The sequence below is a fragment of the Gigantopelta aegis genome, chromosome 11 (genome assembly GCF_016097555.1).
Source record: "Gigantopelta aegis isolate Gae_Host chromosome 11, Gae_host_genome, whole genome shotgun sequence".
NCBI lineage: Eukaryota > Metazoa > Mollusca > Gastropoda > Neomphalida > Peltospiridae > Gigantopelta > Gigantopelta aegis.
Window position 1 is genome coordinate 34588623 of NC_054709.1, and position 144179 is coordinate 34732801.

Here is a 144179-nt window from a genome sequence, read left to right on the forward strand (position 1 = left end):
CAAAATTAATATATAAAATCATAATTATCGCAAAATTATGGGGGCGGGTCCCTGCTCCCCTCCGATCCGCCTCTGATAGACACACAGATAAGCAGGACACACGAGATTGTACAGATCTGTCAACTTTCCTGGATTTCCAGTATTTGATCAAATCTTCCCAACTCCTGCCCAGGAGAATGTATCACCTGGGTAATCCATAATGCGATTTTGTCTTAAATTGTGTGCATTTTAAAAAGTTTCCTGCTTTCTTTTGACTAAAGTTTGACAGGTCTTGATATATATAGACGTCCAAGCACACAAATACCTTCAGATTTACCCGAGAAAAATTGTGTCCAGTGAGTCTGTGAACAAAAGTAGTGTTTCATTCATAATATTGGTATCCATGGTATTTGTGTAATAAGATTTAGATAGTCCTGCATATACTTCATTCAACTATTATCAAAATGGCAGCTTCTGGACATATCAAATATGTATTTATTTATTTATTTATTCACACAATGTATTAAGTTTTTAAATATGCTTTGTGATGAGTCTGTATTTTAATATGTTGTGTTTAAAGGGATTCTGCCCAGTTTGCTACCGTTGTAATATAGGTCTGACTAAAATTACATATTAAAGTTTGTTTTGTTTAAGGACACCACTAGAGCACATTGATTTATTAATCATCGGCTGATGGATGTCAAACATTGTGTAATTTTAACCTGTAGTCTTAGAGAGGAAACCCACTACATGTTTTCATTAGTAGCAAGGGATCTGTTATATACACCATCCCACACAGGATAGCATATACCACGAATTTTTATATAGCAGTCATTGTGCACTGGCTGGAACGAAAGATAGCCCAATGGGCCCACCGATGGGGATTGATCCCAGACTGACCGCACATCAAGTGATTGCTTTACCACTGAGACAGCCAAGATTGGGATTTACTTCAGTCGGTCAAGTGCTCGCTTGAGGTGCTTGCGTCGCAGGATCAAACCACCTTGATGGATCTATTCAATTGGTTTTTTTCTCGTTCCAACCAGTGCATCATAACTGGTCAAAGGCCGTGGTATGTGCTTTCCTGTCTGGAAAAGTGCAGATTAAAAGATCCCTTGCTGCATTAGGAAAAATGTAGCAGATTTCCTCTGCTGACCGTGTCCCTGAATTATCAAATTTTTTACATCCAATAGCCGATGATTAATACATCAATGTGCTCTAGTGGTGTCATTAAACAAAGAAAACATTTTCTTTAATAAGTATTTTTCCACAGCCTTTAGCTGGAACGAGAATTGGTAGTTTTATTGATCAGTTTAAATAATTCATCCATTATGGTCTTATATCATTATAATCAATATGTAGCAATCTCATTAAATTAATGCATTATTATTTATTATTATTAGCAATGGCGTATGGGCTTGCATTTTTGAAAGGAGGCTGAATTTTGGCCAAATTAAACAAGAAAGCCCAAATCTGGATCACATTTATTAGTTCCCCACCAGTCCCAACTGGAGGGGTTTATAGGTTTCATCTCCGTCTTTATGTCCGTCCGTCTGTCCTTTGTTGGGTCTGGTAGGGGACATGTGTTGCTTCAGCAGTACTCTCAGAATGCTTGTTCGTATTAGCATTACTGTCAAACGGCTATACAGGGTTGTAAATAAATCACCATGCATTTTTACATGGATTACAACTAATACTGTAGGTAGAATGATGGAAATACATTGTGAAAAGGTTTCAGGCCAGCTCATTTTGCCCGAATCTGAGGATTTGCTCCAGCATTGCAGTCTCTTATGATTATTAGTGGTGATAGTAGTAGAAGGCAACACCAAAAGGAACTATGGATATTTGATGTCTGAAATTATCATTACAGTCAAGCTTGTAGCAGCCGACTTAGCTGGCTGCCGGTGGAAAATGAAAAGTAATTTAACAGGGGGAGGGGTATGCAGATGGAACCCCCACCTACACTTCAGGTGCATGTGCAGGGGGTGGGTTTAGGGAGAGTGACCCCCCATCTACACCTCAGATGTGCGTGTAGGGAGATTGAACCGCCACCTACACCTCCAATGGGGGTGGGTTTAGGGAGATTGACCCCCCCCCCCCACCTACACCTCAGATGTGTGTGCAGGGGGGGGTAGGGAGATTGAACCCCCACCTACACCTCCAATGTGTGTGTGCAGGGAGATTGAACCCCCACCTACACCTCAGATGTGTGCAGGGGGTGGGTTTAGGGAGATTGAACCCCCACCTACACCTCAGATGTGTTTGTGCAGGGGGTGGGTTTAGGGAGATTGAACCTACACCTCAGATGTGTTTGTGCAGGGGGTGGGTTTAGGGAGATTGAACCCCCACCTACACCTCAGATGTGTTTATGCAGGGGGTGGGTTTAGGGAGATTGAACCTACACCCTCAGATGTGTTTGTGCAGGGGGTGGGTTTAGGGAGATTGAACCTACACCGCAGATGTGTGTGCAGGGGGTGGGTTTAGGGAGATTGAACCAACACCTCAGATGTGTGTGCAGGGGGTGGGTTTAGGGAGATTGAACCTACACCTCAGATGTGTGTGCAGGGGGTGGGTTTAGGGAGATTGAACCCCCACCTACACCTCAGATGTGTGTGCAGGGGGTGGGTTTAGGGAGATTGAACCTACACCTCAGATGTGTGTGTGCAGGGGGTGGGTTTAAGGAGATTGAACCTACACCTCAGATGTGTGTGTGCAGGGGGTGGGTTTAGGGAGATTGAACCCCCACCTACACCTCAGATGTGTTTGTGCAGGGGGTGGGTTTAGGGAGATTGAACTAACACCTCAGATGTGTTTGTGCAGGGGGTGGGTTTAGGGAGATTGAACCTACACCTCAGATGTGTTTGTGCAGGGGGTGGGTTTAGGGAGATTGAACCCTACCTACACCTCGCAATTTTAAGTAAATTTAAAATGTTTTTTCAATACATTTTCCGGGGGAAGCATGATTCAACTCGCCTATAAACGTTGATCCTAAAACCAATAGGGAAAAACACTGTATGACTTATTTACTTAGCACATGTATTAAACTGTATGTTCTTTATTTACCTCAGAAATAGTATTCATCATGAATATTGTATCTTGTGCCATACAACTGGTACAAACAACTGTTTAGTATTTTTTACAAAATAAACGAAATCCTCATTCAAACATTTGTTGTATTTGATTTCTTATTCTTTTGTTCTAAAGCTCTCTTTTACAACTAATAGCCAATTTATAACTTAACTAATCTTTATAACGTATGCATTTTGAAATATTACATGACAACCAAAAACACATTGGATTCCATAAATTTATATTTTTAAAAATCAAAGTAAATATTTGTAAAGGTAAACACTGAAATATAGTTTATATTAATAGTTAGGGTCTGTGCCCTGAGTAAATACCACAATGAACAAGAAAAAACCCAACAAAGAACTAGTATATACATTTTAATTACAGTAGAAAAATGTGTTCCATTTGGATAACTATAAATAGAACATCCAATCATACATAAGTAAATATGTACACATCTTTACACACATTCCATGAACACATGGGGGTTAATACAACATAACAGATAGGAAACCATTTCTAATGATTATGGAGCCAGTCACACTGACACTGAGACCAACGATGGATATTGGTCGTATCGACAACTCTTGCTAGCTCAAGTAGAGTAGAGAAATTAATTATTAAACTCTTGTCCCTTATCGATGACTTCCTGTTGGGGGTCACTTACCATTGATCAAGATCGTACACATTCATACAACTTTAATATCGAAGAACATATTACGCACTTCTTTCATTCATATTTTTAATTGCTACTCTACGGCAAATCGCTATACCAATTCTGTTTGTTCTAGTATTTATGCATGTTGTGTGCATGTTGATTGATACATTGCATGACACAGTTATAGCCCCATATGTTACTATGGTCGACTAAGGGATTTTATTTGGTGTTAACTTAGCAGGGCAGTACTAGGTTTTAAATAAAGGGGGAGGGCAATAAAAACAAATCAGGGTACAGTAGGCGTTTGGGGGGGGGGGGGGTCGATATTCGTAACACCCTTCCTGATGTTGTTGGCTTTTTTATTAATATATTATGTTTTGGAGGAGTATGACTCGACTACCACAAACACCCTCCCCTCCTCTTATCCCCAAATTAACACCCAGAGACTTGTAAACATTTCCACAAGAATATATACACTCACCAAGGGTCTTAGTGGGAGGAGGAGATCATGAAGATGCAATGTATGACTTTAAGGCAAACATGCTGATAAAGACATTCCTTATAATACCAACAATTTTTTATTTATTGCCCACCTGCTTGGTGAACAGCTGGGTGTGTCGTACAAATTCCGTGTGCACCACCAGTTGCGTTCTAGTTGCTAAATGACGTCATTTCGGGTAGCGACCTCTCCTTCCCAGGTCTTAGCTCTGTGCATAGTCAGATTTTAAATTTTATCTGAAGGTGGGTAATCAATAAAATACAACTGTCGTTTAGCTAGATATCATTTTGATGAAACTTGTCAACTGCAGACACCAACATGGGAAGTTTAGTAAATTCGTAAAAAATGAAATCTAGCGAACACTTGTATGGTATTGCATTATGTATGCCTTTAGTTTTAGGAGGGGAACGGGGTACTAAAGAATTGTCAACGGTCCCTAAATACAATTTTAATGACAACATTACCAATCATTGGGGCAAACATTTGATAATTTTCCCACCACAGGACATTTGTACAATCTACAGGGCTTATAGGTAGTACTAAAGCAAATAAACTTCCGGCTGGGTCAAAGTCCGAGGTGCAGCGCACTTTTGATAGAGAAGTTAACACCACAAGTCCTGTAACTGGTGATAAATTTGAGTGTGTTAGATGTAAAAAAAACAAAAAAAACAACAAATGAGCCATGAAAGGGACCATTTTCTTCAGTTAATACTTAAAACACAATCATTAACATGGTCGCCTATGAGATTTTATTTGGTATAGTACAAACTCTAGATTATGGTTGACCCACTCCATGGCTAGTGATATTCAATGTGTGACTAGTAAATAACTACTATCACCTTGTCCGATGGCTAGTGAACAAAATGTTGTCGAATTCTGCATTTAAGTCTATTTTGTAAAAATGAATATCCTATTTCGGAAGATTTTGTTCCTCTGAGGATACTAAGATTGTTGTTAGTAATTTTGGACTGGTTATATTTCCCTGTATATCTTGAACTATGTGGATAATAAACAAATCTATGTACACTGAGCACAGGTTATTTCGGCAGTGATGTACGACTGTTATGATGAATCGGAACATCTATGAGTAAAAATCTTGTTTTGGCAAGATACAAGCAATATAAAACAGGATAGCAAGATGCTTGTTCTTTCAAACACTAATATCCTTATGTCTGGATTGATTATGTCAAACAAAACTAATTAAATACAAGTTAAATGAATTGTCCACTCACTTTAAACATGTTGTACATGATTTTCAAGCTTAAGTTTCGATCAATTGGTGAGCATTTTTACAAAACGTATTTGATAAAATGTACAAAGCCCGTTTTGGTAGGGTTTTTTTTTTTTTTTATTATTTTTTTTTTATACATGTATTAAGAGAAAGAAGTTTAGCAGTTTGGCAGTTGTTTAAATAAAGGAAAACTTGTGACTGTCAGACTGAAATAGAACACTGGATTTAACTGAAACAGTTTGTCAGTGGAAGAAACAGGAGATTTTGAAAATAAAATAAAATGCGTAACTGTCACGTCACTGAATGTAGCATACTTTTAAAGTGTACCATGCAGTAGTGTCAAATTCCTAAACAGTTTTGTCTAAGTATATATGTAGTTACATGCAAAAAGAAAAACAGACTTCCTAAATCTATGAGATGTTAAATGAGAAAAAACTGTTTTGTTTCAAACTATTATAACTGTTTGTATATATATAGTTTATATCGACCATATATGGGAATTTAATCCATTATGGAACAAACACTGTTCCTGCAACGTTGCACAGTATATCAAACAAGCACATTTCCCCCAGTTGTGCACTTAACACGTTTCATAAAAATGCTCTTTCAATTTTCATGCATTCACAATATACATAATGTAATATAACCGAAACACATAAGAGGTTAATTCAACATTATCATGCTTCGTCATTGTAAAAGGAAACACATATTATCATGCAGTAAACATTCATAACATTAAATAACTTTAAAAATAAATAGATCTCGTAAAAATTATAAAAGTTCTAAGAGGTTGCTTTTTTTTCCCTTTTGACAATGGAGCAAGGTGAATTCCATTTTGACAATGGAGCAAGGTGAATTCCCTTTTGACAATGGAGCAAGGTGAATTCCATTTTGACAATGGAGCAAGGTGAATTCCCTTTTGACAATGGAGCAAGGTGAATTCCATTTTGACAATGGAGCAAGGTGAATTCCATTTTGACAATGGAGCAAGGTGAATTCCATTTTGAAGATGAGCCAAACACCAACACCAGAAATGAAATGAAACGATGCTGTTTAAGGGGAGCTACCATCCCGCTCTGTGTCACTCGCATGAGACTAGTTCAAGGAGTGTAAAATTTAGAGCTGGGCAGTACAGAAATTTAGGTTCGGTATTGGTACTGGTAACTTTGGAGTAATTTACCTCGGTATCGGTACGGAATTCGGTACTGACAAAATACCAATACCGATACCCATATCAAGCAGTATTTTCGGCTTTAAATGCAGGCCTGGGCCGGTATTTATAAAGATTCTTAAATGCTTAAGAATTCTTAAATATAAGAAAATTCTCAGAATTCCTAAGAATTACTCTTAAATATAAGAATTTTAAAATAATTCTTAGAATCCCTGAGAATTTCTCTTAAATGTAGGAATTACTCTCAGATTGCTCTTAGAATTGAGAAAAAGTTAGGAGTCATATGAAGGACTTTTAAGTTGGGTTAAGAATTCTTATCTCGGACAAAATGGCTGCCATAATAGAGATTGGAGGGCAACGAAGATGAATATTTTCTCTCGTCCACCAAACAAACAAGACTCAATGTTTTATCTTCAGTCCAGTTCGGTTTACGCTTCGGTTTGCTTGCTTCCGTCATGTTGCAGCTCTACTCGTTGACGTTTGATAGTTCGTCTGCCTGTTTTGCCACATATTAAAAATAAACGGGAATATTCCCTAACAACGAAGGGAATTCCATCTGAGAATTTTCTTAGTGTTATACTTAAGACTAAACTAAAAGTTTGTCTCAGATGAATTTTAAAAATAATTTTAAGAATATTTTTATACTCAGAGTATTTTTAACATGTTAAGATTTTTTTGAGAATTTTCTTTAAAAATTCTAAGAATCTTTATAAATACCGGCCCTGAGTTAAGTCTCACCCGCTAATTTCATCTAAATTAAATTAAATTCCACACACAAGGCTCGTTCGTCAGATATATTGTTAGTGCTTTACTAAATGGCTGGAAAAAGTTTTCAAAAACTGAAATTCGCTCGGTACAGTAAATCGGTATTGACATAATACCGACACCGAACGGTAGATACGGTATACCACCCAGCTCTAGTAAAAGTCAGCTCCCTTTGGCATGTGAATTTGTTTTAAATAGTACAACAAAAGGGTGAAATATCAAAGTTCAATATGGCAATATCTTAAATGGCTGAAAACATTTGAATGTCAATTCGTCTTCGATAAATCCGAGACAGAAATCACAACTGACACAATATCCAGATAACGTTGCAGTCTTCAAAAGAGGTCACTGAGAACGTTTCATTAAGGAATAAACTCCTGCAATTACGCACGGCGGCAATCGGCAATGCCGTGGAGTTTTTAATTATCCACAGCACTTTTATTGCCTCAAACTATATTCACTATTTTTCTCAACGGCATGTTTTAATTGTCGAGCTTGAGGAACTAAGTTAGTTTGTTTTTGTTTAAGGACACCACTAAAGCACATTCACTCATTTAATTAATTATCAGTTATCGGATAGCAGTCATCGAAACAAAGAAAGAAATGTTTTCTTTAACGACGCACTCAACACATTATATTTAGGGTTATATGGCGTCAGACATATGGTTAAGGACCACACAGATAGTGAGAGGAAATCCGCTGTCGCCACTTCATGGGCTACTCTTTCCGATTGGCAGCAAGGGATCTTTTATTTGCGCTTCCCACAGGCAGGATAGATCAAACCGTGGCCTTTGTTGAACCAGTTATGGATCAATGGTTGGTGCAAGTGGTTTACACCTACCAATTGAGCCTTGCGGAGCACTCACTCTGGGTTTGGAGTCGGTATCTGAATTAAAAATCCCATGCCTCGTCTGGGATCAAAACCAAGTACCTACCAGCCTGTAGACCAATGGCCTAACCACAATGCCACCGAGGCTGGTCATCGAAACAAGTCAAGAACTGTCATTCAGGTTACTAGTTTACCACATGTCGATAAAGTCAAGAACGGTATTTCATACACAACAAAATCTTAGTAGTCGAAATACACAAATGTGTATCATTTACATGTTATACAAATATAAAATACACATACATGTACAAGAATTAATACAAGAACAGTCATACGAATGAATAAAGTGACTTAGTTTTGTTTAACGACACCACTAGAGCACACTGATTCATTAATCATCAGCTACTGGATGTCAAACATTTGGTAATTGTGACAGATAAGTCTTAGAGAGGAAACCCACTACATTTTTCCATTAGTAGGGATCTTTTATATGCACCATCCCACAGCCTTTGATATACCAGTCGTGGTGCAGGGTACTACATACCACAGCCTTTGATATACCAGTCGTGGTGCAGGGTACTACATACCACAGCCTTTGATATACCAGTCGTGGTGCAGGGTACTACATACCACAGCCTTTGATATACCAGTCGTGGTGCAGGGTACTACATCCCACAGCCTTTGATATACCAGTCGTGGTGCAGGGTACTACATCCCACAGCCTTTGATATACCAGTCGTGGTGCAGGGTACTACATACCACAGCCTTTGATATACCAGTCGTGGTGCAGGGTACTACATCCCACAGCCTTTGATATACCAGTCGTGGTGCAGGGTACTACATACCACAGCCTTTGATATACCAGTCGTGGTGCAGGGTACTACATACCACAGCCTTTGATATACCAGTCGTGGTGCAGGGTACTACATCCCACAGCCTTTGATATACCAGTCGTGGTGCAGGGTACTACATCCCACAGCCTTTGATATACCAGTCGTGGTGCAGGGTACTACATCCCACAGCCTTTGATATACCAGTCGTGGTGCACTGGCTGGAACGAAAAATAGCCCAACAGGCACACCGACGGGGATTGATCCTAGACCGACTGCGCCCCAGGCGAGCATTTTACCTCTGGGGTACATCACGCCAAAAGGAATCTTAAACTATAAAATGTGTAATTTATGCGTAACACACACCAAAGTGCCCGCTTGAGGTGCTTGCGTCTCAAGATCGAACCACCTCGGTGGTTCCATTCAACTGATTGGGGTTTTTTTTCTCATTCCAACCAGTGCATCACAACTGGTCAAAGGCCGTGGTATGTGCTTTCCTGTCTGTGGGAAAGTGCTGATTAAAGATCCCTTGCTGCATTAGGAAAAATATAGCGGTAATTACATCATAAAACTGTGTAAACAATTTCAACTCCACATCTTGGACTTGCCAAAGAAAAAGTCTGGAAAACTGCTGACGGACGGACAGACAGACAAACAGACAGACAGATAGAAGGACAGAGATGAAGCCTAAAGTCCCCTCTGGTTGGACAGGTAGGGGAACAACATGGATAATTATCTGTTGTTTTTCCTACTAATGGAATAACATTTAAGTTAATAACAGAAATGTCACAAAGTTTAAAATGTCATAGGAAACAGCCCAGATTGATTGTCTTTTTACAATGACGACGTCAATGGCGATGTTGTCTCTTTATGCTTGTATCTGATGAGGATGACGTTGTATTTTTACGTTTCTTCGTTGACTTGTCAGGAAGACTGCAATAAAAACAAGTTCATGTATTTAAGTTTTATTGCCTTTACACACATTTCTACGAACACAAGGTGACAAACTTGACAGGTCCTGTGCCTATTAACCTTAAAGTCTACCACTTTAATAAAGTCCAGACTTTAACGTCATGGCAACACCATTCAAATAGCATTACATTAAAGTCTGGACTTTATTAAAGTCTAGACTTTAAGTTTTATAAGCATGGGCCCTGGTCTGCTATAAAGTGGTGAAATGCTCGGCCTGATGCACGGTCGTTCTAGGAGCGATCCCCGTTCCATTGGCCTATTTCTTGTTCCAGGCAGTGCACCACGAGTGGTATATCAAAGGCCGTGGTATGTGCTATCCTGTCTGTGGGATGGTGCACAAAAAAGATTCCTTGCTACTAATGGAAAACTGTAGCAGGTTTCCTCATCAAATTATCAAATGTTTGACATCCAAAAGCCGATGATTAATAAATCAATGTGCTCTAGTGGTATTATTGAACAAAATAAACTTTAACTTGACCTGCTATATTGATTATTGTTTCTGCCAGAAAGAATTTTTTTGGTATGGCTCTATGGAATTGAATGCAACCAGTCAACAGTGGGTATGGGGGGCCTCCCCCAAAAAGAAAATGGGTTACGTTTACAGTTATGGTTAAGAAAATCGTACAGTAATGATAAGGATATTAATTTTGTCAAAAGGTTAACTTAAAAAAAATTTCTGCAAACCAAATTTGGGTATGGCATCATACCAGTTTTACCCAGTAGTCTAAAGGTTAATTGCCGAGATTTCTATAATGAACGCTACAGTCTGACCATGAGACACTATTACAAATATAACAGTTTACCTTGCTTTGAGTGCCGAGATTTCTATAATGAACGCTACAGTCTGACCACGAGACATTATTACAAAGATAACAGTTTACCTTGCTTTGAGTGGCGAGATTTCTATAAAGAACACTAGTCTGACCACGAGACACTATTACAAATGTAACAGTTTACCTTGCTTTGAGTGCCGAGATTTCTACAATGAACACTACAGTCTGACCACGAGACACTATTACAAATATAACAGTTTACCTTGCTTTGAGTGCCAAGATTTCTATAAAGAACACTACAGTCTGACCACGAGACACTATTACAAATATAGAAGTTTACCTTGCTTTGAGTGCCGAGATTTTTATAATGAACACTACAGTCTGACCACGAGACACTATTACAAATATAACAGTTTACCTTGCTTTGAGTGCCGAGATTTCTATAATGAACACTACAGTCTGACCACGAGACACTATTATAAATATAACAGTTTACCTTGCTTTGAGTGTCGAGATTTCTATAAAGAACACTACAGTCTGACCACGAGACACTATTACAAATATAACAGTTTACCTTGCTTTGAGTGTCGAGATTTCTATAATGAACATTACAGTCTGACCACGAGACACTATTATAAATATAACAGTTTACCTTGCTTTGAGTGCCGAGATTTCTATAAAGAACGCTACAGTCTGACCATGAGACACTATTATAAATATAAAAGTTCACCTTGCTTTGAGTGCCGAGATTTCATTAAAGAACACTACAGTCTGACCACGAGACACTATTATAAATATAACAGTTTACCTTGCTTTGAGTGCCGAGATTTCTATAATGAACGCTACAGAAATGAACGCTACAGTCTGACCACGAGGCACTATTACAAATATAACAGTTTACCTTGCTTTGAGTGCCGAGATTTCTATAATGAACGCTACAGAAATGAACGCTACAGTCTGACCACGAGACACTATTACAAATATAAGTTTACCTTGCTTTGAGTGCCGAGATTTCTATAATGAACGCTACAGAAATGAACGCTACAGTCTGACCACGAGACACTATTACAAATGTAACAGTTTACCTTGCTTTGAGTGCCGAGATTTCTATAATGAACGCTACAGAAATGAACGCTACAGTCTGACCACGAGACACTATTACAAATATAAAAGTTTACCTTGCTTTGAGTGCCGAGATTTCTATAATGAACGCTACAGTCTGACCACGAGACACTATTACAAATATAAAAGTTTACCTTGCTTTGAGTGCCGATATTTCTGGGGGACAGAAGTCCTCCACCGATGGAAGCGGGTCGTCCGTCAGGTACGAGGCAATGTAGTCGGGAATGACGCAGTGAACACCACCCACTACCAGGTGTTCCAGGTCTTCCTGTTACCATAGCAACATATACACGTGTCAATATCAAATACTGAGGTCATTAATGTGAATATATATTAATCAGTGTTTGACAATAAGGCTAATAATTATTTTTACACTGTATACAAAAGTAATTTCTATAATTTAGACACCATTTAACTAAAATAAAGTAATTTTAGAAATTAAAAAGAATATATTAGGACTTAATCCTACGTGGCATACCAAATTCAATAGCACCACAAATGCCCCCGCCCTCTACCGACCCCGGTCCGGCTGCTGGTGTTCTCTTGCACTTACCAGCTCGGGTGGTTCGGTTCCACCCACCTTAATCCCTTTCCTGTCCTGGACGGTGGAGCCGGCATGGGTCGACACATATTGTGAAACAGGTATTTCGTGTTATTAATTTAACGCAAATAATTACTAGCAAATAATTACTAGGAAGTTCCATTAAGAATTTTTTTTAAAATCCACGAAGCGTAACACGGTACATTTACTCACAATACACCAATATGATTATAACAATAAATGCAAACAACACCAGCCAACTGGTATGAAACAAATAACAAAGCCTAAAAGACGTGTATGCGTCATATGGTCACTCGTGGACAAGCCTAAAAGACGTGTATGCGTCATACGGTCACTCGTGGATAGGTCTAAAAGACGTGTATGTGCCATGCAGTCACTCGTGGATAGGCCTAAAAGACATGTATGTGTCGTGTGGTCACTCGTGGATAGGCCTAAAAGATCGTGCGGTCACTCGTGGATAGGCCTAAAAGATGTGTATGCGTCTTGCGGTCACTCGTGGATAGGCCTAAAAGATGTGTATGTGTCATGTGGTCACTCGTGGATAGGCCTAAAAGACATGTATGTGTCTTGCGGTCACTCGTGGATAGGCCTAAAAGATGTGTATGCGTCATGCGGTCACTCATAGATAGGCCTAAAAGACCTGTATGCGTCATGTGGTCACTCGTGGATAGGCCTAAAAGATGTGTATGCGTCATGTGGTCACTCGTGGATAGGCCTAAAAGACCTGTATGCGTCATACGGTCACTCGTGGATAGGCCTAAAAGACGTGTTTGCGTCATGCGGTCACTCATGGATAGGCCTAAAAGACGCGTCATTGCAGCACTCATCAGCCGAGTCATTCAAAATGGGATACTATTAGGCTAAGTGTAACTATTAGATTACTAATAATCTAGTATGTACCAAAAATAGTTTTATACATGTCGCAATTTTTAAATTAAAAAAAAAAATTATATACTTTTTTCCCCTCCACAAAAGTTTACCCGTTTTATAGTATGCCCATGACAGGTATGTACTACAACAGCTTGCTCTGAATGTGTACGTTAAGCCCTATGACCTGACCTAACCTAACTAGTGTCCAAAGAGAAAACCACAACAACCACTAACCTGAGATAATGCGACTTTGTGTAGCTCTAGGAATGCATGAGATGCTGATACGTCGGATGAAAATGGCGGTCTGAAAATGACAATGAAAAAGTTAATCTAATTACAAATTTGCAAACACACATTTTACCAAGAACCTTTTAATTTATTTTATTTTATTTTTATTTTTTGTCTGGCTTAATGCTCCATTAGAACATGTAACTCATTGGTTTATAATTAAAAAACAAGAAGTTTTATTTTGATAATTAAAAAACAAAAACATATGAAGTGCCCCAGGCCTCACCAAGCTCTAAATCCGGCCCTGAACAACTGGCCCCAGAATTCCAGATTTTCATCGGTGTTAAAATGACATGGTAATCAGCCAATACTCACTTCAACGACAAGACGTCTGCACCTCCAGCTTCCAGCAGACGGCGGAAGTTATTTTCCCGCTTTTTATCCGAGCACAGCAGAACCCTCCAACCATCGAACGCTCCTTTACAATGTGGATTCAACTGGAGACAAAAAGCAAAGTATTCTTTTTTTTAATTTCTACTTTTGGTTGACAAAATAGGAAGCATTACAATATTGACGTCCATAAGTAACTTTATAAGGCTTGAAATATTATTATATGAAAACCAACAAACTGTACAGCGGGATGTAAAAGTATCGTGAAGTTCAACATCTAAACTTCACAATGCACGTCGTGATACATGCAAAGAAGGAAAGAAGGATATAGTTTATTTAACGATGCACAACACATTTTATGTATGCAGGACTTCTAGTATTTTTATAAAATCCACTAGCCATGGGATCAGTGATTTTATAACTTTACTAGCCATGATTAAAAATTCACTAGCCCTACTTTTCTTTAAGTTACTACAATTTTACTAAATAATAGTAATAATCAGATATGTCACCTAGAGAGGGAGATAGCGCTTAAAAACACTGACATTGGGGGTCTGGGTGGGGTCAGGATATTCATATTTACAAAATAGACTTAACTGCAACATTTGACTCTTTTCTTTTTTTTCACTAGCCATCGGGCATGGCAATATTAGTTATTTACTAGCCCAACATTAAATATCACTAGCCATGGGAGTGGGACTACCATAATGTAGAAGCCCTGGTATGGTTATATGGCATCGCACATATGGTTAAGGACCACACATATACTGAGGGAGGAAAGATACATGTACGGTGGTTTCTAAATTGGTTCTTTTTTATTAGCGATAATATTTATTAAATTATAAAAAAATTATGTAAAAATTCTTTTGGACGTCAGTATATTTTTGTGCATGTATCCAATTACATTGGTGGCATGTAGCCCAGCGGTAAAGTGCTCGCTTGATGCACGGTCGGTCTGGGATCAATCCCCGTCAGTGGACCCGTGGTCTTATTTTTTGTTCCAGCCAGTGCACCACGACTGGTACATCTAATGTTGTGGTATGTGCTATCCTGACTGTGGGATGATGCATATAATAAATCCTTTGCTACTAATTGAAAAATGTATCGGGTTTCCTCTCAAAGACTATGTCAAAATTACCAAATGTTTGACATCCAATAGCCGATGATTAATAAATCAATATGTTCTAGTGGTGACATCATTAAACAAAACAAAGTTTAACTGTATCTAATTAGGGTTCAAGCTTGCTATTCTGGACACGAACTCTGAACTTATCTATGGTCAACTCAGTCAATTTATAGTAGCTATCAGTAGTGTTAACTTCATTGGATAATTTAATTTTTCATAACCATTCAGATGATTTTAAATCAATCCCTAACTTGTGTGATATTGTCATGTGCTTTCAAAAATCTCAAGTGTTTTCTCAAGAGGTGTGCAAGAAACCTGTATATTTACCAGAGGTATATGCTAGGAGGGGGATCAGGGACCCACCCCCACCTCCCATAGCCAAATATATTTATGTGCCTTTGATTTCTGGGTGGGGTTTTTTCTTCTTTTTTCAATGGATTGCCCTTTTCACAAGTTGGTTCATATGCTCTTTTCTTCTCAGCCCCCCACCCCCCCCCAGACATTTCGCCTGTTTACTTGTGTGAATGTGTGAGAACAAAGTGTTAGCTGTCACCTTTCTGAGCTCTTTGACTTTCTGTCTCCATCGGTGACACGCAGCCGCCAGTTTGGAGGCCTGGTGAGTTAGGTTTGACATGATCCGACTCGTGAACTCGCTGCCCCACTCGTGACTATCCTCCTGAAACAACAAACATGTCTGATTACTAGAGTACCTGGTCCCACTCGTGATTATCCTCCTGAAACAACAAACATGTCTGATTACTCGAGCGTGACTATCCTCCTGAAACATTAAACATGCCTGATTACTCGAGTACATGATCCCACTCATGACTATCCTCCTGAAACAACAAACATGCCTGATTACTCGAGTACATGATCCCACTCGTGACTATCCTCCTGAAACAACAAACATGCCTGAGTACTCGAGTACATGGTCCCACTCGTTACTATCCTGAAACATTAAACATGCCTGATTACTCGAGTACATGATCCCACTCATGACTATCCTCCTGAAACAACAAACATGCCTGATTACTCGAGTACATGATCCCACTCGTGACTATCCTCCTGAAACAACAAACATGCCTGATTACTCGAGTACATGGTCCCACTCGTTACTATCCTGAAACATTAAACATGCCTGATTACTCGAGTACATGATCCCACTCATGACTATCCTCCTGAAACAACAAACATGCCTGATTACTTGAGTACATGATCCCACTCGTGACTATCCTCCTGAAACAACAAACATGCCTGATTACTTGAGTACATGATCCCACTCGTGACTATCCTCCTGAAACAACAAACATGCCTGATTACTCGAGCGTGACTATCCTCCTGAAACAATAAACATGTCTGATTACTCGAGTACATGGTCCCACTCATGACTATCCTCCTGAAACAACAAACATGCCTGATTACTCGAGTACATGGTCCCACTCATGACTATCCTCCTGAAACAATAAACATGTCTGATTACTCGAGCGTGACTATCCTCCTGAAACAATAAACATGTCTGATTACTCGAGCGTGACTATCCTCCTGAAACAATAAACATGCCTGATTACTCTAGACCATGGTCCCACTCATGACTATCCTCCTGAAACAATAAACATGTCTGATTACTCGAGTACATGGTCCCACTCGTTACTATCCTGAAACATTAAACATGCCTGATTACTCGAGTACATGGTCCCGCTCGTGACTATCCTCCTGAAACAACAAACATGTCTGATTACTCGAGTACATGGTCCCACTCGTTACTATCCTGAAACATTAAACATGCCTGATTTCTCAAGTACATGGTCCCACTCGTGACTATCCTCCTGAAACAACAAACATGTCTGATTACTCGAGTACATGGTCCCACTCGTTACTATCCTGAAACATTAAAGATGCCTGATTACTCGAGTACATGGTCCCACTCGTGACTATCCTCCTGAAACAATAAACATGTCTGATTACTCGAGTACATGGTCCCACTCGTGACTATCCTCCTGAAACATTAAACATGCCTGATTACTCGAGTACATGGTCCCACTCGTGACTATCCTCCTGAAACATTAAACATGCCTGATTACTCGAGTACATGGTCCCACTCGTGACTGTCCTCCTGAAACAATAAACATGCCTGATTACTCGAGTACATGGTCCCACTCGTTACTATCCTGAAACAATAAACATGCCTGATTACTCAAGTACATGGTCCCACTGGTTACTATCCTGAAACATTAAACATGCCTGATTACTCGAGTACATGATTCCACTCGTGACTATCCTGAAACAACAAACATGTCTGATTACTCGTGTACATGATGCTATTCGCTGCCAACTCGTTACTGAAACAGTAAACATATTTATTAAAGGCACTGACACCAGTTTATTGAGTGTAAAATATTTCCAGCTGTTACACCTGTTCTACTGTTAAATTATAAATTACTTACAGCTTTTCCAATGTGTAAGAAAAGACGTCTGCTGTTGCCATACTCCTTTCTGATTGGATACAGGGCTAGCTCTCGCACATGTATGGTAAATTTTATTTTAATTTGGCAAAATAATTTTATGTAATAATTGATATTTTGTTCGAAATTAGCCAAGTTTCTGCAATTTTTTTAGTTTTAATAAATAATTTGTCGAAATGTTCTGCTTACCGAGAGGTAGCCCAGGGCTACTTTGAAAGCATTACTTGGGTGCGTATCGGAGGTAATAAAATACTGGTTAATAAACACTGTCGATATTCTTAGGAACACCGAACACTCATCGTATACTTGAATACTTTTTTAGCAGGGAAGATCAAAATGCAGTCTACTCGGTGAAAATTATTTGAAATGAAATTGGAGAAAGAAATCTCTGTTATACAGAAGTTTGTTTGTTTTGTTTAACAACACCACTAGAGCACATTGATTTATTTATCATTTGCTATTGTATGTCAAACATTTGGTAATTTTGATAAAGTCTTAGCGAGGAAACCCGCTACATTTTTCCATTAGTAGCAAGGGATCTATTATATGCACCATCATACAGACAGGATAGTACATACCACAGCCTTTGATATACAAGTCGTGTTGCATTGGCTGGAACGAGAAATAGCCCAATGGGCCCACCGACAGGGATTGATCCCAGACTGACTGTGAATCAAGCGAGTGCCTTTCCACTGAACTATGTCCTGTACCCTGTTATACAAAAAAGTAAAGAAAAAAAACAAAACACAATGAAACGTACTTTAACAAACTTGTTTTCCTGTCGACACGCCTCAAAGTACGACTTGTGAAGAACCCATTTACCCGACGCGATCGCGGCCAGGACTTTCTCGTTCCTCGCTGGCTGTTCTGTAACAAGAATTACACAAAATTACACATCTCACCTACTGTAAAAATACGCTCTTTGAGTGCTTTCACAGATGTTTTTCTCAGTGCGTGTTGAAAACGAATGAATGAATGAACTCCTGCACGAAACATACATTGGCTTTTGGGTGACAAACTACAGTATAACATAAAAATTCAACATTTAAAGTAAAACACAGTGTAGCATGTTAAAAAGACCATTAATTAAAAACATTTTAAGTAATTTTATAAAAGAATTTATAAAGAAATAATTCGTGATATAAAATTCAGGATTTAGTTCTTTTAAAAAAAAACCCACAAAAACAAAAACAAAAAAAACACACAAGAAAATTAAATCGATTCTAATCACGCACTGAAATAAATATTATCTACATAGATTAACCTATAAATTAGGAGTCATTGGTTTAGAACTTGGTTTGTGAAAAACAGATCTAAATACAAGAACTAAAGTTTAGAGTTGTCGCTGATCAAAAAGAAATACATGTAATTGTATCTCGCTTTCTGATTGTGTCAAAGTGAGACAAAAAGTGTCAAGATATAGGCGTAAGTAAATTTACCGTAAGATGCGTACACAACTGATCAAAGTTCTGTGTCAACTCACCAACAGTAATGTTCTTACACGATTGATCAAAGTTCTGTGTACTGATCAAAGTTCTGTGTACTGATCAAAGTTCTGTGTAAACTTACTGACAATAAGATGTGTACATGACTGATCAAAGTTCTGTGTAAACTTACCAACAATAAGATGTGTACATCACTGATCAAAGTTCTGTGTACTGATCAAAGTTCTGTATAAACCTACCGAAAATAAGATGTGTACACGACTGATCAAAGTTCTGTGTACTGATCAAAGTTCTGTATAAACCTACCGAAAATAAGATGTGTACACGACTGATCAAAGTTCTGTGTACTGATCAAAGTTCTGTATAAACCTACCGAAAATAAGATGTGTACACGAATGATCAAAGTTCTGTGTAAACTTACCGAAAATAAGATGTGTACACGACTGATCAAAGTTCTGTGTACTGATCAAAGTTCTGTATAAACCTACCGACAATAAGATGTGTACACGACTGATCAAAGTTCTGTGTAAACCTACCGAAAATAAGATGTGTACACGACTGATCAAAGTTCTGTGTAAACCTACCGACAATAAGATGTGTACACGACTGATCAAAGTTCTGTGTAAACCTACCGAAAATAAGATGTGTACACGACTGATCAAAGTTCTGTGTAAACCTACCGACAATAAGATGTGTACACGACTGATCAAAGTTCTGTGTAAACCTACCGAAAATAAGATGTGTACACGACTGATCAAAGTTCTGTGTAAACCTACCGACAATAAGATGTGTACATGACTGATCAAAGTTCTGTGTAACAATAAGATGTGTACACGACTGATCAAAGTTCTATGTAAACCTACCGACAATAAGATGTGTACACGACTGATCAAAGTTCTGTGTAAACTTACCGACAATAAGATGTGTACACGACTGATCCAAGTTCTGTGTAAACTTACCGACAATAAGATGTGTACACGACTGATCAAAGTTCTGTGTAAACTTACCGACAATAAGATGTGTACACGACTGATCTAAGTTCTGTGTAAACCTACCGACAATAAGATGTGTACACGACTGATCAAAGTTCTGTGTAAACCTACCGACAATAAGATGTGTACATGACTGATCAAAGTTCTGTGTAAACTTACCGACAATAAGATGTGTACACGACTGATCAAAGTTCTGTGTAAACTTACCGACAATAAGATGTGTACAAGACTGATCAAAGTTCTGTGTAAACCTACCGACAATAAGATGTGTACACGACTGATCAAAGTTCTGTGTAAACTTACCGACAATAAGATGTGTACACGACTGATCTAAGTTCTGTGTAAACCTACCGACAATAAGATGTGTACATGACTGATCAAAGTTCTGTGTATCAAGAAGTCTTCCTCCTAACTGCTCTATAAGAGCTCCGTAGTCAACGCGCTCCTGCAAAATATATGTAAAAAAACAAATGAACTAGTTGACAGAATGTGGGTGCTCTTGGGTTTCTTTCTGTAGTATGTGTAGTAGTGATTAATATCTGAATTTTTTTAATCAAGGAACTCGAAAATGGTCAAACATAGGATTGTTGTGGTATTAGAGTGGAAATCTTTGACTAATTTTTGGTGGTTGGCGACTGCCAAAAAATTACATAGCTTGGTCTCCGACTGTAATGAGAGCATATTTATGTCCATCTAGCTCTCTTACAGTCAGAGTACTCGGGCTAAGATATATGTTGACTGTCATTTTGAAGAATCAATGTAATTTGTACAAATAATGTTTATGAGCAATGCTAGTCAAGCTAGAGAGTCCTACATAATTTTTGTGAGCCTCAGGCTCCCGGACTCTCCTCAAAATCGCACACTGGATTAATTTATCATCACATGACTCATGATATTACCGCCTGCTGCATCCCCGACACGAGAAAGACGAGTTGCCGTGGTAGCCGATGCTGTCCGGTTGTGTCACAGCTGTCGTCGTCTACCAGCTCCACAGGCTGAGGAGACATCACTGCCGTTGTCGGTTTGGGACCTGGAAAGGCTGAAATACAAATTAATATATATATATATATATATTATCCACATAGTTCAACATAACCGACTTAATAATAGTCATACGAAGCACATGTGTAATGGGTGATGACGTAATTTTGGGAAGTGACATCATAACATGACGTTGCTTCCCCAGTCTTAGCTCAGACTGTGCATTTGAAATATGACGTCATTTTGTCGTCTTCTAGTTGTGGCTGAAACATTTTGACTTGGGTCTTGTTATTCATAAAGAAAACAACAATAATAATATGGATAATAAAGAAATGATTAAACTTGTGTGTGTGTGTCAGGATTCATAAAAAATCCTGACACTCATTTCGTAAAATCAGTACAACACACAAGCTCGTTTAGTAATCTCTATATATTAAACAAGCTTCCATTTCATATCATGTTTATGTGTCGAGTGAAAGAATTATTTCACGAGGGACATAAGGATGATACGAAATGGAAGCTCTTTTAATATCCTATTATTACTCATACTCGATAATAAATTTATATCACTAAACTCATTTGGTTCACGTTCCTGTAAAGTTGTAGTGTGCTAATCAATGACGTTATCGTATAATGTCTAAGTGTTATGTCCCACTTGGTGTATGCACTAAGATATTTTTAATAATATGGGTTTATAAAGAGAGATTATTACACGAGGTTGTGTGTCGTACTGATTTTACAAAACGAGTGTCGGGATTCTTGTATTGCCCGAGCGAGAGCAAGAGTAATACATGAATTCTGACACGAGTTTCGTAAAATCAGTATGACTCACATGCGAGTGTAATAATTTTTTTATTATCCATATTATTATTTTTTATGAATAACAAGGACCATCTCAAAATGATTCAAACACAATCAGAAGGAGAAAACGAAATGACGTCATATCTCACACAGTCTGAGCTAGGACAGAGTAAGCAATGTCATGTTATGACATCGCTTCCCAAAATTGCATCATTAAACTTGTTATTACACATGTGCTTCATATGTTTTTTATTAACTCGGTTATGTTGAACCATATGGTTAATAAATGTTCTTACCACACAAACATCACAACAGGAATTACTAACAATATTTCAACTACAATAACTTCTTTTCACAGCAACTACTGCTCATCAAAATGTTAGTAACAACAAAATATTCCCTGGCCGTTTCAACATATATTCATGCTACTTGTATCAGTGGCCATTCTTACCTGGGTAAGATAAAACGATTATATTACCCATATGGTTAAAAATATCTTGGTACATATCAAAGTGAATGCCAAGTGGGACGTACCCCTTCGACATCAAACAATGACGTCTTTGAATGGTGCACTACAACCTTACAGGAACATCAACCAAACGAGTTGAGTGATATAAATATCTTGGTACATATCAAAGTGAATGCCAAGTGGGACGTAACACTTCGACATCACACAATGACGTCTTTGACTGGTGCACTACAACCTTACAGGAACATCAACCAAACGAGTTGAGTGATATAAATATCTTGGTACATATCAAAGTGAATGCCAAGTGAGACGTAACACTTCGACATCACACAATGACATCTTTGACTGGTGCACTACAACCTTACAGGAACATCAAACCAAACGAGTGTGAGTGATATAAATATCTTGGTACATATCAAAGTGAATGCAAGTGGGACGTAACACTTCGACATCACACAATGACGTCTTTGACTGGTGCACTACAAACCTTACAGGAACATCAACCAAACGAGTTGAGTGATATAAACCTTGGTACATATCAAAGTGAATGCCAAGTGGGACGTAACACTTCGACATCACACAATGACGTCTTTGACTGGTGCACTACAACCTTACAGGAACATCAACCAAACGAGTTGAGTGATATAAATATCTTGGTACATATCAAAGTGAATGCCAAGTGGGACGTAACACTTCGACATCACACAATGACGTCTTTGACTGGTGCACTACAACCTTACAGGAACATCAACCAAACGAGTTGAGTGATATAAATATCTTGGTACATATCAAAGTGAATGCCAAGTGGGACGTAACACTTCGACATCACACAATGACGTCTTTGACTGGTGCACTACAACCTTACAGGAACATCAACCAAACGAGTTGAGTGATATAAATATCTTGGTACATATCAAAGTGAATGCCAAGTGGGACGTAACACTTCGACATCACACAATGACAATTTTGACTGGTGCACTACAACCTTACAGGAACATCAACCAAACGAGTTGAGTGATATAAATATCTTGGTACATATCAAAGTGAATGCCAAGTGGGACGTAACACTTCGACATCACACAATGACGTCTTTGACTGGTGCACTACAACATTACAGGAACATCAACGAGTTGAGTGATATAAATATCTTGGTACATATCAAAGTGAATGCCAAGTGGGACGTAACACTTCGACATCACACAATGACGTCTTTGACTGGTGCACTACAACCTTACAGGAACATCAACCAAACGAGTTGAGTGATATTTATATTAAGATTGATTTTGGGTAATAAATTGGATATTAAACTCGCTATCATTTCTTATCATGTTTATGTCCTTTGTGAAATAATTTTCATTGTTACTCACTACAGCTCATGTCAAATGAAAATTATTTCACTAGGGACATAACCATGATACGAAATGGAAGCTCGTTTAATAGCCTATATGCCTTAAGGCAGTAACACATTATTCAGGGCTTCTAGATTATGGTAGCCCCACTCCCATGGCTAGTGATATTTAATGATGGGCTAGTAAATAACTACTATTGCCATGCCCAACAGCTAGTGAATATTTTTGGTCAAATATGTTGCAGTTAATTCCATTTTGTAAATATGAATATCCTGCCCCACCCCAACCCACTAATATTAGTGTTTTTAAGCTCTATCTCCAACTTTAGGTGACATATTTGATTATTGCTAACATTATTTAGTAAAATTGTATTAACTTAAAGGAAAGTAGGGCTAGTGAATTTTGAATCGTGACTAGTAAAGGTGTTAAATCACCGATCCCATGGCTAGTGGATTTTATAAAAATTCTAGAAGCCCTGCATTATTATTCTCTATTTATCTAACATGATGGAGGTTTTTAAACATCTTAAAGTTGCATCTTCCTGCCAACATTATTTATTAATTTTTAAAATTAAAATATAAACATTATACTTTGAACTACATGCCCATAAAAAAAAAATCACAAATAATTTAATTTATTAGTATAGATAAAGAATTTGTTTCGTTTAACAACACTACTAGAGCACATTGATTAATCAATCATCGGTTATTGGGTGTCAAACATTTGGTAATTCTGACATGTAGTCATCAGAGGAAACCCCCTACATTTTGAAAATATTTAAGAACATTTAAAAATTTCCCAAATCAAAATTAGTTTGTGGAGGGTGCCTCAGTGGATAACTGTACCAAGTTTCAAAATGATTCAATCAATACAGTAGCAGAAGATAAGACTTCAAAGGATAAGTTGACAGACGAACAGACGGACAAACCGGATTTAGAAAAGCTTCATTGACGAATGCCACAGAGGAGCTAAAACACCCATTTCCACATTTTTGTAGGGAGCAGGCTGATTTTTGTCTCATTTAATCAAAAATGCCCGAATAACAACATTTATTCATATTAGGTTATATCGTAGTACTAAACCAAATAACTTCCAACTGGGTCATAGTTCGAGGTGCACCCAACTTTTGATAGAGAAGTGAATACCACAAGTCCTGTGATTGGTGATAAATGTGTGTGTGTTGGTTGTAAAACAAATTAGTTTTACCTGGGCAAAATAAGTATGCAATTTTATTTCACCTAGTACCACTGTGTCAAGTAGTGTTGTGCTCGAAACATGTATGGGGTACCTGTCAAAAAAAGTACCTTAATTTTGTGTGGAACTAGAAATGAGCAGCTTGACCCCAATTTTTTTCTGATTCACTTTAAGGGTGAGGGGTGGTAGTATTTATATCCGTGGTGTTTATGTCGATTGATAAGCTGCAATTACATGGATTACAACTAATATTGTGTGTAGAAATATGAAAATACATGGTGAAAATGTTTTACGCCGGCTAATTTTGCTCAAATATCTTTTTTAATCCGAATTTGAGTATTTGCATCTTCTACACTTATGAACCCACCCAACTTAATATTTTTGAGCTTGATACCAAAACACTACAACTGTTTTTTGGCCAAACAAATTATTCTCAATTTAATAGTTTTTTTACCCAGAGGTGGCGCTTCCGGAGTTGGTGTTCTTGGCTCCTGACTGCGTCTATCTCCCTTTGATGTAGAAACACGAATCTATGAAAAAACATAAAAAACCAGAGTTAAAAGGTACATAGTTTAAGGTTACAATTTCAGGTTTTAAATTTTCTTTTCTGTATTGTATAACTATCTGTTGTATTCTTGCATGTCCACCCCCATCCCCCCCCCCCCCCCCCCCCCCCCATCAGGCTATTTCTCGTCCCAGCCAGTGTACCACAACTGGTATATCAAAGGCCATGGTATGTGCTATCCTGTCTGTGGGATGGTGCATATAAAAGATACCTTCCTACCAATGGAAAAATGCAGCGGGTTTCCCCTCTAACTGTATGAAAATGACCATATGTTTGACATCCAATAGCAGATTAATAAATCAATGTGCTCTAGTGGTGTCGTTAAACAAAACAAACATTCTTGCATGTCCTAATATTTACAGACAGCAACTTGCTGTAACCGTTTGGCGCATGGCAGAATTTTGGCGACACTGTTTTTGTATTTTACCTTTTTAAGGGTGGATCCAGATTTTTGTAATGGGGGGGGGGGGTCCCAAAAAAATCTGTATTTGTTTTTGCCAAATTAAATTAGCTGAGTTTCGAAAAGTAGTAGATCGGGCACATTGGCGTAGGCCAGACAGTTCACGGTTTTGTGGTCAATCTGATTTACGGGAGATTATCATTGGTGAGTGTGAGGTCACTGTAGACACACACCACTATATACCTTGGCAGATTTATCATTTCTCTTCATGAGATTATCGTTGGGTGAAGTCACTGTCGTTGGGTAGACACACACCACTACATACCTTGGCAGATTTATCATTTCTCTTCATGAGATTATTGTTGGGTGAAGTTACTGTCGTTGGGTAGACACACACCACTACATACCTTGAAAGATTTATAATTTCTCTTCATGAGATTATCGATGGTGAGCGTGAAGTCACTGTCGTTGGGTAGACACACACCACTACATACCTTAGCAGATTTATCATTTCTCTTCATGAGATTATCGTTGGTGAGTGTGAAGTCACTGTCGTTGGTTAGACACACACCACTACATACCTTGACAGATTTATCATTTCTCTTCGTGAGATTATCGTTTGCGAGCGTGAAGTCACTGTCGTTGGGTACACACACCACTACATACCGTGCAGATTTATCATTTTTCTTCATGAGATTATCGTTGGTGAGTGTGATGTCACTGTCGTTGGTTAGACACACACCACTACATACCTTGACAGATTTATCATTTCTTTTCATGAGATTATCGATGGTGAGTGTGATGTCACTGTTATTGGGTAGACACACACCACTACATACCTTGGCAGATTTATCATTTCTCTTCGTGAGATTATCGTTTGCGAGCATGAAGTCACTGTCATCGGGTAGACACACACCACACGAGCGTGAAGTCACCGTCGTTGGGTAGACACACACCACTACATACCTTGACAGATTTATTGTTTCTCTTCGTGAGATTATCGTTGGTGAGAGTGACATCACTATCGTTGGGTAAACACACATCACTACATACCTTGACAGATTTATCGTTTCTCTTCATGAGATTATCGTTTGCGAGTGTGAAGTCACTGTCATTGGGTAGATCCATATCCGCAATGAAGTCATCCGTGTTCTGACTCGGGCTGAACGCATGCTCCAACTTCTCCGCTAGCTTCTCTTGCTCCAGCCTAGTGTTTAAACATTATCGTTATACAACAACCATTCTCACAAATCTCTACACTATACCTAAGTACAGGTAACTTTTCTTCAGCAGTTGAAAATCAATTTACACAAAACATGCATTATGAAAGTACTGCTAAACGGGCATTCTCATTTTGCAATTAGTAGTACCAACTTGTCGCATGTGGTTGAATCATACTGTGAGAACATCTAAATCGGAATGACTTTAGTCTTATGCATTCAGATTTTTTGTAGGGTTGATAAATTTTATGTGATGAGTTGGGAAGACTAATTTCATAATGAGAATGCAATACATGTCCCCTACCAGGCCCAACAAATTGTTGCATCTCTTAAGTTCAAGGGCCATAAGGGTTAAAAATGGGTAAATTATCATGAAAATCAAATATGATTTGTAACAGTACATGATAAAGCTATACACAAAATTGCAGTACAATATCTTGAGACTGCAAAAACATATTTCTGAATCTCGTAAGTTCAAGGGCCATCACTCTGTCAAAAATGAGTAAATTACCATGAAAATAAAACATGATTTGTAACAGTTCATGATAAACGTATATACAACATTTCAGCTTAATACCTTGAGGCTTTGGAAAAAAAATTCTGTTGTATCTCCTAAGTTCAAGGGCCCTAACTCTGTCCAAACTAAGTAAATCAACTGTAGCAGTCCATGATAAAGCTATATACAAAATTCTGTGTTCAGACAGACAGACAGACAGGGCAGATACGAAACCTATAGTCCACTCTGGTAAGACAAGTCGGCGAATAATAAATTTTAAAGTCACAGACCCTAGTTTCAACAACATGAAAATTAACACTAAGTTTTATTCATCTACAAACCTGGAATGCATTTGAATAAATTTATAACAGAGTGAAATAAGAGTCTGTGATGTTGAAATGAAGACATACCCTTAAAACGTAGACTAGAGCTCGTCTCCATAATCGTTACTTCTCAGAGGTACGTGTGTTTTTAAAAACATGAAACATTTATTTCCTGGCATTAGAAATGCCCGGATGATCAGAAACACGGAAATTAATAAGCTAAGCAATAAAATCTATGTCACATTGGCTGATATTAATTACCAAAAGTATCCCTAATACCGTATTTTCCCCATGTGCTATGCGCATTTCCCCCCCAAAAAAATACAGGTTAAAAATGGGAGTGCGCATTATACATAACAATAGGAAAAAAAATATTTTCAAAAATGACCAGCGATCACCCACAAAAATCATCGATCAGTAGTTTACGGTACTTTACAGGTTATTGACAGTGTTCATTACAACGAAACACCAATATCGCTTTTCACTTGTGATGGTTGTAATAAATGTAAAATAAATGTATAAAAGCATCCATACCTTGCCAAAAAGTGCAGAAAAATGGACCGTAATATTTTTAATTTCCATGAGATTTTAATTCGGCCATTTCAATCAAACTAGAAATATATGACACTACTATAAAATTAGAAATCTCGCGCATTCACGTTAGGCACGAGAATCAAATTTAATATGCTACATTTTTGTTTTCATTTATTTATTAGTTATTTACAGTGTATATAATCTTGTCTTGATTTATGCATGTGTAAGTCTGTGACATGTAAGTACGCATGTAGGTCTATGTACACAAGTACCTAACTTAAGTTTTGTTTATTAAATATACCACTGCTTTTGCTTTTAGTTAATTTTGGTGACCGGGTGTATATGGTACATCTTGCATTCACCGTTGATTTTGTGGTTTAAAAAAATGGTGCGCATTATATTGTGGTTCAGGTGGTTTTTTCTTGGAATAAACGTTCAAAGTGCACATTATACATTGGTGTGCATAATACATGGGAAAATACGGTAGTGAAAAGTACATCGGAGTGTTTAAAAACTAGGCTCTGCTACTTTAACAAACTCAGGACAGTCTGTTTACCGGTCAGCTGATGCAATGTTTACCTTCCTGTCGGGTCGTCCCAGGTCACTTGTACGCTCTGCGACGCCTCGGGGGCGGACAGGTTGTCTGAACTCCTGCCTGAAAGAAGGAAGAAAGGAATGTTTTATTTAACTTTTTTCTTTTTTCCTTTTTTTGTTTGACGACACCATAGAGCACATTGATTAATCACACATCGGTCACTGAATGTCAAACATTTTATAATTCTGACTCGTAGACATCAGTTTAAATTTAAAGTTTGTTGTCTTTAACAACACCACAATAATGAAAGTTTGTTTTATTTAACGATGCCACTAGAGCACATTGATTTTTTATCTTATCATTGGCTATTGGACGTCAAACATATGGTCATTCTGACACTGTTTTTTTAGAGGAAACCCGCTGTCGCCACATAGGCTACTCTTTTACAAAAAGCTGCAAGGGATCTTTTATTTGCACTTCCCACAGGCAGGATAGCACAAACCATGATCTTTGTTGAATCAGTTATGGATCACTGGTCGGCGCAAGTGGTTTACACCTACCCATTGAGCCTTGCAGAGCACTCACTCAGGGTTTGGAGTCGGTATCTGGATTAAAATCCCATGCCTCGACTGGGATCCGAACCCAGTACCTTACAGCCTGTAGACCGATGGCTTAACCACGATGCAACTGATGGCCGGTAGTATAGTAATGTTACCGGTGGCAAAGGGTTGTAGATATTCAGAAATACATTTCAAGTTATTTCAATCTAATCACAGATTAACTATTCAGTGGTTTTGAGTTGAAATGTTTTGAGGTCCGCAAGTTTGTACGCAATTTGGGATTGCTTACTTGGGGCACAACGTTTATCGCCTCAACTTTGATGCCATCTAAATCCCTGGGGCCCCTTGTCATTAAGTTTGGAATAGCTTGGAGAGAAAAAAATAACCTACTCCCACTTCTTCGACTTCTCTTACTGGCAACTTCTTTCTTGTCCTCTGAAAAAGACGGCCACCATCACCACAAGACAAAACAACACAGACTAGCTAACACAATATAGACTAGCTAAAATAACACAGACTAGCTAACACAACAGAAACATCATGCAGTTGATGAGTGCATGGGAAATGGTATATAAAGAAGGATACATTGCTGAGGGTTTCCTCTCTCACTATCCATATGAAGTGTTTGGTCTAACATATGCTCATGTCAATATAAGAGAGAGAGAGAGAGAGAGAGAGAGAGAGAGAGAGAGAGAGAGAGAGAGAGAGAGAGAGAGAGAGAGAGAGAGAGAGAGAGAGAGAGAGAGAGAGAGAGAGAGAGAGAGAGAGAGAGAGAGAGAGAGAGAGAGATTGAGACCGAGACAGAGTGTCAAAGAAATGGGGGAAGAAAGAGTGTGAGAGAGAGAGAGAGAGAGAGAGAGAGAGAGAGAGAGAGAGAGAGAGAGAGAGAGAGAGAGAGAGAGAGAGAGAGAGAGAGAGAGAGAGAGAGAGAGAGAGAGAGAGACCGAAACAGAGAGTGTCAAAGAAATGGGGGAAGAAAGAGGGAGAGAGTGTGTGAGAGAGTGTGTGAGAGAGTGAGAGAGTGAGAGAGAGAGAGAGAGAGAGAGCTGGGGGGGAAGAGGGTGGAGAGGGAGCTGGGGAAGGGAGATGGACGACAGGGTGATATAGGTGACATGGTTACAATTTGGTGTGTAATCTGTGTCAATGCAATGGGTTTTTCACAAATTATGTCTTGTCAAAATGTGGGTGGAATCAAATGGTAATTAAATTAGGGCAATTTATTGTAATACGTAGATCGGACTTTTCAGGACCGTGTGACAACAATGAAATGATATCTAAGTGTTAGCTAAGACATATATCACACACTACAGTTTACATTTTACTGTATTAGAACATGCTCTCATGTGTTGTAAAATCCAATGAGATCTCAGTGTTAGCCAAGTCATATATCACACACTACAGTTTACATTTTACTGTATTAGAACATGCTCTCATGTGTTTTAAAATCCAATGAGATCTCAGTGTTAGCCAAGACATATATCACACACTACTGTTCACATTTTACTGTTTTAGAACATACTCTCATGTGTTTTAAAATCTAATGAGATCTCGGTGTTAGCCAAGACAAATATCACACACTAGTGTATGACAACATACTCTCACTTGTTCTCCAGTCGACATCGGTTACATACTAGTGTTAACATTAACAGACAATCATTGGAATCCACTACCTTTCAAACTCCACCGGTTCTGTCGTGATGATGGCCGACTCCTGCTGCTGTCAGAAGTGTTTCCTGATGTGTTCAACTGGCCACTGGCTGGAAGATAAATACACAGGACTCATTTACTAAAAGTTTGTTTTGTTTAACAACACCACTAGAGCACATTGATTTATTAATCATTGACTATTGGATGTTAAACATTTGGTACTTCTGACATATAGGCTTAGAGAAAAGCCCCTGCTCCATTTTCCTGTTAGGACAAACACACCACGGCCTTTGATATACCAGTCGTGGTGCACTGGCTGGAATGAGAAATAGCCCAATGGGCCTAAGTTACTCAAATATTTACTGTACCTCCATTACATCCCTTTCGGACAGGTTTTTTAAAAAGTTAACCTGTTCCAAAAATTAATTACTCTTTATCATTATTGTATGATTTTCTAAACCAGAACCCTAAACGTAACCCAATTTCTTTCTGGAAGAGCCCCCCCCCCCCCCCCCCCCCCATCCATACTCACTCTTGACTGGTTGCATTTAATTCCAAAGCGCTATCAAAAATTTCTTTCTGGCAGAAACACTGCATTCCACAGACACACACCCCTCCCCCCATCAACTACCATTACTTTGTACCCAAAAAATTTAGTATACCATTAATCCATACCCCTCTCCTACCCAGTCCCCAAACTGACCAGAACTACCATCACTCTATACAGCAAGGGATCTTTTATAATTACTTTCAGACAGTACAGCACATACTACAGCCTTTGATGATAACCTAGTTGAGAGGCATTGGATGGAACAGGAAAACCTCCAGAGAATCGGTCTGCCAAGTGGATTTGATCCTCTGATCGAAGCACCTTAGGTGAGCAGACTACCCAATGAGCTATATCCGATCATGCTCTAAGTACTGGTATTGCCTTTTCATGATCATAAAGGACAGAAACCGTCTGGTGGCATAAACCAGGATTTTACAAATACAGAATAACCAGTCAATAACATCGGATATCGGCTTTATCCTGTGAAGGTAAGAATGGGAAATTTTGCAAGGCCCTGCCTCGCAGAATTTCTCATATGTCCTGAACAGGATAAAGCAGATATCCGACGTCAGTAACTAGTTCTCATATGTCCTGAACAGGATAAAGCAGATATCCGACGTCAGTAACTAGTTATTATTTTTATCCTGCAGACCATAAAAATTAAAGGGAAAAGCTATTATTTTTGTTATTTCTGCCACATTGTACGATGACCTAGAGGTCAAAAGAGCAATTTTGTAGCTATGCGTGTCAAAAGTCATAATCTGCTAGTATACGTTTATGACTTTGCTTTAATTGGTCATCATAATCAATAGAAACAGTGGTTACAGGATAAAACCTATTTAAAATCTTTCTTATATTGCAGTTTACAGAACATTTATCAGATAAAGTTCCTTATAATCCAACTTTTAAAAAAAACACAATCAGAGAATGTTCCTTACAGCCAAGTTATTTTTTCTAAACCAATGAGAAAATATTTCTTATAGTGTAGCTTTTTTATATACCAATAAGCATGTGTTTCTTACAGCCAAGTTATTTCTAAACCAATGAGAAATGTTTCTTATAGTGTAGCTTTTTTATAAACCAATAAGCATGTGTTTCTTACAGTCAAGTTTTTTGGTTCTTCTCTTCGTTCCTTTCTTCCCTCTGAAAATAATATTAAAAAAGCATTCTGAGAGTACTGTTAAAGAAATACATGTCTCCTACTGGGCCCCACACATTTTTGTATCTCCTAAGTTCAAGGGCCGTGACTCTGTCAGCTGCCAACCCCTAGCCACAAGTGAGAATAGCATTCATGACAAGCTTGGCATAGCAAATGATATATGAGCGTAGAATGGCCAAATGTCATAAACAATAGCAAAAGAAAACACCAAATAGCTACGTCATGCTATTTTTAGCATAGATAGCGCTTGTCGACAGTTAAGGGATACGGATATACCCGAAATGTAACGAATGTTGTCAAATAAGTCAGGCGATTTGAACAGGATTATGAATGACCATAATTTTTATTTTTTTTGTAAACAGCATCGAAATGCAATAAACTCAAAATTAACTGTTGTGCGATGATGTAATCAATGCTAAATTTGAATGTTTATATTTTTATTTTAAGTTACAATTAAAATTACTCTATTCCTAACTGGCATACATTCACATGCAATTTTCTATATTCATGGCATGCAAGCGTAACATAACTAAAGAACAGTGCTTTGAAGGTTTTATTGTACGCAACACTGGGGTCGGCCTACAGTAAAACTACATGCCACTTATTGAATACATCTTACTATAACCTTTTTACAATGGTTTTTAACCCGCAAATTATACTTTTATATGCTGGAATAAAAAAGAGAGAAAAAGCCACAAAAATTAGGAATTCAGTTTTTAGTTACTGTATTCCAAGATCACGTCCAATTTTTAGTATAACTGCCAGAAATCGCCCGTTTTTCAACTGTACTCTGTAGACCTTTAATTTGTGATAAAGATGAAACGTATACGCTTGCCAAATAAAACATAATTCATGAGTAGAAACTTTGGCCAAATACACTAATCATCCAGTTATGTTTATCTGTTGCAAAAGTTATTACTGGTTTTCATTAGCATATCATACTAGATTTTTTTCAACTGAGCGTTGCAATTTGGGCTTGAGCGTAGCAAACGTCGACTAAGTGTAGCAAACTAGGCCCAAAACGTAGCAGTTGGCAGCTCTGCTCTGTATAGCAAATAGTTAAATCATCATGAAAGTCAAACGTAATCTGTTAATGTACGCGATAAAGATACACACAATATTTCAGCTCTATAGCTTTAGGCATGGGAGAAAAAGTCCAGAAAACTATTTTTTGTATCTCCTAATTTTAAGGACCATAACTGTGTCACAAATAAGTAAATCGTCATGAAAGTCACAACTTGATCTCCAACAGTATATATAAAGCTATTCATAAAATTTCAGTGGAATATCTCAAGGCATTGTGAAAAAAACATATGAAAAACTATGTGTGGGACAGACGGATGGACTGACAGACAGACAGGAGATGAAACCCCGGCTGGACAAGAAGGGGACTAAAAGGACAACTGAAATGAGTTAATGCGACACTGATATGATTACACCTTAAAGGTTAACTTCGTAATAAAATTATAAACTATGAACTGCATGGTTTAAATCTATCTTACTGTATACTTTGTCTAAAGTAAATAGAGATTCTACGAGCTTGTGTGTCGTACTGATTTTATCAAACTATGAACTGCATGGTTTAAATCTATCTTACTGTATACTTTGTCTAAAGTAAATAGAGATTCTACGAGCTTGTGTGTCGTACTGATTTTATCAAACTATGAACTGCATGGTTTAAATCTATCTTACTGTATACTTTGTCTAAAGTAAATAGAGATTATACGAGTTTGTGTGTCGTACTGATTTTATCAAACTATGAACTGCATGGTTTAAATCTATCTTACTGTATACTTTGTCTAAAGTAAATAGAGATTCTACGAGCTTGTGTGTCGTACTGATTTTATCAAACTATGAACTGCATGGTTTAAATCTATCTTACTGTATACTTTGTCTAAAGTAAATAGAGATTATACGAGCTTGTGTGTCGTACTGATTTTATCAAACTATGAACTGCATGGTTTAAATCTATCTTATTGTATACTTTGTCTAAAGTAAATAGAGATTCTACGAGCTTGTGTGTCATACTGATTTTATCAAACTATGAACTGCATGGTTTAAATCTATCTTACTGTATACTTTGTCTAAAGTAAATAGAGATTCTACGAGCTTGTGTGTCGTACTGATTTTATCAAACTATGAACTGCATGGTTTAAATCTATCTTACTGTATACTTTGTCTAAAGTAAATAGAGATTCTACGAGCTTGTGTGTCGTACTGATTTATCAAACTATGAACTGCATGGTTTAAATCTATCTTACTGTATACTTTGTCTAAAGTAAATAGAGATTCTACGAGCTTGTGTGTCGTACTGATTTTATCAAACTATGAACTGCATGGTTTAAATCTATCTTACTGTATACTTTGTCTAAAGTAAATAGAGATTATACGAGCTTGTGTGTCGTACTGATTTTATCAAACTATGAACTGCATGGTTTAAATCTATCTTACTGTATACTTTGTCTAAAGTAAATAGAGATTCTACGAGCTTGTGTGTCGTACTGATTTTATCAAACTATGAACTGCATGGTTTAAATCTATCTTACTGTATACTTTGTCTAAAGTAAATAGAGATTATACGAGCTTGTGTGTCGTACTGATTTTATCAAACTATGAACTGCATGGTTTAAATCTATCTTACTGTATACTTTGTCTAAAGTAAATAGAGATTCTACGAGCTTGTGTGCCGTACTGATTTTATCAAACTATGAACTGCATGGTTTAAATCTATCTTACTGTATACTTTGTCTAAAGTAAATAGAGATTATACGAGCTTGTGTGTCGTACTGATTTTATCAAACTATGAACTGCATGGTTTAAATCTATCTTACTGTATACTTTGTCTAAAGTAAATAGAGATTATACGAGCTTGTGTGTCGTACTGATTTTATCAAACTATGAACTGCATGGTTTAAATCTATCTTACTGTATACTTTTTCTAAAGTAAATAGAGATTCTACGAGCTTGTGTGTCGTACTGATTTTATCAAACTATGAACTGCATGGTTTAAATCTATCTTACTGTATACTTTGTCTAAAGTAAATAGAGATTATACGAGCTTGTGTGTCGTACTGATTTTATCAAACTATGAACTGCATGGTTTAAATCTATCTTACTGTATACTTTGTCTAAAGTAAATAGAGATTCTACGAGCTTGTGTGTCGTACTGATTTTATCAAACTATGAACTGCATGGTTTAAATCTATCTTACTGTATACTTTGTCTAAAGTAAATAGAGATTATACGAGCTTGTGTGTCGTACTGATTTTATCAAACTATGAACTGCATGGTTTAAATCTATCTTACTGTATACTTTGTCTAAAGTAAATAGAGATTATACGAGCTTGTGTGTCGTACTGATTTTATCAAACTATGAACTGCATGGTTTAAATCTATCTTACTGTATACTTTGTCTAAAGTAAATAGAGATTCTACGAGCTTGTGTGTCGTACTGATTTTATCAAACTATGAACTGCATGGTTTAAATCTATCTTACTGTATACTTTGTCTAAAGTAAATAGAGATTATACGAGCTTGTGTGTCGTACTGATTTTATCAAACTATGAACTGCATGGTTTAAATCTATCTTACTGTATACTTTGTCTAAAGTAAATAGAGATTATACGAGCTTGTGTGCCGTACTGATTTTATCAAACTATGAACTGCATGGTTTAAATCTATCTTACTGTATACTTTGTCTAAAGTAAATAGAGATTATACGAGCTTGTGTGTCGTACTGATTTTATCAAACTATGAACTGCATGGTTTAAATCTATCTTACTGTATACTTTGTCTAAAGTAAATAGAGATTATACGAGCTTGTGTGTCGTACTGATTTTATGAAACGAGTGTCAGGATTCTTTTATTGTGCGAGCGAGAGTAATACATAAATCCTGGCACGAGTTCCGTAAAATCAGTACAATTCACACACAAGATTAATAATTTCTTTATTATCCACATTATCTATAATATTATTATTTATGAATAGCTTAAAAAGGACTGTATCAAAACATTTCAAACATAACCAAAAGGTGATAACACAGAGCTAAGACTGGAGAAGCCACATTATGTTATGACGTCACTTCCCAATCGATGGTCGCATGAAATCGTTATCACACGTGCGTCATACTGGTTATATTTCCCTGTATATCTTTAACTATGTGGATAATAAAATGAGTTACTCCTACTTTTGCTTTCACACAAGTCCTGCAAAACGTCCTAGAAAATTCCAACGCTAAACGTTCCGAACTTTACCTAAAAATAAGGACACCTTATACGTGACGTCATTTTAATGTTTTTAGTATGTACACTATACAGCATATGGGGAAAATCAAACCAATTACATCAGTATTCAAGAGAAAACCCAACCCCTGCAATTGTTCACGGCAAAAGGCAATACTGGGGAGATTGTTGTTGAGTTTTAAATTGTCCATGACATATTTTTTGCTGTGGACCATATTCAATTTGTTTTCAATGAAAGAAAGAAATGTTTTATTTAACGACGCACTTAACACATTTTATTTACGGTTATATGGCGTGAGACATATGGTTAAGGACCACACAGATTTTGAGAGGAAACCCGCTGTCGCTACTACATGGGCTACTCTTTTCGATTAGCAGCAAGGGGTCTTTTATTTGCGCTTCCCACTGGCAGGATAGCACAAACCATGGCCTTTGTTGAACCAGTTATGGATCACTGGTCGGCGCAAGTGGTTTACACCTACCCATTGAGGGTTTGGAGTTGGTATCTGGATTAAAAATCCCATGCCTCGACTGGGATCCAAACCCATTACCTACCAGTCTGTAGACCGATGGCCAAACCACGATGCCACTGAGACCGGTTGTTTTCAATGACTATGTCACTATTCAAGAGAGTCAACTCTAGGTTGCTTCCTCTTAGCCAAAAACCAAATTTAAGGCAGGATTTTGAATACATTTTATAAAATTGAAACAGCCTTTATTGTAAATAAAAACACTGGCAATGTCATCATCTCATATCCGACTATAACTTGGCAAAAACAACTGTGGTCTGTAGTTTATAATAATCATAGCAGTGACTTCCCTAGAAATTTGGCAAGGCATGGTAGACCAAACACTTTTGGAGCATTTTCACCATTTTCAGGGCACTTGTTTTTCATTAAAAATACACAAAAATTAATTGAAATAACATTAATGTAATTTAGGTGCTTGCTTTAATAAATGAATGGCAAAAGATATAAAAGGCATATTTTATTAATTAATAATACCTTTTTGGGTGTTATAAACTAAGGCAGTTTTAGAATTAATTACTGAAAAAGGTTTGTTTCATCTCAGGGCAGCATGGTGTTGATTAAGGCAAGATGGTGCTAGACTATTGAGGCATGGTGCTGCACCATGCTAAATCAAACTAGGGAAAACACTACATAGTGTTTCCCCTAGAAATTTGGCAAGGCTAAACACTCTGGAGACATTTTCTTTATTTTCATGGTTCTTTTTTTTTTCATTAAAGAATAAAAAATAATCAAAATCGAAATAAATGTAATTAATGTGCTTGCTTTAATAAATGTGTGGCAAAATATATAGCAGGCAAAATTTTTAAATTAATAATACATTACTGAGTGTTTTATAAACTAAAGCAGTTTTAGAATTAATTATTGAAAAAGTCGTTTATCTCAGGGCAGCATGGCACCGATAGGCAAAATGGTGCCACACTATTGAGGCATGGTGCCGCACAATGCTAAAACAAGCTAGGCAAAACACGGTAATCAACTTACGAGCTGGACATCATGGTCTCTATCTGTTTGGACAAGACTTCTCTTATCTCCAGGGTACTGCCCATGTCTGGTGCCACGCACTCCTGTAAAACACGAAGGAAGGAAGGAAATGTTTTATTTAAGGATCACAGATATTGAGAGAGGAAACCCGCTATCGCCACTTCATGGAATACTCTTTTCGATAAGCAGCAAGGAATCTTTTATATGCACCATCCCACAGACAGCGTAGCACATACCACAGCCTTTGATATACCAGTCATGATGCACTGGCTGGAACAAGAAATAGCCCAATGGGCCCACCGACAGGGATCGATCCCACACCGACTGCGCATCGAGAGAGCGCTGTACCACCGGGCTACGTCCAACCTCCCTGTAAAACACGAAGTCTGCGAAATTAAATCTTTTGCCTACCTTATGTTAGCAGCACGAAGCCCAGTGGTAAAGCACTAACCTGACGCACAGTTGATCAAGGATCGATACCCATCAGTGGGCCCATTGCAATATTTCTCATTCCGGCTAGTGCACCACAACTGGTATATCAAAAGCCGGGGTATGTGCTATCCTGTCTGTGGGATGATGCATGTAAAAGAGCTCTTGCTAATAATGGAAAAATGTAGCGGGTTTCATCTCTAAGACTATATGTCAAAATTACCAAATGTTTGACATCCAACAGCCAATGATTAATAAATCAATGTGCTCTAGTGGTGTTGTTAAACAAAACAAACTAATGTTTAAGGAATCCTCAGGCTGAATGGGCTAACAGATAAAAATCCTTAGAAAGATAAAACTTATATTGGTGCAGATCCAGGGAGTGATAAAGGGGTGTGCGTGCATATGTGTGTACACACATCTCCTCTCCCCCTCCCTGAAAATCCAGTGCTTAACATCAGTTATTTCTTTTAGTGTTAATGAATTAATTTTATTTCTTTGAAGTGAGGTAGATGTAATATCTTGTTTCGTTTAGCATTTCTGGGTGAAATTTAGGAAAAGTTGCACCACTTATTCCCAGAAATCCTGAATTGGGCCCGGTTTGCATCCAAATGAAGACGCGTACTGTAAAGTTCTTTAAAAGCTCGAAAAGTCAATGTTTTAGACTTAAGTGGGTCAAAATTAAATTCACTAAATTAAAAACAACCAATCACAGGTCATTTTTCAAGAAACGGATGTATGTATGTATGTATGATTACCCTCTGCCTATCATTCTCATTATCTTAATATAAAAAAAACTTTCCAATTTCTCACACAATTTCAATCTGCTTGTGTCATGCTGTTATATTTTAATTCCGTAATGCTCAAAAATATCTCTCAGAGGTGCTAATTTTTCACACACTCTATCGAAAACCTTCCCGTCATCCCAGGCTGTACTATATCCAGCAGGTAACAATTGTTTTCTTAGCAGGACACATTTCTTTTGGCCTTCTGATTTTGAAAAATAATAGCAGACCATACTTTTGTTCCTACTTTGAGCTCTGAAAACTTGTGTTTTTTAAATCACATAGATGAGAATGCCATATCCTAAAAAATCATGAAAGTTACAGCTTATTTGGAAAAAAGTTTTCTACCATTCTTTTTGTTTATTTTATGTCAAGTCTTCGGCTATAGACTACGTATAAATGTTACATTAACATTTTTAAAAATAATTTGTTAATTTTCTTAAGTCTTTTTCTTCCATGACTTGGTAGACGTAAAAATTTTTGGCAAAACCTGGCAGCGCAAAAATCCGGAATTCCAGACAATTCTCATCTATGAAATCACCTTTTGTTTCTCCTCCTCTTTATTATTGAGACGATTATTTTCCTCCTCCGAAGAAGACGAACCGCCACCGTGAGCGACAGCCTGTCTGGGTAGAGACAAAGGTGAAGGTCGTTTACTCGGTCTCACACTGGGGGGAGACGCGTCACTCTTCGACTCCTCAAAATCCAGTTTCTTCACATCAGGATCTTTCTCCATTTCCGCGGGTTTCTCTTTTGTGGTGGCAGCGGCGCAACTTTCTATGTCGGTGTCGACGGCCTTCGCCGTGCTTTTAGCCACTCGCCGCGTCGACCGGGCTGGTGTGCTCCTCGTTGAAACGACCTGAGAAGAAAGGAATGTTTATGAATGACACCTCAGCACATTTAGAATAGACATACAGTAGAATCTTGTTGGGTCGAACTCGGAAGGGTCGAATACACTGCAATGCTTGAACCAAAAATGAAGTCCCGACTTACACGTTGTTGACTGAAGGCTGAGTCGAACTACCTGATGGGTTGAACACTTTCTTGAACACCGACGGGGTTAGAGCCAATGGGATTGAACTGTATATATGTTAGACACTCAAAAAATAATTAAAAAATAAACCCACCCCAGCACTGTTTATTCAGTGGGTTGAAACATGCGACATTATTTAATATCATAGTATTAGAATATGTCCTGGATAAATCAAAGTTAACATGAAAAGTTGGCTTAACAACACAACTTGTGCACACTGATTTATTAATCATCGACTAATGGAAGGAAATGTTTTATTTAACAACACAGTCAACACATTTTATGTACGGTTATATGGCTTCAAATATATGGTTAAGGACCACACAGATATTGAGAGAGGAAACCCGCTGTCGCCACTTCATGGACTACTCTTTTCGATTAGCAGCAAGGGATCTTTTATATGCATCATCTCATAGACAGGGTAGTACATACCACACCCTTTGATTTACCAGTCATGGTGCACTGGCTGGAGAGATAAATAGCCCATCTGACCGCGCATCAAGTGAGCGCTTTACCACTGGGCTACATCACGCCCCCACGGCTAATGGATGTCAAATGGTAATTGGTGTCTAGCTCACCGTTATGGAGCAGCTAATCCGAGGTGCTTAAATCAATCGCCAACATACACGGGTGCAGAAATGGAAAATATTTGGTAATTGGTGTCTAGCTTACCGTTATGGAGCAGCTAATCCGAGGTGCTTAACCTTCTGACTACTGCAGGCGAGATATCTCGCCCGACGTCACGTCAGTCGATATACTGTACACTGTATACAGTGCATTCCCCAATTCATATTTCCTGCCGTTTTGCACACGACACTCACCGGAAACGGAAATATAATTAAAGAAAAAAGATTTTTTTTCAAAATGGTGGTTTTTGTTTTGATTTTTTCAATTGAAAATACCTTGAAATTTTGAGTTCAAAAAGTGGTTTTCGGCAAGTATTTTCGCTTGACAACAATGGCAGCACGTCGCGGTCATTTTCAGGGATCGATAGCTGATTGTGACAGCTAATTTGATAATAAATTTGATCGTTTTACCAACAACGAAAATTACCAAATATTGCAATATGAATCGTAGTTTGGGTTTTAAAAAAAATTCTGGTTAGAAAACCACTGTTATCGGGAATAATGGACATAAATACTGGACAGCTGGCCACAAATGCCCGTAAGTAAACGCATCTTTTTAGATTTTTTGCCTAATTTTAATCACCATTAGCCGATCTAAAATAATAAAAATTACAAAAAAAGACGAAAATAATACTTACCAATTCATATATGAACTTTATTTCATGTATTTATGAAACATTTAAGTGAATATATGTGAGTAAAAATTATAAACTTGTACCCACTCAACGTGGTTTTTGTTAAAAATTAATCCAGTAGTCTAAAGGTTAAATCAATCGCCAACATACACGGGTGCAGAAATGGAAAATATTTGGTAATTGGTGTCTAGCTCACCGTTATGGAGCAGCTAATCCGAGGTGCTTAAATCAATCGCCAACATACACGGGTGCAGAAATGGAAAATATTTGGTAATTGGTGTCTAGCTCACCGTTATGGAGCAGCTAATCCGAGGTGCTTAAATCAATCGCCAACATACACGGGTGCAGAAATGGAAAATATTTGGTAATTGGTGTCTAGCTCACCGTTATGGAGCAGCTAATCCGAGGTGCTTAAATCAATCACCAACATAGACGGGTGCAGAAATGGAAAATATTTCACTAGCCCGCTGGACTAGAACCAACTAAAATTTACTAGCCCGCCAGAATTTCTATTAGTTCACCAGCCTATAGAACAATATATTATTGTTTAACAATATTATAATATACTGTCTTGATTTAGTAAACTAGTATGGGAGTGGCAGTACTCTTTGTGGCAATGAAAGAGGGAATAGAACAGAACAGAATAGATGTTTAAGGACACCCCAGCACAAAAAATACATCGGCTATTGGGTGTCACAATGAAAGAGGGATGAAATCTCCAGCAACAGTTATCCTTGCAAGTGGCTGTCCTACTATAGACAAGACACTGGATAGAGATCCATGGAATCATCCACTATATATAATGCAGAGTTGAGGATTCGATGCAAAAAGAAAATTAATCATAATAAAACAAAATTAATCATAATGTTTAAAAATAATAAACAAATGCAAAATTACAGTCAGTCAGAAAAAGACAGATCGCCCATCGGACTGGTAGTTGAATTTTGTACTTCTTCCGTCAGCGGGCGAGTGCTTTCTGTACCCCTGAACAAATGTCATAAATAGCCTTGTGAAACAGGAAATCTCACATAGTGTTTTCTTCAAAAAATACATTACAGGTAGCACTAAACTAAATAACTTCCAGCTGGGTCAAAGTTCGAGGTGCACCAAATATTTGATAGAGAAGTTAACACCACAAGTCCCGTGATTGGTGATAAATGTGAGTGTGTTGGGTGTAAAAAAAAAAGAAGTTTTATCCAGGCAAAAATTATATGCAATTTTATTTCATCTATTACCACTGTGTCAAGTAGCACTGTGCTTGAAACATGTATGGGGTACCAGTAAAAAAAAGTACTCAAATTTTGTACAGAACTAGGGTAGTCATAAACACTACCACGTATCTCTGAAATGAGCAGCTTCATCCCCAATTTTTTGTGATTCACTTTAAGAGTGAGGGGTGGTAGTATTTATATCTGTGGTGTTTATGTCGATTGATACGCTTTAGGTAGGAGTTTTAGCCACATATGTTACTATTGACATCAATGAAATTTGATTTGGTGGTGTACACTCTACTGACCAGACTAAGATTTGGATTGTAGTTGTGTGGAAACTGAGCTTCATCAACACGTAGTTTTTGTTCCTTGCACTGAAAATAAACAAAATAAAAAATTATATTTCATACACGTAAAATAAAACAATATATGTTCTCAATAAAATTCATGAATAATTTTTGGATAGTAAAAAAATTAATATTCTGGTAGCCGTTAATTTATTGGAATTTCAATGCTAGTATTTTATTCTGTGAGTAACAACAGAACCCCTAAGAAATCACAATCTGGTATTTTCAATGTTTTCATTTAATTCATTAAACAATATTTCCAGCTTTAAAAATAATTAGCTAACATTTTGTAGGAAATAAAAAAACCTAAAATAAAAATGAATTATAAATGCAAATAATTTGTCAAAAAAGAAAAACAAAACCCAATGCAAAACATTTTGTAGGAGATAAAAAAAAACTAAAACAAAAATGCATTATAATTGCAAATAATTTGTGAAAAAAAAAAAAATACAAAAAACATACAAAACAAAATGAAGTCACAAGTATTTTCAATAAAATCAAAATAGTTTTATGTAGTTTTAATAGAGGATTCTCACTGAACCATTACCGTTACGGATAAGCATATTAAGCCGAATTTACGATACGAAGCCTGTTTACGTGTTACATGCATGTAATAACTTCTACTCACATATCTACACTTAACCTTCCGACTACTGGATTAATGTTTGACAAAAACCATGTTGAGTGGGTACAAGTTTATAACTTCTACTCACATATCTACACCTAACCTTCCGACTACTGGATTAATGTTTGACAAAAACCATGTTGAGTGGGTACAAGTTTATAACTTCTACTCACATATCTACACTTAACCTTCCGACTACTGGATTAATGTTTAACAAAAACCATGTTGAGTAGGTACAAGTTTATAACTTTTACTCACATATCTACACTAACCTTCCGACTCACTGGATTAATGTTTGCAAAAACCATGTTGAAAATAACTTTTACTCACATATCTACACCTAACCTTCCGACTACTGGATTTGTTTATGTAGTAGGTACAAGTATAACTTTTATACATAAAATAATGTTAATATGTAAAAAATAAAGTAAACACTGTCCGATATTTACTGCCATTATTGCCAATCACTGTTCTGCCGACCACATTTTTGGGGGGAAACGGTATCCCAATATTTCGTTGTTGGTCACAATCAGCTATCGATTCCTCAAAATGACCAAGACGTTCTGCCATTTTTGTCTATTGAAAATACTAGCCGATATCCAGTTTTTCAACTCAAAATTAATAGGTATTTTTCATTGAAAAACAAAAAACTAAATTCGCTAGTCTCCATTAATCTATTCCCTGTTGTTCTATTATTATTTCTGGTCATTGCCATGTGCAAAATGGCAGGAAAATGAATGAGTGAATGCACTGTATGCTGTGTACAGTGTGTCGGCTTAAGTTACGTCGGGCAAGATATCTCGCCTGCAGTATCGAGAAGGTTGAGGTAAACTTACAGCGTAAAGCCAATACGGTGATACAATAATTTTTCCTCGGTCTCGGGCATTTCGAAAGTCTTTGTTCTTGTCATTAGCTCGGCCCTGCAAAAATAGAGTTTTATAACTTGAATATATTCACATAGCGATTCATCCTGAATATTTCACCAGGGTCCCATGTCTCATGTGAATGGGAAAATTGGCTGAGTAAATCATACTTGGGGTACATTTTCAGGCTACTGAATGATACACTACATCAAAAATTAAATTAATTTATTACACAAAACATAATTATCTCGCCTTCAAGTAAAATACTTGAATTTCATTGGTTATTTAGCCTTGGATAAAACCCTTATACCCCAAGTGGGCGGAGTCAAATCTCTTATACCTCACCTGTAACATCGGACTGTTGTTACTGTATTAATGCGCCATGCAGAAATTGGTCTGTTGGGGGCTGTACATAATTTTCAACATTTTCACAAGTATACAAACCATATGCTGGGGGGGGGGGGGGGGTTAAGGGGCCAGCATACACTGTTTTTGAAAACGAAAAATGTTGATCAACATTTTTCATTTTGGGGATGTACACTTTTGGGGGGGGGGGGGGGGGGGGGGTGGTCAAAAGTGTACGCTTTATACACTTGTGAAAATGTTGAAAATTATGGACGGCCCCTTACCAACAAATAAAACAGTTTTTATTTTAATGTAGCGAAGCATTGTAATAATATAGATGAAAGACGTCAGTATTCCAATGACATCACTTTGCATCTCCTTACAATAACCATAACTGAGTACATGACGTTTCCGTTTTAAGAATGGTGGAAAAATTCCAATGCAAAATTGCTGTTTAAATTTTTTTGTTTGAACATTACTAATACACTTGAATGTATGATTAAAAGATTGTACCTTTTACAAAATACGGATTTCAAGTGAAATCACGGTAAGATACGCTCTATTTGTTGTGTACGAAGCCAAAATAAGGGTGTGAGAAAAGTGATGTTTCCGTGTAGTCATGTTTTCATTATATAAATGACGATTAGTAGTCCTTTAAACTTTATGTTTACCATGACACAACTGAAAATCTAGTACAAAATAAACAAAGTTGGTTTGTTTTGTTTAACAAAACCACTAAACAACAATAGATTTATCAAGCATTAAGGGCTATTGGATGTCAAACATTTGGTAATTTTGACATATAGTCTTAGAGAGGAAACCTGCTACAGTTTTCCATTAGTAGCAAGGGATCTTTTATATGCACCATCCCTCAGACAGGATAGCACATACTACAGCCTTTTATATACCTGGAAGATGTAGTGGGTACAGGACAGTGTATAGTTCACTAGGCTATCACAAACACTAGGACGTACCTGGAAGATGTAGTGGGTACAGGAAAGTGTGCAGTCCACTAGGCTATCACAAACACTACGACCTACCTGGAAGATGTAGTGGGTACAGGACAGTGTGTAGTTCACTAGGCTATCACAAACACTAGGACGTACCTGGAAGATGTAGTGGGTACAGGACAGTGTAGTTCACTAGGCTATCACAAACACTAGGACGTACTTGCAAGATGTAGTGGGTACAGAACAGTGTGTACTTCACTAGGCTATCACAAACACTACGACCTACCTGAAAGATGTAGTGGGTACAGGACAGTGTGTACTTCACTAGGCTATCACAAACACTAGGACGTAGCTGGAAGATGTAGTGGGTACAGGACAGTATGTAGTTCACTAGGCTACCACAAATAGTAGGACATACTTGGAAGATGTAGTGGGTACAGGACAGTGTGTAGTTCACTAGGCTATCACAAACACTAGGCCATACCTGGAAGATGTAGTGGGTACAGGACAGTAGTTCACTAGGCTATCACAAACACTAGGATGTCCCTGGAAGATGTAGTGGGTATAGGACAGTGTGTAATTCACTAGGCTATCACAAACACTATGACATACCTGGAAGATGTAGTGGGTACAGGGCAGTAGTTCACTGGGCTATCACAAACACTAGGACATACCTGGAAGATGTAGTGGGTACAGGACAGTAGTTCACTAGGCTATCACAAACACTAGGACGTCCCTGGAAGATGTAGTGGGTACAGGACAGTGTGTAGTTCACTAGGCTATCACAAACACTAGGACATACCTGGAAGATGTAGTGGGTACAGGACAGTAGTTCACTAGGCTATCACAAACATTAGGACGTCCCTGGAAGATGTAGTGGGTACAGGACAGTGTGTAATTCACTAGGCTATCACAAACACTACGACATACCTGGAAGATGTAGTGGGTACAGGACAGTAGTTCACTAGGCTATCACAAACACTAGGATGTCCCTGGAAGATGTAGTGGGTACAGGACAGTAATTCACTAGGCTATCACAAACACTACGACATACCTGGAAGATGTAGGGGTACAGGACAGTAGTTCACTGGGCTATCACAAACACTAGGACGTCCCTGGAAGATGTAGTGGGTACAGGACAGTGTGTAATTCACTAGGCTATCACAAACACTACGACATACCTGGAAGATGTAGTGGGTACAGGACAGTAGTTCACTGGGCTATCACAAACACTAGGACGTACCTGGAAGATGTAGTGGGTACAGGACAGTGTATAGTTCCAGGAATAGCTGCCGCCCAGCTCGGACACGATGTCATTATACTCGGCCTGTAGGTGACTCAGTTTCTGGCTGACGGCGATTACGACACCCTCTAGCGGTCCTTCATCTTCAAACTGGCAGATAAATCGTTGAAATACTGAGCTATGAGTAATTCATATCATGCATCATATATGTATAGAATAACTAGATAATGACTCGATATCAGCTTTATCCTGTGAAGGTAGAAATGAAACATTTCTCATTCGGTCTGAACAGGATAAAGCAGATATCCGACATCATTAACTAGTTATTATCTTTATCCTGCAGGCCAGAAAAGTTAATGGGAAAAGATATTATTTCTGTTATTTCAGCTACAATGTACGATGACCTTGAGGTCAAATGAGTGATTTTGTAATGTAGCTATGCGTGTGACGTCATACGAGTGACGTCAAGTCATAATCTGCTAGTATGATTTATGACTTTGCTTTAATATGTCATTATAATCAGCCGATAGAAACAATGGTTGCAGGTTAAATTTTATTATCAAATCACAGGTGGGAACTAGTTCAGTCTACATTGTTAAGTTATATGCATTAGAGATATATGACTTACGTTACTACAAATATTCAGTGGAAAAATATACAGCGAAACCCCTCAAAATTAGACTCTCAATAAATCGGAATTCCCTCAAAACTGAAACAGAAAGCAGGGTTAGCTGTTTTAATTGTAAAATGAAAATTACCTCCGAGTTTGGTTTTAAATTTCCATCCAGCGTGACTTTATCTCTCCTAGGTAGGGAACTGTTTTTCACCATCACCTTCATGGAGTCTCGAAACAGCTCCTTCAACGACTGCAAGGAAAATCACTATTCCAGACTACACAGTATTCAAACACAACACATGCATTTTGATGCAATTGAGACTCCTACATAAAACTTAAAAACTGAGGATTTCTCACGTGCACACAGGTACAAAAATATATTTTAAACTACCACCATGGGAAAAGCTATTATTTCTGTTATTTCAACTACATTGTACGATGACCTAGAGGTCAAATGAGCAATTTTGTAAAAAATTTAATGCGTGAGACGTCACATGAGTGACTTCAAAAATCATAATCTGCTAGCATATTTTATGACTTAGCTTTAATGGGTCATCAAAAATGTTTTTTAAACTACGAGCATGGGCAAATAAATCAAATGTGAGAAAAACAATTCCAACCATCCTATATTATTAGGTAAATATTATTTTTGTTTTTGAATGAAATAACTCCTCTCAATATTAAAGGAATGATTTTTTTATTTTTTTTCCCACTTTGTTTGCACTGTTTTATTTTGCACAATCCATTTTTCGTTCACACACTAAGTTTACAGCATCATTTACAAGATCCTGGTGGGTTATGAAAAATCAAAATGGGTTACCCATGGAAACCCGCGGAAACGTTTATCACTTTGCTTTCAAGTGTCAATATAACAGGGCCCCATTCCACAAAGCGATCTTAGCACCACTATTGCCGTAAATATCTACCATTACAAAACCTTAATTTAAAAAAAAAAATTATGATTGCCAGCCCGTTCCACATCGTAAATTAAGGTTAAAATTTACAGTTGGTACGAGGCAGTTATAAGCCATTAAAATAGATGTCAAATGGCAGTTAGATGATGATTTTATCATTTTCTAAGAAGGATACTAACTTTTTGTGTGAATATGGATTTAATATATACCAAATACCTTTAATAAAACGTTTTCAGTCTAGGCCATACGATAGTCACAAGAAAATACGGGACATAACTCATTTCTTATCGGCAATTATCGCTAATAAATAAACTGACAAAGTTATTTCATGGATGTCCGATACCAATGAATACATCGAAAACGTTCCGAAAATTTGGTAACCAATTTGCACTTCTTCGCAAAGACGACTTTAATCGTTAAAGGGGCACTTATAACTACTATAAGGTTGCTTTGTGAAACGGATGTAAAGTTTATGTGTGCCAGCCATAAACCTCACCTTCAGTCACTACAATTAACCATACCTACAATTCTTTCGTGGAACGAGGCCCTGGTCAATACGAACAGAGATGGCAGGAAACAAACTGTTTCAAACTGACATGCGTTACATTAACATTATAGACGTTTTAACTCACCGTACTCGTTCTGCGATTGGGTTTTTTCTCACCAGGTGGGGTTTCCAACATCGCATAAGCTGCCTGAAACAGAAATAACATCATTTTATTACCCTGGCGGTCATTCTTACAGTGAGGTTGAACTAATAGTGAGGTTGAACAGTGAGCTTGAACTTAGAGAGGTTGAACTTAGTGGGGTGGAACTTACAGTGAGGTTGAACTTAGTGAGGTTGAACTTACAGCGAGATCAAACTTACAGCAAGATTGAACTTAAGCGAGGTTGAACTTACAGTGAGGTTAAACTTGGGGTGGAACTTACAGCGAGGTTGAACTTACAGTGAGTTTGAACTTACAGTGAGGTTGAACTTGGGGTGGAACTTACAGCGAGGTTGAACTTACAGCAAGGTCGAACTTACAGCGAGGTCGAACTTAAAGCGAGGTTGAACTTACAGTGAGATTGAAATTGGGCTGGAACTTACAGCGAGGTTGAACTTACAGTGAGATTGAAATTGGGGTGGAACTTACAGCGAGGTTGAACTTACAGTGAGGTTGAACTTACAGCAAGGTTGAACTTAGTGAGGTTGAACTTACAGTGAGGTTGAACTTAGTGAGGTTGAACTAGGGGTTGAACTTACAGTGAGGTTAAACATAGTGACGTTGAACTGTGGGTGGTTGAACTTACAGTGAGGTTGAACTTACAGCAAGGTTGAACTTAGTGAGGTTGAACTTACAGTGAGGTTGAACTTACAGTGAGGTTGAACTAGGGGTTGAACTTACAGTAAGGTTAAACATAGTGACGTTGAACTGTGGGTGGTTGAACTTACAGTGAGGTTAAACATACAGAGAGGTTGAACTTACAGTGAGGTTGAACTTACAGTGAGGTTGAACTTGGGGCGGAACTGTACTCCCGGTGCTAGGAACTTTCCCGGTGTGTCGATGCCGGCTTCTGATGATCGCAAAGATTTTGGAGTCATCTGCTGTAGATCCTGAAATGTAGAATAACTGTAATTTTATATACTGTAAATGACGAAATAAAGCAATTCTAAATCATGAAACAGAGCATGACTATGAGACCTATATATTGTAATTCAGTGTAAACAACAAATTAAAGATTAACTGTAAAATTTACATATTGTAAATCATGAAATATATAGACAGAACTGTTTTCGCTTCCTGTTTATTGCAAGTTTATTTTGCACATGAATATATACCACGAGATCATTGTGCTAGTGCAAAATAAACAAACGAGTGCAATAAATAGGAAGCAAAAACAAAGTATGTGAAGTTCTGTATTTATTTTTACCTTCTTTTATGTTTCACAAAAACATTTTTTAACTTAACGTCATAAGTACACTTTAAAAATCTATTATCTATCCTCCTTTCATGGATTAACTTAACATTAAGTATCATACTCTGCAGCAATCTTGTGTAATGTTTCAAATACGATGTGACATAATTTGTAAATCAGACATGTCAGTAACTCCAGTACAAATAAAAAGGGACTTCCCCAATTACAAGTTCCAGTCCAGACTACACATATGTGTGATACAAGATAAATTTAGCAAATGGTTTGAAAATGTCTTTATCACTATAGTAAGATTGAACAGGTATGTAATAAAAAATAAATGTAAAACTTACATACTGTAAATAATGGTTTCTTGAAAAATACATTAATGTCTGCACACATCAACACATTCCGATACCTTTACTTTACAATGGTTTACTGGCAATAACTTTACCGTGCCATGGTTGAATGGAAATACCTTTACAGTGCTGCGGTTCACTGAAAAATACATCAACACATTCCGATACCTTTAATTTACAGTGCTGCGGTTTACTGAAAAATCCATCAACAGATCCCGATACCTTTAATTTACAGTGCTGCGGTTTACTGGAAAGCGGCGTGTTCCTGGTCGACCGGCGAGAGACGTTTTCCTTCTGGCTGTCTTGCAACTTGTTTGTCTTTAACAGTTCTTTCGCCTTCGCCATCGGGTCGTCGATGGTAACGGGCAGGTTCTCGGAATTCTCTGCCGACGAACTGGCCACAAACTCTCCCTTGCCATTATCGTTAGTCTCCACACCTGCAGCATCACTTTCTACACGTAAACCACTCTCCAGACTCGACTGATCGGTCTTCGTCTTCAGAGCTAGAGATCTCTTCGTTCCTTTAACAATACTTTCTGGTTTTGATTCAAAATCTGTTATTTCTATCTGACACTCTCCTGGAGGTACATCGGTTTTGGAATCCGACCGTTTTGCTCGACTGGTTTTGTTGGTTTGGTCTTCTACGTCATTTTTGTGGCTGGTTTTGTCAGCATTAGTGTCTGCTTGTTTTGTGTGACCAGTTTCTTCTTCTGAAGTTTTATTAAAGATCTTATCTATTAAGTAGTCCGAATCTAGAGCTCTTTTCCCCGTTCTTGCACACACAAACAGCCACCTAAAAAACAAGCATTCTCAGAATGACGATAAAGAAATACATGTTCCCTATCGGCCCCAACAACTGTTTGTATCTCCTAAATTCAACAGCCAAAGAGTAAATTGCTATGAAAGTCAAACTTGATCTGTAACAGTACATGATAAAGCTATACACAAAATTTTAACTCAGTATCTTGAGACATTACAAAAAAAAGGCATGAAACTAACTAACGACTGCTGGTAGTAGGGGAGCATAGTAAGTAGTTACAGGTGCTTCTTAACAATGCAAGAAGTAACTACTGAACACTCCCCGAAGTGGTCAGACTAAGCCCACAGCTAAAAGCTGATGGGGAAATGGCAGGTGTGTGGCACGGATAGCCACAAGAGACAAGCACCTGTAGCGGTTGGGGAGACAAGGACTGGGATGTGGAGTGGACAGCGAAAGAAGTTGAAAGATAGGAGTAGTTACCAGATCGGGGAGAAATGAGATTGAATTCAAAGAAGTAAAAGGAAAGGGGACAGTGGGATGATAAAAGAAAAAGGCATGAATTATGTTTTTAAAGTTCAAAGTTCAACGACAATAATTCTGTCAGAAATGGGTAAATGGTTAACAATACATGATAGAGCTATACACAAGATTTCACCTCAATATTATCTGGACGCATTGCGAAGAAGTCAGGAAAACTATATGTGGGACAGACAGACAGACAGACAGACAGACAGACAGGATGGAGAAAAAACCTACAGTCCATGCTGGCAGACCTGTCAATCTTTAGTCAAGATAAAGCAGGAGATTTTGTAAAAAAAGCAATGCAAACTATTTAAAACAAAATTACAAGTTTAAAAAAATTATTACATTAACATACGCCAACAATAGCCTACATAATGTTATGTATACCTGTCAATCTTAGATCTTGGCATTAAAAAAATAAGAATAATAAATTAACTAATTAATTAATTTAGAGAAATTGTTTTTTGGAAAGTTCAGATATTAGAACAGAGCAGAGCAGAGCGGAGCAGATGTTTAATGACACCTCATCACGAAAAATACATTGGCTATTGGGTGTCAAACTATCATACATGCAAACATGAAGTTATAAAAAAAATCAATATAAAAATTCAAGTCAAATAAAAACACAGTTTTAAAGAACTGTGCACAATCGTTCATTTCCGCACAATTCAGGGCTTCTAGATTTATTTTTAAATCCACTAGCCATGGGATCAGTGATTTTAAAAATTTACTAGACACGATTAAAAATTCACTAGCCCTACTTTACTTTAAGTTAATACAATTTTACTAAATAATAGTAATAATCAGATATGTCACCCAAAAAGGAAGATAGAGCTTAACAACAGTAACACTGGGGGTTGGTGTGGGGTCAGGATATTCATATTTACTGCAACATTGGACCAAACAAAATTTCACTAGACGTCAGGCATGACAATAGTAGCCCAACATTGAATATCACTAGCCATGGGAGTGGGGTTACCATAATCTAGAAGCCCTATCGGGCATGGCAATAGTAGTTATTTACTAGCCCAACATTGAATATCACTAGCCATGGGAGTGGGGCTACCATAATCTACAAGCCCTGTCTGGCATGGCAATAGTAGTTATTTACTAGCCCAACATTGAATATCACTAGCCATGGGAGTGGGACTACCATAATCTGGAAACCCTGGCCACATATTAAGGACATCTCTGTAAATACTTACTGTTTTGACACAGCAGGAAGCTTCCATTTCTTGGCCGTCTCGTATTTGGTACCTTCTGGTTCTCGAACAATCAGATGGGTGCTAGCATCCAGCATTTTGTTCGCTTTCCGCACAAAATATTCTTGACACCTGATAATAATTGTCATGTATGTATAAACGAGAAGCAAATCTTCAGCATACATTTTCTTGTAATGTTTGCTTTCTTCACAAAATACTCTCGACACTTGGAAATAATTTACTGTCATACACGTATGGAGGAAAACAAATGATTGTAAAATGTATTTAAAACATTTTGCATAAATGTGAAGAAAAAGTGTCAAAAACAAAAACATATTTCTTATTTAGGTACATGAATAAAAACAATACATTTTAAAAATAAATATGTGCATTTATCCTGCAACCACCGTTTCTACTGACAGATTACGATAACGAATAAAGCAAAGCAGCAGGATATTACTTCTTAAGTCACACGCATAGCTTCCATGCAAAATCACTCATTTGACCTCTAGGTCACCGTACATTGTAGCTGAAGTAACAGAAATAATAGCTTTTTCTCTTAATTTTTATGGTTTGCAGGATAAAGATAATAATTAGTTAATGAAGTAGGATATCAGCTTTATCCCATTCAGGCCGAATGAGAAATTAATTTCCCATTCTTACCTTCACAGGATAAAGTCAATATACTACAACATTTACTAGTTATAATAAGCAAAATCAAGAATAAAGACTTAAAAGTCATTGTTAATTGTATCTGGACATTAAAAGTAAAACAAGACAAAAAAATATTTCAGTAAATTAATGTAAATAACTGAAAGCATTTGTAAATTCAGTGCTTCTAGAATCTACTAGCCATGGGATGAGTGATTTAAAAAATGTACTAGCCACGATTAAAAAATGTACTAGCCACGATTAAAAACTGTACTAGCCACGATTAAAAATTCACTAGCCCTACTTTACTTTAGAGTTAATACAATTTAACTAAATAATAGTAATCAGATATGTCACATAAAGAAGGAGATAGAGCTTAAAAATACTAACTTTGTGGGTTGGGGATATTCATATTTACAAAAATAGATTTAACTGCAACATTTGACCCAAAACAAATTCACTAGCCATCGGGCATGCCAATAGTAGTTATTTACTAGCCCAACATTGAATATAAATAGCCATGGGAATGGGGCTACCATAATCTAGAAGCCCTGTAAATGATTGAAAGTATCTAAAACTAAATATCAAATAAAGACAAAGACAAATGGCTGGCTAATAAATTTGCTACGATGCTAGTAAAGTTCATTTCAACTTTATTTTCGTGCTTATATCCAATTAAGATTAAAGCACGCTGTCCTGGGCACACACCTCAGCTATCTGGGCTGTCTGTTATGTTATGCCAGTAAACAACAACAAGTCAGTCCGAATTTATGAGGCCTGTTTTTCTTAATAACAGGTGTTTAATCATTGTAAATGTATGTAGTTACACACATGTAAGTCAAAAGCAAGCTTCGTAAATTTGGCTCATTATGTTTTACTAACCTGGCTCCGAGAATTTCTATAAGGAACGTCAGACAATTTCGTTCTGTGCCAGTGTAGCCACTAAAAACAAATATATTGGTTCCTTGTGATCAAAACTAACACATCAATTACAGCGATACAAATTCAGGGCACACTCTGTCCATTGCCAAATTGATTAACTGCTAAAATTTTGTACAATGTGGCTACAACATTGTAAAAAGGTTTAGGCGTTTTCTCTTTCATAGATACATCACCTGTCCTCAATAAATGCATTTTCCCCTAAGGATAGTAGTCTGGTTTGAACATCCCAACAGCCAATGGGATGGCCTAAGATTCTTCTACTGTGCAACCCTTCCTGTTCCGGTCACGTGACTGTAACTTCCTTCTTTTTCCTTCACTCTTGTGGTTCAGACGTCTGTACTTTCGCTCTGTCTTAATCTGAGCCATCTGTCATTTTCACTTGGTTTATTTGAGACTATCATGTGTGGAATACATTCCTATATGTTGTTACATTATTGTTGTACAATTATTTTGGTTTTATCACTATTTAAAGTGTTGTTTCCAAATTTATTAATTGTCATGTTTGCTGGTCAACAGTCTTCGGTCGGCATTTTAAAAATTGTTGAGGACAGGGTGATGTTGAAAAGAAATTAGTTTTTTGGCTTATGAAATGGTCTTTAAACTAACTAAATCATTTTTAATTATTTTCTGTAGAAATATTCAGCATATCTTAAAATTGGCTAAAATAAAATTAGTTCCTGTGTGATCCCTGCAAACTTCATTGTCTACAGTGCGTACAGTTTTATTGTCTACAGTGCGTAGTTTCATTGTCTACAGTGCGTACAGTTTCATTGTCTACAGTGCGTAGTTTCATTGTCTACAGTGCGTACAGTTTTATTGTCTACAGTGCGTACAGTTTCATTGTCTACAGTGCGTACAGTTTCATTGTCTACAGTGCGTACAGTTTTATTGTCTACAGTACGTACAGTTTTATTGTCTACAGTGCGTAGTTTTATTGTCTACAGTACGTAGTTTTATTGTCTGATTAGAATACCAAACAATTATAATGGAAACTGTAAACATAAAGGTACAATGTCTTGCCTTCTATTAATAAAATATTAATTAATGATTAGAACTAAATTCAGGTTAACAGTTTTTTAAGACAAGTTATAAATGATTTTACCTGACTGACAAAACACATCCTTTCAACGGCTGCAATTCATCAATCCCACTTGCAAGATCGATCGGACGAAACAGTTCGTTCCCACCCACAGGCAGCAAGTCGTTTTGTTCAATACTCATTTGCTATAAAACAAATCTCATTATAAAATTAAGAAATTCAGATAACAAAATGTGTCAATGGTTCTCAGAATTCTTGAATAATAATTGTTTGAGGATTCTCACACAAAATGCATTGATAATGATCCATTCGTCTGGCCTTTCGTTTCATACAATCTGATTGACAATGTATTTAAAATTTCGAAACTATAGTAACCAATTCATTTTCAACTGAGAAATACAACATAACCTAAATGATCGGTTATGCTGACCATAGTATATTTTGAGGGCTATAAACATCAAAGAATTTCAATTATTCCAAAATTGCTAAAACAAATTTTATCACAAAACGGATAAATTGCCATGAACGTAAAACTTGATCTGTAACTGGATAATAAAGCTATAAACACTTTTAGCTTATGACCTTGAGGCACTGCAAAAACAAGTCTGGAAAACTATAGGTGGAACAGACGGATAGACCGATGGATAGACAGAGACAAAAATCTGGTCCCCTCGGTTAGACCAATAGGAGACTAGTACTGCGATAACAATGAATGTACTGTGGCCCGGCAATTTCACAGTACACACAGTATGACTTTTATAACAGTTAACTCTACAATAGCATATATAAAATCTTACAAGCCAAGCGTTTGTGACTATTTCTGTGACTGTGGTTGTTACAGGGTATCCAGTGATGGGAACAATTCCATAGTCAGCAATTCTCCGCTGGTTTTCGGAAACAACTCTACCTGTAAAACGACCAAAAATATATATATATATATATATATACATGGCAATAAGTTATTATTACTACTACGTTACATAGGTGAATATTTTGATTTACAAATGTAGATTTTAAAATCTATGAATGGTGTAAACTATGTTATATAGTTGAGTATTTTGATTTACAAATGTGGATTTAAAAAATCTGTGAATGGCGTAAACTGGCAACAGAGCACAAGGTTTTATTTTTGTGGAGGCCAGGGAAGACCACTGGTTGCCGGAAAAACTGTCATACTGGCTAACCAGCTGACCCAAGGTGAACTATGGTGTTAAGATTGCCAGTAGTTAAAACACACACACCTACAAGAAACATTTCTATACTCTTTTGGTGCTTGAAAATCTTCCGAACATTAAAATGGACAGACTACTCTCAATGTTGCTTAATTACTATTATTATCTAGACATTACTACCATTTCACAAACCACTAGTTGGATTTAATTAAATCAGATTATCGAATATTTCATGGTGATAATCTTTATTCTTACACACCCGTTGGTGAGAACATCATGCATTATTTTCGATAACACATGGGTTTGTTTACACACGTACATGTGTTAACAATTTCAAAATATAAAACTGGCTGCTCCTAGGTGATGACCAGGTCACCAATGCAATAGGTCCAATAAAAAGCAGTGCCATGGAAATCGATTATACTGTGGGGTATAGTTAACCGTACAATCATGGGTCTGTGATGTATACATCAGCTACAAGTGCAACGGCTGTAAATAGCTTTTAGTCAAAAAAGATGTTAAAATTAGCTTAAAACCTGGTTTTTGAGGATATGTAAGAAATAAAATAATAAATTTGTATCCGTTTGATACCATTTATCTTACAACTCATTGTTTAAAAACATATCAAACTCGCTTTCTATCGTTAGATACATTTTAAAACAACTTGTGAGATAAATGGTCATATCTAACGGCCACTCATGTATTATTCTCTATATATAGCTCTCTTACCTCCCCTTTCTACAATGTAGTCCCCCAATTCTTTTGTTTCCTCCTCCTCAAATCCAAAGAATATAAATATTTTTCTGTGAAAGATTCCACCATTCGCTTCTTCAGTATGGTCGCCATCAACTTCATCTGCCAATGTCGTGTTGTCTGGATTCACTGAAAAAATCATATTAAACAATCAATTAAACAATCAATTAAACAATCAATTAAACTGAGGTAAGAAGGAAGGAAGGAAGGAAATGTTTTATTTAACGACGCACTCAACACATTTTGTTTATGGTTATACGGCGTCTGACACATGGTTAAGGACCACACAGATATTGAGAGATAAAACCCACTGTCGCCACTTCATAGGCTACTCTTTTTGATTAGCAGCAAGGGATCTTTTATATGCACCATCCTACAAATAGCCTAATGAGCCCATCAACAATGATCGATCCCAGACCGACCACGCATCGAGCGAGCGATTAACCACTGGGCTACATCCCGCCCCCACATTCACTAAAAAATTAATAAAACTTAGGAATACAAACATCTGGAATTACATTTTATTAATAACCATTTTAAATTATATAAGTAATCAATAAAACTTAGGAATACAAACATCTGGAATTACATTTTATTAATAACCATTTTAAATGAAATCAAAATGGTTCAGTGTTGTACAATACTGTAAATGACAGCCCTCTACATTAACGTTTTTCATCTAGGAGCCAGATGGTGCCTACTGCCATTTTTTATATTCATAGAAATAAACAAAATGGTCCCATATGTAGAGGACTGAATCAGGAAACTAACGTGAACAGGTCATTATTGTGAAAAACACATTCAGATATAACTCATAGTAATATCCTGTCGTGAATATATATCAGGTGTCACATTTCTAAATATAAAGTCTAGTGAACAAAACACCACATAAACTTGAAACTAATATTGTTTAAGAGTACTCGACAAATGTTTGAGAAAGTCACTAGTCCTCACAGATGTTTTGGCTAGTACTCTCTGTAATATAGTAGTACAGTTCATAATTTTCATTAGCCCACAACAAATATTCACGAGCTAGTGTATTTGTCGAACCGTAATGAAAAAAGCAGATGAGATAATCATGCATACATTGGTCTTTGAAAAATTACCTGCATTTTTTTTTTAGGGATTTTTAGCAGGTGAATATCTATTTTAGCTGCTAAGTCTAACTGCTAAGACTTTTTGGAAGATTTTAAGCCCTCCTATCGGCTGTTGGGATTTTCAGATCAGACTACTTAACATAGGGGAAAATGCAGGGAACATTTTGTTCAGTAGCGATTCGCTACACACGTTTCAGAGATTGGAAGGAAGGAAATGGTTTATTTAACGACACTCTCAACATTTTATTTATGGTTATATGGTGTCAGACATATGGTTAAGGACCACATAGATATTGAGAAAGGAAACCCGCTGTTGCCAGTTCATGGGCTACTCTTTTCGATTAGCAGCAAGGGATCTTTTATATGCACCATCCCATAGACAGGATAGCACATACCACGGCCTTTGATATACCAGTCGTGGTGCACTGGCTGGAGCGAGAAATAGCCCAATGTGCTCATTGACTGGGATCAATCCCAAACCGATTGCTCATCAAGCGAGTGCTTTACCACTGGGCTACGTCTCGCCCCTTCAAAAAAAATTAAAAAGTAAAACAGTGATTGCTAATCCATTTTCAATTGACTAGAAACATTGCCAATGAAGATGTTGAAAACAATTTTTTTCCTGAAATGCCATTATTTAGAGGTCAAGTTAAGTTGAAAAGAAATTTAGTTTTTTCACAGTTCGGTACTGTGAGTGTTGGATGAAGTCTCACCTGACGGATCTTGAGTCTGTTCTCCGTCATTGGCATCGGTCGCCTTCTCGTCGTCTTTCACTGTCGTGTCATCTGTCGAAAGAAAGGAATGTTTGCTGAGCAACAACTAAGGACATTTTTAATCAATAACTATTAAAGGGACTATCCTGAGTTTGTTGCCATTTTAAAATGTTTTCTACTCACAAAATTTGTTCAATTTAATATTTTTTTTATCTACTAGGATATTCACAGATGCAATTATTATAAACCAAGTCTCATGGATTTACAATTTATAGTTTGTGAGAATGAATTTAAACACGAACATTTAATGTGGGAGTTTGGAGCTAAATGTTTAAGTTGAAAAAGTGATATCCATATCTTAGGGATTCAAATATAAATTTTAGTTTATGTATTTATAACAAAAATTTAAGTGAAAATATACGAATCAAAGTTATCAATACCACCCTCAACGTGTTTTTTGTCAAAAATGAATCCAGTAATCAGGTTAACTTAAAACTATGAGACAAAAAAGACCATACCAGGCTGTGGCAGATACTGGCTCATTATGTCTTCCATGTCATCTTCGTGTTCCTCCGCCTCCGCGGCCTGGTTCGACACCGGTTTCAACTGTTTTGACACATCGGCCTTTTTTCTGAAATAACAGTTGGACTCAAGCTTTTGTCAACAACTAACGGGCGGGACGTAGCCCAGTGGTAAAGCGCTTGCTCGACGTGTGGTCGGTCTGGGATCGATCCCTGTTGGTGGGCCCATTGGGCTATTTCTCGTTCCAGCCAGTGCACCACGACTGGTATATCAAAGGCCGTGATATGTAGTACCCTGTCTGTGCATTTCTTTTTTTGTAAACAACTAAGTTTGTTCTTGTTTTAACAAAACCATGAAAGCACACTGATTTATTCATCCTCGGCTATTGGATATTAAACATTTGTTAATTCTGACATCAGGGGAACTTTTATACAGCCTTTAATATACCAGTTGTGGTGCTGGTTGTGACGAGGAAAACCCAACCCCAACAATTGCCAACAGCAATTGGCAATGCCATGGAAATTGCTGTGGAGTTTTTAAATTCTCCACAGCACTTTTTTGCCTTGGATTACATAACAATGGATCAGTGTGTCTGTGAAGAAATTTTATCAAATAAAAATAGTTGTAAATTTAATAATGTGCAAATCCAAGGGCCTAATTCACAAAGCTGTCTTACGATCTGCTAGACAACAAAGCAAAAAGAAAGAAAGAAATGTTTTATTTAACGATGCACTCAACACATTTTATTTACGGTTATATGGCGTCAGACATATGGTTAAAGACCACACAGATTTTGAAAGGAAACCCGCTGTCGCCACTATATGAACTACTCTTCCGATTAGCAGCAAGGGATCTTTTATTTGCGCTTCCCACAGGCAGGATAGCACAAACCATGGCCTTTGTTGAACCAGTTATGGATCACTGGTCGGTGCAAGTGGTTTACACCTACCCACTGAGCCTTGCGGAGCACTCACTCAGGGTTTGGAGTCGGTATCTGGATTAAAAATCCCCATGCCTCGACTGGGATTCGAACTCAGTACCTACCAGCCTGTAGACCAATGGCCTGCCACGACGCCACCGAGGCTGGTAGACAACAAAGCATCCTCTTTGTAAGTCTTTTAGCAATGTACTGCGAGAGTTTACTGAATTAGGCCCCAGGGGCCCCGTTCCACAAAGCAATCTTAGTGCTACGATCACCTAAGGTGATCTTAGGGCCAAGATCGCTTCGTGTAATGGGACCCTGGCTTATAATTTGTGGTAAAACGGATTTATCCAGGATATTTCACCAGGGTCCCATGTCGATGGGATTGGGGAAATCAGCACAAGTAAATCATACTTGGGATATGTTTTCAGGCCACTGAATGATGCAGTACACCACTGTTGAATTAATTTTTTAGAACAGACATAATTAAATATGTATATTGGGAATTTTTAGTACAAAAATTGGGGATTTTCAATGCCACTTTCTTTTGGGATAGGGTCTTATGTTTAATCCCTGCAACATCTATATGAGTTATCATATTCTATGCTGATTTTGATACCTACTGACTTGGAACAGCTCAAAATTAACAGGAGGCAGCAAACAAATCTTTTATATGCACTTTTTCAGACAGGACAGCACATATCACATACTTTGACAGACCAATCATGAGGCACTGGTTGGAATGGGAGGAAAAAACAAATCAGAAAATGGTTCCACTGAGGGGATTCGATCCTTGGACCCAAGCATCTCATGCAAGCACTCTAATAAAACAAACACTACAGACTGAGAGGTAGTAATAAAACAAACACTACAGACTGAGAAGTAGTAATAAAACAAACACTACAGACTGAGAGGTAGTAATAGAACAAACACTACAGACTGAGAAGTAGTAATAGAACAAACACTAGACTGAGAAATAGTAATAGAACAAACACTACAGACTGAGAAGTAGTAATAGAACAAACACTAGACTGAGAAGTAGTAATAGAACAAACACTACAGACTGAGAGGTAGTAATAGAACAAACACTAGACTGAGAAGTAGTAATAGAACAAACACTAGACTGAGAGGTAGTAATAAAACAAACACTACAGACTGAGAAGTAGTAATAGAACAAACACTAGACTGAGAGGTAGTAATAGAACAAACACTAGACTGAGAGGTAGTAATAGAACAAACACTAGACTGAGAAGTAGTAATAGAACAAACACTACAGACTGAGAAGTAGTAATAGAACAAACACTAGACTGAGAGGTAGTAATAGAACAAACACTAGACTGAGAAGTAGTAATAGAACAAACACTAGACTGAGAAGTAGTAATAGAACAAACACTACAGACTGAGAAGTAGTAATAGAACAAACACTACAGACTGAGAAGTAGTAATAGAACAAACACTAGACTGAGAAGTAGTAATAGAACAAACACTAGACTGAGAAGTAATAATAGAACAAACACTAGACTGAGAAGTAGTAATAGAACAAACACTACAGACTGAGAAGTAGTAATAAAACAAACACTACAGACTGAGAGGTAGTAATAGAACAAACACTACAGACTGAGAAGTAGTAATAGAACAAACACTACAGACTGAGAAGTAGTAATAGAACAAACACTACAGACTGAGAGGTAGTAATAGAACAAACACTACAGACTGAGAAGTAGTAATAGAACAAACACTACAGACCGAGTAGTAATAAAACAAACACTAGACTGAGAAGTAGTAATAGAACAAACACTAGACTGAGAAGTAGTAATAGAACAAACACTAGACTGAGAGGTAGTAATAGAACAAACACTAGACTGAGAGGTAGTAATAGAACAAATACTAGACTGAGAAGTAGTAATAGAACAAACACTAGACTGAGAAGTAGTAATAGAACAAACACTACAGACTGAGAGGTAGTAATAGAACAAACACTAGACTGAGAAGTAGTAATAGAACAAACACTACAGACTGAGAAGTAGTAATAAAACAAACACTACAGACTGAGAGGTAGTAATAGAACAAACACTACAGACTGAGAAGTAGTAATAGAACAAACACTAGATTGAGAAGTAGTAATAGAACAAACACTACAGACTGAGAGGTAGTAATAGAACAAACACTACAGACTGAGAAGTAGTAATAGAACAAACACTACAGACCGAGTAGTAATAAAACAAACACTAGACTGAGAAGTAGTAATAGAACAAACACTAGACTGAGAAGTAGTAATAGAACAAACACTAGACTGAGAGGTAGTAATAGAACAAACACTAGACTGAGAGGTAGTAATAGAACAAATACTAGACTGAGAAGTAGTAATAGAACAAACACTAGACTGAGAAATAGTAATAGAACAAACACTAGACTGAGAGGTAGTAATAGAACAAATACTAGACTGAGAAGTAGTAATAGAACAAACACTAGACTGAGAAGTAGTAATAGAACAAACACTACAGACTGAGAGGTAGTAATAGAACAAACACTAGACTGAGAAGTAGTAATAGAACAAACACTACAGACTGAGAGGTAGTAATAGAACAAACACTAGACTGAGAGGTAGTAATAGAACAAACACTAGACTGAGAAGTAGTAATAGAACAAACACTAGACTGAGAGGTAGTAATAGAACAAACACTACAGACTGAAAAGTAGTAATAGAACAAACACTACAGACTGAGAAGTAGTAATAGAACAAACACTAGACTGAGAGGTAGTAATAGAACAAACACTACAGACTGAGAAGTAGTAATAGAAATTAAGTCTTAAATTTTGGAACTGGAAGACTTGAGACAAACAATGATTAAAAAAAGTTTGTTTTGTTTAACGACACCACTAGAGCACACTATGATTTATTAATCATCAACTATTACATGTCAAACATTTGCTCATTTTGACGTGTAGTCTTAGAGAAGAGACCTGTTTCATTTTTTCATTAGTAACAAGGGATCTTTTATATGCACCATCACACAGGCAGGATAGCACATACCACAGCCTTTGATATACCAGTAGTGGTGCACTGGTTGGAACAAGAAATAGCCCAATGGGCTCACCGACAAGGATCAATCCTAGAACATATATAAAAATATATGATTATATTCTTACTTCTGAATTAAAAAAATTCATGATATATCTGAAATTCTGTCAAAAATAAAATGGAAAGCAAAAGAAGCTTGTGAAGTTGATCTTCAGAAAGCATTTTGTGCATTTTTATCAGCATTTGCTACCTGTCATCGTCACTTTCCAGCCTTGCTATACTTATTTTATTTTGAATCCTGTATAGCTGAACAAGCATTGATAAAAGCATCACAAAAAAAAATTAAAATCTGTAAAAAAAATGAACCTTTTCTTCTTCTGAACTGGAGAGGTGGGTTCGTCAAGGGGGGATAACTCCAGGCACTGGTGCTGCTCTTCGTCAACTCTTCTGCCTTCAGTGAAGCACTCTGCAAGCCAAGATGGTGTTACGACAAACGGCCTGCAGATTGAAATAACAAACTATTACAAGTTACAACACACACGAAACATATACAAGATACAGTCCTTCATACCGGAGGTGTTCGACTGCACCCAAGCACACCCCAATTTTATCTCAGGATCATGTTTTAATGTCCACCTATATGGTAACAGTTAATAAGTTTGTTGTGTTTACTGACACCACTAGAGCACATTGATTTATTAATCATCAATGTGCTCATTTCCAAAATGACATCAGAAATACAGAGCTGAGACTGGGTAAGCCACATTATGTTATGACGTTGCTTCTCGAAATTACGTCATTTGTTGTGCACGTGAAATTATTATGATACATGTGTCATACTGGTTATATTTCCTTGTGTATCTGCAGGGCTTCTAGATTATGGTAGCCTCACTCCCATAGCTAGTGATATTCAATGTTGGACTAGCAAATAACTACTATTGCCATGCCCAACAGCTAGTGAAATCTTTTTTGGCCAAATGTTGCAGTTATGTCTATTTTTTAAACATAAATATCCTGTCCCCACACCAAACCCCAATGTTAGTGTCTTTAAGCTCTATCTCCCTCTTTAGGTGTCATATCTGATTATTACTATTATTTAGTATAATTGTATTAACTTAAAGTAAAGTAGGGCTAGTGAATTTTTAATTGTGGCTAGTAAATTTTTTAAATCATTTATTCCATGGCTAGTGGGTTTTACAAAATTTCTAGAAGCCCTGATCTTGGACTTTGTGGATAATAAAAGGATATATATAGCATTTTGGAAATGAACTCTTCATATACACTTGTACATATACATGTCTCACGTAGCATGTTTTTAGCTCAGCTAACTGCTCTCGTCTGCGGTACATACTTCAAGTGATTTTCTCTCAGCTGTTTGATGTCCGATTCTAGCTTCTCTCCCATGATCACGTGTGTCAGATTCTCATCAATGCTGCTGAATCTGACAAAAAAAGGAACGTGTGTTTAACCTTCTCACTACTGCAGGTGAGACATCTCACGGCAGTCGACATACTGTACACTATATACAGGACTTCTACATTATGGTAGCCCCACTCCTATGGCTAGTGATATTCAATGTTGGGCTAGTGAATAACTACTACTGCCATGCCCAATGGCTAGTGAAAAAAACGTTGCTAAATGCTGGATTTAAGTCTATTTGGTAAATAGGAATATCCTGCCCCCACCCTAACCCTCCAATCTTAACCTCGATCTCTCTCTTTAAGTAACATATCCAATGATTGTGACAGCTAATTTGATTAATAAATTTTATCGTTTTACCAACAACGAAAATCACCAAATATTGGGATATGAATCGTAGTTCATTTCTAAAAAAAACATGGCCAGAAAAACAGTTACCGTATACGCAAATATTTTCACGGCTAAAATAATTCGCGATCAGGCTTTCATTTTACATTTTCGCGAGGAATTATTTTCGCGACTGTGTCCCCTGATAATAAAAGAAAAATTACCCATATTTCATTTGCCAAACTGTTTTCAATGACGATTTTACTCACATACTTGGACATGTTCACTGTGCAGTTAGCGATACCATTACTATTACCAATATTTATTTACATGCTCATATACCACTAGAGTTTCGAGCATGTCTGTCCCGGGCCCGATCTCTGGATAGCCAGTGAGACGTCAATGTTGTATGTATGTCTGATAAGACTATTGTCATGTTATCGATGGAACACGCACATGCTAAACAGAACATTGAAAAAAGGTAATATCATAAGTAATAACTTTTCATTATTGGTGATACTCACAAAATTCCATTTAAGGTTACAAAGAAAACAAACAAAACTGAGATTACGTAACAACAGACTTGCACCCAAATGTGTGTCATTTGGATCAAATCCATGTGACCAGGCAGGTTTACAGAATCACGTGACCTTGCGGACCACTGACTGCTTGATTCTGATATGGGTTGGGCGTGTAGAGATAAGACTATATATTATAAGGTAATAAATAATATACCAAATTGGAAATAAGTTCGTGCGTAATTAAATTCGCGGTGCTAACAATGTGTTCGCGATTTTCGCGGTATATTTTATTCGCAAACATATTTGCGTATACGGTATTGGGAATAATGACATAAATATATGTCCAACACCATATAACCTTAATTAAAATGTGTTGAGTGCGTTGTTAAATAAAACATTTCCTTCCTTCCTTCAATTAAGATTAATATCTAAATAACAGACCTGGTTGCACCGCCAGCATTAATAATCTTCCTCAGCTTTTCTAAAATAGGTGATCTGAAGCCAGACAAGTAAATCTGAAAAACGTTCAAAACAATATAAATAATTTAATCATACCACACACAGGGCTAGCTCTGGCACTTGCCAAATTCATCTATTGCGAATTTTTAAAGCAGTTGGCAAATTTTATTTTAGTTTGGCGAAATAATTTCATGTAATAATTGACATTTTTTAGAAATGAACTGAGTTTCTGCAATTTTTAAAGTTTAATAGAAAAACTGGTGAAATGTTTTGCTCACCCACAGCTAGCACTGCAGAGTAATATTTATTTGTGACATAAAGGACATAAATACAGGGCTGGAACTTAAGAATTTGTCTCACACAGCAATTTTGTTTTAATTGCCATGGGTGAAATGACTCATCGATTGCAATTTTGACTCTGCCTACGACAATTTTTTTAAAAAGCACTTTTTTGCTGTCAATGATGCTCCTGACGTACGGCAATTTATTTCTTGCCCACCTGACAGGGTTATCCAGCTTTTGCACGGTGCTAGATAAATCTGTCTGACCCGAGGTGAGGTAAGCGTTATTAAAATAATTAGTAGCCAGGTAGTAATCCTGTCTTTTTTTTTATATATATTCATAATTGATTTGAATAAAATTTTATTGCATGGGTCGTCTGCACTGTAAACCAAATAATTAATATTGCCATATGATTTTCTTTGCAAATATGAACCTCAGCGCATTTTCGTGATGTGTACATTTTATGAACAATCATTGGTATTTGTGAGAAGTATAAATTTCATGACTTGAGGTTGGGCATGAAAGATAGGTCACGCAGATTTTCACTTCTCAGAGGCTTGTAACAAATACAATTACCATCATACACAAGGGACAATATTTCAAAATCTTAGGTAACCGGATGTCAGTGTATGCGAGTTTTACTTAGGTAACCGATTGTTCAGTTACGTGAATATAGTTCTAGTAACCGATGAGTTAGACCTACCTAATCCTACAACACTTGAACTACGGTTCTATGCTACATCGGTGGTTAAAAAGTATTAAAAAAATAAACTGATTTTCAATTTGACTTCTGATTGAAATTTGAAATTAATTGTTCACCACATAATCGATTGGTGGTTCACGTGATTTTTAAAGTTGCGTAACCGACACACGAACAGAACAATGGTCCTTGTGAAATATTGTGCCCTGCATACAGATAATGGGATGACCTCTCTTAAGAAAACAACCAGGCTACTGACATGAGCACACTTACTTTGCATCCATCTAAAAACTGGTTGTTGGGAGCCGTGGTGAGATCAAGTTGTGTCAACAGATTATCTCCCCTGCCAATGGAGAAGCGACTTTGGCAGAATCGATTAGCGTTGTTGACCCTGCCAATGGCCGATATGTTGGATATGGTGCTAATATCACCAAGCCTCGACATTTCGACTGAAACAAAAAGAAATTTTTTTTAAAATTAATTTACAATTTACACAGGAATGAGTAATAACTGAAAAACCCCTCAAAGTGAAACAGTTTTCATCCTACAACCACCGACTCTACGGGCAGATATCCTATGCCATTGACTAGTTATTCTCTATGTAACTATGAACAAACCTACATGACCACAATGTGGTTGGCCAACAAACACAAAGTTTATTTCTATCCCTGATTGGTTGTTCAGTTATTTTAGCCAGCCAAACAAAATGTTTGGGTTTTTTTCATAAAACTCTGTTCTGCGACAATTTGGACCTTTAAGTGATCTAGAATAATGGAGTTTTAAGGGGATGACAATTTATCATATACAGTGTAGTCAGTCCACAGTGATGTACCAGTTCAAACTTTATCTTTTAATTATATTACATTAAAGTGTCAGAATATATTTAATGCGCTATACAATTAAAATAATTTACATTAATAACAACGGCATAATTTTTGTTAGGAAATCTGTCACCAAGATCGAATGCCCTCCTTTCAAGTAAATCGGCATAGTTTTTTTTCTTTTGGATTAGGTCACTCGGCACTAGAAAAAGGTAGTATAAATTACAGACAAAATTTTATTAACCATCGGAATAATCTCCCTCTATAAATATATATCTACAAATATCTCATTATCAGGCCGACCATAACACTTCAAGGGACTTGTATAGTGAACATTTTACTGAGAAAAAAAACACCCATACTACCCCACAGCAATGGTTCAACAATGTATAAGCTGTCACCCCCCCCCCCCCCAACAATCCAGTGGTCCCTGCAATGCAAGTGCTATGAACAGTGAACAGAGTTCAGTGACCTAGTTGGTAAATACATGTAGTATTTTCGATCATGCCCAGTGGCGCTAAGATTCAAATAGTAGTGAAATAATAATAACGGTTCAGTTACTGTTTTAACATAATTTACTTTTAATCTGTTTTCAGTCCACAAAGTATATTTCATTTTTAACAATAAGCAAAAAATATATCTTGAAAAAAAAAAAATCCAATATAGTCCACGGTGAAAACAAAATGCTGTAGAGATTGCCGCGGGTAATTACAGGGGTTGGATGAACGGAAAAACAGATAACAGACAATCCTTAACAATACTGGTACTATACTTGTAGATTTTTCTTTATCAGGTGTTTTGGTTTTATTAACAACACTGGTACTATACTTGTAGATTTTTCTTTGTCGGGTGTTTTGGTTTTATTAACAACACTGGTACTATACTTGTAGATTTTTCTTTGTCGGGTGTTTTGGTTTTATTAACAACACTGGTACTATACTTGTAGATTTTTCTTTGTCGGGTGTTTTGGTTTTATTAACAACACTGGTACTATACTTGTAGATTTTTCTTTGTCGGGTGTTTTGGTTTTATTAACAACACTGGTACTATACTTGTAGATTTTTCTTTATCAGGTGTTTTGGTTTTATTAACAACACTGGTACTATACTTGTAGATTTTTCTTTATCAGGTGTTTTGGTTTTATTAACAATACTGGTACTATACTTGTAGATTTTTCTTTATCAGGTGTTTTGGTTTTATAAACAACACTGGTACTATACTTGTAGATTTTTCTTTATCGGATGTTTTGGTTTTATAAACAACACTGGTACTATACTTGTAGATTTTTCTTTGTCGGGTGTTTTGGTTTTATTAACAACACTGGTACTATACTTGTAGATTTTTCTTTGTCGGGTGTTTTGGTTTTATTAACAACACTGGTACTATACTTGTAGATTTTTCTTTGTCGGGTGTTTTGGTTTTATTAACAACACTGGTACTATACTTGTAGATTTTTCTTTGTCGGGTGTTTTGGTTTTATTAACAACACTGGTACTATACTTGTAGATTTTTCTTTGTCGGGTGTTTTGGTTTTATTAACAACACTGGTACTATACTTGTAGATTTTTCTTTATCAGGTGTTTTGGTTTTATTAACAACACTGGTACTATACTTGTAGATTTTTCTTTATCAGGTGTTTTAGTTTTATTAACAATACTGGTACTATACTTGTAGATTTTTCTTTATCAGGCGTTGACGTCTTCACTGATCTGCTAGTGTTGTGGTCAGTCTTGTTTTCGATCCAGAAATCGGCTTCATTCAAGCAGTATCCCTTTTCAACAGACTCATACAACCAAGTGGTGCGAACAATGTTAATCTTCCATTTTTTGGCATGTTCGTATTTCTGGCCTTAAAAACAAATCAAACAATGTGAAAATTGGAGAAAACTTGGAGTGTTTTCTCTTTTATAGATACATTACCTGTCCTAAACAAGTGCACCTCCCCCACACGCAAGTGGCCTGGTCCAAACATCCCAACAGTTGAGGACAAGTAATGTTGAAAAGAAATATTTAATTCAACTAAGGATTAGAAATGTGAAAATACTTTAAGTATAATTAAGGCTTTTTCCAAGATTTCTTAAAGTTAATATCTACTGAACAAGTGGGAAGTTTAAAAGCCGTATTTAGATTATATTATCGGGGTGGTATCTAGATTACTAGGTAGACAGCTTTACTGCAGGTATCTGAAAATTGCGACAGCGATAGTTTCGTTTGTGTGTCACTTGCATAAGCATAGTTCGCGTAATCCATTTTTCATTTGCGCATTGAATTTATGACATAATTTACATGATCATAATAAGATACGTAAAAACGAAATGGGTTTCTTGAATTTGTTTTTGCGTAACCTGTAAATGGATTACTCAAATTTTCACTTCTCAGAGGACTTCTCAAGATTTCTCACAGCCAATTAAAGTTACAAATGTATAATTTATGGGCGTACCTATTATGAACTTACCTTTAGGCTCTTTCAGAACTAAATGAGTGGTTTCTTTTAGCTTCATTTCTCCACTGTAGCTTCCACCTGCAATTTATACAAAAATAGAAAGTTTGTGAGTTTGTTTCTAGGTCAGCCAAGTTACACAACAGTTCTCTAAGAACAAGAGTTAAACAGGCCAAGACTGTAAAATGTTTCAGCCAGATTTAGATTTAAAAGTCACGATAAAGAAGTAATGCTGGTAGTGAAGAGTTGAGTCTTTAAGTAAAGTGTGTAGTAGTCGAAGAATGTAAGACTCGAAACTAAAGCATGTAGTGAAGAATTTAAACCGCAAGTAAATATTGTAGTCAAGAATTTAGACTTGAAACTAAAGCTTGTAGTCAACTGTCAAGAATTTATACTGCAAGAAAAGCTTGTAGTCAACTGTCAAGAATTTATACTTAAAGAAAAGCTTGTAGTCTAGAATTTATACTGCAAAAAAAGCTTGTAGTCAAGAATTTATACAAGAAAAGCTTGTAGTCTAGAATTTATACCGCAAGAAAAGCTTGTAGTCAAGAATTTATACCGCAAGAAAAGCTTGTAGTCAAGAATTTATACCACAACAAAATCTTGTAGTCTAGAATTTATACCGCAAGAAAAGCTTGTAGTCAAGAATTTATACCGCAAGAAAAGCTTGTAGTCAAGAATTTATACCGCAAGAAAAGCTTGTAGTCAAGAATTTAGACTGCAAGTATAGCTTATAGTCAAGAATTTATACCGCAAGAAAAGCTTGTAGTCAAGAATTTAGACTGCAAGTATAGCTTATAGTCAAGAATTCAGACTATAAGTAAAGCTTGAATAGATTAAAAACCAAAGCTTTTAGCCAAGAATTTAAACCCCAAAATTTGAGCCCTCATTCCTCAGTAAAGCGTTTAACAATTCACTGAGAAAGTGACAAGCCCTCACAGAAGCTTCAGCTATCTATTATAGTAATACACATAATAATAACCACTAGACCATACTAATAATTCACCATCTAGGAACGAGGGGCAGTGGATTTTTCGAACCCTGTTCTTGTCAAGAGTTTAGACGAGATGTTACAGAATCCATTTTTGAGTAAAGCTTGCAGTCTCAAGTTAAAACTCAAGGTAGTACTAAACCAAATAACTTCCGGCTGGGTCAAAGTGCGAGGTGCACCGAACTTTTGATAGAGAAGTGAACACCACAAGTCCTGTGATTGGTTATAAATGTGAGTGTGTTGGTTGTAAAAAATAATAGTTTCATCTGGGTAAAAAAAAATTGCAATTTTATTTCATCTAGTACCAATGTGTCAAGTAGCCTTGTGCTTGAAACATGTATGGGGTACCTGTAAAAAAAAGTACTCGAATTTTGTGCGAAACTAGGGTAGTCACAGACGCTACCCGTTATCTCAGAAACGAGCAGCTTGACCCCCATTTTTTTCTGATTCACTTTAAGTGTAAGGGGTGGTAGTATTTATATCCGTGGCGTTTATGTCGGTTGATACGTTGCAGGTAGGAGTTTTAGCCACATATGTTACTATTGTCGTCTATGGGATTTGATTTGGTAGTATACACCCTCAAAGTACGACCTTTAATATTTAAATATGTCTGACCTTCAGCCTCCACTATCTTCTGAATCTCCTTCCTTTCCTCAATGTCAAGGCCAGACACTGTGATGACAAGACCCATAAATACCGGACACTTGTGCTTCTCAAACTGGTCGTCATGGCAATGGACGTGTCTGAAAGAAAAACGTTTATGTCAGATGTAGAATTAATGTTTAACAGTGCCCCAGCAAACAGAGTGATTGGCTGTTAATCAAAGATAAATGAATCAATTAATGATGACAAACTATACAAATATTTTGTGGCCTAATACTCTCAAATCTGGTTGTGAAGCATTGCTAAATGAAAATATTAAAGTATTTTAATTGATTTAAAATTTAAATATAGAAAAAAATAGTTCCTTTACAAAATGTACAACGAATGAGTGAATGAGTGAGCGTGTGAGTGAGTGAGTGAGTGGGTGGGTGGATGGGTGAGTGAGTGAGTGGGAATGAGTGTGCGAGTGAGTGGGAATGAGTGTGCGAGTGAGTGTGTTAGTGTGTGTGTGAGTGAGTGAGTGAGTGAGTGAGTGAGAGATTACAATAACAAAATGAACCCATGAGTTTAACAACAACAAATTCAGAATTTAACCAAAAATAAACATCAAAGCTGTGGTATGTGCTATCCTGTTTGTGGGATCATGCATATGAAAGATCCATTGCTACTAATTGAAAAACGCAGCTCTAAGACTATATATGTCAAAATTACCAAATGTTTGACATCCAATAGCTGATGATTAATAAATCAGTATGCTCTAGTAGTTTTGTTAGATAAAACAAAACGTTTTTGTTATTATTTGTACAAAATTGCCACTGCAAGATGTTCCAAATTTCAAGACTGCAACTTTCTACTTTAAACCTAACACCTTGTACATTGCCAGTTACAAAGAAGTAATTACATTTTCGCTGTACCAGTGTTTGAATTTTTTTTTTTTTAAATCCCATCAATCTAAACCACTGGCCTAAGTTCTTCACCATCTTGAAATAATAATAAAAAGTGAAGTTAATTGAAACTTTATGTATCCCATTTTCATCTGTGCATCACCATCTTATTCTCCTGGTCATCATACGCAGGGTAAACTCAATCTTGGTTTCAAACTTAATCCTAATAAAAGCCCAGCGGTAAAACACTGGTCAATTTGGGATCTATTACTGTCGGTGGGCCCATTGGGCTATTTCTCGTTCCAACCAGTGTACTACGACTGGTATATCAAAGGCTGTGGTATGTTATTTGTTTGAGGTCAGGCCAAGTTGAAAAGAAACTGGTGTGTAATTCTAAAAAAATGTGTCTGTGTGTGTATGTGTGCACGCGTGTGTGTATGTATGTGCGTGCGTGTTGTGTCTGTGTACAACCTGTACTGGGTTTTTTTGGTTAATGAAGGTCTACCATATATCTTAGCCTGTAAATTGATCATGGCTGCAAGTAGAGTCCCTAATTTAAAGCCCTGAAAACGGGTGTGTTTTTTGTTTTAATCTCACCTATACATGGCTTTCTCCCACACATCATCCACCCACTGTGGCAGCATGATCTGCTTGCCCAGCTCAGCTGCAACCTACAACAAACAACACACACTGATCACAACTCTGAATGTTGCAAAAACAATCACGTCATCTGAACGTTGTGCTAGGATCAGACTACCAACTGTCATGACTGATTTAGCCAATTCGCCTATCTCACGACTTCTACGACTGTCCAGTTGCTAGTCAGAGCGCTCTTACAACTGGATTATCGTCGTATACGACTTCTACGACTGTCCAGTTGCTAGTCGGAGCGCTCTTACAACTGGATTATCGTCGTATACGACTCCTACGACTGCAGGGCTTCTAGATTATGGTAGCCCCACTCCCATGACTAGTGATATTCAATGTTGGGCTAGTAAATAACTACTATTACCATGCCAGACAGGGCTTTTGGATTATGGTAGCCCCACTCCCATGGCTAGTGATATTCAATACTGGGCTAGTAAATAACTACTATTACAATGCCAGACAGGGCTTCTAGATTATGGTAGCCCCACTCCCATGGCTAGTGATATTCAATGTTGGGCTAGTAAATAACTACTATTACCATGCCAGACAGGGCTTCTGGATTATGGTAGCCCCACTCCCATGACTAGTGATATTCAATACTGGGCTAGTAAATAACTATTACCATGCCCGACGGCTAGTGAAAAAAAGAGAAAGAAAAAAGTCCAAATTTGTAATAAAATCTATTTTGTAAATATGAATATCCTAACCTCACCCCCAACTCCCAATGTTAGTGTTTTTTAATCTCCATCTCCATCTCCCTCTTTAGGTAAAATATGTGATTATAACTATTATTTAGCAAAATTATATTAACTTAATGTAAAGTAGGGCTAGTTATGTTTTAATAATGGCTAGTAAATTTCAACAAATCACTGACCTCATGGCTAGAGGATTTAACAAAAATTCTACAAGCCTCCGAGACCGATTAGTTGTTAATCTAAGTGCATGACTGTTGATAGTCTGAGCCTAGCGTTAGTCGCATAGGTAAAATTTCACATAACCCATCAGGTTACACAAAAACAAATTTCTCCAGAGTGACAAATCCCATCCCTGTCATCATAAACAACCAGGCCATATATTTTTTAATCTATGAAATCATAAAACGACCATAATCTATGACATCACTGTGGCATGTGCTGTAATGACATCACAGCCTACAATGGCTTTACGATTTCGTAGCGCTGAGATAGGTCTGAAAATCCCTAGCCAACAACCATGTATTTTTTAAGCTATCTTAGCGCTACAAAATAATAAAACAACCATAATCTATGATGTCACTGTGACATGTGCTGTAATGACGTCACAGCCTACAACAGCTTTACGATTTTGTAGCGCTGAAATAGGTCTGAAAATCCCTAGCCAACAACCATGTATTTTTTAAGCTATCTTAGCGCTATAAAATAATAAAACAACCATAATCTATGACGTCACTGTGACATGTGCTGTAATGACGTGACAGCCTACGATGGTTTTACGATTTCGTAGTGCTAAGATAGGTTTGAAAATCCCTAGCCAGGACAGTACATACCAGGTATTTCTTGCTGCCGACCTCTCCAACAACGAGGTGCGTCACTATTTCCGTGAAGACTCGACTAACCTCCCCACACATCAGCTCAACTTTCTTGTGAATCTCCTCCTATCATTGAAAATACAACCACAGATTTACAGGTTAAATTATAAAGTAAGCAAAGTACAGGCTGTCCAGCACACCCGTATGAAAAAGACTGAAATAGTATGTAGTCATACCAACATTATTCATTCTCAAACTAAGCTACCAGGGCTAGCTCTGGGTGATCAGAACATTTCACCAAATCATCTATTTAAACTTAAAAATTGCAAAAACCCAGGTGTTTTCTAATAAAATAACAATTACTACAAGAAATTTATACGCCAAATTAAAATAAATTTCGCCAATTGTTTTTAAAATTCGCAATTGGCGAACTTGGCGAGTGCTAGAGCTAGTTCTGCTAGCAAACAAATGTGTTAACAGTGAAAGACCCTACTTTTAAACACAACAACATATGTTTCACTATTTATTAAAGACGGTATTGATAATTTAAAGTTCTAAGAAAAACTTACATTTTATTATTTAGAAAATTCATTTTCATACACATTAAGTGGTTCTGGTCATGCATACTTTTGTAACACCCCAAAATGCATTTTTCTCTCAGAAATAATGTTTACCGAGACAAGGTTTTGTTAGTTTCAGATAGTATTTTCCCCTTTTCTCAGTTTAAACATCACAGACTTTAGCTTCACTTTGTTATAAGTAATAACACCGTATCCAAAATGTGTTGCAGGTTTGTAGATTACCTAAACTTAGTGCCCATTTTCACAGGCTGAAACTAAGGATATTCAGAAAACACTTAAACATTTTTGTATGTGGTGCCCAGTTTGTACCTGCATTTATTTTTTGTTCTATTCAAAATAACATGAATCTCATATTATTCAGTCATTTGACATTGTTGTACACTGTATTAACAACGCACTCAACACATTTTATTTAAGGTTATATGGCGTCAGACATATGATTAAGGACCACACAGATATTGAAGGAGGAAACCCGCTGTCGCCACTTCATAGGCTACTCTTTTTGATTGGCAGCAAGGGATCTTTTATATGTACCATCCCATAGACAGGACAGCACATACCATGGCCTTTGATGTACCAGTCGTGGTGCACTGGCTGGAGCGAGAAATAGCCCAATGGGCCCACTGACGGGGATCGATCCCAAACCGACCATGCATCAAGCGAGCACTGTACCACAGGGTTACGCCTCGCCCCTGTATTAATCAAGACATATTTATATGTACAGTAATGTTGATGCACCTAAATCAGATTAACAGGATTAATTTAAGTTTTCCATAATTCCTTGGTCCCCATCACCATCATTCATGCACACTAGAGTTGATATAAAAAAATATAATTCTTCCACATGACAAAAATATTCGGAAAAATAGTGGCTGAACACTATAAATAAAATTAAATGTACCAATAAAATATATCCTGTTACCATTAGGCTGTGGATTTTGCTCCAATGAATGAACACATTAATCATACAGTAATGATAAGTCATTAATTTTGTCAAAAGGTCAACAACAACAAAATTAAATCTGCAAAAACATTTGCAAAAACATACCCAAATAATATTGGCATTTTACCCATTTTACCCTCTGGCAGAAAACCAAAATTCAGAAATTATATTGTCCTACAGATGACGTCGTGTTTCATGTACGACGTCACAGTCAATATACTTGTGTATATTAGACTGCAGTGCTCAGCTGCTTGTAAATAGGCCTAGTTTGTGTATTTATTGTTTTATTAAATGATTGATGTAATAAAACAATTATGGCACTGTGATAAGATAGAAATGATGTTTTATGAAGTGCAAAAAATAAATATAGACCTTGGTATAGGTCAATTATTTTTTGTTGTCATAATTGCTTAATACATGCCAAATATAACAGTAGTACTCACTCGCGTATCTTTGTCCAAGTTCGAGCAGCTCACCACGATATCCTTCATTGCCAGGTTGTAAATTGGAACACGTCTCCGGGGGATTTCCTAAATAAGTGAACAGAAATAATTCAAACTTACAACAAAGAAAAACTGGGTGGAATTTACAAATCCTGTTTTTGCTGTACACATGTGTAACTGCATATATTTACAATGCTTAAATACCTGTGTTTATGAAAAAACACACTTGGTAAATTCAGCCCATAATGTTGTGTTTTGTTTGGGGGGTTTTCAATCAACAACTCGAAAAAAGTTTGTTTTCTTTTAACTACACCACTAAGAGTAAATTGATTTATTAATCATCAGTAATTGGATGTCAAACATTTGGGGCTAAATTTCTGATGTCAGTTTTTCTTAAACACAGGTGTTTAAGCACAGTAAATATATGTACTTACACGCATGTAAGTCAAAAACAAACTTCCTAAATTCGGCTCTTGCTATTTTGTTAACATATGGTCTTAGAGAGGAAACCTGCTATATTTTTCCATTAGTAGCAAGGGATCTTTTATATGCCCCATCCCACAGACAGGATAGCACGGCCTTTGATATACCAGTCGTGGTGCACTGGCTGGAATGAAAAATAGCCCAATGGGCCCACCGACGGGATTCGATCCTGAACTGACAGCCAGGTTTGAAAAAAATGATGATTTAAAAATAAAAAATAAATAAATAATGGATTTTTAAAATTTGGAGCTTCTGAATTGAATACTTGCTCCCTATTAAATACACGATTTGGAAGCTTCACTGCATTCTGAAAGGAAATACCTCGAACATCTAGAAATGAGGCAACAAAATAGTATTTTAATACTTTTATTGAACAAAAACAATGTGTTCTCAGTCGCAAACAGCATGTCCTTATGTGTTTACTTGCCAATGTCCAAAACAGTGTACCAAGTTTGACAGGTAAGCAAACTGCATAACATGTCACAAGTGTCTACATACATATCTGATAAAAAAAAAGTTTTATTTTTTATTTTTATTAATATCTGTTTCAGACAATTTCGTATTACAAACATTTGAAGTTAAAAACTCGTTTATCGATGGAACTATTTTTCGTCACTGGCAAGTGGTTTCGTTCGCGTCCGCATGGTACGACTCCGTTAATAAATTGTTAACAATTATTGTCTGGCGTTATTTTGATTATTTGGCTATATAAATTCGCTGTAGAAGCATCTCTCGGCTTTTTATGTACCCTCTGTGTGTTCTTTTACCCCGACTTATATTACTTATATTATCTACCGTAACAATTGATTTTAAATAACACTTCATTTTTTGTACTGCAAGTTAATTGATAAATCACATGTTTACAAAATAATCAATAAAAATAAATGCAATAATCATAAAAATCAAATGAAACATAATAAAAGTCAAAAAAATCGAAATGCATGATTTTTTTGCAGTGATTTAAATCATGATTTAAATTAAACAATTCTCCTGACAGTGCAGCAGGCAAGCGCTTTACCACTGGGCTATGTCCCGCCCTTTTTAACAACTAGAATTACAAATTAAATTCAGTTTCTTGTTTACAATATCAGTGTTTGTATATAGACTTCTGGTCATCCAAATACTCGTAGTAGCTTAACCTGGATTCTACTTCCTAATATCAGATCTTGCTTTTTAAGATGCGCGAGTGCGATCGCACTCGTAATTTCAATCTGACGAGTGTGAAAAACAGCGCATGTTACACTCAACAAACGGCACACGTAAAATATATGGGTATATTTACAAAAATCAACAGTTTTCATATCTCATTTAGCTGACAGGAAGGTCCTTTTATTAAAACAATAAAAATTAAAAACATGGCAGTGGTTTCTATGCGGTCGTTAAACTGGTTTAATAGAAAATGTTGAAGTCGTACCAGTCAAAATCCAATAGAAGCTACACTGCCTATTTTATTTATTTTAGTGAGTGATTTTTCACTCGCCTTAGCATACTGAGGTGTGCGATTTTCCACTCGCCTATAATTTTCAAACACCAAGGACTAATATACTGATGGAAAGAAATAAAGGATCGCACAGACAGCAGCAAGAAATAATGACTGCATCAAAAATCAATTCATATTGTCAGACGTTGACTGGGAACATATAGGCAGCACAGTCAACACTACAGACATTCAATCCCATATTAAAACTTGGTATGAAATACAGACATTATTACGCTAGTTGTGAATTAAATTTGGTTTACAATTCGATGTGTTCCCTTATTTCTTCCCATCAGTATATATGGTGGGGATGGGGGGGGGGGGGGGGGGTCCGTATATACAAACTTATCGAGGTAAAATCCAGTTTGAGCAACTACAATCATCAATGGACCTGAAATATACTGAGTATACAGACAATGATATTGTAAATAACATGTATTGTTTAGTTATTAGGCAGAAATATGGAACCATGGCAGCAAATTCACCTAAATGTATGTGGCTTTTTTATCTCCAAAATATAACAAGTCCTCTAAGTAAACCCCAACTTTCTTGGGCTTGTCAAAGTAAGTTAATAACTCGTAAATGTCACAGCAAGACTCAAAATTAATTTTATTGAGTATGAATTAATCGTTGCTACTCGGGTTTTAAACTTGAAGCAAAAGCTACAAATTGAGAAGCTGTATTCTAAGGTTGACAACAGTCAATTTTCGGACCCTTGTTTTGGCTTCATACGCAATAAATAAAACATATCCAACAGTAATTTTTTGAAATGATATATTAGACAAAATGTACTTTTTATTTCTTTCATGTTTTAAAACTTAAAATTAATATTTTGTCCAGAATTATGAAAAACACACCGACTTGTAAACAGCGTTGTCTGCTTGTTATAAAAATTTGACAGGGGTCAAGGTTAGTAGGCCAGTTTTTTTATTTGAATGTGGCGAAGTACTGTATTAGTATACTTAAGTTTGAATTTGAATGACGTCAGTATTCCAATGATGTCACTTTGTATCTTCTTACAATAACCATAAACTGGATACATTACGTTTCCGTTTTAAGAATGCTGGAAAAATTCCAACGCAAAAATGCTATTGAAACATTTTTGTTTGAACATTACTAATGCACTGGAGTGTGTTTGAAGAAAATCTTGTGATTAAAAAATTGTACCTTTTACGAAATATAGATTTCAAGGGAAATTACGGTAAGATATGCTATATTTATTGTGTACGAAGCCAAAACAAGGGTGCGAAAAGTGACTGTCGTCGACCTTAGAATACAGGTATTAATATAATTTTTATAGTGATACAATACTTTAAGATGGAAAGCGAAAGCTGCTCGTATAACTGATTATCAATAAGCATAATGTGTATTCTCAATTTGGAGCTTGTTTGCCATTTTGATCATCAAATTATTATTATTACATGTATGTATACTTCTAATAAACTAATCTATGGTGAGCAGTAAATATCCAGTAATATGACAGAAATAATAACTGCCAAAATGATGTTCACACTTTGTGCCGTTGATCAATGTGAGACTTCTAGCCTCTAAACCAATTTCCTATCGGTCTTAGACAAACAAGATAAACATTAAGCGACACAAAATTCTCTGAAATTCTGTCGATCCGCAGAAGATTCTCATCCCTGAGTATCAACTCAAAGACTTCAACGTTTGAGGCTACACAGTGCCAGCTCTGGATTAGCATAAAATGTCGCCTAATTATCAATCATACTTTAAAAACTACAGAAACCCATTTATTTACCAACAAAACATCATTTATTTTATGAAATTATTTTGCCAAATTAAAATAAAATTCACTAATTGTTTTTGAAATTTGCAACTGGCGAATCTGGCGAGAGTCAGAGCAAGCCCTGAGGCATGAGCTTGATTGCGATTCTGCACACCCCTCAACATTTTGAAGAATACAATCATTTACAATCATGGATTTTTCAAAAACGAAATGTCTCAACTTACCATTTTTGCAAGAAGGCAGGACAAAACACACTGTGGGCCGAATATCCTGAAATCATATGAAAGCAACAATGTGTGATATGTTTACTGAATTAATTAAAAATTAGTAAACAAAGCCAATTGCAAAATGCACATACAACTAGTTTTAATAACTTCCATATATTATATCTTTTATTAATGCTAAATACATGTCATACATAAGTACAGTGTTAATAACCTTGACTTATTAAAACATCATTTATTTATTTATTTAATTTCAGAACAAATCAAGCCATGGTGTCTGCTGTCCTGTATGTAGGAAAGAACACACACAAAAGATTCCTTTCTAATAATGGAAAATGTAGAGGGGGCATTTTCCCACAAACAGGACAGCACATACCACAATCTTTAATATACCAGTCAGGGGGCATTGGTTGGGACAGAAACAGATGGTTTGAACTAAAAATCCTCTCCGGGTAATAATAATAATATCCACGCCCTAATCTTGCCGGCGAAATGAGAATTTTTTCCGCTGAAAGTCAGCTTGTCGTTGAGTTATTAGCAGTAGTGAGAAATCAAAGTTGCTGTAATATTCTGGACCTAATCCAATTTTAAAAATGAAATCACACAACAAAGGTCAATACTTTCTAGAAATGGCTTGTTTACATTGAAACCAAAGAAAAGATGTCCAGACCTCGATAGCGAAGAGAAAATGAAGGAAGTTATAGTCATGTTACCGGAACTAGAGAGGAGTATGCAGTAGAAGAATTTAGGCCATCCCATTGGTTGTTGGGATGTTCGGACCAGAATAGCCGTTTGGGGGGGGGGGGGGGGGGGGGGGGGGGGGGGGGGGGCAGCAGAAGGGTGCACTTGTTCTGAGGACAGGTAATGTGAAAAGAAATTATGTTGCCAGTGAGCTTTGAATAGATTGTTCTGTTAAACATTCGCAGGATGTCAACTGAATTTTGTAAATCTCTAATGAAAGAAATGTGAAAAACTTTGTCTTTATCAAAAAACTTTCATTTGCCACATGATGTTGATCATTTACCAAATATTCTTAATATTTGTGTCAAAATATATATTGTTAAAGTTTAAAAGTTCAAGTTTTGTTTTGTTTAACGACACCACTAGAGTACATTGATGTATTAATCATAGGCTCTTGGTTGTCAAATTGTTAAACAATAATATATTGTTGTATAGGCCGGTGAACTAAAGTACTGTCGGAAATAGAATAAAAATGATTATCGTCGATTATTTCTTACATATTAAACAGATAAGTAAATACTATGTAAATATCTATTTAATGATAGTCTACCTAATTTAGTATTTACTTGTTTGGCCTCTCATTGATGTACAAGGTGGTGTTTACTCTTGGAATTAAAAGAAATATGTTGGTAAACAGGTGATTTGTGCACTTTATTGGAACAGACTATAACAAATGTTGGTCAACGTGTCGATTTCATTCCTGTTACAATATGTGAGGGACTGTTTTTGATGATAATTTACCCCTATTCCTCTCTAAAACAAATATTTAAAGACATTTATAAGTAAAGAGTTGCATAATGTCAGCTACTGCAAATCATGTTCTTATAAAATTTTGCTTTAACATTTGAAAAACTACACCTTTAACTATATGCCCTTCAATGATTATAGGAAATAATTTTATCTGCTACTAGAAAATACATGTTTATTGGAGAATCTTTACCACAAACAGATGCTCACATAGAACTATGGTTGCAAGATTGTGTAAGTTTATAATATTCACTAAATATGCTGGTCATAATTAATAATTTATGCTGCAATTCAAAATACTCAGTTAACTTTCAGTTTTAAATTAAAAGTTTGTTTAAGGGTAAATGTAATTGACACATATAGCATCAAAATGTGTTATAGTCTGTTCCAATAAAGGTCACAAATCGCCTGTTTACTGACATCTTTATTTTAATTTCAAGAGTAAACACCACCTTGTACATAAATGAGAGCCAAAACAAGTAAAGGCTAAATTAGGTAGAGTATCATTAAATAGGTATTTACAAAATATGTACTTGTCAGTTTAATATGAAAGAAATAATTGACGAAAATCATTTTTATTCTATTTCTGACACTACTTTAGTAGAAATTCTGGCTTACTAGTAAATTTTAGTTGATTATGGTTTGGAGGGAAAGTGAATTATTTTTCATATCTGCACCCCTGCTAAGTAAGAATAATATTGTATATCCTATTGTACTGTATCTTGTTGTCGGATGAATTCTTAAAACCATCTGGTTTTCTCTCCGAGTAATAATAATAATATCATACCTGCATCCTAGTGCCGACAGGTGTTGAAATGCTCGTCCCTCGAAAGGATCCATCAAGTACACACAATCTTTCTCTTTCTGCTCAACCTCCAAACACTCTTCCACCGACCCACACACCGGGGAAAACCCATGATCCTTAAGACTCTGTAACAGAAAAAAAAATCAACAGTGTTTAAGCCGTCATCTGTGAAATTATCAAATGTGATTTAAATTTAAATTTGCCAAAAAACGATGTGTTGTTTATATGTATTCAGATGTGCTCTAGTGGTGTCGTTAAATAAAACTTTATGTGTTTAGCTATTTTTTTAAATAAATCTGTTTAGCTGCAGGTTACTTGAAGTTGGCTACAAATTTTCTGATCAAATTCACCAAATTACTATTAATTTTCAGCATCTAGCTTACACCCAACATCAGTGCAATAAAAAACTTTAAAAAGTCACTGATGAGTCAACCAACAGAGATCAAATATAGGTCCTTTCGAACTTAAGAATTTGACACCTACAGCAATTCTGAAAGGTTTTTGCCAGAGGCAAAATGTTCACAAATGACGATTTTGAGGCTGCCATCAGCAATTTTAATTCAGTAACTTTTGCCATGAAAAAGTACAAAACTAAAAACATTTCCCCTTAACCCATGGCAATAATTTTTAGCCAAAGGCCAAAGACTGCCATCTGATCACAGCTATGACAGTAGTTAAAAATTATTTTGTTTAACGACACCACTAGAGCATCGATTCATTAATCATCGGATACTGGATGTCAAACATTTAGTAATTCTGACAGTCTTAGAGAGGAAATCTGCTACATTTTTCCATTAGTAGCAAGGGATCTTTTATATGCACCATCCCACAAACAGGATAGCACATACCACAGCCTTTGATATACCAGTCACAGTGCCACCAGTAACATCATTAACTTCAAGCATGTAAGGCAAACCAGAGGTACCTCCGGGTCAGCAGAAAATTTCGCAAAATTATCTTTCAACTTCAAAAATCTATTTTTTAACAAAATATTAATAATTACATTAAAATATTTCCCCAAAATAAAATAAAATTTGCCAATTATTTACAAAATTCGCAATTACCAAATTTGGCAAGTGCCAAAGCTAGCCCTGCAAGCGCTATATCGACCAAGCTAAATTCCACACACATGGTGACACCACTGAGCTAGAGAAGAAACCCATTATAATCCACACAGACGATACCAGCAAGGGATATTTTGTGTGTTTGCCCCTTCCAACCAATGTAACACGTACCTTGAAGGCTTCGAACAAACTTCCATCAATTTGCTCTTTGTTCTCCGGTCTGACACACTTCACTTTGAAACTTGCATCGCTCATTGTAACATGGAGACGCTATCAACCACACCCGCCTCACCCCACTAGCTTGTTCTGGAGGCACTAAAATACATCAAGCAAAACAGAATGTTTTTTTTATGAAAAGTTCAAAACACAGGCCTCTGAAATTTACGAGAGCAACAGTTTTGTTCACACATCAATGGCGTAGGTATGGTTTGCGTAACCCATTTTTGTTCGCGACTTGAATTTATGACATCATTTACATGATCATGATGAGTTATGTAAAAACAAAATGGGTTACCTGAATCTATTTTTGCGTAACCCATAAATGGTTTATGCAAACTTTAAATTCTCAGTGACCTGATTAAGCACCATGTAAGGTCACAAACTGCATTCGACTAATGACAAAAACGTGAATATTCTACTTACAGAAAGAATATTCTTATGAAATAAAATATAACACAAATTATTTATTATTATATATATATATATATCAGTTAACTTTTTTTTAAAATCAACAACGTTGACATGAAACATAAGTGTAACACCATCAAGTAAATAGAAAACTCTTGTTAGTTTCTAACTGCATTCAGATATGTGTGTTTGGAAAAATAACCTTTTGGCGTATGCAATTTTTAAAGCTCCTAAATGAATTTTTTTCTCTTTGAAAATGTGCACATTAGACGAACAGTGATTAATTTCTTTTAAAAGGAAAAATTCAGTGTCAAGAGAAGCTAGTTTAGTTCATTTTTCCCTCATGATTGTTTAAACCAGTGAATAGTTTGTAAAATAGTTTGTAAAATACCAATTTTCTAATGAACTGATTCTTAATTAAAACAATTTATACACTCAAAATTATTTACAAATGTTTTGAATGGTCTGTTTACTATTCACTACAGTAGAGGCACAAAAATGCTGCATACCTTTTGAAAATAGAATATAATAATTGATTTTTTTTATAACGGGGGTGGGGTGTGTAAAAATTAAAAAAATTAAATGTGGCCTTGTTGATCTGGCATGCGCAAGGTCATGTGAAACACATGGAAAATTAATTAACCTTCCTTCACTTTAACTCAATTTCTAAAAGTTAAGTAGATCTGATATCCGTCGTTTTAAGGAATAAACATAAACGACTTTTAAAAATTAATGGTTTTACAGGTTTGTAAAGTTTTGTATTTAAATGCTTACTCAGGGCTAGCTCTGACACTCGCCAAATTCACCAATTGTGAATTTTAGGAATAACTGGCAAATATTATTTAATTTGTCAAAAACTATTTGCGTAATAATTAATATTTTGTTGGAAAATAGCTATAGGTTTAGCATTTTTAAAGATAATTTGGCAAACTTTTCTGATCACTCAAAGCTATCCTTGCTTATTCGTCTGGACTTTATTGTTAATGGAAATCTTCCCAAACTGCGAAGAAAGACCTCACAAATGAACGACAAGCAGACGACAACAAATTAGATGTTTGATTGTGCAAACTATATATAAGAGAAAACAAGACTAAAAAAATTTGAAGCTTGTAGAAGAAAGCTTTTTTCTTTTTTTTCAAGCTGCCTATAAAATTTGTTAGCACAAGAAAACCATTTTCTTATACTCATGAAAACTGACTGACTGCTTGTTAAGCTGTTAACCTTCTGACTACTGCAGACAAGATATCTTGCCCGATGCCACACCAGTCGACATACTGTACACTACAGGGATGTGAGTGACCAAATGTCAGAAACTCTGAAAATTGTTCAGGGGGATCAGGGGGTTGCCCCCCCCCCCCCCCCCCCCCCGAATGAGGAGCTATTTTTCCTATTTATATCACAAAAATGGTCATGTAATGGTACTTGACAACAAATTTATGAAGTGTGTTAAATCACTGTGTTAAGACCCCGGTTGGCGTATTTGATTTCCTTCTGACAAATTTGGCAATAGGCTTTTCCACTTGTCGACAGTTTCTCAAAAACGCTTTCTCTAACTGAACACTGTCCGCCTGTTTCTCTAGCCATTCCCATCGCCAGGTTTTTTTTATGTTTACGTCAAGTTTTAATTTATCTGATTTCTTCACGATATCTTTGCGCCGTGTTGCTATTGCCGCTTCACAAAATGCGGGCTAATTGTCTAACGCTATACACGGTTGGCGAAAACGAACCAATGAAATGTCGCCTAACAACAGAAAACCTCGGCAAACCTCGTTACTGTTCGGTGCGGGAAGGGAGATAAGTCGAATGACTTCCGTGTTGATTAAAAGACGGAAATACCGGTAAAAAGCTTAAAAGTCAGACAAAACCGTTAAATTTATATTTTTATTTATTCGCTGAAAAAATATAAAAATGCAGAATTTGGGTCATGAAAACGCGGAATTCTGTGAAAACTCGGAAATCTCACATCACTGACACTATATACAGTGCATTCCCCAATTCATATTTCCCGCTTTTTTGCACACGACATTCACCAGAAACCATTTATTAACAGAAAACTGAAGACAACTCCGCTTCCTGTGTCTTTAGATTTTTAGTTTTCAGTCGCGGTCATTTTTAGGGATCGATAGCTAATTGTGACAGCTATTTTCGAAAATAAATTTGATCGTTTTATCAACAATGAAAATCGCCAAATATTGGAATATGAACCGTAGTTCGTTTGGTGCTGGTTGACAATCAGTGTTGACCAAAAATGTTTTCATAATTAATTTACATAAATTTGCTTCGATGACAATGTTATGTTGTTGTTCACTCAATTTTATGATGGATATGGTCTTCCATATATTCTGCGTCTGTGACGTTCACATGGGACGGATTTCGATGGTGTTAAAAAAATAACAAATATTTATATCAGGGCTGCAGAAAGTACTTGAACGCTCGCCAAATTCTTACAGACGACTAAAAAAATGCAACTACCAGCCCAACGGTCTATCTATCTTTTTGACCTTGTTTGACATGTGATGTTGATCACTTAACAATGTTTTATCAATATATCTATATATTCCATTTGAAGTAAAGACACTGTATATTATAATATTGTTAATATGTATAGTTCTATAGACTGGCAGACTAGTAGAAATTCTGGAGGGCTACTAAATTTTAGTTGGTTCTGGTCCGGCGGGCAAGATAAACATTTTCTATTTCTGCACCACTGCACTTCCTGATGGAAATGCCTGAAACCTTAGTGGTATAGAGGCATGTAAAAAATACTCTAAGCCTGATTATACACATATAATTTTTGTTGTTCATTCGATCTCGACGACTGACAAAGAAGCCTGCGACTGCCGGTTGGCCCAGTTAAGCATCTGAGGCATTAAAATCCTATAAATTATAATTTAGGTGTTCACGTTGTGTTTATCGGTCAGAATCTCGAACCATGACCAATTGTTAGCGCACTTATTTCCCGCGCCAGTTTATTTGGATTCACGATGTCGGACTCAGACCAGACAAAATCTCGCTCCTTGTGAAAGTTCTAACTCGAGAGCTCTGGAATTTAACAATAACATGTCCTGGATAATGAGTCATTGTTGTTAAAATCATACCTTAGCTTTAAAAGCAGCTATTTTGAATAACATTATTTAAAAGGTACTGCATATAGCTAGATCTACCGTAATATTCATAAAATAAAATATATAAAAATATATCTGGGCTCTTGCCTGGCCTTTAAATTTACCCTTCGGCTTCGGTACCTTGCTGCTGTTTTGAGAAATAAGAACCACACCAGGCTGTATTTGGGACAATCTTAGACGTAACTTTGTAATTAAAAAACAAACAGCTAATCATCGCACCTTGATATCAAACAACGACTACGACACAAACAAATGTGATCATGCGATTTTGATGACTGTCAAAAAAGACAGAAGTTATTCCACTACCATTCTTTGAATAAGGACCGCCACTTGCAGCAGAACAGGAAACGAGAGTTTACGAGAAGTAGGAATTTATAAAATATAGGATTGTTTGTGCCGAAAATTAAACGAATCCACTCACGATTTTTTTCTTCTCTCTCAATTATTTATAGGTTAAAAACAAAAATGTTAGAAAGTTTATAAAATGTAAAACCTCTTGTAAGAAAAACACTGCATTACTAATAAACGATTAAACGCAAATACAGTATAACATGAAATTAAAAAGTCTGGGCTAGAACATTTAACTTTAGACTACTTTCTGCTATATTAATGATCTTGTATCATTCAATAATAGCAGGATTACAGATTACGTTCCATTTATTTACCCACAAGAGTTCGAAATAAAAAAAACAGCTGAAGGTGTTAACTCAGTTTCCTACCTCGATCTATACATAGAAATTCAAAGCGACACTGGGTTCCAAACTATGCTGTATGACAAAAGGGATGAATTCAATTTTCCAATATGTCTCCGAACACACACCCCCCCCCCCCCCACAAGCAACTTGCTCGCTCCGCGCCCACGTGTGAGGCACTTCATGTCTCACCATAAGCTTAAACGACATAAGCTTAAACGACCTACCCCCAACCCAATGCATTACTGTTTTAGCAGGGTTATGATGTTTAGGGGCTCCTGGGGCGTTTCTCAATTATCACACGTGTGAGTGTTGTGTCACGGTGAAATGATTAGCATATTGTGTAAACTAGACACCTAGAGATTAACTAATTAAGTGATCAGTTCTGGGTTGTTATTATTTGTTGTTGTTAATTAACTACTGCGGCAGTACATTTGTCAGCGTAGGTTAATACAGATTCCAAAGTGTATTGTGTTTTTGTTGTGTTTTCTAGTGAACTAAACGTGCTATAATAATATATACTTTATATAAGATCTTATTTCTGATCATACCTAGACGAGCCAGCGGGTATAACTGCCTGTTACAGAGAGATCTAATAGATATACAGTTAGGAGAGATATTTGGAAAATCGTGTTGCATTCAGTTACGGGTATTATAGGATCCCCGTGACAGTGACAGACGACAGCTGTGGTGGTTGTACTCATGGCAGGTACCACCGCTGCTGAAGGATATGCTCACCTTTCGCGAACACCTGGTATCATCACTGTTATGACCGTGAATCATGAGTGTATGCAATCACAGCTGTACGTATCATAATTAGCTATGTCCGGTGCTAATTTTTATTTAATAGGCTAAACTAGTCTGGGAGTGGAAGTCCTCTTTTTGGCGGAGCAGGATGGATCCAATCTCCAGTAAAGGATCTTCTTGGAAGTGGATCGAACCTGTCTTCCTGTAGACGAGACACTGGGTAGAGCTTCATGCAATTAACCACATGGCTATGTTCTACGGTTTTGTCGATCAGTCTAATTAGACTAATAGTCTAATATGTTAAACGTTTTTCCGCCTCTATTTCTTTTGTCTACCCAAGTTCAATTCAGAAGAAAAAACACTGTCTATTTCCTAAGTCCTATGCTGTGACAACTTCGCAAGCCAAGGTACCATACCGTATAACTACTTATACAGAATGGTTCCTTGGCTTCCGAAGGTGATGCTGAGCACACTTTGATAAGGAAGGAAATGTTTTAGTTTACGACGCACTCAACACATTTTATTTACGGTTATATGGCGTCAAACATATGGCTAAGGACCACACAGATATTGAGATGGGGAAACCGCTGTCGTCAGTTCATGGGCTACTCTTTTCGATTAGCAGCAAGGGTTCTTTTATATGCACCATACCACAGACACAGACAAGATAGTACATACCACGGCCTTTGTCACACCAGTTGTGCAGCATTGGCTGGAACGAGAAATAGGCCAATGGGCCAACCGACGGGAATCGACCCTAGATCGATCGCGCATCAGGCACTTTGCATTAGAAGAAGTTTGCTCACTGAGCGCTGACCTAATTAAATTCAATGGTTAAGTAACGTTTTAACACTGGCTTTTTCAGTCAACACCATTTTTATTTTAATAAAACGGCGATCACGAGCCAGTTCGCTCAGAATATGGAACTTTAACAATTTTTCTACCCGAAAATAGTTTTGTTCTATTTTTTCTGATTGATTTTTCCACCGTCATTTTTCATGTTTTTAAATCGTTTAAATTTCATTCCTAATGGAAAAGCTTGAGGATTTCCTGCTAAAATCGGGGACTCGAAGGGATTCCCCGTGTCAAGCATTTTGACAGGAGGGGTTTTATCCCAGTTCGCTAGCCAATTAATGCCTGAGATACTTGCCGAGCTATCAGTGTAAATATTTTATTGATCGGTGCTGATTATAATCCGTCATTTTTTAATTGAAAAAAGTGAAGTTTCATAACCATAGCAACCACAAACTTCAATTAAAGTTACTATGTTGTAGACATAAGGTGGTTGCGTTTTGAAGATTTTGACGAAAACGCGATATTTGACATTTTGTGTGAAATTCGTGAAACTCAACCCTCCTGAAGTGATAAATTTTAATACGTTGTGTGAATTCTTTATTTATTGCAAAGGAGTAAAGATATACTAGTATACTATACATTTTAATACGTTGTGTGAATTCTTTATTTATTGCAAAGGAGTAAAGATATACTAGTATACTATACATTTTAATACGTTGTGTGAATTCTTTATTTATTGCAAAGGAGTAAAGATATACTAGTATACTATAAATTTCGTTAAAAACTGTCACGGGGATCCTATAATACCCGTAACTGAATGAAACACGATTATCAAAATATCTCTCCTAACTGTATATCTATTAGATATCTCTGTAACGGGCGGTTATACCCTAGTGTGGCTCGTCTAGGTATGATCAGAGATACGATCTTATATAAAGTATATGTAATATAGCACGTTTAGTTCACTAGAAAACACAACAAAACACAATACACTTTGGAATCTGTATTAACCTACGCTGACAAATGTACTGCCGCAGTAGTTAATTAACAACAACAAATAATAACAACCCAGAAATGATCACTTAATTAGTTAATCTCTAGGTGTCTAGTTTACACAATATGCTAATCACTTCACCGTGACACAACACCCACACGTGTGATAATTGAGAAACGCTGCCAGGGGAACTTAATTAATAACGGAATTACAACTCTATTCCCAACTGGTTAATTTTTAATTAACCCTTACTACTCATTCAGTAACCTTGTAACACAGAATTAATACTGGTACCTATCACAATAAAGACAATAACCTACAGTTTACCTAGGTCCTCTAGGATGACTGGCTAAGCATTAATAATTATTTAGACAGTGAGCCTACAGCTTACTGCGTCAGATGACCGGCAGCACCGTCTAAATAATATTGGTATAATACAGTATTAAAATATTTAAAGTCACATCAATCACATCAAGGTTATACACAGAGCAGAAACTATATAATTACCAGTCCGGACGGACTAACGTTCCCCCTGGAAGCCTTCCTATGTTTCTCGCCGATATCTCTAAAACCCTAGCTATTTATCATAAAAATCCGAATATCGCCTGGGGGTACATCGCGGCACCGAATCCCTACAAGTCCTATTTCCACAGCGACCAAGCGGTATATTTTTCTTAGATGGTCAGACTTACTGTCGCCAGTTCGCTAGAGATTCCATGGTCGCGCGGAGGTATTACGTAACTACTGGCCACATGGCCTCCGCATCTGGGCTGGGTGTGTATTAGAAAAAGCTCGACGACCGTCGCGCGGAGGTGTTACGTAACAAGTTGCCCATCTGGGCTTAAGTGCATATTGGAACTGCACACGACCCTCTAAAACAATTAATATCGCCACAGGCGAAAACAAAATTAAGAGCATGTTCCGTCACAAAAACAAATCCGTTTTTTCCTTGATTATTTTAGTTTGGGACGACATTTAGTAAAAAAATGAAAAAAGTTTTGGAAATTTTAAAAAAGAACTATTGTTTCTTTTAATTTAAATTAAATTATTTCAAAAATTAAAAAAATAGGAGCGAATTTTTTTTTTTTTTTAGAAGTAAAGTTAGTGCTGAAAATGTAGGTGCCGATTGCCGTGACGCGAACGATAGTGAAGTGTGTAAGAGTCAGGTGAACTATAATTATTTCAGTTTGCATTTCAGTCTGATTAATTAATTGTAAACTGAAATAAACAAAATAAAACAATCAACTCCGAGTGTCAACGTGCAGCAGTATTGTTCTGTAGTACACAGGTAAATATTGTATGATTACACCCATTCTCTGTAATGGTCTAGTCCGGCTCGGTCACAGACAGTCAAATAACTAGTCTATATTTAGACGGATGCGCGTCATAAATGATTTTTTAATCTAAAAATAGACCGACACGCCAGCAAACTTCTTCTAATGATAAGGACAAAATTAAACAACTTGTTAATTCTAAGCAGCATGAATACGTAATTGCTATAACTGTAAAGAGGAACTGGCCTCGGTGGGATAGTGGTTAAACTAACGGTCATAAGGCTGGTTACAGGTAAGTCATGGGTTCGCATCCATGTACTACACTACGTCGGCCACTACACCGACGCCTCTCTCACTAACCACTATCAACTATAGTTGATATGTAGTTAGATAATAAATGTTACAACTGTGCTTTTGTTATTCTTAATTACATTGGCCCAATGTTGGCACAGTTTTGGGCCAACTATATAACGCGGTATGAAAATGTTGGCACAACGTTGGTACACCGTTGGTGCAACGTGCAATTACCAACACTGAGCCAGCATTGGCCCAACGGACAAAATGATCATGTGCCAACATCGGCAGTCTACGTTGGACCAACGGTACGGTTTACGTTGGACCAACGTTGGGCCAACCATGGTGTACTATCTGGGTAACCACTAACCCACTGTTCTGAACAGATATCTAATATAAGGTGTGTGCCCATGACAATTATTGTTATGACAGCGTGCTTAAACGTCAGTTGGATATAAGCAGGAAAATATGTATGAATGAAATGAAATGTAGAGAGGGTGTAACAATTAAGAGCTGCCTCGGCGGTGTAGTGGTTAAGCCATGGGACTAAATTAAGACTGGTAGTTACTGGGTTCGTATCATGGTACCGGCTCCCACTCAGACCGATGTTAACGACTCAATGGGTAGCCCAATGGTAAAACGCTCACCTGGTGCCTGATCGGTCTAGGATCGGTCCCCGTCGGTGGGCCCATTGGGCTATTTCTTGTTCCAATCAGTGCACCACGATCTTATGTATTATTCTGTCTGTGGGATGATGCATATAAAAGACTCCTTGGAAGCGGGTTTACTCTCTAAGATTTTACGTCAAAAATGAAATGGTTGATATCCAATAGCCGATGATTAAGAAATCAATGTGCCTAGTGGTTCTGTTAGTTCAATAATATCTCCATTGCTTATCGATGGCACTTTTATTGAAGATTCTAAGGAGGTAGCCAATGTTTTTAATGACTTTAAAAAAAAAAAATCTTTAGACTTCCAACCCAAAGAGCTTCCAGCTGGGGCTAGTTCACCAAATGATCCATGTAATATTATGGGTTTTCATGAAGCGCTTGATGCGTTACTTCAACATGTAGTTGAGCATAGTGATACCTTTTTGATCATGACACTATAAAGTAAAAGTCTTCAGTTTGAACCTGGTCATTAATTGTCATGTCAATTATACCAGACTAACACAGCAACGAAACAACAATCCACTTTCCAAAAATCGCGTTGTTACAAACAGATGTGGAGGACATTTTAAATTATCTTGATGCATTAAAATCTTCTGGCCATGGTTTTATTAATAACAGTGTTTCTGCCAGGAAGAAATTTTTGGGTATAGCACTGTGGAATTGAATGCAACCACAGTCAACAGGGGGTATGAGGGGCCTCCCCTAAAAAGAAAATGGGTTTGATTTAAGGTTAGGGTTAAAACAATCTGTGACGGAACATGCTCTTATCTTTTCGCCTGTGGCGATGTTAATTGTTTTAGAGGGCCGTGTGCAGCTTGGTTACGTAATACCCCCGCGCGATGGTGGTAGTCCTGCGTCCCAATACACACCCAGAGCAGGTGTGGAGGCCATGTGGAGAGTGGTTACGTAATACCTCCGCGCGACCATGGTATCTCTGGCGAACTAGGCAACAGTAAGTCTGGCCATCTAAGAAAATATACCGTCTCTGGGATGTTGTGGAAATATCACATGATAGGTGAGGTACCGCGTTGTGCCCCCAGGCAATATTCGCTGTCTCTGAGATTTTTGAATAAATAGAAAGGATTTTAGAGATATCGAGGAGAAACATTGGAAGGATCCCGGGGAACGTTGTCCGACTGGACTGGTAAATATAATTTTCTGCTCTGTTGTATAACCTTGATGTGATTGATGTGACTTTAAATATTTTAATACTGTATTATACCAATATTCTTTAGACAGTGTCTCCGGTAACCTGACGAAGTAAATTGTAGGCTTCACTGCTCTAATATTTTTATACGAGTATTTGGTAAGATAAAGCTTCGCCGGTCATCCTAGAGGACCTAGGTAAACTGTAGGTTATTGTCTTTATTGTGATATGTACCAGTATTAATTCTGTATTACAAGGTTACTGAGTATTTAAGGGTTAATTAAAAATTAACTAGTTAGGAATAGAATTGTAATTCCTTTATTAATTAAGTTCCCCTGGAAGCATTTCTCAATTATCACACGTGTGTGGGTTGTATTACCGTGAAGTAATTAAAATATTGTGTAAACTAGACACCTAGTGATTAACTAATTATGTGATTAGTTCTGGGTTGTTATTATATTGTTGTTGTTAATTAACTACTGCGGCATAGTACATTTGTCAGCGTAGTGTTAATACAGATTCCAAAGTGTATTGTGTTTTGTTGTGTTTTCTAGTGAACTAAACGTGCTACATATATATATTTATATAAGATCATATCTCTGATTATACCTAGAGCCGAGCCACTCGGGTATTAGACTGCCCGATACAGAGAGATCTAATAAATATACAGTTAGGAGAGATATTTGGATAATCGTGTTTTATTCAGTTACGGGTATTATAGGATCCCCGTGACACAATCATACAATAATGATAAGATTAATTAATTTTGTCAAAAGGTTAACTAGAAAAAAAATCTGCAAAAATAATTGGGTATGGCGCCATACCCATTTTACCCTCTGGCAGAAACCCCGAGTAACAGACCAAGAACACTCTTATCCTCTAGCTGCCTTTTTTTTTTAATATCCCACTGCCCCTTTCCTTTCTCTCCTTTGAATTCCGTCTCACTTCTTCCCGATCTGGCGACTCCTCCTATCTTTCAACTTCTTTCGCTGTCCACCTCCACATCCCAGTCCTTGTCTCTCCAACCACGACAGGTGCTTGTCTCTTGTGGCTATCTGTGCCACACACCCGCCATTCCCCACCAGCTTTTAGCTGTAGGCTTAGTCTGACCACTTCGGGGAGTGTTCAGTAGTTGCTTCTGGCATTGTTAAGAGGCATATGTAACCACCTACTATGCACCCCTACTATCGGCGGTCGTTAGTTTGTGCCGTGGGTCAGACCAGCTTTATTAGCGGCAGAGGACGAGGATGCCAGGTGGGTGCAGGGAAATACATAGAGATTGCACCCGTGAAGGAAGTTGAGACAGGTAGGCGATCGTGTGGACAGCTCAGAAGATAGAGTCGGAGGAAACTGAGAGAAAGGGTCGAAACAGATTGAAATCGTGGGAGAAATTCAATCTGATTAAAATTAGCTCTACTGGTCTCATCAGTAGATCTAACAGCATTGCGTGGACTCCCATGTCCAGGTGACATTTCATCTATAAATAACAATTTAAATATCGACCAATTACACTTCGCCTTTTATAGCGTTATTCGGGAGCATACAAATTCTAAAAATATCGGGCGAGACAATTTATGCAATAGGCGAACTTGTTGGCCTATTTCAACATTGAAAAAAAACGGGGGAAAGTGCAGTAATAAACTCTGTATTGTGTACTAGTATAAACAGATTTTACGGCTATACCATCACGGGGTTTTGTAACGAATTTTATATAAAATTTTATATTGAAATTAGTTTCCGGTATACTTCGTAATTCACCCGAATTATTTCGTTAACCCTCGGCATAATCCCGAATATTTTCAAATCACTGACATGATTTTGAAGTAAGGTTTTGATTGGTCGAATGAAAGGTCAACTGGACACGAGCTCCAACAGGCTGCTGTTAGATCCACATGTAATAGTAATTAACCAGTGGAGCTCATTTTAATTAGATTGGGATAAATTGGACAGTTTTTTATATTAAGATAATGATAAGATAAGTTAGGCAGAGGGTGATAGATGAAAAAGATGAATGAATGTGTGAGCCGGCTTTGGCGGGATCTGAACCACTGTCAGTCAGCTTGATTGTCCAGCAGCTTATTCACTAGACCACGGGCTCAATCTAACTGGCCTATTTAATTTATAATTAAAAAATGTACTTCACAGTTTTTCCACATCCAGTTGAAAGCTTTCCAATTTAAATCCTATCCACAAGAAGGGAAGTACCCATGAACTAACGAATTATAGACCAAGTTTATTAATAAGTAATCTTTCAAAACTTTTTTAAACATATGTATCTTTAAACATATTTTTAATTTCGTCAGAGCAAACAATATTATAACTAAATTACAATCTGGTTTTACTCTAAGGTGACTCGACCATTAATCAGTTACTTGATTTATACCATTTTATTTGTCAGTCTATGGATGAGGAAAAAGAAGTCAGCGCGGCGTTTTGTGACATTAGCAAAGCATTCGATCGAGTTTGGCATAAGGGTTCAGGGCCACACCCATTTTTTCAAAGTTTTTTGTGGGGTTTTTTTCCTCCACATACTATCAAATTCAAGCATACTTAACCTATAATATCCATGAAGACAGTAGGAACGTGGATCAAACCTATTAAAACACAATCTATAATTGTATTATCACTGTAGATTCCGATCTCCTTTCATCACAACCCGCGATTGGTATATCAAAGTGTATAAAAAGACCCTTCAATGTTGTTGGGGGGGGGGGGGGGGGGGGGTCCGGTAGAAATTATGACAGCAACGGGTTTCTCCACTTAAAATATATTATCTATGTGGGCTCTAACCATAATGTCCGACGTCAATATAACCATAATAAATTGTGTTCAGTGGTGTGTCATCAATCAGTTCTCATAACCGTCGTCAGAACTACTGCACAAAATATAGAACCAGCATGCGTGTGCACGAATTTTAGCAGGGGACGGGAGGGGGGTGGGTGGGTCTAGACTGGTGAGCGAAGTTTATTGGTAGGGGGAGGGTTGAATATGTATTGAAAAGAAAACAGAAAATGTGCTTGAGCAGGGGGAAGTTTGACCCCCGAATCCCCTCGTCCACACTCGCACCTGCTGTCTCCCTCCAGACGACGTTTCCCTTCCATGCACAAAAAGGTAACAGAAACAAAAACCTTGCAGCGAAACACAGAGGTAACCATTCTGGAAAGTCATTCAATATTAAAATGTCCACGGGGCAGCATACACCCCACAACTGTAGGTGCCGGTTGGGATGTCCGCTTTTGAGATGTTTCCTGTGGAGAACTTAACAAACATGCCTGCAACTCCATTGGTCACAGCATTTGTTGATGATCCATCCGTGTATGCATGGATCCAGGATTCTTCTCATTGATCATGACCATAGTCAAAGAGCATTTGACAATGTCACCTTGGAAGTCTCCCGAGGTTACTTGTGGGACAGATACGCTGACCTGTAGATTAGGTTGTTCGAAATGCCATAGCTGTGGAAGATCTGCTGGACTAAATGGAGAGTCTGTTAGATGGTTGGCTTCATGCTCTCTTATAAGTCGCCGACTTTGGTGGATGAAATTGTTGCGTTTGAGACGGTTCTTTGTCAGACCCTCCACCCTCTTTTTCTTGGATGGTTGGGCAGGTACTTGAATTTCTCTGTCTGGATCATGACATTGGCTTCTCTCCTCTCAGTGAGTGCTGTATTGGAGAGGTCGGTTTTTTTTCTATGTCTTTAACAGCTGTAGACTTCATAGATCCTGTTATGATTCGCAAAGCTTGATTTTTAACCTTGTCTAGAGTTTGCCGGTTTGTCTCTGCTGTCGTTGACCAGGCTGTTGAACCGTACTCGAGATCAGGTCTTGTGGTTCCTTGATGTACTCTCTTGAGGTACCTCTCATTTGCTCCTGAGCTAGACCCTGCTAGTTTCCTCATAATAGCTAGCTTGTGTCTAGATTTTGTTTCTGCTTTTTGGATTAGTGGTTTCCAAGTTTGTTTCTTATCAAAGGTGACACCAAAGTATGTTACTTCTTCTTCACTCTTCAGCGAAATATTGCCTATTTGAATAATTCCCTATTTTTGCTTTGGTGATAGAGTAAAGAGTGTAGTGGAAGACTTGTCTTTGTTGATAACCACACACCATTTTTGTGACCATTCTGTCAGCTTCGTCTGCCGCTATCTGCATTATGTAGATAGCAATAGTAGCATTTTCTTCCTTGCACCACATCACCAAGTCATCAGCAAAGAGAGCAGCTAGTATTCCTTTGAGGAGTTCTTGTATCAGATCGTTGATGAAGATCAGGGAGAGGGTGGGTGATATGAATCCTCCCTGTGGGACACCATGTCACAAAAGTACTTTTTTGCTATCTTTTCTATTAACTGTGACCCTTGTTCTACGGTTGTGAAGGTATGATTTGATCCATAAGAGCATGTTTCCAGTTATTCCACATCTTTGTAACTTGACAATAAGGCCATCGGTCCAGACTTTGTCGAACGCCATTTGTCACGTGTTGTAACATTTTAACTATGATATTTAGTCATAAAACTAAAACCACAAACAATCCTAACCTATTTTTGGACAATGTATCAGATGTTGACGTTCACAAACATTTGGGCCTTACGTTCCAAAAAACTGAAGAATGGGATTTGCATATAAAACAAATATTGTTGCTAAAACCATAAAAGTGGTTAATTGTTTTCGTTATTTTAAATATATGCTATCTAGAAGGTCATTAGAAAAGAGGCGAACTGACTGCTCTTGACAAACTGAATTTTTCCGTTTTAAAATATTAATCAGTGTCCGTTCAGAAGAAATGTTTTATCATCTATTGGCTTTAATAATGAAAATGAACAACCTCGCATGCGAGGAAAGGCTTCTTTTTCATACACGCGTTCCTGAACGCAGTTAGAAACTAGCACGCTTTCCTGTGTACCAGATGGTGTGCATGACACTGTTGTTTACTAGAATGGATTCGTTTTACGTCCATGTTATTTGGGGGGGGGGGGGGGGGGGGGTGTGAGAGTTAATTGACTGGAATAAATTTTATTTCATGTACCGTAACTGAAAAATATAGAATATTATTTCCCTAAGTGTCGTATTCGTGTTTTTTGTGTTGTTGGGTTTTTTGGGTTTTTTTTTTATATATATATATATATATTTTTTTTTTTTTTTTTTGGGGGGGGGGGGGGGGGTTGTCAGTTTGGGACGTCAAGTAAAGTTTAAAGTTACATTCTCTGGTTACCATATTATAACATCATGTACAAATGTGAAATACAAGCTCAAATGCACTTTTAAAAAAGTCGTATGTGTTCTCTATGAACGGATATCGTCAAACGTATACGCTTGATTCGTCGCCTGTGCCGACAAAGCACAAACGACAGCCTGTTGTCAGTTTCAGTTAAAGGGACAGACCCTAGTTTCAACCCGTGAAAATTAACACTAAGATCATTTAATCTACAAACCTGTAACACATTTGGATAAAGTTACAACAGAGTGAAACATGAGTCTGTGATTTTGAAATGGTTAAATACCCTCTAAAAATAGACTAAAACTCGACTCCATAACTGTTACTTCTCAGACGCACGTGTGTTTTTAAAAATATGAGAAATGCATTTTGTGACATTAAAAACATCAGGATCACCAAAAACACTTCGAATGTACGGACATGGATAATCTAAACAATAAAATCTAAGTATAGTATGATTTCTGTTATCAAAAAAACCGGCTTTAATAGTAAAAAGTATGCCTTAGTGTTTAAAAACTAGGGTATATCCCTTTAACACGTGCGTTTGCCGATTTCAAATTGTCCGGTTCGTCTCAAAAATTTAAAAGAGAAATCTTGCGCTGTACGAAGAACGATCGGTTGAGGATACGGTACCAGAGTCTTTAGTTAACACCGGTTTGATCTTGACAACGTATTATCGACAGTCGTACCTTCCTATTTCAGAATTGATATTTTATAAGTGTTAGTAGAACTTTCAAAGTTTAGTTTGTATACTAGTAACACATTAATCATGTATATATTTTTAAAATAAAATATACTAAAGTAGACAATGAACGTTTTTCCTTCCATCTGCTGTTGGATGTCTAACATTTGGTAATTTTGACATATAATGTTAGAGAGGAATCGGGTGCATGTGCAGGGGGAGGGTATTGGAGGTCGAACCCCTTACTTGCCCAAGCTTAAAAAAAATTGAAATGTATTTTTGGGGGGAGCATGGCCCCATATAAACATCACTCAACACAGTCTATACCCCCATCCCCGTTGAAATCCCTGCACACGCGCCTTGGAAACCCGCTACATTTTTTTTTTTTTAGTAAGGGATCGTTTATATGTACCATCCCACAGACAGGATATCACATACCATGGTCTTTTTGTATACCCGCCGATGGGGATCGATCCTAGACTGACCGCGCATTTCCAAAAAACACCTTTTTAGGTCTAAGTAATGAATAAAAATAACATATAGTCTTGAAAAATATTACGTAAATCGAACACAGTACCCTCTACCTCTACCCCTAGAGCGTTAAGTAATTAGTAACACCCCCTTACATTTCAACGCGTATGCCAACAGCTGGCCACTGTCAAAATTTCAAGGCAAATCCCCCACTCACCGACCCCTGGAACGGCGTTGTACCATACCTCTATGGATATAAATATGTTTTGGAGATATGAGACGACCCCTCAATCAAGACAGTTAAATTTGTACAAAAAATTACGAAATCTCACGTGATCTCTTGTTGAGGAATTCTATACCAATGAAAACCGAGATCGGTACGAGCCCGTCAAAAGTGTCCCACTTTCAAAATACTGGCTTTGTTTTTGACCTGGATAAGCAAGCGTAGTGAAAACAATGCGGAGTGCGGCGTCATATATGCACCAAACGTAATTGGATTTTCTGTTCTGTATGCTTAAATAATAACAATATTCCGGATACTGCCGCTTTAATGCGGCGATATTTAAGGTGGAAATTACAACAAAAATGAGGACACTGGAAAATGAGCTTCCCACGCATTACAATTTATGATCATCTCATTACGAACAATTATAAACTATCACTCAACATTATTATTCTCCCTGTTGTGTAAACAAGAGGAATGTTAAAGTCCCTTTAATGGACTGAACATATTCACGGTAGGTTAATGAAGCGTCCAATGATGTCACGGGAGTGAATGTTACTTCCTGTGACGTCACACCACTTCAGACTGCCATTTTCAGAGAAAGAACCACTAATCGTAATAGTTATACCCAGGTATTCTGTTGTCTGACAGGAATTCTGGGTCCTCTTTGTTATGTATTGTTGTGACAATGTAGACAAATACTTGTGTTTCTCGTGTGAGAGGACAGCATTTCAATCTAACACTGCCAATCGCAAACGCAAAAGTCGCATGCCTTTTCTAACATCGCCAGTTTCTTCTTGAAGTTCTTGATCTTGCGTTCTCCAAGGGAATCCACCGACAGGTAAATTTTGATGTAGAATTAACGGAAACGTTCCACAAATCACAACAGATTAATTTTGATCTTACAATAATTACAATTTTAACAGTAATTTACAATACCAGTTAACCTTTTAAATAACATCTGAACTTGTGGGTGCATCATTAAACCCATTATCATTATGACATTATGCTTATCAAAAGCAGTCCGACTATGGCTACTGAGAGCGTATCGTTTTATGTATTCAAAACTCAATCTTTTACCATGAAAAACTTAATTGTACTGGGAAGATCTGAAAAACACCTCCATTTCTCATGTCAGTGGAATCAAATAAAATGGTCAAGAGTTAATTAATAATTGGCAAGCAATATGAAGGATGGGGGAATTGCATGTTTTGAACATGTCTTTAAATGTTTCCAGACAGATAGATGAATTTAAAGAGTATATAATATTATTTGACAGTGGGTTTAGCAAATATTTTACCTCTCTGTAAACCAACTCCAGGGATCACAATAGTGGCCTGTGAAAAGTGAAAACAGATCAGTTTGTTTTAGACTTAGCAGGTGACATAGAAATTAACCTAAAACCACCCCAAAAATCACAGGTCATTTATGATTATCTCATATGATATTTAGCTCGTGATTGTTATATTTAATTGCTTAATACCAGGGCTTCTAGAATTTTTATAAAATCCACTAGCCATGGGATCATTATTAAGTGTTTTTGCTAGCCACAATTAAAAATTCACTAGCCCTACTTTACTTCAAGTTAATACAATTTTACTAAATAATAGTAATAATCAGATATGTCATATAACGAGGGAGATAGAGCTTAAAAACACTAACATTGGGGGTTGGGATGGGGGCAGGATATTCATATTAACAAAATAGACTTAACTGCAACATTTGACTAAAACAATTTGCTAGCCGTCAGGCATGACAATAGTAGTTATTTACTAGCCGAACATTGAATATCACTAGCCATGGGAGTGGGGCTACCATAATCTAGAAGCCCTGTTAATACTCTTAAAAAACCCCACCTGAGCAGTTTTTCTACCAGAAAGAACTTTTTGGGTATGGTGCTAGGTAATTGAATACAACCACGGTCAACGGGGTATGGGGGGCCTCCCCCAGAAAGGAAATGGGATATGTTTAGGGTTAAGAAAATCGTACATTAATGATAAAGAGTAATTAATTTTGTCAAAAGGTTAACTTTTTTTTAATCTGCAAAACAAATCTGCGTATGGCACCATACCCGTTTTACCCTCGGCAGAAACCCTGCTAAGGGGACCTAAGTTTTCACACATTAGCTATCCATTTCTCAGCAGGACATATTTCTTTTGGCCTGCTTCTTTAAAACAAATTGAAGCAGCAAGTTTACTTCCTATTTTGATTTCTGCAACCCTGTACTAAAAGGACACAACTTTAGGCAGACCCTCTGACACTGAAGTCATTCTGTTAAGTTCCATACTGATCTTGAGATTGGATATATATAACTGTTTGCGACCAGTTTAATGCAAAATTTGATGTTTTTAATTTCCCCTCCCCTTTATATCATGTAACGGCTAAGACCACCCCTCTAAAAATATGTAAAGCTCGTAAAACCCTACTACTTTTTCTATCATAATCACAAAATAAATTTTGAGTCTTGACTAATATTAATTACTGGATATTTTGTAGATATTGGTAATAAAATTCAAATATTATCTATGAAAACCTGTTAACTTAAAAATTGTGATGAGTGGCTGAATTTTACTTTACAAATGAGGTGTATTGTGTGATTTTCAACATGCCTTGATGTTGCTCAAGGCAAAGACTGCATTATAAAACTTCTGAAAACGGGGATTTATCCAGCTAATTTTGCGGGCCTGAGCATAGGGCCCCTTCCCAAAAGAAAGTGACGCTGAAAACTGCCAACTTATAAGATAAAAATTCCCAGTATGTACAGGGCTGGCCAAAAGTACTCGTTTGCTTGCCCCAGACAAGTAAACATTTTCTTGCATGGACAAGTTAAATTTATTATTTGGTCGTTTACTGTGCAACCAAAATTTCCGAACACATACTGCCTCTTTATCCCTTTTGTACACTTGCGATTTTTGTAATTCCATAGTCTGCAGCAAGCATTGTTCACAATTTCAAAGCTTGGCCAAGACCGCAAGGCCGTTTACAGACCTCAATTGGTTGTGCAAGTAATAAAACGATAAGTTATAACTGACCCCCAACACCACTCACTCTCTCTCTCTCTCTCTCTCTCTCTCTCTCTCTCTCTCTCTCTCTCTCTCTCTCTCTCTCTCTCTCTCTCTCTCTCTCTCTCTCTCTCTCTCTCTCTCTCTCTCTTCCATCTCCATCTCCATCTCCATCCATCCGCTGTGTGTGTGCGTGTCAGGCCCCTGGATTTCACAGAAACTATAGTTTTCGGTACCATGTCGATGGCGTGTCAGTAAAAACATGAAACCAAACTTTAGTTTCCCATGATTATTATATTGAGGACCGGAAGTAGGCCCACATCTTTGAATAAGTGCCCTTACTTTTTGAAGTCATTTACGAAATTAGGCCTTTATTCGCAAATCATGGTCTTTGTCCGTGAAGTAAATTGCCATAAACATTGAAGGATTGAGAAAAAACTGTTTAAAACATTACGATCCAGCACGTTACTAAAATGGATAACTAGACTCTTTGTAAAGTTAGTTTTCGCTTTATCTATGTGAGCTCACGCAACACACATGTGATATAAAACGATGTCAGGGAATTCCCAATGCACGGTTGGTTTTTCACTAACGTAACTAATAACGTTTCTTATTACGAATTTAGGTTGTCCATCTGCAAAGTTTCGCATTTGTTTCCCAGTTAAATTGAGTAGGCACACGTGCAGGAAAATTTGTAACAGGATCTAAACAGTCATCAACTGAGTCTGTGTGTTAGACTCAAGTTGACAGCGCCAAACGCCGGTATGTCTAAGGATAACTGAGGGTAGACTGCCCCCTGAAAATGTGCAAAATTAAATGTCCTGAAATGCAATGTCCTGCATTCTACGTGTAAAATTCATCCTGAAAAATAGAGAGGTATACTTTTCTTTTAATATTTAAAAACCAAAAAATGATTGTTCTTAAATAAAGGGTTAAAGTTTTTAAAAAAATCATTTCCAATTTTCCTTCATTCCGATAGCAATTTTTTTTTTTTTTTTTTTTTACAAATTAGGAGAAATAAACACCTTTATGTAATACAGGGCTTTGTATGATGTGAAATTGTTTGACATGCACAGTTTAAATTTTGTTTACGTTTTGGGACAAGTTAATTGTTTTGTGGGCAAGTGAAGTTTGAGAGTTACTTGCCCGGTGGGCAATTGAACATTTTAGGATATGGCCAGCCCTGAATGTATATTTAATTATGTGTGTTCTAATAAATTAAACAGTGGTGTACTGCATCATTCAGTGGCCTGAAATCCTATCCCAAGTAGGATTTCTTGCTCTAATTTTCCCAGTCCCATCAGGCACGAGTTGACGAAAACAATTCTGGATAAATCTTTGGACAAACGCCGCTCCCCCTCCCATAATGTTTCATTATACCCCCACCCGAGCATAATTGAATGGTAGGTATTGGGTTTGGATCCCAGTCGAGGCATGGGATTTTTAATCCAGATACCGACTCCAAACCCTGGGTGAGTGCTCCGCAAGGCTCAGTGGGTAGGTGTAAACCACTTGCACCGACCAGTAATCCATAACTGGTTCAACAAAGGCCGTGGTATGTGCTATTCTGTATATGGGATTGTGCATATAAAAGATCCCTTGCTGCTGATCGAAAAGAGTAGCCCATGAAGAGGCGACAGTGGTTTTCCGCCCTCAATATCTGTGTGGTCCTTAACCATATGTCCAACGCCCTATAACCTTAAATAAAATGTGTTGAGTACGTCGTTAAATAAACAATTTCCTTCCTTCATCTCATAGGAATTAAATGGGTTCTCCTAAACATTAAAACACACCAGTTGAAATTTACTAATAGAAAAATTTAATATTATAACTTTAATACGATCTATTTGTCCGGCATTAAGCAGTTTGATCAGCAACCTGTTATGCTTTAATGAGAAATATCGCCTGCTAACTAAAATACAGGGTGAGGGAAGGGTTTGGGATAGTGTGTGCAAACTTCAGAGATGTATTTTAGGGCATTATGGAATTAAAATATAACAGAATCAAATATATCAAATAAGGTAATTGTACCCAGTGATAGTAATAAGCAAAAAATTTCTTATCCGCCAATATTTCCACTTGTTATAGGCATCAAAAGCAGGGGTTGAATGTGGCAGGGGTGCAGGCCAGCTCCCAACTGAAGCTGAAACCAGCCCCCCCCCCCCCCCCCCCCCCCCCCCCCCCCCCCCCCCCCAATTCCTCAGTTAAAAGGCAATCTAAATATGGATTTGAATGAATATATTTTTTTAGAAGGGCAAACATTAGTGTTGAAAGATGTGTTGGTTGAGTGAGCCATTCGCAACACATCAGGGCATATTTTATAAAGTACTGCATCACACTGCTTCAATAGAAAATTACTATTAATATTAAGTTTGTGACTGTCAAAGCTTGACAAATGACAAACTTGTAGAAATAAAAAAAAAGTTCCAGGGCAGGGCTCTACCTTAGCAGTAGCCCGGAGTGTTTTGGCTACCAGGCCTGATACTACTAAAACCTTTGTAGTCTAGACTCGAGACTCATTACAGTCTGAGATGTGAACGTCATGGCAACACCATACAAATTGTATGTGTGTGACGTCATTAGAGATCGAGTCTGGACTCCAGAAGTTTTATAAGCACAGGTCCAGATGTCTCAACCTGATAGTCCACCGGGCTACTAGTTTTGTTTTATGCATATCCAGTTACTCCGCAATCAAAAGATGCTAACTTGATTAGCGTCTGAAATTCCACCTTTCATGTCCACACTTCGCTGTCGAAATCACTGAAACAGTGTTAATTGCTCGCCTAGTCTGACCCAAAGGTGGCGATTGTGCAATATGATTTAATGAATTTATTAAAATTATGGGGCTACCAATTTTTACTGAGGGCTACCAGATTTTATTTTATCGTGATGTACAATTGAAAACACACTCGTAATATAATGGTCTCACGCAGCAACTTGTTTAGTATTCCTCTATGGAACTCGCTTTCGCTTGTTAGATACGTCAGGCAACCACTCACAAGAGAGATCTAGTCTCCTGTGTGTATTCGTCAGGGCTTTGATTTATCCAGGGTATTTCACCAGGGTCCTATGTTCGGACCCACAGAACGCCTCGATAAATCCCTGCTGGGAACATCCAAAATCCTGATTAGCGATATTTCTAGTCAGTTGAAAATTGATCAGCAACTACTGTTTAATGTTTTAAAATTGTGTAGTGATTTCTGAAACTTGCGTAGTGAATTGCTACATGACACTGAACAAAATGTTCCCTGCTCAGACTGATAATTGACAACATTCCCCACCATTCTGCAAAGGCAATGTCATTTTTTATTCCCAATATTGGAGAAATGAAACTTGAAACTTCCCAATTTTTTTATAAAACAACACTAAAAGTCCCGAAGTCAAATTTGAAACATGTATGCATAGGGTGAATTGTGTTCCAATTCTGTATTAAAAGTTTTCTGATTTGTTTTGTTTTAAGGACCTATGAGTCATGATAAAAGACAAGTCTTAGAAATAAATAAATGTGTAATATTTATAGTAATGCATATACTAAGCATGCATCCAATTTTTTTTTGAAATTACCATTATAATTGCATTACAGGGCTCGACCTTAGTAGTATTTTAGCAGCCAAATGTTCGGGCTACCAGATTTCTAAACCTGGTAGTCCACCGGGCTACTATATATTTGTTTTACATGTCCAGTTACTCCGCAATCATCATGTACAAGTGTATATTTCACGGTATATTTCTCATGATTTTAAAAAACCCTAAAACATGTTTAAATGGAAGGAAATGTTTTATTTAATGACGCACTCAACACTTTATTTACGGTTATATGGCATCAGACATATGGTTAAGGACCCACAGATATGGAGAGAGGAAACCCACTGTCGCCACTTCATGGTATACTCTTTTTGATTTGTAGCAAGGTTTTTTTTTTATGCACCATCCCATAGACCGGATAGCACATACCACAGCCTTTGATGTACTACCGTATATCTTCGCCTGTAAGTTGATCTCGGCTATAAGTCTAGTTCCTAATTTCAAGCCCTGAAAACATTTTTTTATTGACCCGTTTATAAAGTCGACCCATGAAAAAAAACTTATAAATATTGAAGTATTTCTTATTTTCAGCACATGAGAACAATAATGTACAATATTTGAACAAAAGAAAATTATTTTACAAACTTCAATTTTCACGTTTTGTACATCGCAATCAAACTACATAGCATCAAAACAAAATATTCCTTTAGTAGATAGTGAAAGCTGTTTGACTGTTACCGTATGGCACTGTACAGCATGGTTTCGTGCACAGACAACAACTTTATTTATAAACACTGACAACAGATCACTGTGTTAAAACTGAAAGTATCAGTTTAATCACATGTTTTGCCGCCATATTAATACATGTAAGGAGGATAACTCTGGAAAGTACACTGGTTTTTGTACCAAATGATGTATGTCCCTATTGCTCTAGTGAACTGCAGAGATCAGTCTAAGCTGTTTTAAGGGAAAGCTCAGTAATATTCATGTTAATCACCGACAACCATTAATGCCAGTGGCCAAATTTCAAAATAAACTGTTAACAGGTAGTTAGTATTGTTTACATTTTTGCTATTAGTGATGACTGTTATTTTAACTAAGTGGACTGTTCTCTTGGCATGTGAGTGAGATCGCACATCTTTTTGCATAACCAAAACCGTTCTAATGCCCCCCCCCCCCCCCCCCCCCCCAAAAAGGTTATAAAAATAAATGTGTCAAATTAACATATTTGAGTATAAATACAGGGCATACTTCAACAATAAAACTTGTAAAATAATCCTCAAAACGGTAATATTTTTTTTACCCTCTTATAAGTTATAAAATAATTTTTGAGTGAAAAAAAATCGACTTATAGGCAAAGATATACGGTAGTCATGCACTGGCTGGAGCAATAGGGCAATGGGCCCACTGACGGGGATTGATAAAACTTTCAGCACATCAAGTGAGCGCTGTACCACTGGGCTATGCCTTTCCCCTTGTTTAAATGGATACTGGTATGGGGTCTATGGTAAATGAGACTTGAAATTAGTGGTTAAATATGTAATGGTAGCACTAACAAAAAATAATAATTACAACCAAAACCCTCATCCTGTGTTTCTGAAATTCAATCCCTCATTACATCTTTGTACTTCATAACAACATTAGGGTGGGATGTAGCCCAGTGGTAAAGTGTTCGCTTGATGCACGGTCGGTCTGAGATTGATCCCTGTCGGTGGGCCCATTAGGCTATTTCTCGCTCCAGCCAGTGCATGACGACTGGTACATCAACGGCTGTGGTATGTGCTGTCCTATCTATGGGATGGTGCATATAAAAGATCCCTTGCTGCTAATCGAAAAGAGTAGCCCATGAAGTGGTGACAGCGGGTTTCATCTCTCCATATCTGTGTGGTCCTTAACTATATGTCCGACGCCATATAACCGTAAATAAAATGTGTTGAGTGCGTCGTTAAATAAAACATTTCCTTCATAACAACATTATGACACTAATACAGTAATAGTGAATGGAATTTGGTTCAAATTCCCATCTTTCTTTTTCTCAGTGTATTTGGAGCAGTGTTGGAGAAAAGCTCTTTTTTCTCTGTCTAGGACCATTTCTCAATCTCCGAGACCGAAGTTTGTAGGTCCCATTTGTGTCATTCTTGTCAGTCCAAAGCATGTGTCCGTTTCTATTATTGGAACAATTTTTTTTTATTGGCGGTGTATCAGCACGTTTATTTGTCTACATCAATCAACTGATATGCATTTTGACTTGAACCGGTCCAAAATTTAATAAAAAGTGGTCACTTGCATACCCCACAGTTGTTTCGGTTCGTCATCAGTAGCGGGTACCTTGTTCATGATTAAAAAACAGAAGGCTGCAAAGCTTACCAGAGCTCATGCTGAAATTAAACAACTTTTCAACAGTAAAAAAAATAATTTACACCCAAAAATTAAGTGTACTCATCTGTACCCTGAAAATATTTTTGGGTATAGAGAGGTTATTAACAGAGTGTTTTTCGATATCGTCAATATCATATATTAGGAATAAAAATTGTATTATGCGGACTTCTGGCAAGCATAATACATTATTTTTATTCCTAATATATGATATTGATGATACCGAAATACATGAGGGTAATAATCTCTTTATCATATAATCTCAAGCATAATACAATGTGTTTTTGTAAACTGTACAGGCAACTTTAATTCCAGTCCGCCATTACTAGATATTCAAATGACGTAAGAATATGTGCCGCAGTGTATTTTTGAATGGAACTGACGTCAAACTCGAATGACATCATTTTGGATGTCCTTACATCAAAACAAACTAGGGCTTAACGTTTTTCTGTTTTCTGAACGCTGGACAGCTTTCAGTGTTAAATTGCCATTGAAATGTTTTTATTCGATGACTATAAATGCATACGTCAATTATGGAGTGTCACACAAGTATGTTTGCTTAAATGTCAATAAACCTAGTGCCATGACCTTGACTAATTTATACCAGCCTCGGTGGCGTCGTGGCAGGCCATCGGTCTACAGGCTGGTAGATACTGGGTTCGGATCCCAGTCGAGGCATGGGATTTTTAATCCAGATACCGACTCCAAAACCTGAGTGAGTGCTCCTCAAGGCTCAATGGGTAGGTGTAAACCACTTGCACCGACCAGTGATCCATAACTGGTTCAACAAAGGCCATGGTTTGTGCTATCCTGCCTGTGGGAAGCGCAAATAAAAGATCCCTTGCTGCTAATCGGAAGAGTAGCCCATGTAGTGGCGACAGCAGGTTTCCTCTTAGAATCTGTGTGGTCCTTAACCATATGTCTGACGCCATATAACTGTAAATAAAATGTGTTGAGTGCATCATTAAATAATGCATTTCTTTCTTTTGACTAATTTACATCTAATTTGCAAAGATATTGTATGATAAGTAATTTTATTAATTTTACCCTCTGAAAAATCCCTGACAATGTAACATTTATGCCTTAATATAAAGTCCCACAGGCATTTACTAATATACTAGTCGTGAGAAGTTAGGGCCACGTTGACACTGCATCTGAGAGGGGTAGCCCATTCGTTGTGTTAGTGGTATGGAAATGCTTGTGCAGTTAATGGATGACGGAATGGCTCACTTGCAGGCATCTTGCTACTTGTCTCATGGATGTGCTATCATGATTTAGACATGCCATCAGGGATCGACCACAGTTTTAAAATGCTCAGTTTACATTTTGGTGGTATGGTTATTTGAAACCAGAGTGTAAAGCAATTTATACCCTCGCAGACCCTAATCAATCATTACAAGTGTTTACATAAAAAAGGAGTTTCACGTGCATCGTATAATTTTCAGGCAGATGCCTTGCTTGGTCAGAAATAAAAGTTTTAAAAAGTCTAACAGTCTTGGATTTGTTATGCATTTGCTGTCTGCTTTCTACCAGCCACCAAACAAGCTGTGACTAAAAGACTCCAGTCTGTAACCTACTTTTCATTACCTACCACCGACCCTGATTATTTTATTCTTGTAATGTTTTATAATTTTTGGAAAAAGTTAATATGTAAAATGTGATACTGGCCCTCAAGTTGTTGTGACTAATATACATCGTGTACTGTGATACATTGCTTGCATTATTAATCATCATTAAACATGAATTAGATGATTGTTAAATCGCAGAATTGTGAGCAGCGCGAGTATATCTTGAGACGGACAAAGTAAACTGTAAAAGTAAACTCAGTTGTTTGTTTAATATACTGGGTGTCTATTGATTCAATAGAGTAAAATTTATGGTTTGTTTAACAAGGAAGGGTGTTGTACTTTTTGACGACTGGTCTCTTTGGTATGTTCAGTGTATGTGAAACCACACCCATATTTAAGAACACAACACTGTATGCGAGCACAAATGTCACTGGGGGATTTGTTTGGTGGATTTTATTACTGATGAAGAATGGATGGGGGAAAAAATACTGGCACGGCTATTGTTAACAGGACTGTCGTGAGATAGTAACCATTTATAAAGGCTTTAAGCAAATAAAATGTTTTACATTAGTACTATTGGGACTGTAGGTTTCATCTCCATCTGTTCCATATATCGTTTTCTAGAGGGGACTATAGGTTTCGTCTCCATCCGTCTGTCTGTCTGTCCCACATATAGTTTTCTGGAGGGAATACTAGGTTTTGTCTCTGTCCGTCTGTCTGTTCCACATATAGTTTTCTGGAGGGGACTATACGTTTCGTCTCCATCCTTCTGTCTGTCCATGGATCTGTTCCACATATAGTTTTCTGGTAGGGACTATAGGTTTCATCTCCATCCGTCTGTCTGTGTGTTCCACATATAGTTTTCTAGAGGGGCCTATACGTTTCGTCTCTGTCTGTCTGTCTCTTCCACATATAGTTTTCAGGAGGGGACTATACATTTCGTCTCCATTAGTCTGTCTGTCTGTCTCTCTTCCACATGTAGTTTTTTGATTGGGACTGTAAGTTTCGTCTCCATCTGTCTGTTTGTCTGTCCCACATATAGTTTTCCAGAGGGGACTATACGTTATCTGTCTGTCTGTCTGTCTGTCTGTTCCATATATAGTTTTCCAGAGTGGACTATACGTATCATCTCCATCTGTTTGTCCGTCTGTCCCACATATAGTTTTCCAGAGGGGACTATACGTTTCGTCTCCATCCTTCTGTCTGTCCCACATGTAGGCTTTTTTCTCCGCAATACCTCAAGATACTGAGCTGAAAGTTTGTATATATATCTTTATCATGTATTGTTACAGATCAGTTGTGTCTTTCATGGTGATTTGTGCTGGGGTGTCGTTAAACTTTCATTCATGGCGATTTACCCATTTTTCACAGTTATACGTGTCGGCATTCCCAATAGCAAAACAGACATTTTTATTACTTGTACTAAATTGCTGCTGCATAATGAACAGAATTTCAATAGATGAACTGAACAGCAGATCTTAGTGTGTTAAATATTTTGCTTTGATGGCTGTTTATTTCACGTTTTACTGTACTTCCTCCTTAGCTGGGTGGGGCCGCACAATTCATGCATGAAAAGGTGTTTTAACAATGAGCTGTTTCTCTGTAAAGCAGCTTGAATGTACCTCTAGCGAACAGCATAGACATATACACCTGTTGCAAACATCAATAAACTGCCATAGTTTACACACACATGTGCAGGGTGTTATTTTTTCTACAGTAGATAACAAATGAAAGCAAAGAATAGGTGTCGAATAATGTACCTTGACACTGAGAAATTGTGTTTCACTGTACATCTTACCTGTACGTGTGTTTCAACTCAGTGATAGTCTCCTCATGTGGTGGGCTCCAGGATCGATCTCAGGCAGATTTTAATATTTTTTTTATTTGTTGCAATAATTTCATGTAATTAGCTGAATATTGATGTACTGCAGCTAGCATGAGAGGCATATGTAATGCTGAATTGCAGTGGTTATTTCACCGGATATTTACTTATAGAACTGTCATATTTATTAATCATGCAGACAAATTACATATTGGTAACAGTTGCAAGTGAATGAGAGGATTTTATAAAAATATGATAGAGAAAACAGACTGAATAAAATGTGTTTGGAGCACACAACAAATAATAGGATTTTTTTTTTTTTTTTCCAGTATGCTATTTTATTGTGTAAAAGAACAAGTTGTGTTTTTGTTTTAAATACATATTTATAACATTTAAACAAAAGAATATCTTATCAGTTAAAGATGTTACCAATATATCATTTGTGAAAATATTTGTGGGTTTCCGTCCTGTCTGTCCCACATATGGTTTTCTAGATGGGTTTTTTAAATAATGCCCGGAACAAGCAACATTTTCTTTTCAGAATGGTGATTAAAATCAGTGATCCATTGAAAACGGATAAAATTAGTGACTATAATTTAACATTTTAGATTTGTGTGATGACCTTTAAGACGTGCATATTAAATCGTGACATGTTATACTGAACGAAGTGTTTTCCTTTCTTTCTTTTTTTGTTATTTCAGCTGATCCTACCTTAAGCATTTTTTTTTAGTTTCTGATATGACGATCGTGAATATTATGTCAATTATTTGAGTTTCGCTAAATTTTAAGATTGCTAATATTTTATTATTAATTTAGTGATGCATGTAGTTATCTTCAGTTAAACAATTATTTTAGAATGTGCATATAAACGATCCCTTTGCTGCTTATGAAACATGTTTCCTCATGTCAGAATTACCAAATTTATGTTTTACATGCAGTAGCTGATAATTAATTAATCAGTGTACTCAAGTGACATTGTCCCCATCAGTTGGCCCATTGGGCTATTCCTTGCTCCAGCCAGTGTGCCACGACTGGTATTTGTGTTATCCTGTCTGTGATGGTGCACATAAAAGATCCCTTGCTGCTAGTACTAATGGGAAAAGGTAGCAGGTTTCCTTTCTTAGATTATATGTTACACATTACCAAATGTCCAACATCCAACAGCTGATGATTAATAAATCAATGTGCTCTAGTGGTGTCGTTAAACAAAACTAATTGCTAGTGGTATTGTTAAACAAAACAGACATAGTAGTCAACATTTTACAGTTGTGTGGAGATTGTCGACATGTTCGTAACTAATCGTGACACGATGTTAAATATTAAAATGTTTTCCTGGCCACCAGTGGCTACTTAACGTTATTGTTGATCCGTATACTGTATCTCTAATATAAAGCCATATGATGTTAATTAAGGCTTTATGATATGTGCTTGTGAAATGATGCTTGAGATTTTGAATTAGTCAGTCGTACGCTCATTCCGGTAATTGTCTTAACGGTGCGCTTTCGGCCAGAAGATGATCGTATTAAAAAGAACACTAAGCTGGTATTGACTCGTCTTTCAGATCTTTCTTCTGTGCGATGCGTGCAGCTCGTTCACCACTATCTAGGCTACTGTGTCGGCCAGCCATTTCACCCGAGTGAGTGAGTGGCAGTGTTATTGATTGCGTGGGTTTTTGTTCGTTGTCGCAGCAGTGGCACGGCTCATAACGTGATCGCTCGTCAGTCGTGACCGATCGGCCTGCTTGTTGTGTTTGTTTTAAGAGTCGAAACATCGTACACTTCCCAGCACTGCGTTGTTGGCACCAAGTAGCTGTAGTTTAGAATGTGCTGAGGTGTCGTTACACGTTCCTTTCCATTCATTTCTCTGGACTTTGGTGCAGCTCACACTACTATACTACTACCGCTATTATTAACATTACTATTACTACTATTAACACTACTATTACTACTATTAACACACACGAGCGTAGGAATGTGCCAAAATGGGGGGGGGGGGGGGGGGGGGGCACACGTTTATATTTACATTTTTACACCATTATAAAGCAAATATCAAGCAGGATATCTGAAAAGTGTGGGGGGGTACATGCCCCCTTGCCCCCCCCCCTTTCCTACACCAGTGACATCATTACTACTACCACTACCACCACCACTACTACAACTACTACTACTATTGCTGCTGCTACTACTACTACTACTATACTACTACTACTACTACTACTGCTATACTGCTATACTACTATACTACTACTACTGCTATTGCTACTACTACTACTGCCAGTACTACCACTACTATTCTACTACTACTACTACTACCACCACTAATTATCAACACTAACACTATACTACTACTACTAGTACAACTACTACTATTATTAATACTTCCACTATAACTAAGTACTACTATTACTGCTACTATAACTATTACTACTTCTACTACTGCTACTATAACTATTACTACTACTTCTACTACTGCTACTATAACTATTACTACTACTTCTACTACTGCTACTATAACTATTACTACTACTTCTACTACTACAACTTAATACTACTGCTATACTGCTATACTACTATACTACTACTACTGCTATTGCTACTACTACTACTGCCAGTACTACCACTACTATTCTACTACTACTACTACTACCACCACTAATTATCAACACTAACACTATACTACTACTACTAGTACAACTACTACTATTATTAATACTTCCACTATAACTAAGTACTTCTACTACTGCTACTTCTACTACTGCTACTATAACTATTACTACTACTTCTACTACTGCTACTTCTACTACTACTACTTCTACTACTGCTACTACTACTACTACTTCTACTACTATAACTACTACTACTACTACTACTACTTCTACTACTACAACTTCTACTACTGCTACTTCTACTACTGCTACTATAACTATTACTACTTCTACTACTACAACTTCTACTACTGCTACTTCTACTACTGCTACTATAACTATTACTACTTCTACTACTGCTACTATAACTATTACTACTACTACTACTACAACTTCTACTACTACAACTTCTACTACTGCTACTTCTACTACTGCTACTATAACTATTACTACTTCTACTACTACAACTTCTACTACTGCTACTTCTACTACTGCTACTATAACTATTACTACTTCTACTACTACAACTTCTACTACTGCTACTTCTACTACTGCTACTATAACTATTACTACTACTTCTACTACTACAACTTCTACTACTGCTACTTCTACTACTGCTACTATAACTATTACTACTACTTCTACTACTACAACTTCTACTACTGCTACTTCTACTACTACTACTACTACTGTTACTATTAATACTATTACTACTACTACTACTACTACTACTACTACTACTACTTCTACTACTGCTACTTCTACTACTGCTACTATAACTATTACTACTTCTACTACTACAACTTCTACTACTGCTACTTCTACTACTGCTACTATAACTATTACTACTACTTCTACTACTACAACTTAATACTACTGCTGCTATTATAACTACTACTATTACTACTACTACTGTTACTATTAATACTATAACTACTACTACTACTACTACTACTACTACTACTACTACTACTACTGCCACTATAACTTTACACAAGTTTTTATTATCAACTGGGGTGTGGTCTGGCTCAGTGGGTAGAGCGCTTGAGTGAGGTGCTTTGGTCGTAGGATTGAACTTCAGTTGACACATACTCTTATTCGGGTTTTCCCATCACAGTGCTCAATAGCTGTGGTGTGTGATGTCCTATCTGTTGGAAAGTGCATATTCCTTGCTACTAATGAACAATGTAACAGGTTGCAGGCATCAAAATAAGTTGAACGGTCGTTCAGATTACCGGGAGGTCGACAAAAATTTCAACGAACAGTAGTTTCGTTTCAGAATATAAATCAGGCAATGCATTCCGGACTTCCGCGTTTCCGATACAATGTCAGAACGTCCGCGTGTGCCGAGTAGTTTGCAAGAACATTTAATGTAAACATAGAAGTAACGGAATACAGTCTATATAGTTGTGGTAACCTGTAGGTTAGCAGGCTATATTTTGTGGTAACCTGTAAATGGGTTACCAGACACAATGCTTATTTTGATGCCTGATGTTGCCTCTAAGACTATATAATAGAGGGTGATATAGCCCAGTGGTAAAGTGCTCGTTTGGTATGCAGCCAGTCTGGTATCGAACCCGTCGGTGGGCTCATTGGGTTATTTCTTGTTCTAGCCAGTGCACCACGACTGGTATATCAAAGGCAGTGGTATGTGCTATCCTGTGTGTGGGAAAGTGCATATAAAAGATCCCTTTCTGCATTAGGAAAGATGTAGCGGGTTTCCTCTTCTGACTAGAGTCAGAATTAACAAATGTTTGACATCCAATAGCCGATGATTGGTTAGATTAATCAATGTGCTCTAGTAGTGTCGTTAAACAAAAACAAACTTCTTCTAAGACTACATAACAGAATTATCAGTTGGTTGATATCCAGTAGCCAGTGATTAATAAATTAATGTGCCGTAGTGACATCGTTAAACAAAACAAACTTTTATTATTACTTAATCGGATTCTGGTACTGCAGGGTTCATACCAGAGGGTAAAATGGGTATAGCGCCATACGACAAGGCGCTTCGCTTTTATCAATCTTGTAAAACGACATAAATGACTTTATAATATAATAAACTATTTAACTAAATATATTTCAATTTGCATTAATAGAACGAAATGGGGCTATAGTATTTTTCTCTCTTAAAAAATCCAAAGAAAAAATGCATATTATTAGGCCTATTGGTAGGATATGTTGGAGTAAAAACGACCACTCACGTGATAATTTTCTTTTCTTTGGGACTATGTAATTGGTCAGTTTTGTGATTTTAGATGAGAAAGTCTACTTAATCAAGGGTTTCACTGAATTATTACAGTAATAAAGCAGGACGGCTGATAATGTCCATTATCATTTTAGGGGTGGCCATGTAGCTACCCTACAATACCCTGTGATCTTTATAAAACATGCACCTATTTTTTTTGTAGGGGCGAGACGTAGCCCAGTGGTAAAGCGCTCGCTTGATGCGCGGTCAGTTTAGGATACATCCCCATCAGTGGGCCTATTGGGCTATTTCTCGTTCCAGCCAGTACACCACAACTGGTATAACAAAGGCCGTGTTATGTACTATCCTGTCTGTGGGATGGTGCATATAAAAGCTCCCTTGCTGCTAATCAAAAAGAGTAGTCCATGAAGTGGCAACAGCAGGTTTCCTCCCTCGATATCTGTGTGGTCCTTAACCATATGTTTGACGCCATATAACCGAAAATAAAATGTGTTGAGTGCGTCGTTAAATAAAACATTTTCTTTTCTGGTTGGAATGGTAAAAAACCCAATCAGCTGAATGGATCCACTGAGGTGATTCAATCTTGTCACGCATGCACCTCAAGCGAGCACTCAACCGACTGAGCTAATACAGCCTCTTCATGAATGTGATCTAGTTAGCATGTATATGTATGTTAAGTGATTGACACATTCAGGTTTTTTCTGCCAGAAAATAATTCGAAGGTACATGTATGTACTGAAAACAAAAAAGACCCAGACCTAAAGTGATTAAAAATGTGAAATGTTTTGAAACTGGGCACTGCATTTTATGTGCTTTGACAAATTTTAAACAGCAGTTTTCTTACTACCATCTATCTTTAGAAACAAAATTAAAATATATCCATTTATTTCCGAGATTTTGGGGTACGTAATTTTACCCTCCATATCCTTGGGCAGAAACCATGACAGCTGGTGTCCGTTGTCTCTATGACAACTGGTTGTGTTTCACATATACCAACACTTATTCGTCAGTTGTAAATAACAGTTGAAGATGGATAACAGTAGGTAAACAAAATTAATACATGTATAGTATATGTATGTACTAAAAACAATACACTTCCGAGATAATTTTTTGGTAAGCGTAAATTACAAGGTGAACTATTTGACATTGTGATCAATATCATTGTATTCCACACCAGTGTAAGATATTGCTCATGTCATAACACTAGTGTAATATTGGCGTGGCGTAGATCGCTTGCTGACCCATTTCGTAGAAAAATAATGTTTAGTAGGATTCGACATCTGCTTGCTTCTGCGTTGCGGCTTGCTTGTAGTTGGTTTGTAATAAATAAAATACTAAACAAGCTTGGTTGTCATATAATTTTTATGAAACTCAGGAGCAGTGTTGGTGGTCTGACTTGCTTTCGGTCGTCAGATATCAAAACTGTTCACTCATTTCATAAAAATGGTATGACAGGAAAGCTCATTTCGTATTCTATATGTATTCCACACCGTTTTGCTTCTTATCTATTGTTACCATAGAGTTTTTTCAAGACTGAACATAGGATAGTATACTGAAAGACCGTGACAAAATTGTCTTTAAAGTTTGCCTAGATACAGAAATATGACATTAAGCATGCTAATGCAGCTGCAGATTTGGGGACTGAATTTGTTTAGGATTGCGACTGAATTATGAAATGATGTAATATAAAAATTTGGAAATCTTACATCTCTTAATCTTACCTTGTGACCCGGAATCTGAAAAATGTGAGAACAATCATTTTGTTCATGCATCGCTCGTGCAAGTCTAGTTTTGCGTTAACCATTTTTAGTTTTTGCATTAATACATGATTTTCATCGTCTTGACCGGCTGCGCAAAAAAACGAAATGGTTTACCTAAATTTGTCTTCATGTAACCCATAAATGGCGTACGCCAGTTTTCAATTCTTGAAGGTCTATATGTACCTGAACACTTAAAGAAAGAAAGTTTGTTTTGACACCACTAGAGTACATTGATTTATTAATCATCAGCTGTTGGATGTCAAACATTTGGTAGTTTTGAATTATAGTCTTAGAGAGGAAACCTGCTACATATTTTTCCATTAGTAGCAAGGGTTCTTTTATATGCACCATCCCAGAGACAGGATAACACATACCACAGTCTTTGATATACCAGTCGTGGTGCACTGGCTGGAAAGAGAAATAGCCCAATGGGCCCACCAACAGGGATCGATCCCAAACTGACCGTGCATCAAGTGAGCGCTTTACTATTGGGCTGTGTCCCGCCCCTTGAACATTTAAAGACACCATAGTAGTACCCGAACAGTTTTACCACAACCCCTGGTGCAGCATCAAAGCATTAGGGATATGTTAAAATTTGTTTTGTTTAACAACACCACTAGAGCACATTGATTTATTAATCATCGCCTATTGGATGTGAAACATTTGGTAATTTCTAAATAGTCATAGAGAGGAAACCCGCTAAAAATTTTTCTATTAGCAGCAAGGGATCCTTTTATGTGCACCATCCAACAGACAGGATAGGACATACCACTGCTTTTGATATACCAATCATGGTGCACTGGATGGATCAAGAAATAGCCCAATAAGGCCCACTGACAGGGATCGATCCCAGACTGACCGTGCATCAAGCGAGTGCTTTACTACTAGGCTACGTCTTCCCGTTTGGGCCCGTACAGCCTGTAATCGTTTTTGTCATTCATATTTGATTCTTAGCTTTTTATGTATATATACAGGGCACTGGTGTGTGCTATTCTTCCTCATTATTTAGGGGTATGGGGTGCAACGATACGGTCAAAACCATATTGCGATATAAGAAACCGTATTGCAATATATTTGATATTATTTAAATTTAATATTTATGTTTTTTTGGGGTTTTTAATGAAAGCAGAAGGCATAAACTTTTTAATGATCTTTATTAGTTTCAGCTATCAGGCTAAACACATCATCATAAACATCAAACACGTCAGCGTTTCTTTGATGGTCAGTTGCTAAATAATTGTTGCATGCGTTTTTCATGCATAAAACTTAACATAGCTAGTTTGAGTTAAATAAGTAATACTAAGTATATAAATCAAAATATTTGTAATATTGATTCTATCATAGACCTAAATGATTGTATAAACCACAATATTTATTAGTAGTATAATGTTCTTCTTGGTCATTTTTATTTTTTAACACAATACTAGTCTACTAGAACACCGGTGTGACGGTGTCAAACTATTTATAAATTGTCACATTCGGAAATCCTTACTATCAGGCTTTTCCGTTGCTGCTCGCTTGACACGAAAATGTATGTATTGACCAAACCAAAAGGTTATTGGCGGAGGTATTTTGAACGATCAGACGAAGTCTTCAGAGGTTATTCGCCGAGGTGTTTTGAACGATCGGACAAAGTCTTCAGAGGTTATTGGCTGAGGTGTTTTGAACGATCGAACTAAGTCTTCAGAGGTTATTGGCCGAGGTATTTTGAACGATCGGACGAAGTCTTCAGAGGTTATTTGCCGAGGTGTTTTGAACGATCAGACGAAGTCTTCAGAGGTTATTGGCCGAGGTATTTTGAACGATCGGACGAAGTCTTCAGAGGTTATTTGCCGAGGTGTTTTGAACGATCAGACGAAGTCTTCAGAGGTTATTCGCCACGGTGTTTTGAACGATCAGACGAAGTCTTCAGAGGTTATTGGCCGAGGTATTTTGAACGATCAGACGAAGTCTTCAGAGGTTATTTGCTGAGGTGTTTTGAACGATTGGACAAAGTCAATTCAGGGAAAAACAGCAACGTGTGATTCACACTTGTTGGTTTATTTCTTTGAAGATGATAGCCGTAGTCGTAAATGAACAATGAATAATAATGTGTAAGTAACAAAACATTATTTGTAATTATCATCAACTAGTTATTTTTTTGACCTTTTAACACATTTTGTTTAGAAGGTAGAACCGACCTATCACTTTGTATGCCAACAAGTAAGTCGACTACGCTTGATGTGATCGTTACATTTCCTGTCATCACCAATTAATGAAATGATGGGGTTTCTGTTTGTTTGTTTGCCTATTTCAAGTCAAATAAGATACAAGGAAAAAATGGCGTGTAAAAATTGCGATACACAAAACTACCGCGGTTCGTATCGAGCTGACCAATTATTGCGGTCTACTGGTGTAACGGCCCAAAATATACCCGTGGCCAAACTATACCCGGGGTTAAAGTGGGCTAGCCTGTTTTATACCCCAGGGGATAAACTGGACTAGCCCAGAATATACCCCGGGAATAGTTTGGCGGGGGTTATATTTTGGGCTGTTACACCGTTTTATCGTTGCAGCACTAGTAGGGGTTGTAGTGTTCTAATAGTTGACAGGTAGGACTACAGGTTTAGTCTACATCTGTTTGTATGACCATCTGTCACGCATCTAATTTTTCTTTCTTTTTTTTCCACAATGCCTTAAGATTATCATTGCAGCACTAGTAGGGGTTGTAGTGTTCTAATAGTTGACAGGTAGGACTACAGGTTTAGTCTACATCTGTCTGTATGACCATCTGTCACGCATCTAATTTTTCTTTCTTTTTTTTCCACAATGCCTTAAGATATTCAGTTGAAATTGGTTGATTTGTGGGGCCCTGTAAGGGATATCTATTGCTTTAGCAGTTTTTATTCTTAGAATGCTTGTTTTACCTGTGTTACATTGAGAGCGCTTTCTCTCCTGTATAATATTAAGAGAACACTATTCCTTCTGATTGATTTTCAAGACATAAGCAGTATATTTTACTATTGTTTTGTTTTTGACAAAATAAATCTGTTTTCTTTCTCTCCTTTTTCATGTCTCTCCCTCCACTCTACTTTGTTTCCTGTTTCTTTTTAATCTGCAGTTAATTTTTGTATCACAACTGATGACTTTGTGTTCAGTTTTTTACATCGTGTTGTTATTACAAATGTTCGTCTATCGTTGTGTATGCTACGGTTGTCTGTCATCTTTTTTATATGAATGTATCTGTTCTAAGGGGCGGGGTTTAGCCCAGTTGATTGAGTCCTCGCCATAGGTGCTTGCATTGCAGGATTGAACCACCTCGGTGGATCCATTAAACTGATTGGGTTTTTTCTCATTCCAATCAGTGCACCACAACTGATCAAAGAAAGAAATGTTTTATTTAACGACGCACTCAACACATTTTATTTACGGTTATATGGCGTCAGACATATGGTTAAGGACCACACAGATTTTGACAGGAAACCTGCTGTTGCCACTACATGGTCTACTCTTCCGATTAGCAGCAAGGGATCTTTTATTTGCGCTTCCCACAGGCAGGATAGCACAAACCATGGCCTTTGTTGAAGCAGTTATGGATCACTGGTCGGTACAAGTGGTTTACACCTACCCATTGAGCCTTGCGGAGCACTCACTCAAGGTTTGGAGTCGGTATCTGGATTAAAAATCCCATGCCTCGACTGGAATCTGAACCCAGTACCTACCAGCCTGTAGACCAATGGCCTGCCACGACGCCACCGAGGCCGGTTCACAACTGATCAAAGGCTGTGGTATGTGCTTTCCTCTCTGTTGGAAAGTGCATATAAAAGATCCCTTGCTGCATCAGAATTATTTTTTTTTGTTTCCTCTAATGACTATATGTCACAATTACCAAATGTTTGACATCCAATAGCCGATGATTACTTAATCAATGTGTCGTTAAACAAAACAAGTATCTTTTCTAAATTTGTGAGAAAAGTTTCTAATATAGGCTAAGGCCCAAACCACACTGGATCTGAGTCTGGCGAGTATGGTACCAGTCGAAAATGAATCGCACTGAATCGAATGTGACAGAACACATTGGATCTGTGCTGGTGCGGACTTAGATCTGGCAATAGAATACATAGAACATGCGTTATATTTTCGCAGTGCCGGTCTGGCAGCTGCTCAATGTTTGAACCTTACTCATTCATTTTTCTTACTAAACAACAGGAAACGTAAATATATTGATCAATATATATTAATCAATGTGGATTTCTCATACTTATTGTGAGTGTTTATAGAAGTAAATTTATCTAAAGATATGAATGGAATCAGTTATATTGATGACTCGTCACAGTTAAAGACTGACGTCAAAATACACCAGACGTGGCATCTTTGCCACACTTCTCACTCCAGCCAGTGCACCACGACTGGTACATCAAAGGCCGTGGTATGTGCTATCCTGTCTGGGATGGTGCATATAAAAGATCCCTTGCTGCTAATTGAAAAGAGTAGCTTATGAAGTGGCGACAGCGGGTTTGCTCCCTTAATATCTGTGTGGTCCTTAACCATATGTCCGACGCCATATAACCGTAAATGAAATGTGTTGAGTGCATCGTTAAATAAAACATTTCCTTCCTTCTTTGCCACTCTTGCCAGACCCACACCCAGCTTCAGTATGTTTTGGGCCTTAGCAGTGTTTGAAATAAGCACTTGTTCATTTGTCCCGACAAGTGAAAATCTATTCGGACAAGCCAAATGTGTCTCGGTGGTTATCCATTGGACAAGTAAAAAAATTCAGTGCAGTTTTATCAATCACAAACATCATCCTGATACTTGAATAAAATAAACCATTTATTTGGACAAGTAAAAATACTGGAGGACAAGTAAATTTCTAGATGTATTTGTCCGGTGGACATTCTGCTTATTTCTATCTCTGCTTACGCAATGCCAAGAAAAACGACAGACTAGATATTGTTTAAACCGATGTGACTGACGATGTGTCCCTGTTCAATGACAGACTAGATATTGTTTAAACCAGTGTGACGGACGTGTCTATGTTCAACGACACACTAGATATTGTTTAAACCGAAGTGATGGACGTGTCCCTGTTCAACGACAGACTAGATATTGTTTAAAGTGATGTGACTGACGTGTCCCTGTTCTGCTGCAGGTCTGCTAGATGACCATGGCCACGGAGCTGGACAGGCGGGCAGGGAAGCTGAAGAAACAACCGGAAATAGAGGAAATAGAAGAGGAGGCAGACATTAACGGCAGTCCCAGTTCGGACACCTCGGACCACACCATCACAGCAAGTGAGTAGATAATGGTTCCACACCATCACAGCAAGTAAGTAGATAATGGTTCCACACTATCACAGCAAGTGAGTAGATTAATAGTTCCACACCATCATAGCAAGTGAGTAGACAGTTCCACACCATTACAGCAAGTGAGTAGACAGTTCCACACCATCACAGCAAGTGAGTAAATAATGGTTCCACACCATCACAGCAAGTGAGTAGATAATGGTTCCACACCATCACAGCAAGTGAGTAGATAATGGTTCCACACCATCACAGCAAGTGAGTAGATAATGGTTCCACACCATCACCAAGTGAGTAGATTAATAGTTCCACACCATAGCAAGTGAGTAGACAGTTCCACACCATCACAGCAAGTGAGTAGATAATGGTTCCACACCATCACAGCAAGTGAGTAGATAATGGTTCCACACCATCACAGCAAGTAAATAGATAATGGTTCCACACCACCACCAAGTGAGTAGATTAATAGTTCCACACCATAGCAAGTGAGTAGACAGTTCCACACCATCACAGCAGGTGAGTAGATAATGGTTCCACACCATCACAGCATGTGAGTAGATTAATAGTTCCACATTATCACAGCAAGTGAGTAGAATAACAGTTCCACACCATCATGACGTGTGAGTAGATTAACAGTTCCACATCATCATGGGAAGTGAGTAGATTAATAGTTCCACACTACCACAGCAAGTGAGTAGAATAACAGTTCCACACCATCACAGCAAATGAGTAGATTAACAGTTCCACACCATCATAACAGGTGAGTAAATTAACATTTCCACACCATCATGGCAAGTGAGTAGAACAACAGTTCCACACCATTACAGCAAGTGAGTAGAACTACAGTTCCACATCATCACAGCAAGTGAATAGATTAATAGTTGCACACCACCACAGCAAGTGAGTAGAACAACAGTTCCACACCATCACAGCAAGTAAGCAGATTGACAGTTCCACGCCATCACAGCAAATGAGCAGATTGACAGTTCCATGCCATTACAGCAAGTGAGCAGATTAACAGTTCCATGCAATCACAGCAAGTAAGCAGATTGACAGTTCCATGCCATCACAGCAAGTGAATATATTAATAGTTGCACACCACCACAGCAAGTGAGTAGAACAAGTTCCACACCATCACAGCAAGTGAGTAGAACAACAGTTCCACACCATCACAGCAAGTGAGTAGATAGATAGTTCCACACGTAGACGTAGCCCAGTGGTAAAGCTTTCGCTTGATACATGGTAGGTCTAGGATCGATCCCCATTGGTGAGCCCATTGGGTTATTTCTCATTCCAGCCAGTGCACCACAACTGGTATATCAAAGGCTGTGGTTTCTACTATCCTGGCTGTATGATGGCGCGTATAAAACAAATCCCTAATGAAAACAAAAAACCAGGTTTGCTCTCAAAGAGTATATGTCAAAATTACCAAATGTTTGACCTCCAATAATTGAAGATTAATAAATCAGTGTGCTCTAGTGGTGTTGTTAGACAATACAGTCTTTAACTTCTTTTTATTTTAATTGCAGGTGCAGAACCACCGACACAATCAAACGATGACACTCCAGTTTTGAACGAACAATCGAGGAACTCTCCTGCCTCGTTAGGGCAGCCAGTACAAGCTAACCACTTTCCCGTAAGTTGGAGCTAAAGATAGTTTTTAAACACTACAACATATTTGTAAATATTGGAGCCTTTTTTTTCATTTTTTTAAAACTGAAATTAAGCATAACATGCATAATTGTATTGTTTAGATTGTCCATTTCCATACTTACAAAGTGTTTCTGGTCATCCTGGTATTTTTAATACCACAAAATGCATTTTCATAATTTTTGCAGGACGTCGACAGTATGAAACTAAGGTAGCACCTTTAAGTTTTACTGTGTCTTCTAATTGTCCATCATGTAAGGAGGTTATAGTCCAACCAGGAAGGACTGTAGGGTTTCTTCTCCATCCTTCTGTCTGTCGGTCCGTCAGTCCCACATATTTTTTTCTGGATGTTATCAATGCCTTGAGATATTGAACTGAAATCTTGTGTACATGCCTTTGTCATGTACTGTTACAGATCAAGTTTGACTTTCATGGAAATTTACCAGTTTTTCACAGATTTATGGGCCTTGAACTTAGGAGATAAGAAAATTAGTTTTCCGGATTTTGTCTTTTTGCAGTGCTCAAAGATATTGAGATGGAATTTTGTGTACAGCTTTATCAAGTCCTGTTACAGATCAGGTTTAACTTTCATGATGATTTACCCATTTTTCACAGAGTTATAACCCTTGAATTGAGGAGACAGGAAAATTTGTATTGCTTTTAGCAGTACTTTTAGAATGCTTGTTCATTCTGTCTCTCCCTCTTGATCAAGTGTTGAAATAACCATTTGTGTTCGTTTCAGGTGAGAACCCGATCTCTTGTGCGGGGTGAGGCTTTGTGTGACGACTGCTCCCCACCCCCAGAAGACAATGCAGGCATTGACGAAACTAGAGACCGCACCATTTGTGGAGAAAATACTAATTTTGTAAGTGTATAAATCTGTAGGTACGAAGGATGTGCATGGTACATCATGTTATGTTGTTATTCCCGTGGAGGGGACGGGTCGTAACCCAGTGGTACAGCGCTCACTCGATGCACGGTCGGTGTGGGATCGATCCCCGTCAGTGGGCCCATTGGGCTATTTCTCGTTCCTGCCAGTGCACCACAAATGGCGTAACAAAGGCTGTGGTATGTACTACCCTCTCTGTGGGATGGTGCTTATAAAAGATCTCTTGCTGCTAATCGAAAAAAGGAGCCCATGAAGTGGTGACAACAGGTTTCCTCTCTCTATATGTGTGGTCTTTAACCATATGTCTGACGCCATATATAAAATGTGTTGAGTGCGTCATTAAATTAAATATTTCTTCCTTTGTGTTTTTTTTTCTGATGAGTGTTTTTGTGTTTTCAGTTAACTGTATGTCCGAAGCTAGAGAAGTCGGGCTCTCAAGGATCCGAGGCTGGTACCTCATCAAGCATATCTCGAGGTAAGTGCTGTCTTGTGAGTGAGTGAGCTGGTCAGTCAATGAATAACTCTAAGATCAATGATAAGACTTCAGACAATTCCCAAACACACTTTGTCAATTTAGACTGGTGGTAGTCCACTTGGTGAATATTATATTATGTCTGGTGCTTATAAATCTGGTACTTCATCAAGCATATCTTGAGGTAAGTGCTGTCCTGTGAGTGATTGAGTGAGTTGGTCAGTCAGTGAATAAGAACCCATGATCAATTATAACACTTCATACATTTCCCAGACACACTTTTTCAATTTAGACTGGTGATAGTCCACTTTGTGAATATTATGCCTGGTACTTATAAATCTTTTAATATAGACTCCAGACTCCACTTAAATGCCATGGCAGCGCCATACAAATTACATGTGAATGATGACTAGAGATTTGAATGTAAGACTTTAAAGTTTTATAAGCTCGAGCCCAGGTATAATTGGATGGTATGTGAAGAGTTCTGTTCCCATGGATTGTATGAATTTGTTTTTTCTTCTCAGTAGTCCACTTTAATAACAATACCTGATACTATTCAATTCTTGAATATTGATGGGGATTACCTTCTCCCCCCTCTCCCCCCACCCCAAGTAGAGACCATGTCGGGGTTTTCTGCCAGAGGGTAAAACAGGTATGGAGCCATACTCAAAATATTTTTCAATTTTTTTTTTTTTAAGTTAACCTGTTCACAAAATTAATTACAATTATCATTATGTATGATTTTCTAAACCCTAACCCTAAACTCGGCCCATTTTCTTTCTGAGAAAGGCCCCCCATACCCATTGTTGACTATGGCTGCATTCAATTCCAAAGTGCCATCCCCCAAAAATTCTTTCTGGCAGAAACACTGCATGTTAATGAATATCCCTGGTTCTACTGAATAGCATGGGAAGAGTTACTTCCCCTCAATCAGTAACAATTAAAATCCAAACATTTCTGTTTTTAGTACTGTACTTATGTCAGAATATTTGAAGGAAATATTCCAGACAATTGTAGCACGTCTGTGAAGACTTCTTATTACTTGAGAATGTTTTGCCCAGACATCAAAATAGGTAACCTCTGTACAGGTTATCACAAAATACTAACCAGGCTACAGATTTTCGAAGCTATCATAGCACTACGGTATGGTAAAGCATTGTGAGCCATGGCATGACAATGACACTTGCCATATCCTATGGCAGTTTTACGATATCGTAGCACTAAGATGGTGTAGAAAATATAGGCCCTGGTAGGTTGCAATGAATTTCTCATGTTTGCTATAGCTATTATTTTTCAGGGTGGGAATTCTCCTCGGATCCGTGGTTTTCCTCTCATGGAACATTGCGTTTCCTCGCATTTTAATCGTCCTTTCCTCCAAAATGTGTCAGATGGCGCAGATTTTAACTTAGGATTTCAAGAATTTCCGGGACCCCTCTAGATTTCCTCTTTTTTTACAGTTCACCAATTCCCACCCTAATTTTTACTATTAAAACCCTTGACATATACATCAATATTTTGTGATTCATTCATATCACAGTTCTCACACTGTGGCCTGCCGATGTGATGGTCCAGTATAAAAATCCATATTTGATTGTCAAGGGACATTTTAACTGCAATTGTTCCTACAGTTTAAATGATAGATTTGATGTAAATATGTTCGGATTTGATTTGTTTTAATGTGTACCTAAGAAAACAAATATTGAATAGGTATTAAAGGTAAAATTAATTGTTTATTGGGTCGACTATCTTGGTAAATTCGACGAAATAGGTCATGATCCTAATAATTCAAATTCTCCTTACATAAGTCAGAACTTTTAGAATACAGCAGCTTGTCACCCTTGTCAAGTGTTTTTCAACGATGGGCAAGTAAATACTTTCAATGGCCAAGCCTGACAGCTAGTAAAAAAAAAAGAAGAAAAATCTTAAATGCTTGAAGCCCTGCATACGTGTGATTCTAACCGATCGTATAATTTAAAGTTGATCCATTGGTGCAAACCAATTACAATCAATGATCAAAGATTAAATTCCCACCGATTCCCAAACAGTACAGTAAGTGAAATGGTTTTCTCTTCAGAATCTAGCTTGGACAACCAGTACAAAGACTCGACTGGCATCGACCTGGAGGAGTTCATCAAGAAAACTCTGAACAAGTCCGTCAAGGACAGGAAGATGTTACTACAGCTGGCTAAAGATCTCAAGAAATTCATCCGAGAACCAAAGTGAGTTACTCCTCATGGGGCTCGATCTCGAACTGTATACTGTATAGTTTTTTAATTTCCCTAAGTTAGGATTTTTTTTTTAATTGATTTTTTTATTTATGTATACATGTATGATAAATATGAATTGATGTGGTGCTTCGAAGATGACAGCGGAGGAATATACTACCAACCAACCCATGGAAGATTGCAATTTTTTTTTTTTTTTTTTTTTTTTTTTTTTTTTTTTTTTTTTTAAGTCTGATTGCAAGAAAAAAAGAGGGGGCAAAGAAAAAAACATTTATCCCAGAGCAAAGTTAGTTATTAATTAAACATAACAGAAAATTAGCTTTTTCAAAACAGCCGTATGTTAGACACCAAATAGCCTTAGTTTAAAGGGTTGGGACGTAGCCCAGTGGTTAAGTGCTCACCGAGTGTGCAGTCTGTCTAGGATCGATCCCTGTTGGTGGACCCATTGAGCTATTTCTTGTTCCAGCCAGTGATCCACAGGGCTGCAGGAAGTACTCACCCGGACGAGTTAAAAAATGCAACTACCAGTCCGATCTGTATTTTTCTGACTGACTAATTTAATTTGTTATATACATATTTTGTTTTTGTATTGAATCGCGGTGTGCTCTGAATAGATGGGATGTCTCTTTAATTTTGTAAATCTATATAAAAGAAATGCGAAAAACTTAATATTTACCAGAGTATTTAAAAAATTTATTGATTTGTCATTCAAGGTTTGGGTCTTCTTTTCGTTTGCTACACGATGTTGAACAATAATATATTCTATAGGCTGACGGACTAATTGGTTCTGGTCCGGCAGGCTAGTGAATTATTTTTCATTTATGCACCTCTGATCCATAACTGGTGCATATGAAAGATCCCTTGCTGCTAATCAGAAATGAGTAGCCCATTGTGTGGTGGCAGCAGGTTTCCCCGTCACATTTGTGTTGTCCTGAAGGTTACACACCACCATTAATTACTCCATGCAGTTCAATACAATTTCTGTTTCAGAATATATTCTTTTAAAATTACAACACTGTTTAGAGGGTCATGTGACTACTAATTTTAGGGAGTGCTCTTGACTGACAAGTACTATGTAAAAATTCAACATAGGTTGACCACAAAATTTTTCAATTAATGGCCTCTATGAATGACCACCACCTCGTGTTGCTGTTATACAAGTGGCACCATACCACTTGCACAGTTGCTATCAGTTAGTACTACATATAACAAGTTACATCAAAGCAATGGGTTATTTAAATACTACAGAGGTCAACCTACTGTAATCATTAAAGAAAGATTTCAAAAAGCATATCAGAATTTTGTAGTATTTTTTTTATGAGGAACTATTTCCTAAACCGGACTCTATTAAGCTGCACCAGCAAGTAACAGCACGACAAATGGTGGCGAGTTGTCTTAACCATATGTCTATAGCCATATAACTGTTAATAAAACATTTCTTCCTTCTGTACTGGGGTGTCATTGAACCAATATGTTCCTTTCATGTTTTTAATGCTTGCAAAATGTAACTATTTTTTTATTTTTTTTTGCAGGCATCAGTTTTTCCAGTTTGATGAGATGTCTTCGTATGACCGGATGCTGGTACATCGAGTTGCGGCATTCTTTGGTCTCGACCATAATGTCGACCAGAGTGGGAAGTCTGTGATTGTGAGCAAAACTAAAATAACGAGAATGTAAGTCTCTGATTATTAGTCCCCAATTTATTTATTAGTCTCCTACCGATCCAACAGGAGGGGACTATAGGTTTCATCTCTGTCTCTCTGTTTGTCTGTCCATCCATCCGTCTGTCCCACATTAGTTTTTCCCTGCATGTGTTTTTTTTTAACAATGCCTTGAGATATTGAGCTGAAATTTTATTTATAGCTTTACCATGTACCGTTACAGATCAAGTTTGACTTTTATGACGATTTACCCATTTTTTGACAGAGTTATGGCCCTTAAACTTGGGAGATATGAAAATTAGTTTTCAACAATTCTATTTGCAATGCCTCAATTTTGTGTATGGCTTTATCATAGTCTGCTATAGATCAAGTTTAACTTTCATGAAGATTTACCCATTTTTCACAGACTTGTGCCTCTTTGAATTTAGGAGATCTATGTAAAAAAAAAAAAAAAAAAAAGGACACTTTTATTTTGCAATGCCTGAAGACATTGAGATGAAATTTTGTTTATAGCTCTATCATATACTGTTGCAGATTTAAGTTTAACATTCATGAAGATTTACCGATTTCTCAGTTACAGTCTTTGCATTTAGGAGATAAAAAAATGTGTTTGGCCCGGACATATATTGCTTTAGCAGTACTCTCAGAATGCTTGTTAATCTATAAATGGTTTAATAATTTTTGGATCAGGTACACATAGAATATGATTTTTTGAAGTGTTAAAGGTTACACACCACCATTAATTACTCCATGTTGTTCAATACAATTTCTATGTCAGAATGTATTCTGTGAAAAATACAACACTGTCGAGAGGGTCATGTGACTACTAATTTTAGGGAGTGCTCTCAACTGACAAGTACCGTGACCATGAAATGTTTCAGTTAGCCACCCTCATGCCTGAGCACCACCTCGTGTTGCTGTTACACAAGTGACACCATACCACTTGCACAGTTGTTATCAGTTAGCCACCCTCATGCCCGAGCACCACCTCGTGTTGCTGTTACACAAGTGACACCATACCACTTGCACAGTTGTTATCAGTTAGCCACCCTCATGCCCGAGCACCACCTCGTGTTGCTGTTACACAAGTGACACCATACCACTTGCACAGTTGTTATCAGTTAGCCACCCTCATGCCCGAGCACCACCTTGTGTTGCTGTTACACAAGTGACAGCATACCACTTGCACAGTTGTTATCAGTTAGCCACCCTCATGCCCGAGCACCACCTTGTGTTGCTGTTACACAAGTGACACCATACCACTTGCACAATTGTTATCAGTTAGCCACCCTCATGCCCGAGCACCACCTTGTGTTGCTGTTACACAAGTGACAGCATACCACTTGCACAGTTGTTATCAGTTAGCCACCCTCATGCCCGAGCACCACCTCGTGTTGCTGTTACACAAGTGACACCATACCACTTGCACAGTTGTTATCATCAGTTAGCCACCCTCATGCCCGAGCACCACCTTGTGTTGCTGTTACACAAGTGACACCATACCACTTGCACAGTTGTTATCAGTTAGCCACCCTCATGCCCGAGCACCACCTTGTGTTGCTGTTACACAAGTGACACCATACCACTTGCACAGTTGTTATCAGTTAGCCACCCTCATGCCTGAGCACCACCTTGTGTTGCTGTTACACAAGTGACAGCATACCACTTGCACAGTTGTTATCAGTTAGCCACCCTCATGCCTGAGCACCACCTTGTGTTGCTGTTACACAAGTGACACCATACCACTTGCACAGTTGTTATCAGTTAGCCACCCTCATGCCTGAGCACCACCTTGTGTTGCTGTTACACAAGTGACACCATACCACTTGCACAGTTGTTATCAGTTAGCCACCCTCATGCCCGAGCACCACCTTGTGTTGCTGTTACACAAGTGACACCATACCACTTGCACAGTTGTTATCAGTTAGCCACCCTCATGCCCGTTGTGTTGCTGTTACACAAGTGACACCATACCACTTGCACAGTTGTTATCAGTTAGCCACCCTCATGCCCGAGCACCGCCTTGTGTTGCTGTTACACAAGTGACACCATACCACCAGCACAGTTGTTATCAGTTAGTTACCCTCATGTCAGAGCACCGCCTCGTGTTGCTGTTACACAAGTGACACCATACCACCAGCACAGTTGTTATCAGTTAGTTACCCTCATGCCCGAGCACCACCTTGTGTTGCTGTTACACAAGTGACACCATACCACTTGCACAGTTGTTATCAGTTAGTTAGTATGTACTACCCTGTCTGTGGGATGGTGCATATAAAAGATCCCTTGCTGCTAATCGAAAAGAGTAGACCATGAAGTGGCGACAACGGATTTCCTCTCTCAATATCTGTGTGGTCCTTAACCATATGTCTGATGCCATATAACCGTAAATAAAATGTGTTGAGTGCGTCGTTAAATAAAACATTTCTTTCTTTCTGTTTCAGCCCTGACTTTAGTTTTGAAGATCAGGTTCTTAAAGGGGATCAGCCGCTTAAAAAAAAGATTCTACCCAGAAAAGCTCCTAGTCTGGATGAAAGAGAGGTTTGTACAAGCTTTTCCACTTCTGTAAATTATATAATTTTAACTAAAGTTGTTCGATTGGTTCAAAGCGATATATAACCAATAACTGCAAATTAGATGTTAATCAATGAGATCAATGGGGTAAGTGTTATTGACACTGTAATCAACATACTAGTAAACAAATAAATAGGACTTCATTTTCTAGTAACATTGTGTATTAAGCACACAAAAATAATTGCGCCACAATATTCTGCTGTCTGTGTAGGTGTGTGCTCAAGCAAATTTCTTGGGGTGTTTTTAAGTGGTTGAGTTCTCCATGCCAGGTATACTGTTACTGATTTTTTGTTTTTCTTTTTAAATTCATAATCATACATTTAATGCAACAACTTAACATAACAGATCCAATGTTTATAAATAAATATATAAATGTGAAATGTATAGACAAAATATTAATAACAATATCAACACTAGTCCTGGCCTTAAACAAAATCCTAAAAGCAATGTTTAAAATACAGAAAGAAAGTTCACCCCCACAATATATGGATATTATAAATTATTATTGTTATTAATTATTATCTTATTATTATAGTTTTGTGCAATAGCAATGTTTATTTCAACAGAGCAAAGGACGCGAGAAACACCTGTTTGGAAGTAATCGAGCGAAATCCCTCGAAGAAAGACAGAAGAGTTACGAAGAAACAAGAGCGAGAATATTTAAAAATGGAGAGGTGAGCAGCACACTACTGTGAATCATGACGTTAATGTAAGTTAGGAATCGTAAAATACGACCAGTCTAATCCTCTCTCACCATTATTTATTTTAACAAATGCGATTTTAGAGAATTGAAATTTTTCACATTTTTTTTTTTTTTTTAAAACACAAGACATCATATTAAACAAAATTGTTAAAAAAAAAGAAGGAAAAAGTGTATTCTAAATAAGAGAAATTGAATGATGCATGTTTGTGGTTGTTCAAGCTATCTACCTGTTACGGTGTCAGTTGATTGGAGTTGTATTCTGTAGCACTTTATTTACATCTTTAATACGAATATGTTTACTTGGATTGCCGATCATTTCACAGTTTGACTTTCGTGATGATTTACCCATTTTTGACAGAGTTATGGTCCTTGAACTTAGGAGATGTGGAAAAAAAAAATCCGGACTTTTTTTTCAGAAGACCTTTGGATATTGAGTGTAAATTTTGTGTATAGGTTCATCAAGTACTGTTACAGATCAAGTTTAACTTTCATGGTGATTTACCCATTTTTAACGGAGTAATAGCCCTTCAACTTAGGAGATGTAAATTTTGTGTATAGGTTCATCAAGTACTGTTACAGATCAAGTTTAACTTTCATGGTGATTTACCCATTTTCAACGGAGTAATAGCCCTTCAACTTAGGAGATGTAAATTTTGTGTATAGGTTCATCAAGTACTGTTACAGATCAAGTTTGACTTTCATGGTGATTGACCCATTTTTAACGGAGTAATAGCCCTTCAACTTAGGAGATGTGAATTTTGTGTATAGGTTCATCAAGTACTGTTACAGATCAAGTTTAACTTTCATGGTGATTTACCCACTTTCAACGGAGTAATAGCCCTTCAACTTAGATGTAAATTTTGTGTATAGGTTCATCAAGTACTGTTACAGATCAAGTTTAACTTTCATGGTGATTTACCCATTTTCAACGGAGTAATAGCCCTTCAACTTAGGAGATGTGAATTTTGTGTATAGGTTCATCAAGTACTGTTACAGATCAAGTTTGACTTTCATGGTGATTGACCCATTTTTAACGGAGTAATAGCCCTTCAACTTAGGAGATGTAAATTTTGTGTATAGGTTCATCAAGTACTGTTACAGATCAAGTTTAACTTTCATGGTGATTTACCCACTTTCAACGGAGTAATAGCCCTTCAACTTAGATGTAAATTTTGTGTATAGGTTCATCAAGTACTGTTACAGATCAAGTTTAACTTTCATGGTGATTTACCCATTTTCAACGGAGTAATAGCCCTTCAACTTAGGAGATGTAAATTTTGTGTATAGGTTCATCAAGTACTGTTACAGATCAAGTTTAACTTTCATGGTGATTTACCCATTTTTAACGGAGTAATAGCCCTTCAACTTAGGAGATGTAAATTTTGTGTATAGGTTCATCAAGTACTGTTACAGATCAAGTTTAACTTTCATGGTGATTTACCCATTTTTAACGGAGTAATAGCCCTTCAACTTAGGAGATGTAAATTTTGTGTATAGGTTCATCAAGTACTGTTACAGATCAAGTTTAACTTTCATGGTGATTTACCCATTTTTAACAGAGTAATAGCCCTTCAACTTAGGAGATGTAAATTTTGTGTATAGGTTCATCAAGTACTGTTACAGATCAAGTTTAACTTTCATGGTGATTTACCCATTTTTAACAGAGTAATAGCCCTTCAACTTAGGAGATGTAATTTTGTGTATAGGTTCATCAAGTACTGTTACAGATCAAGTTTAACTTTCATGGTGATTTACCCATTTTTAACGGAGTAATAGCCCTTCAACTTAGGAGATGTAAATTTTGTGTATAGGTTCATCAAGTACTGTTACAGATCAAGTTTAACTTTCATGGTGATTTACCCATTTTTAACGGAGTAATAGCCCTTCAACTTAGGAGATGTAAATTTTGTGTATAGGTTCATCAAGTACTGTTACAGATCAAGTTTAACTTTCATGGTGATTTACCCATTTTTAACGGAGTAATAGCCCTTCAACTTAGGAGATGTAAATTTTGTGTATAGGTTCATCAAGTACTGTTACAGATCAAGTTTAACTTTCATGGTGATTTACCCATTTTTAACGGAGTAATAGCCCTTCAACTTAGGAGATGTAAATTTTGTGTATAGGTTCATCAAGTACTGTTACAGATCAAGTTTAACTTTCATGGTGATTTACCCATTTTTAACGGAGTAATAGCCCTTCAACTTAGGAGATGTAAATTTTGTGTATAGGTTCATCAAGTACTGTTACAGATCAAGTTTAACTTTCATGGTGATTGACCCATTTTTAACGGAGTAATAGCCCTTCAACTTAGGAGATGTAAATTTTGTGTATAGGTTCATCAAGTACTGTTACAGATCAAGTTTAACTTTCATGGTGATTGACCCATTTTTAACGGAGTAATAGCCCTTCAACTTAGGAGATGTAAATTTTGTGTATAGGTTCATCAAGTACTGTTACAGATCAAGTTTAACTTTCATGGTGATTGACCCATTTTCAACGGAGTAATAGCCCTTCAACTTAGGAGATGTGAAACTTTGTTAGGCCTTGTAGGGGACATGTATTGCTTTAGCAGTAGTCTCAAAATGCTTGTTCATATTAAATTATAAGCAAATAATTAAATTTTCTTTGCGTCTATACACTTTACGGCAATCTGATTGGCCCAGAGGTGCTTACTTTTTTTCATTCATATCTCGATGAACCGAAAAAATTCACACGCCTACTAACCCCCCCCCCCCCCCCCCCACTGACTCGCACTACTTTTGCGCAACAAGCTGGATTATTCTGGCAATCATATTTAGATATTTTGAAGAAAACACTTACGATAAATTAATGGAAAATGCTATAGCAGAGTAGACATGTAGATATATACACATTGAATTTTTTTTAAAAACCCACCCCAAAACCCCAACCTCTTCGCTAATCATGACATGAGACCGGTCGGTGGCCAAAGAAATCATGTAGGAAACTTCACTTCTGTAACTTACTTGTAAGCGATGTTCTACAGCTGTTGGCGAAAATTAAACGGTTCTACCAACAGCATAAATGTTAGGCATGTTCTCTTCGTTCACTTTCATAAAATATAAACAAAAACACGAATAGGACAATTCCTTCCAATATAAATAAATGATCCGTAAAAATGCACAGCAGCTAGAGGAAATGACGTCATTTACAAAAACATCACCTGATTCAAATGATAGTGAATGAACATTCGCATTCTTACGCGACAGAAGTATCAATGAAGTTTACACAAACAATACTACAGGCGTATTTAAAGCTAAACAAAATAAATTCAGTTATGTATTGTTTAAGTATGCATATAAATTTAATTATAAGATTTGACCGCAATTATTTTTTGCTTCATGCAAGTATGAACCGAAAAAATGATGTGCACACTTTTGTATGACCCGCTACGCGGGCTCATATAATGTGCACATCGTTTTTTCGGTTCATACTTGCATGAACCAAAAAATTATTGCTGTTAATTCTTAATTAAATGAATATTACCAATCCAATATCTTTCTCTTTTTTTTTTTGTAAGAACTATTTTTAGATGTAATTTTCTTAACAGCGTTAAAGGGTTATAAAAATATAGTAAAAAGTTAAATTTGGTAATCTAGCCAAGAACCTCTTGAAAAACTAAATCTAGAATTTGTAACTCCTACCAAAAAACATCTTAACTTTTATGGAGGGTGAAGTTCATGTTTACACATTTTGTTAGACCTTTTTGTTCTAAACTGTTTTGATTAACAACTGGTAGATTTCTAATTTCTAAAGAAGTCTTTTCAGAATTACAAATTACAAAATGTTTTTCTGTATTATTTCAGCAGGGCGAGGAATTGCTGGGGTGCCCGTTATTAAGGTGAGTCTTGAGTGAGTGTTAAAATGTCGTATGAGATAATATTTTGTTTAGAATCACATTGTGATTTGCTATGCACATTTCGGAGATATCACTACACAATTGATTAGCAACTGTTGCCAATCAAAATAGTCCCTGCAGCCCTTTATATTGTGACTGATTTGGTCGCATATGCGGCCATATTTCTTTTTATTTAGTGACTAAAACATTTCATACTATATATTAAAAAAAAGAATAGAAGTAGACACCATCTGGCTCCTAGATAGAAAAGTTAACATAGAGGGCTGCCCTGCCAAATAGCTATAGTTTAAAAATATGCTCACGTGTCGTTACACTAACATTCCTTTCTGTTTTTTCCCCAGTTTGGTCAGTAGCAAAGATGATTTAGGATCTCGCCAGCCCAGCACGGACTCGAGTGGCTACGGTTCGTCGGACAACAACCGGTCACGGATAGGGATTCACAAGTCTAACAGCTACGGAGGCCGCCCGGCCATACCACCGATGAAACTTCAACACGGAACGTGCAGCTTGTCGAAAGCTGGTAAATGGCGTATTTCTTTAGTCCCTTTCCCGTCCAGCTGTACATTTTGTCTCAGTCCGTCTGTCCCACATATAGTTTTTCTGGATTTTTTTTCTCACAATGTTTGAAGATATGAAATTTTGTGTATATATATTTATATCATGTATGCTAGAAATCAGGTTTGACGTTCATGACATAGGTATAGGTTTTGTCTCTGTCCATCAGTTTGTCTGTCCGTCTGTCCCACATATAGTTTTCTGGAATTTTTTTCACAATGTTTGAAGATATTGAGTTGAAAGTTTGTGTATAAGTTTATCATGTATGCTACATATCAGGTTTGGTATCCGTCCTGTCTGTCCGTCTGTCCCACATACAGTTTTCTGGACTTTTTTTCCACAATGCTTCAAGATATTGAGCTGCAGTTTTGTGTATAACTTTATATCATGTATGCTACAGATCAGGTTTGGTATCCGTCCTGTCTGTCTGTCTGTCCGTCTGTCCCACATACAGTTTTCTGGACTTTTTTTCCACAATGCTTCAAGATATTGAGCTGCAGTTTTGTGTATAACTTTATATCATGTATGATACAGATCAGGTTTGGTATCCGTCCTGTCTGTCTGTCTGTCCGTCTGTCCCACATACAGTTTTCTGGACTTTTTTTCCACAATGCTTCAAGATATTGAGCTGCAGTTTTGTGTATAACTTTATATCATGTATGATACAGATCAGGTTTGGTATCCGTCCTGTCTGTCTGTCTGTCCGTCTGTCCCACATACAGTTTTCTGGACTTTTTTTCCACAATGCTTCAAGATATTGAGCTGCAGTTTTGTGTATAACTTTATATCATGTATGCTACAGATCAGGTTTGGTATCCGTCCTGTCTGTCTGTCTGTCCGTCTGTCCCACATACAGTTTTCTGGACTTTTTTTCCACAATGCTTCAAGATATTGAGCTGCAGTTTTGTGTATAACTTTATATCATGTATGATACAGATCAGGTTTGGTATCCGTCCTGTCTGTCTGTCTGTCCGTCTGTCCCACATACAGTTTTCTGGACTTTTTTTCCACAATGCTTCAAGATATTGAGCTGCAGTTTTGTGTATAAGTTTATATCATGTATGATACAGATCAGGTTTGGTATCCGTCCTGTCTGTCTGTCTGTCCGTCTGTCCCACATACAGTTTTCTGGACTTTTTTTCCACAATGCTTCAAGATATTGAGCTGCAGTTTTGTGTATAACTTTATATCATGTATGATACAGATCAGGTTTGGTATCCGTCCTGTCTGTCTGTCTGTCCGTCTGTCCCACATACAGTTTTCTGGACTTTTTTTCCACAATGCTTCAAGATATTGAGCTGCAGTTTTGTGTATAACTTTATATCATGTATGATACAGATCAGGTTTGGTATCCGTCCTGTCTGTCTGTCTGTCCGTCTGTCCCACATACAGTTTTCTGGACTTTTTTTCCACAATGCTTCAAGATATTGAGCTGCAGTTTTGTGTATAACTTTATATCATGTATGATACAGATCAGGTTTGGTATCCGTCCTGTCTGTCTGTCTGTCCGTCTGTCCCACATACAGTTTTCTGGACTTTTTTTCCACAATGCTTCAAGATATTGAGCTGCAGTTTTGTGTATAACTTTATATCATGTATGATACAGATCAGGTTTGGTATCCGTCCTGTCTGTCTGTCTGTCCGTCTGTCCCACATACAGTTTTCTGGACTTTTTTTCCACAATGCTTCAAGATATTGAGCTGCAGTTTTGTGTATAACTTTATATCATGTATGATACAGATCAGGTTTGGTATCCGTCCTGTCTGTCTGTCTGTCCGTCTGTCCCACATACAGTTTTCTGGACTTTTTTTCCACAATGCTTCAAGATATTGAGCTGCAGTTTTGTGTATAACTTTATATCATGTATGATACAGATCAGGTTTGGTATCCGTCCTGTCTGTCTGTCTGTCCGTCTGTCCCACATACAGTTTTCTGGACTTTTTTTCCACAATGCTTCAAGATATTGAGCTGCAGTTTTGTGTATAAGTTTATATCATGTATGATACAGATCAGGTTTGGTATCCGTCCTGTCTGTCTGTCTGTCCGTCTGTCCCACATACAGTTTTCTGGACTTTTTTTCCACAATGCTTCAAGATATTGAGCTGCAGTTTTGTGTATAACTTTATATCATGTATGATACAGATCAGGTTTGGTATCCGTCCTGTCTGTCTGTCTGTCCGTCTGTCCCACATACAGTTTTCTGGACTTTTTTTCCACAATGCTTCAAGATATTGAGCTGCAGTTTTGTGTATAACTTTATATCATGTATGATACAGATCAGGTTTGGTATCCGTCCTGTCTGTCTGTCTGTCCGTCTGTCCCACATACAGTTTTCTGGACTTTTTTTCCACAATGCTTCAAGATATTGAGCTGCAGTTTTGTGTATAACTTTATATCATGTATGATACAGATCAGGTTTGGTATCCGTCCTGTCTGTCTGTCTGTCCGTCTGTCCCACATACAGTTTTCTGGACTTTTTTTCCACAATGCTTCAAGATATTGAGCTGCAGTTTTGTGTATAACTTTATATCATGTATGATACAGATCAGGTTTGGTATCCGTCCTGTCTGTCTGTCTGTCCGTCTGTCCCACATACAGTTTTCTGGACTTTTTTTCCACAATGCTTCAAGATATTGAGCTGCAGTTTTGTGTATAAGTTTATATCATGTATGATACAGATCAGGTTTGGTATCCGTCCTGTCTGTCTGTCTGTCCGTCTGTCCCACATACAGTTTTCTGGACTTTTTTTCCACAATGCTTCAAGATATTGAGCTGCAGTTTTGTGTATAACTTTATATCATGTATGATACAGATCAGGTTTGGTATCCGTCCTGTCTGTCTGTCTGTCCGTCTGTCCCACATACAGTTTTC

At 37.3% G+C, this 144179-nt stretch overlaps 2 protein-coding genes across 6 annotated transcripts in view; one reads left to right on the forward strand and one right to left on the reverse strand.

Annotated features, from left to right (window-relative positions):
* Positions 1–9191: 9191 nt before the first annotated feature.
* Positions 9192–89642, reverse strand: LOC121385660 (DNA topoisomerase 2-binding protein 1-A-like). Its single transcript, XM_041516420.1, has 44 exons — positions 89534–89642; positions 85734–85877; positions 84481–84623; positions 82206–82251; positions 78272–78358; positions 76323–76430; positions 74747–74820; positions 73278–73405; positions 71687–71752; positions 70901–71080; positions 68685–68860; positions 67412–67485; positions 66055–66144; positions 65070–65201; positions 60756–60868; positions 60238–60309; positions 58404–58556; positions 57300–57409; positions 56566–56687; positions 55404–55463; positions 53874–54002; positions 51609–52179; positions 50618–50728; positions 49764–49826; positions 48360–48467; positions 47602–47751; positions 45037–45120; positions 43534–43602; positions 40265–40582; positions 38510–38592; positions 32700–32740; positions 31071–31157; positions 29791–29835; positions 28885–28960; positions 26786–26939; positions 25222–25297; positions 20873–21012; positions 20325–20418; positions 18297–18403; positions 15628–15750; positions 13934–14055; positions 13565–13634; positions 12033–12166; positions 9192–9964 (listed from the first exon to the last, which is right to left on the reverse strand). The coding sequence occupies exons 2-44, from the start codon at positions 85815–85817 to the stop codon at positions 9880–9882; spliced, it is 5058 nt and encodes a 1685-aa protein (XP_041372354.1). The 5' UTR covers positions 85818–85877; positions 89534–89642; the 3' UTR covers positions 9192–9879.
* Positions 89643–102892: 13250 nt separating this feature from the next.
* The window catches only part of LOC121385309 (cAMP-regulated phosphoprotein 21-like), a 68213-nt gene continuing 26926 nt past the window's right edge, over positions 102893–144179 (forward strand). The window contains exons 1-11 of one of the 5 annotated variants that reach the window (XM_041515937.1): positions 102893–103352; positions 126549–126690; positions 128229–128335; positions 129092–129214; positions 129638–129713; positions 131785–131929; positions 133468–133608; positions 136041–136137; positions 136737–136844; positions 140701–140735; positions 141095–141273. In XM_041515937.1, coding sequence (XP_041371871.1) covers positions 126558–126690; positions 128229–128335; positions 129092–129214; positions 129638–129713; positions 131785–131929; positions 133468–133608; positions 136041–136137; positions 136737–136844; positions 140701–140735; positions 141095–141273 — 1144 coding nt within the window. In that variant the 5' untranslated portion in view covers positions 102893–103352; positions 126549–126557. The remainder of the gene's footprint in view (positions 103353–126548; positions 126691–128228; positions 128336–129091; positions 129215–129637; positions 129714–131784; positions 131930–133467; positions 133609–136040; positions 136138–136736; positions 136845–140700; positions 140736–141094; positions 141274–144179) is intronic. The other 4 variants (XM_041515936.1, XM_041515938.1, XM_041515935.1 and 1 more) reach the window with 4 other exon arrangements.

What these genes read in the sequence shown, in the direction of transcription:
- LOC121385660 (XM_041516420.1), bottom strand. Translation starts at nt 85,817, where the DNA reads ATGAGCGATGCAAGTTTCAAAGTGAAGTGTGTCAGACCGGAGAACAAA. An exon ending in CACCGTATTGGCTTTACGCT is followed by an intron (nt 43,603 to 45,036) that starts GTAAGTTTACCT and finishes GTTTATTTTCAG; the next exon opens with TGCAAGGAACAAAAACTACG. An exon ending in ATGTACACATCTTATTGTCG is followed by an intron (nt 18,404 to 20,324) that starts GTAGGTTTACAC and finishes TTCTTGTTACAG; the next exon opens with AACAGCCAGCGAGGAACGAG.